The sequence below is a fragment of the Saccopteryx bilineata genome, chromosome 1 (assembly GCF_036850765.1).
Source record: "Saccopteryx bilineata isolate mSacBil1 chromosome 1, mSacBil1_pri_phased_curated, whole genome shotgun sequence".
In the NCBI taxonomy this organism is placed as follows: Eukaryota; Metazoa; Chordata; class Mammalia; order Chiroptera; family Emballonuridae; genus Saccopteryx; species Saccopteryx bilineata.
In genome coordinates this window covers 150313093-150457271 of record NC_089490.1, presented here as the reverse complement: position 1 = coordinate 150457271, position 144179 = coordinate 150313093, and the positions used below count along the sequence as shown (strand labels likewise).

The following is a 144179-nucleotide window of genomic DNA, read 5'->3' as shown; positions in this document are numbered from 1 at the left end:
TCCCTCCAGACTCAAGGCAGTGGGTTGTTTTTGGGGAGACAGGTAGGAGAATAGAATTGGGGCTCAGAACAAAGGGGGCTGGGAAAGGGGCTTCAACTTCATCCTTATTGTTTTCTTTCACAAAAAAAGGAAAAAAAGATGATCAGAACCAGTTAGTACCAAATGTTAACATCTGCTTCTTCATGTGGCTGTTACAGGAGTGTTTTAGGGGTAATCTATACTTTGTGGATTATTTTTTTTAATTTTAGAGTGAGAGGGAGGGAGAGAGACAGAGAGACATCAATTTATTGTACCACTTATTTATGCATACGTTGGTTGAGTCTTGTATGTGCCCTGCCTGGGGATCAAACCAGCAACCTTGGCATACTGGGATGATGCTAATAACCAACTGAGCAACCCAGCCAGGGCCTGTATTTTATTTATTTGTTTATTTATTTATTTATTTTCCCGAAGTTAGAAGTGGGGAGGCAGTCAGACTCCCGCATGCACCCGACCGGGATCCACCAGGCATGTCCACCAGGGGGCGATGCTCGATCGCTCTGGGGTGTTTCTCTGCTGCAATTGTAGCTATTCTAGCACCTGAGGTGGAGGCCATGGAGCCATCCTCAGCACCTGGGCCAACTTGGCTCCAATGGAGCCTTGGCTGTGGGAGAGGAGAAGAGAGAGAGGAAGGAGAGGGGTAAGGGTGGAGAAGCAGATGGGTGCTTCTCTTATGTGCCCTGACCCGGGAATTGAACCTGGGATCTCCACACGCTGGGCCGATGCTCTACCAGTGAGCCAACCGGCCAGGGCTGTTTTGATTTTTAATCACACAAAATTATATTTATTATTTTATTGTAATACGTGGTCTTTATAGAAAAGTTGGAAAATGATGAAAAGCACAAAGAAAATAATCACACTCTCCAGTAATACCTCTGCCTAAAGAGTCACAACCATTATGTTTTCTTTTCTGTTGATTTTTCTATACTTACATTTGTCTTCAGGAAAATGATACCATTTTATAAAGTCTTAAAGTATTAGCATTTAGTATACTTTCTAAATTAAAAAGTATACAAAACTCTGAGTGCATGATTAAAATAAATCAAACTTTGTGCAGAGCGTGCAGTGAAACCTGTGGATTCTTGGCTTTATCTCTCTGCTCATCCTCGGAATTCTGAATAAGCTGTTCTCCTTCTGTCTGTCCAGGGGAGCCTTGTTCTGCTGATCCTCTCTGAGGGTGGATCAGGATTTGTCTCAGATCCTCCCTATCCCTCCAGTCCTTCCTTGCTTCCCAACAGCAAGCCAATCACATGGTTGAGTTCCTCCTTTGCACCTATGTGGCCTGCTCACTTCTCCCCTCTTGCCTTCCTCTTACCACTGCTCTGGCCTCTTTACCCTTCCTGGAATAGGTGCTCTGACCTCAGGGCCTTGGCACTTGCTGTTTCACTTGCCTAGAAGGCTTTACCTTCTCCAGATTAACCTTCCTCAGCCCTGTGGCTTGCTTCCCATTGTATTCAAAAAAATTTTTTTTGAATTAAAAAATTTCCAATTTTTATTCATAAAATTAATTAATATAGTAACAACAGATTTACAGAGCCACACATCAATAAGAAAGGAGTAAGGAAACAAAATATTCCAGAAACATCTTCAAAAGTTTCAAAGGAGTATGCACCAGGCTAAAAATCTACAGCTAAACCATTGTCACACAACAGGTTATATTTATTCCTGCATTTTCTCAACATGTTCTTCCTTGTATTTGCCTTTCTCTTTTCCAACTTGTCGAGATTTGGCTTTGTGTTTGAGACTTTTTTCCTGATTTCTGTCCAGTTTTAGCCTGGGGATAACCACCTTGCTCGGGTGAGTGCCCACATGGACAGCTGTGCCGTTAGCCTTCTCAAGCTGCATGTATTTCTTTCTGTATATCCTACTACCTTGCCGATTTGCTGACCTTTGTAGTATCCTCAAACCACCTGGATCTCATCGTCCTTGCTGGTGGGCATGATGCGGACCTCATACTTCTGCTGCAGCTCCTTGGACAGCGGGGAAGACATGATCTTCTGGCAGGCGGGCACGAGGGCACTGAAGTGGTGTTTGTGGGTTTTGCTGTGGTCTGAGGTCACGAAGGGGTTGAACTTCATGGTGACCATCTCTACTCACCAACTTGCCACCAGGAGTGCCTCAAATTTCTTTATCTAAAATGCACCACTCCATCCTCATCTTACTCTGTCACGCTTTTCATTGTTCTTTGTCACCCTTATCATGACCTGACAAACCACACATTTTATTTTTGGTCTGTCTTCCCACTGGAGTGATCTTCAAGGGGACAAGAACTTTTTTAGTCTGGTTTCCTGTTGTGTTTCTCTGGCATCTAGAATCCAGGCAGGCAAAGCAGTTGCTCAGGAGTTATTTGGGGGGTGATGGAGCGAAGTTGGGACCCCTCCTCCCTCTGGTCTGAACGTGCAGCCGTCCCTGCCCTCTCTTGGCTTCATCCCTTGCATAAATTCCACCAACTCCTTTACAGCTGGCCTGAGTTCTGACGCTGGTGATGTTGTGGTAGATAATCTGCCCTGGACACAACTCTTGACCCTTGATTAGATTCTGCATCACTCTCATATTCTGGTCACAATGCCCAAGCCACACTAAGGACAGCTTATTCCCACCTCAAGATCTTTGAACTTGCTGTTCTCTCCACTGGACCATGCTCCCCGCCCCCATCTTCCTGTCATTGGGTGCTTGGCTTAAATGGCACCTCCTCAGACCACCCTGACACAAGTAGCACCCCATCATCCTCTTCTTGGTCTCTACCATTGTCGTGCACCCCTTCCCCATCCTCCGCACCAAGAGTTCCCATACAAGCAGGTCTGAGTGGACAACCAACATACTCTCAACAGGGGCAGGCGTGGCATGGGGCTAACTTCACTGCTGACAAGCACAGGTCAGTGACGGCGGGTGGGCACCAGGCTGGTCCTTGTGTTGTGATGAGAGCCTGAGGGCAGAGGCCAGTGGAAGTTACAGGGAGAACAGAGGCTAAGGGGGCCACAGGATCAATGGCCTGGAGCTACTGAGTCGGGACTTGATCTGGAAGGTGACAGCTTTGGAGGATGGGGTCCAAGCTGTGTTTTTAAAAGATCAGTCTAAAAAAAAGCAAGTCAAAACTAATGTATACCATCTGTCTGTCTATAGCTATTTATATCTAAATTAAAAAAAATGTCCCCGGCCAGTTGACTTAGAGTTGAATGGCTCCCACCCCATAATTTCAATTCAAAAAATCCCAAATCATTTACAGTGAGAAGCCTCCCTCCCACTCTTCCCCCAGCTTACCCCTGCCACCACTTTGGAGGGAATAAGCTTACCAGATTTTTGTGCCTCCTTCCAGAGACAATTACAGATTTCAGGCTGGTAAAACTTTAAGTTGAAAAGTATACGATAATTTGGCTGAGTTTTGAAGCAGTACCAGATTGTTTAAGAGAGAGCACATTTTCCCCTATTTATGTTTAATTTCCAAATTTATAATAACTGCTAAGGACCTCCGAAGTGTTTGCTTGCTGGGAGCATTTAAGAGATTGAAGAATAAAAAAATATACCACTGTAAGAAATGCCATATACTTTGGTTAAGCGATTTCAATCCACTACATTTCTGAATGGACACAAATATGGATCCAGTGGCCTCTTGGAAACTGATGGTTCAGTTCGCCAGGTGTAAAAGTAACACAGGAGCTGTAATTGGAACTACAGGCTGAAGGGAAACCGTGTTTTTCAAGGTATAATTTAAATGGACTATATACACTTATAAAATAACTACAAAGATGAATTTTTCTAGGCACCAAAATTGCCCACAAAACAACACTGTAGCCTGACCAGGCGGTGGCGCAGTGGGTAGAGCGTCTTACTGGGATGCGGAGGACCCAGGTTCCAGACCTTGAGGTCGCCAGCTTGAGCGCAGGCTCATCTGGTTTGAGCAAAAGCTCACCAGCTTGGACCCAAGGTCGCTGGCTTGAGCAAGGGGTTATTCCGTCTGCTGAAGGCCCGTGGTCAAAACATATGAGAAAGCAATCAATGAACAACTAAGGTGTCCCAACGAAAAACGGATGATTGATGCTTCTCATCTCTCTCCCTTCCTGTCTGTCTGTCCCTATCTGTTCCTCTCTCTGACTCTTTCTCTGTTTCCGTAAAACAAACAAACAAAAAACCAAACAAAAAAACGACACTGTAATGAGTTTGTTTGATTTGAGGAACCGAAAGGCTAGTGTGGCCGGAGCAGAGGTAGCGAGGGGGGAAGTGGGAGGACAGGAAGGCAGAAGGGAGGGGTGTGTGTGAGGGGAAGATCGCGTGGGGCTTTGGGGGCCACGTGGAAGGGAGCTTTTATCCCCAGTGAGATAGACTCAGAATTCAGCGTAGAGGAGGGACTGATCTAATTTAGGTTTTTCATAACTTCCACTTGTTGCGCTGTGGGCACCGCCACTGGGTGGCTGGAGAAGACGAGAAAAACTGGGTCATGGAGGGTTCCTCACTCTTGCGCATTAACCGACCAACCAACCAACCCACCCAGTCACCCACCCGGGAGCGGAGCGCTTTCGGACCCTTGACGTGCTCATTGCTGCCTCCGCGCGGCAACAGCCTGAGCCACAGCGTGAACTGCAGCAACAACCTGCAGAGCGCCCTTCCCTTTGGGTGAGCAAAGGCTTCTTCCCAGCCCCACTGTGCGCGGGGCCAGGGACTGCAATTCATCCAGCCAAGGACTGGCCTAGAGCAAGTCACAGAGGAGGGATGAGTGAGATACGCGGGAAGTCAGATATTCGCAGGAAAACCTGATGAGCCGCGGTTTTCTCGGGAAATAGCAAATTGTCTTGTCACCAGAGGAATTTTCGGGGCGGGGGGCAGGGGCTTTGCGCAGCGCCTTCAAGGACCACCAGGAGTTCTTCAGGAAGGCACAATAAGAAGAGTCATCGTAGGTAGAAGGAAGGGCATGTACAAAGCAAGGTCGAAATTGAACTGGTTTACCCCTACCCCCTAAACTGCTCCTCCCAACCTGGGTCATGGGGTTGCCAATTGAGTACCACACCTAGGACTACTCATCCTGAACGCCTCTCTTCCTCTCACTCCTGCCATCCCCATGGCCACCACCCATGGGCATTACCTGAGTGGTGCGTGCCTGTCCCAGCCTTCAATTCCTTGTCATCCACCCCTGTCCCAAAGGAATCTTTCCTTGTCTCTCCTCTGCTGCCATATCTCCCATGGCTCCCCAGTGCTTTGGAAAGGAAGTCCAATCCTGTCAGCTCGACACCTGAAGTTGTGGAAGACCCAGCCCTGCCTGTCCACTGTATCATTGCATGAACAACTACACAAAGAATAACAATAACACTGACCCATACTACTGAGGGACTCCATGACACCAGTTCATGTGTCATGCAGTTTAAAGGTGGTGTCACAACAGCCTATCACTCAATTTACAGAAGGGCAAACTGAGGTTCAGAAACCTCAAGGAATTTGTCCAAGGTCACCACTTGCATGTGAACTCAACTCCTTCCAACTCCAAAGCTCAGGCTCACCCCCAGCACTCCCGTCCCCTCCATGACACATTTTTGGTGTGATGGGTTGAACTCTTGGCTATTGTTCTGTCTTAGCTCAGGCTTCTATAATATACTGCTCACAAAAATTAGGGGATATTTCAAAATTAATATGAAGCAATAAAATATCGCCTAAATTTTGTGAGCAGTATAGAATCCCAGAGACAAGGTGGCTTGAATAACATTTATTTCTTACAGTTCTGGAGACTGGGAAGTCTAAGATCAAGGTGCCAGGCAATTCAATTCCTGGGGCATGCTCTCTTCCTGGCTTGCAGACAGCCACCTTCTTGTTGTGTCCTCACACGGTGGGGGTAGGGGTTGAGTATAGATATCTCTGCATTTCTTATAAGAACACTATCCCTTCATGAGGTCCCACCTTCAGACCTCATGTAACCCTAGTTACCTCTCAAAGGGCCCCATCTCTAATACCATCACACTGGGGTAAGGCTTCAATATATGAATTAGGGGAGATACAAACATTGTTTATAACATGTTCCATTCAAATACTTGAGCCTAATTCCTTTCTCCTTGAGTGTGGGTCAAACTTTAGTGACACTTTTTAAAAACTTCTTATTTTCATATTATTGTAGATTTCCATGCAGTTGTAGGAAATAATAAAGAAAGATCCAGTATCACCTATTTTCTTCCAAGAGTGACACCTTGAATAACATTAATACGCTATCCCAAGTAGGAAATTGATACAATCACTGACCTTATTCAGATTTTACCAGATTTGCAGGTTTGTTTTTTTTTAATTAAATGAGAGCAGGGGAGACAGAGAGACAGACTTCCACATGTGCCGGAGGGAATCCACCTGGCAAGCCCGCTATGGGGTGATGCTCTGCCCATCTGGGGCTTGCTCTGTTGTTTGGCAACCAAGCTATTTTTAGCACCTGAGGTGGAGGCCACGGAGTAATTCTCAGCACAGGGGCCAACTTGCTGGAACCAATCGAGCCATGGCTGTGGGAGAAGGGAAAGAGAGAGAGAGAGAAAAAAAAGAGAGGGGGGAGGGGGTGGGGAGGAGAAGCAGATGGTTGCTTCGCCTGTGTGCTCTGACCAAAATCGAACCTGGGACATCCACACCCTGGGCTCACACTATACCATTGAGCCAACTGGCCAGGACAATTCTTTGTAGTTTTATCACATTAGTAGATTTGTGTGACTACAATCACAATCAAGATACATAACGGTTTGACTACAATGGTCCCTTGTGTACCCTTTCATAGCCAGTCACCTCAAACACCTGGGAACCACTCATATATTATCCATGTCTATAATTTTGTCATTTTAAGAATGTCACATAGTACATCCACACAATGAAATATTACTCAGCAATAAAAAGAAATGAAGAGTTCATTTCTTTTTAGCGGCTCTATCCACTGAGCCGCTAGCCAGTTGGCTCAGTGGATAGAGCGTCTGCTGGGCATGGGGACGTCCCAGGTTCAGTCCCGGGTTGCGGGTAGATCCTGTCTTAGGCACATGCGGGAATCTGTCTCTCTATCTCCCCTCCTTGCACTTAAAAAAAGAGAAAGAAAGGAAGTATTGATACATGCCACAACACAGATGAACCTTGAAAATATTATTCTAAGTGAAAGAAACCAATCACAAAGGACCACATATTGTAGGATTCCCTTTATATGGAATACCCTGAATAGGCAAATTTATTGAGGCAGAAGTATTTTAGTGGTGCTTAGGGTTGTTGGGTGGGTGAGGGGAGAGAGGTAATAGGGACTAATAGCTAAGACGTGTGAACACTTTTTTGGGGGGGATGATTTTAGTTTTGCTTTAATTTCTTGAAGTTTTGAATAATTCAAGCATTCTATTATACCTTCTTGACTGTTTTCATAAAATATATTTTGTATATTTTTTCCATTTTATCTAGGATTTTCTAATTTATTGATATGTTTGTTATCATACCCTTGTAATTTTAATACTGTTCTCTTTTTCATTCATGCTATTATTTGTTTGTGGTTTCTAGTTTTTCCTTGATAAATTTCATCAGAGGTTTGACTTCTTGAAAAAATTTTTCATTGACTATATTGGGGTGACATTTGTTCACAAAATCATACAGGTTTCAAGTGTACAACTGAACAAAACATCATCTGCACACTGCATCATGGGCCCGTTGCCCAAAGCAGCCTCTTTCCACCCCCGTTTATTCCCCTTTGCCTGCCTTCACCTACATCCACCTGCTTCCCTCTGGCCATCGCCACCCTGTTGTCTGTATCTACGTGTACCACAACTTCTTTATCCATTCATCAGTGAATGGACATTTAGGTTGTTTTCATGTCTTTGCTATTATGAATAATGCTGCTCTGAACATGGGGGTGCATATATTTATATAAAACAGTGTTTTTGTTTCCTTTGGATACATTCCCAGAAGTAGAATTGCTAAATCATATGGTAGTTCTATTTTCAGTTTTTTGAGGAACTTCTAAGCTGCCTTCCTTAGTGGCTGCACTAATTTACATTCCCGACAGTGCGTGTTTCTCCTTTTTTTCACCAGCATTTTTTTTTAAGCAAGAGAGACAGACAGACAGGAAGGGAGAGAGATGAGAAACATCAACTCATAGTAGTGGCACCTTAATTGTTCATTGATTCCTTCTCATATGTGCCTTGATGTGGGGTGGGGTGAGGCAGCTACAGCTGAGCCAGTGACCCCTTGCTCAAGCCAGAGACCTTGGGCTCAAACCATGGGGTAATTTCTATGATCCCACGCTCATGCCAGCAACCCCTTGCTCAAGCTGGTGGACCTGCTCTTAAGCTGGTGACCTCAGGGTTTCGAACAGGCCAATGCTCTATCCATTGCGCCACCACCTGGCCAAGCAGTAATAGAGTATTCTGAATTTGACTATATACTTACCTTTACCATTGGGTAGTATATTCATAGGTTTTCATGTTACTAATTAGAATTCTTTCATTTCAGCTTGAAGACTACTTTCAGCATTTCTTGTAAGGCAGGTCTAGGGGTGATAAACTTTCGCAGATTTTGTTTCTCTGGAAAAATCTTTGTTTCTCCTTCATTTCTGAAGGACAGCTTTTACTTGGTAAAGTGTTTCTTCTTTGGGGGAGGGGTTAGCAAGAAAGAGATAGAAGAGAGGAATAGACAGGGGCAGGTAGACAGGAAGAGAGAGAAATGAGAAGTATTAGCTCAAAGTTGCGGCACCTTAGTTGTTCATTGATTACTTACACATATGTACCTTGACCAGGAGGCTCCAGCCAAGCCAGTGACTTTGGGCTCAAGCCAGCGACCATAGAGTCATGCCTATGATCCCATGCTTAAGCTGGCGAACCTGCACTCAAGCTGGTGAGCCTGTGCTCAAGCCAGATGAGCCCACACTCAAGCTGGCGACCTCAGAGTTTCAAACCTGGGTCCTCAGCATCACAGGCTGATGCTCTATCCACTGCGTCACCACCTGGTCAGGTGCTTTTTTAAAAAAGAGTTTATTTATTGATTTTACAGAGAGAGGAGAGATTGGGGCAGGGGGAGCAAGTATCAACTTATAGCTGCTTTACTTATAGCTGAGTTGTTTATAGATTGTTCATATGTGCCTTGACTGGGCAAGCCTAGAGCTTATAACCAGTGACCTTAGCATTCCTGGTTGACCTTTATCCACAGTGCCACTGCAGGCCAGGCAGGGTAATGTATTCTTGATTGGCAGTTTTTCTGTCAGAACTTTGACTATATCATCCCATTCTCACCTGGCCTGTAAGGTTTCAGCTGAAAAATCCTTTAGTAGCCTTATGGAGTTTCCCTTGTAAGTTACAAGCTTTTCCTCCCCTCTTTCTGCTTTTAAGATTCCCCCTTTGTCTTTGATCTTTGACAGTTCCACTATATATGTCCTGGAGAAGATCTCTTTAAGTTTAGTTGGTTTGGTGATCTGTGAACTTTACTTGAATATTCAAATCTCCAGATTTGGGAAGTTTTCAGTCATTATTTTTTTTAAAATAAGCTCTCTTCCCCCTTCTTTCTCTCTTTCCTCGGCAACTCTAAGAATTTGCAAATTTGGTCTTTTGATGGTATCCCTGTAAATCAGTGGTTTTCAAACTTTCTATAATTGGGGATTGGTGACAATTGAGAATTATTTTGGTGACTGCTAAGGCAGAAATCACCTTGAGCATAAGGAAACTTTACTAAGAACATCAGGTCCATAATCTTCATACAACATCAGGGAGGTTAACTCTTTTGTGGGCTGGCACAACCATGGACCAGTGGTTGGTAAACATTGCTGCAGATCATGTAGTCTTTCTTCATTCTTTTTCTTTGTTCTGTGGATAGTTTCAAAGTTCTTGTCTTTAATCTCACAGATTTTGTATTTCTTCTTGATCAAATCTGCTGTACAGGCTCTTCATTGCATTCTTTAATTTTATTTATTTATTTATTTATTTACCTTGGTTTTCTTCAGTTCCAGAATTGCTGCTTGGTTCTTTTTAGTGATTTCTATCTCTTTGCTAAACTTCTCATTTTGTTTGTGAATTCTTTTCCTAACTTCATTAAATTGTCTTTCTGAATTTTCTTATAGCTCATTGCTTCCTTCAAATAGCTATTTTGAATTTGTTATCTAGTAAAGTGAAGATTTCCCTGTCTTCAGGTTTGGTTAATAGAAGATTATTGTGATCCATGGTAGTGTCACATTATTTTAATTTTTTATGTTTTTGACATTTTCATTACTGTCTTTGCATTTGAAGTAGCAGTCAACTACTCTAGTCTTATTTTTCTTTTTATTTTAAAAACAGGAGAGTGAGAAAGGGAGAGAGGAATGGGAAGTATTCACTTGTAGTATTTGCTTCTTGTATATGTATTTTCTAAAATATTTTAATTTTTAAAAAATTTTTCTGAAGTGAGAAATGGGGAGGCAATCAGACAGACTCCTGCATGCGCCCGACCGGGATCTACCTGGCATGCCCGCTAAGGGGCGATGCTGTGCCTATCTAGGGCATTGCTTCATTGCAATCAGAGCTATTCTAGCACCTGAGGTGGAGGCCATGGAGCCATCCTCAGCGCCCGGGCCAACTTTGCTCCAGTGGAGCCTTGACTGTGGGAGGGGAAGAGAGAGATAGAGAGATAGAGAGAAAGGAGAGAGGGAAGGGTGGGAAAGCAGATGGGCGTTTCTCCTGTGTGCCCTGGCTGGGAACTGAACCCGGGACTTCCACACAATGGGCCAACGCTCTACCACTGAGCCAACCAGCCAGAGCCCCTTATATATGTCTTGACTGGGCAAGCCCAGTGTTTTGAACCAGTGACCTCAGCATTCCAGGTTGATACTTTATTCACTGTGCCACCATAGATCAGGCAACTCCTTCAGTCTTCACTAACTTTCTTCAGGAGAGAGAGATCTTCCATCAACCTTGCTAGAGATTCTGAGGCTATCTCAGACCTATGAGAACACCTGCTCTATGCTTCTTGCTCCCTCTTGTGGCAAAATTCTTAAGTTTGTAAGCCTCTGGATCATGTAAACACTAGGTTGTGTGGAGAGCCTCTTTTATTTTACAAAGGTAGCACTAAAGCTCAAGTTTGTGGTCTCTCCCTGGCCCATGGATTTATCTGATTTTTGCATGTGCTCACTAGCCATCTGTAGGTGGTGTACACAGAGAGCTGGCCACAGGGTGTGAGTGACATATGCAGAACCCTGGAGGTGTCTCCATGGGTCGGTTTTGGGGATCCATTGATGAAGAGTTCCCAGTGGCTTGTTGACAGGCTTCTTGATGGTAACTGTGATACAGGAAGTAGGATCCATGTCCCTTTAATGTCCTCTGAGTGTCTTATCTGCCACCCTCTCATCTTCTCCCCTCCCATGCCCCCAGTCATGTAGCTCACAATGCAGTACTCTCAGGATCTCTCTTGACCCCAGGTTTTTCCACCTTAGTGTAGAGATGATGCAAGTAAAGTCAAACTGCTTCTCTTACTCTCTTCAGTGCATCCAAACTCATTCAAAGTTATTTATCTTATCTATTTATTTATTTATTTATTTATTTAGATAGAGACAGAGAGTCAGAGAGAGGGAAAGATAGGGACAGTCAGACAGGAAGGGAGAGAGATGAGAAGCATCAATTCTTCATTGCGGCACCTTAGTAGTTATTGGATTGCTTTCTCATATGTGCCTTGACCCGGGGGGGGGGGGGGCGGAGGCTACAACAGAGTGAGTGACCCCTTACTCAAGCCAGTGACCTTGGGCTTCAAACCAGCAACCTTTGGGCTCAAGCCAGCGACATGGAGTCATGTCTATGATCCAATGCTCAAGCCAGCGACCTGACGCTCAAGCTGGTGAGCCTTTGCTCAAGCTGGAGACCTCAGGGTTTTGAACCTGGGCCCTCTGTGTCCCAGTCTGACACTCTACATACTGTGCCACTGCCTGTTCAGGCTCAAACTAGTGTTTTAAGTTTCTTTGGCTATATACCCAGAAGTGGAATTGCTGGGTTGAATGGCAGTTTCATTTTTAATATTTAAGGAGCCTCCTAGGTATTGTATAATTATCTGCTCTACTAGCTTAGTCACAATGGAAAATTGACCAAGTTTGAATGAAGAACAAGTGGCTCTAGAATCTGACCAGATAAAGGGCTCTTAATTAGTGTCTTCCTGCCCAGCCTCCTCTCATGCCTCCCAGAGCCTCCAAACCACCTGTGATGGCCATTGGGTTGAGGTGTAAGTAACTATTCCCAGCCTAGTACGAAGCACAATATCTAGGATTGTTATAGCTAAGGGGCAAGTGTCCCATTATATGATTTCTTCTACTGGTTTTTCCACTTTACCTCATAGAGCCCTAGTGTTGCCAGAGAAAAATTTCAGAGTAGAACACGTGTGGATTTCTAAAGATGCTTACCAGTAAGAAGGCACAGAACAGGCTTGAGATGGAACATGGAGAGTTATAAATTGCCTCAAGATGGCCATGGAAAGACATGATGCTGATGCCCATGATCTAGTATGTCCCTAGGTAGATCACTCGTGGGGAGAATTATGATACTCCTTTCACAACCACATATTTTAGAACAAAAGTATGTCCAAAGATCTGTGCAAGACACCTGATTTAAATTAAAAGAGGCCCTGGTTGGTTGGCTCAGTGGTGGAGCATTGGCCTGGTGTGTGGAAGTCCCAGGTTTGTTTCCTGGTCAGGAAACACTGGAGAAGCAACCATATGCTTCTCCACCCATCCCTCTCCCCCTCCTGCAGCCATGGCTCAGTTGATTCCAGCAAGCTGGCCCCAGCCACTGAGCATGGTTCCATGGCCTCTACCTCAGGAGCTAAAAATAGCTCAGATGCTGAGCAATGGAGCAATGCCCCAGATGGGCAGAGCATTGCCCCATAGGGGGCTTGCTGGGTAGATCCTGGTAGAAGTATAGGCAGGAGCCTGTCTCTCTGCCTCCCCTCCTCTCACTTAATAAAAATAAAAAAAATTCAAAGTGCCCTGGCCAGGGTTCTCAGTTGGCTACAGCATCATCCCTATACACCAAGGTTGCAGGTTTGCTCCAACATCAGGGCACATAAAAGAACCAACGAATGCATAGATAAGTGGAACAACAAATCTTTTTCTCTCTAAAATAAATAAATAAATAAAATTTAAACTCAATGATTCTAAGAGGCCTCTCACTTCTCTCCAGTTATGAGATGAGGGAAGGTGCTGCTCTAGAGGGTGTCTTCTAAATGGACAGGGGGTTTCAAGGCCTGTCTGAGAACAAGTGCTCCTCGCCTAGTCCTTCAGTCTCCCTCAGACACACCCAAAGGTACTGGAAAGGAGTGTTGCATGTAAAAAACCAAGGTTCAGCCAAGTTTAACATTTGCTTAGCATATGAAAGCATTTTTGTTGTTTTCCAGTAATCATTTTGAGTATACATACATACTATTTTAACTGTGGTTGTGAGTTTTCACAAGTATACACTGACTGTGAGACGTGGAGAACACGTCATTGCTCCAAAAGAACACTCTTGTGATGCCCCTTTGTACTAAAGCTGGTTTTAGGTCCCTTTTCCAGACTGTAATAGAACTCGAACAACATATTGCCATGAATCATTTGTGAAATTTGATACCTTATTTGTGAAAGTGCATACTTTCTTGCAATGTTCTTCTGAGTTTAACATCCTGACAGTGCTCATTTAAGTAGGTGGCATACATTAGGTTTTTTTTTTTTAATAAATAAATTTTTATTAATTTTAATGTGGTGACATCAATAAATCAGGGTACATATATTCAAAGAAAACATGTCCAGGTTATCTTGTCATTCAATACTGTTGCATACCCATCACCCAAACTCAGATTGTCCTCCGTCACCTTCTGTCTAGTTTTCTTTGTGCCCCTCCCCTTCCCCCTACCCCTCTCTCTCCTTCCCTCCTTCCCTCCCCCCGCCCCCCATAACCACCACACTCTTGTCCATGTCTCTTAGTCTCATTTTTATGTCCCACCAATGTGTGGAATCCTGCAGTTCTTGTTTTTTCTCTGATTTACTTATTTCACTCCATATAATGTTATCAAACTCCCACCATTTTGTTGTAAGTGATCCAATGTCATCATTTCTCATGGCTGAATAGTATAGTATGGTGTATATGTGCCACATCTTCTTTACCCAGTCTTCTATTTTTTTTTACACTGATTAAAGCCTTTAAGCAAACTTTTGGCCAATACAGCAAGAATCCATAAAAGAGTAGTGTCCTTAACATGTTCACCAAGTCCAAATTGGCCCCAACGCCATGCCAAATCCCCCCAAAATGCAACCCAACCCCAGTTCAGTCTGTTAGGTATTGTCACAAGGAGCAGGAGTCCCGGAAAAGTCCACATCCAGCAAAAGTCCGCATGGCACTGGAATTGTTGTCACAATTCTATACTTTGAAGTTCATGTCCAAGTCCCAATGACCGCTGCTTCTAGCTGGTAATGATTCAGGTAGACTGGAAAAACCATCTGCAGCATGTGTGGAGATGGAGCTTCTGTTCGCCTCTGCCTGGAGAGATGAGACCAGGGTGCTTTTCCCTGGAGCTCTGTGACTGTGGCTTGGTAAAGAGAGCCGTGGGATACACTAAGCTGGATGGCAAAGGTAGATTCACAATAGAAGTTGGCAAAAGGGGGAAAGAGAGCTCTAAATTAGGAGTAGGTCCCAGCCTGAAATATGAGTGGGGCATTGAGGTAGGAGGAATAAAGGAAACACTATATATTAAACAAAACAGCAGAAAATAGGACTATCAACACCCACAAGAGAGATCTTTGAGGGAAGAATAAAAAACCCGACTATTCAGGCAAGACATAGTTAAGTGGCCCTTGTGCAAATGAGATCAGTTTACCTGCTTCTTGGAAAAAATACCCTAGGCTCGTCCACAGTGTCGTAGATGGGGCCAACGGCCCTGGGCACCTTCAGCCTTCAGGGCACCTTCACCCCAGCATTCTGGGCAAGGTTAGGTCATAGGTGGCTGGAGCAGGGCTGGAAGAGACTGAACCCTTCCTTACAGGAGCGAGGGGGAAGCCTACCTTCCAGTGTCCCTGTTTCCTCACAGCAGAGGCATGTAAGTCTGGCAGGCTTTAGCTCAATGACCTTCCTTTCCACTATTGAAGCAGGACCCAGATGGCATTCTAAGAGACCCCTTTGGGGCATAGGAGCCTTTAAGGGCGTATCCTAAAAGCTGGTAGTTCCCCTGATCTCTATTGGGCTTTTTCTGCCTCTTGGTATCTTATAGGCCATGCTCAGAAGATCTCGCTGAGGGGTTTGAGGATCCCCATCCGCCCATATAAATCTTTTCCATATATCTGGAGCTATTTGGTAAAAGACAAAACAGTGTTATTAGCAGGATCAAATAAAAGAAGGTAGTAGTTTGCAGGAGAAAAAGATTTGGCATCTCCTGTTCATCAGCATTCAAAAGAAATTTAAAGTTTTTTAAGTAAAAAGCATGATATGGTAGACCCGTAGGAGTTCCAGGATATGACTCTCTACTTTAAAATTTTTTTAAATTGACCTTAAAATATTTGCTGGGTACACTTTAATAATACCTTGACTTTAAAGATTGTAAGAAATACACATAATTTGAAACATTTGACAAAATACAGGAAATGCTTTTGCTACATATGCAGGAGCATTCTCAGTTTAACCAGTTTAGTAAATCCAATAATAGAACAATGCATACAGACAATGAGCTGTAACATGCTTAGCAGCCTCTCCTGTTTTAACAGAGGTTACTATATATCCAGAATATGTATCCACTGTATCATGGACATAGGACTGTTTGCCAAATGAAGGTATATGAGTAACATCCATTTGCCAAAGTTGTCCTGGTAGGGGTCCTTGAGGGTTAACTCCAAATGAAGGGACAGATTGTAGTATAGGACCCCTTGGACAGGATTTCCCAATCTGCCGTGCTGCTTCCCGAGAAAGTTGAAACTATTTACACAGGGCTGCAGCGTTCTGGTGATGGGTAGTATGAGACTGAATTACTCGATCTGTCATGGTTGCTCCAAATAATTTTTTTGGAGCAATGCCTTGATCAACAAGGGCATTCCCTTGTGCTAAATCTCCAGGGAGCATGGATTGAGCTCGAGTATGTCCTATAAAGCTCTATGTTGACATACAAGTCTTTGAAGAAGGAGGAAGTGCTGAAATAGTTCATCAGCATTTGTCCTTAAGACAGCAGTCTTTATAGTGGAAACACCATAAGTAAATATTTGCTGTCTGTATATAGATAAAAGGGGGAATATGGCAAATGCTGAAAAGCCATGATAAAGCCATATAATTCTAGTCTTTGAGCTGATTTTAAGTTGACAGTTTCCGTATAAAGTTGTCTATTGATTTGCAGGAGCGATTTGCCATTTAGTGGAAGTTTCCCAGAGCCATTGTTGATCCTTTGAAAAAAGGAACAACAATAATTGAGGCTCAAAATCTATAAGCTGTAAGGGTCGCCTATGCCCCTTGATAATCCAGGAGGCAACAATATCAAAATGTGGAAGTGTATTCCATGGGCTATTAGGTGGTTCAATGTGCCCAAGCTGTAGCTGCTCTTGTACCAATTGAGCAGCTGCCCTAAGTTTCTCCTGAGAAAGTGGCCATTGGTCTACCCATACAGGAATATCTGATTTCCAAGTAATTGGGTTTGCACAATGCATTCTTGAGGTAGCAGGAGCTACCAAGGCCCCTATGCTAAATTTTGATATCCTAATCCACACCTTCTGGTATTGGGTGCCACTTCTATGGGGGTGAGAATTCCTCACTGTTCTTTCCCTAGTCCCTTGGTGGGCAAAAATCCCCGATCAAGCATCTGAATACTGACTAAACCCTTAGGACTGACAAGCAACGCTCCCATATTTTTCAAAACATCTCTACACCACAAATTAACTGGCCATCCAGGGAGCACATAAGGCTTAAAAAATCCAGAATGACCTTCTTAATCTTCCCAATGTAGAAAACTAGAACCTTGTTGAGGGGATTTACTCTGCCCTATACCTCGTAATTCTGTGGCTGCTGCATGAGTGGGCCAGGAACGAGGTCTATGTAGCTTAGCAATAACAGATACATCAGCTCCAGTATCTAAAAGTCCTTTAAATTTATGCTCATGTATTGTTAGTTCCATTTCAGGGCATTCCTGACCTATTTATTTTAAATCCAATTGGCAAAATCAGAGGAGCCAAATCACCAATTTGCTTGGGGCCCTTTTGCAGGATGTTGCCTGAGAAGCAGAATTAGCATTCTTATACTATTTTTCTAACTGCCTGAATTAGCCGTGAGACAGATTCTTTTTTCTTTTTTTTGATTAATTTTAATGGGGTGACATTGATAAAATAGTCTTCTCTCACCTTCTAACTGGTTTTCTTTGTGCCCCTCCCATCCCCCAACCCCCTCCTCTCCTTCCCCCCACTCCATAATCCCCACACACTTGTCCATGTCTCTGAGTCTCATTTTTATGTCCCACCTATGTATGGAATCATATAATTCTTAGTTTTTTTTTATTTACTTATTTCGCTCAGTATAATGTTATCAAGGTCCATCCATGTTGTTGTAAAAGATCCAATGTCATCATTTCTTTCTTTTTTTTAATTTTTAAATTGATTTTAGAGAGGAGAGAGAAAGGGAGAGAGAGAGACAGAGAGGGAGAGAGAGAGGGGAGAGAGAAAGAGAGAGAGAGAGAGAAAGAAGGTGGGAAGGAGCTGGAAGCATCAACTCCCATATGTGCCTTGACTAGGCAAGCCCAGGGTTTTGAACCAGCAACCTCAGCATTTCCAGGTCAACGCTTTATCCACTGCGCCACCACAGGTCAGGCCGATATAATAATTTCTTATGGCTGGATGGTATTGCATAGTATCATATACCACAGCTTTTTAATCCACTCGTCCTCTGACGGACACTTGGGGCTGTTTCCAGATCTTTGCTATTGTGGATGATGCTGCCATAAACATGGGGGTGCATTTCTTCTTTTCAAACAGTGCTATGGTGTTCTTGGGTATATTCCTAACAGTGGTATACCTGTGTCAAAAGGCAGTTCGATTTTTAATTTCTTGAGGAATCTCCATACTGTTTTCCACAGTGGCTGCACCAGTCTGCATTCCCACCAGCAGTGCAGGAGGGTTCCCTTTTCTCCACATCCTCGCCAGCACTTATTCTGTGTTGTTTTATTGATGAGCGCCATTCTGACTGGTGTGAGGTGATATCTCATTGTGGTTTTAATTTGCATTTCTCTAACAATTAGTGATGTTGAGCATTTTTTCATATGCCTATTGGCCATCTGTATGTCCTCTTTGGAAAAGTGTCTATTCATTTCTTTTGCCCATTTTTGGATTGGATTGTATGTCTTTCTGGTATTAAGTTTTAAAAGTTCTTTATAAATTTTGGTTATTAACCCCTTATCAGACACATTGTCAAATATATTCTCCCATTGTGTAGTTTGTCTTTTAATTCTGTTCTCATTGTCTTTAGCTGTGCAGCTTTTTAGTTTGATAAAGTCCCATTTGTTTATCCTGTCTTTTATTTCACTTGTCTGTGGAGAGAAGTTGGCAAATATATTGCTGTGAGAGATGTCAGAGAGCTTACTGCCTATGTTTTCTTCTAAGATGCTTATGGTTTTACAGCTTACATTTAAGTCTTTTATCCATTTTGAGATTACTTTTGTGAGTGGTATAAATTGGTGGTCTAGTTTCATTTTATTGCAGGTAGCTGTCCAATTTCCCCAACACCATTTGTTGAAGAGGCTGTCTTTACTCCAATGTATGCTCTTACCTCCTATGTCAAATATCAGTTGTCCATAAAAGTGTGGGTTTATTTCTGGGTTCTCAGTTCTGTTCCATTGATCTATGTGCCTGTTCTTATGCCAGTATCAGGCTGTTTTGAGTACAATGGCCTTATAATATAACTTGATATCTGGAAGTGTGATACCTCCCGCTTTATTCTTCCTTTTCAAGATTGCTGAGGCAATTCATGTTCTCTTTTGGTTCCATATAAATTTATGGAATATGTGTTCTATATCTTTGAAGTAAGTCATTGATATTTTAATCGGTATTGCATTGAATTTATAAATTGCCCTGGGTAATATAGACATTTTAATGATGTTTATTCTTCCTAACCATGAGCACGGTATATGCCTCCACTTGTTTGCATCTTCCCTGATTTCTTTTATCAATGTTTTATAATTTTCCGAGTACAAGTCTTTAATCTCCCTGGTTAAATTTATTCCTAGGTACTTTATTATTTTGGTTGCAATGGTAAAGGGGACTGATTCCTTAATTTCTCTTTCTGACAGTTCATTGTTAGTGTATAAAAATGCCTCTGATTTCTGAGTATTAATTTTATATCCTGCCACCTTGCTGAATTCATTTATCAGGTCTAGTAGTTTTTTTACTGCGACTTTAGGGTTTTCCATATACAATATCATATCATCTGCAAATAATGATAGTTTTACTTCTTTTCCAATTTGGATGTCTTTTATTTCTTTTTCTTGTCTTGTTGCTGTGGCTAGGACTTCCAGAACTATGTTGAATAAGAGTGGTGAAAGGGGGAACCCCTGCCTTTTTCCTGATCTTAAGGGGATTGCTTTTAACTTTTGCCCATTGAGTATGATATTGGCTGTGAGTTTGTCATAGATGACCTTTATTATGTTGAGGTATGTTCCCTGTATTCCCACTTAGCTGAGAGTTTTGAACATGAATGGGTGCTGGACTTTATCAAATGCTTTTTCTGCATCTATTGAAATTATCATGTGGTTTTTCTCCTTTATTTTGTTTATGTGCTGAATCACATTGATTGATTTGCGAATATTGTACCAGCCTTGCCTCCCAAGAATAAATCCTACTTGATCATGGTGTATGATTTTTTTCATATATTGCTGGATCCGGTTTGCTAATATTTTATTGAGGATTTTTGCATCTAAGTTCATCAGGGATATTGGCCTATAATTTTCTTTTTTTGTGTTGTCTTTGCCTGGTTTTGGAATCAGAATTATGCTCGCCTCATAAAAGGAGTTTGGAAGTCTTCCTTCCTCTTGAATTTTTTGAAATAGCTTGAGAAGGATAGGAGTTAGTTCTTCTTTGAATATTTGGTAGAATTCACTTGTGAAGCCATCAGGCCCAGGACTTTTCTTTTTTGGGAGTTTTTTGATAGCTGTTTCAATCTCATTTGTTGTAATTGGTCTGTTTAGGTTTTCTGATTCTTCCAGATTGATTTTTGGAAGATTATATGATTCAAGGAATTTGTCCATTTCATCTAGGTTGTCTAGTTTTTTGGCATACAGTTCTTCATAGTATTTTCTTACAATATTTTGTATTTCTGTTGTGTCAGTTGTTATTTCTCCACTCTCATTTGTAATTTTATTTATTTGAGTCCTCTTTTTTTCATGGTGAGTCTGGTTAAAGGTTCATCAATCTTGTTTACCTTTTGAAAGAACCAGCTCCTGGTTTCATTGATCCTCTGTTTTGTTTCTTTAGCCTCTATGTCATTTATTTCTGCTCTGATCTTTATTATTTCCTTCCTTCTACTAGCTCTGGGCTTTACTTGCTGTTCTTTTTCTAGTTCTTTTAGATGTAGGGTCAAGTTACTTGAGCTTTTTCTAGTTTCTTGAGGTATGCCTGTAATGCTATAAACTTCCCTCTCAGGACTGCTTTTGCTGTGTCCCATAAATTTTGAATTGATGTATGTTCATTATCATTTGTTTGTAGAAATTTTTAAATTTATTCTTTGATCTCATTGTTTACCCATTCGTTATTTAATAACATTCTATTTAGTTTCCAAGTGTTTGAGTATTTTTGAGTTTTTCTGTTGTGGTTGATTTCTAGTTTCATGCCATTGTGATCAGAGAAAGGGCTCAATATGATTTCAATCTTCTTAAATTTGTTGAGACCACTTTTGTGCCCTAACATGTGGTCTACTCTAGAGAATGTACCATGAGCGCTTGAAAAGAATGTATATTCTGCTGTTTTAGGGTGAAAGGTTCTGAAGATATCTATTAAATCAAGTTGATCTAATATGTCCTTTAAGTCTGCTGTTTCTTTGTTAATTTTTTTCTTAAGGATCTATCTAATGATGTTAATTGGGTATTTAAATCCCCTACTACTATAGTATTGCTGTTGATCTCGCCCTTTAAATCCATCAAAGTCTGCTTTATATATTTAGGTGCTCCTATGTTAAGTGCGTCAATATTTATAATGGTTATGACTTCCTTTTGGATTGCTCCCTTTATCATTATGTAGTGACCTCCATTATCTCTAACTATAGTCTTTGTTTTAAAGTCCATTTTGTCTGATATAAGTATTACTACCCCAGCTTTTTTTTCATTTCCATTTACGTGAAATATTTTTTCCATCCTTTTATCTTCAGTGTATGTGCATCTTTTGATTTAAGGTGTGTCCCTTGTCGACAGCATATGTATGGGTCCTGTTTTCTTATCCACGAAGTTACCCTCTGTCTTTTGATCGGATCATTTAATCCATTTACATTGAAGATTATTATTGGTAAGTAATTGTTTATTGCCATTTATTCTTTAAAACAGTATTCCTCTTTTGCTATATTCTTTTTCTCCTTTGATCTGTTTACAACAGATCCCTTAGCATTTCTTGCAGCCTTGGTTTGGTTGTAGTGAATTCCTTGAGTTCTTTTTGTGTGTGTGTGTCTGTAAAGCTTTTTATTTATCCATCAATTTTAAATGATAGCCTTGCTGGATAAAGTAGTCTTAGTTGTAGGCTCTTGTTCTGCATTACTTGGAATATTTCTTTACATTCCCTTCTGGCCTCAAGTGTTTCTTTTGAGAGGTCAGAAGTCATCCCTATGGGGGCTCCTTTGTAGGTGATAGTCTTTTTTCCTCTAGCAGCTTTTAATATTTTCTCTTTATCACTTAGCTTTGGTATTTTAATTTTGATGTGTCTTGTTGTTGATTTCTTTGGGTTTCTCCTTAATGGAGTTCTCTGTGCTTCCTGAACATGAGAGATGCTTTCCTGCCTTAACTGAGGGAAGTTTTCAGCTATCACATGCTTAAACAAAGTCTCTACCCCTTGTTCTTTCTCTTCTTCTTCAGGAACCCCTATGATGTGGATGTTGTTTCTCTTCATGTTCTTACAGAGCTCTTAAGAGTTTCCTCAGACTTTCTGAGTCTCTTTTCTTTTTTCTGCTCTGCTTCCGTGCCTTTATTTATCATGTCCTCTAACTCGCTGATTCGATTCTCTGCTTCATTCATCCTGCTTTCAATTCCTTCCATTGTGTTTATTTCAGATATTGTATTTGTCATTTCTGACTGATTATTTTTTATTATTTCAATGTCCTTTTTTATATTTGCTATCTCTTTATTTAGGTGTTTGTAATGACTATCTATTGTTGATCTAATATCTTTGAGCATCCTAAAAATCATTATTTTAAACTCTGCATCTGGTAATTTGGTTATATCTGACTCATTCAGGTCGTTTTTTGGGGATTTCTCTTGGTTCATTTGTGTTGCATTTCTTTGTCTTTGCATATTCTCTGTGTAAAAGAAGGTTTTGGCCCCTGGAGTCCACTGGGTATGGGTTCTGTTCCCTAGGTATGGTCTGTCTGCAGGCTCACCACCCTCTCTTCTGTTGCTGCCTAGGGCTTTTGGGTTGGGGCGTTGCCGGTGCCTGCCCACTGGGACTGTTGCTGTGGTTTCCACCTCTCCTTCACGGGAGTGGCAGTGATTACGTGCTCAGGTGCACAAGCCTTGGTGGCCTTGGCCTTTGTCCTGCCCCCGTGGGTGGCGTTATGCTTGGCCCTGAGAGCACTGGCCAGCACCTTTGCTCAGCTGAGGGTCTCTCCCTGTTTCTGGGCTTTCACCCCACTCTTGCAGGAGGAGCTCACTCATGGAACAGCTGCTAGCCTTGGCTCTACCAGCCGGGCAGGACTGCGTGCCCATGGTCAGCTCAGTAGCAAAACTCTGCCTGTTCTGGGCTTTTGGCTGCACCCCTGTGGGAGGAGCCAGCTGCCAAGTCAGGCCACAAGCCTGGGTTCCACAGGTGGGGCAAGGCTGTGCTACTGCACCTTTGCTCAAGGGCTGGTCTCCACCCGTTCCAGGGTTCCCGCCCTTCTCCTGCAGGCTTGATTACAGGCTGTCGGCAGCTGGGCTTGACCGCTTTTGCACGCCAGCTGGGCAAGACTGAGCTCATGTGAGCTCAGTGGCGGCCAACAGGCTTCCGCCCCTGCCGAAAGAACCGTGCCGTGTACCGCCGCCTGCCCTCTGGAGAGCCCTCAGCCGTGTGGGGTGCAGGCGCTGCGGCTCAGACCCTAACATTCACTATTGTAGACCTGAAAGCTCCCTCCTAATCAACTCTGCTCTGAGTGCTGCAGCAGAGCTTGTTTGACTGATGTCCTCCTTCCTTTTGCTGGTATTGCTCTTTCCAGGGGAAATACTCACTTCAGATTTGGGGAGTGACTCCTCCCAGGGTTAGGGTGACTGCCTCCCAAAATGTTTCTCTCTGTGCCTCCTAGATTACACTCTCTTCCTGCTACTCCAGTACTCTCCTCTCTGCCCATCCCCAGGCGAGTGGTTGAGAGGTGTTCTGCACAGTCCCTTTAAGAAGAATCCTGGGTCTGAGAAATCAGACTCTTTCTCACAAACAGTATCCTGATTTGTTTCCAGCTAAATACTGTTCTTACACCTCTTCTGGGCTCTGGGGCTGCAGGCTGGGGCTTTGTTCCTGGGACTCAGGACCCTAGCCTCTCTGCTAAACTCATTTCCCGCCACACGAGTCTCTCCTGGCTGCCATTCGCTCTGGGGAGCTGGGCAGCCCTTTCCGCGTTTCCACTCTTCTCGGTGTGGCTTCTTCAGTGTTCCTTGGTTGAAGAGTCCTCTTAGTATAGTCCAAAGTTGGTTTTTCCAGATGATAGTTCTTAAAATTATTTTGTAATCCACTTTGGTTCTGGGAGGTGGATGTTGGTACGTCTGCCTACTCCAGCGCCATCTTGTCTCTCACATTAGGTTTGCAAAACCGAGATTCCACTCCTAATAAGCTGTGAGTTTGGGTAATAATCTGATCTGTGCTCAACTTTCTCAAATGTAAGATGAAGGAATAATTGATAGGGGTATCAAGGGAGAGACTAATTATTATGAAATGACAATCTCTACAGTGCTAAGAAAACATAAGATGGCAAAACATGGACAAAGGTTGGCTTTCCTTTGACCTTTAGTACTTTTGTGCCCTTCTAGTCCACATGTGCTGGAAGTCTAAACATAAAAACGACAGCTGTGAAAAGGAAGATAAGCTGTGGGGCTTAATGGATCATCGAAGCAAATAGTTTCCAAGTACTCCTCTTACCGAAAGGCACTACAAATTCCCCACATATCCTTTTGTTAAATTAGAATATTACTCAAAGTTATACCCTCTCTCTGCAGGTCACCACAATTAACCCTTGGATGACTGCTTTCTAAACATTCATAGCTCTTTTTGGTGTCTCCAGTAGGAAATAACAGCAGACTTGCATACATATTGCTTTATTCATATAGAACAAATTCAAGATGGGCTATAATACTACAGATAAATATAAGCTTTCCTCAAACTGAGAGGAACTCCGCGGTTTAACGAGGTATATATTGTGTCAGTCAGTATAGAAGCAAAATGAAAATGCCAAATACTATAACACTTTGAAATAGTTCAAACGATATTAAACCAAAAGTCACCACAAATATCTGTGGCCTAAATCAATAGGAAGTCTCAAGTCCCAGATAACCATGTCCAAATTTACGATCACATTATATAAAAATTACAAAAAATGAAGAACCATGTCTGTATCTTCATAGGGAATCTTTCCTGTTAAATACAAGAATGCAGGACTTTCTGCATTCCTGTCCTCTATTTCCAAACCAAAGCAGTTCCTAAAACAATGTTTAAGGTGCAGTACACAGTGGAAATTCAAGTGGTTAATGCTGAGGTCTGAGATTTGAAACCCCAAGGTCACCTGCTTGAGTATGGGACCATCAGCTTGAGTGTGGGATTATCAATATGACCCCAAGTGTCACTCACTATGGCTCCTACCTTCATAGAAAAGACATAAATATATATACCCCAGCTGCCCTATTATTTTTTAACATTCCATCAAAGCCTATTTCCAGCTTATAAACCAAAATGTTGGCATTTGTTAATCATCTCTCTTCTCACAAAAATATGAGCACTGGGACTACAAACTTATTTGTTTCTCATTCAAGTCCTTACAGTGCCTTGATTATTCGTGCTACACTGAGTGTTTTGAATCTGGTAGATGAAGCAGGCTTAAAAATTAGCATCAAGAGTCTAGTCTCTCTGCCTGGCCTGTGGTGGTGCAATGGATAGAGCACTGACCTGGAATATTGAAGTTGCTGGTTTGAAACCCTGGGCTTGCCCAGTCATGGCACATACTACAAGCACTGAATGAATAACTAAAGTAAGCAACTATGAGTTGATACTTGTTCCTCTTCACTCTCATCTCCCTGTAAAATCAATAATTTTAAAAAAATTTTATTTATTGATTTTTAGAGAGGAGAGAGAGAGAGAAAGAGAGAGAGAGAGAGAAGGGGGAGGAGCAGGAAGCATCAACGCCCATATGTGTCCAAACTAGGCAAGCCCAAGGTTTCAAATCGGCAACCTCAGTGTTCCCGGTTGACACTTTATCCCACTGCGCCACCACAGGTCAGGACAATAATTTTTTTTTAAGTGAGAGGGTGAGATGAGAAGCATCAACTCGTAGTTGTGACACTTCAGTTGTTCATTGATTGCTTCTCATATATGTGCCTTGATTGGGGGGGGGGGGTATGGCTCCAGCAGAGCCAGTGACACCTGGCTGAAGACAGAAACCATGGGGTCATGTTGATGATCCCACACTCAAGCTGATGATCCCGTACTCAAGCTGGTGACCTTGGGGTTTCAAATTTGAAACCTCAGCATCCCAGGCTGTCGCTTTATCCACTGCATCCAAACTGGCCAAGCAACATCAATAAATAAAATCTTAAAAGTATAGTCCTGAGCAAAAAAGGCTTGATTGGAATAGTGTTCCTGTCTTTCACCCTTGCTAGGTTTGTGTTCTCACACAATTTACCTAAACATATAAGCTTAATTTGAGTCATAAAGGAGACAAAAAGGTTTTATGTACTTTGCTAAAAAGGGAATTTATATCATTTAGGTACTTCATAAGAAAGTGTCCATCAGATACACCATAGAAACTATCACTAGTTAATGAGTAGATCAGACAAGAGCTGTTCCAGTGGATGGGATCTGGCCTTGCATTCTCTTATTGTGTTGAAGAGAAAAATGTCAAACACTTCCATCATTAGACAAAGTTATTCAGTGATCATAATGGATTAAAATAAAAATTAGGGTATTTTGTAACCCTATCTCTAAAATTGGTAAGAACATCTTCAAACCATAGTAATCACCAGAATTCCCCACTTAATATCATGACTGACTGGAGTTTCTTATGAGTTGATTTGGCTCTACTACACTGTTTTTACCTTTTAGAACACAATGCTTCTGATAATCAATGACAGAATTAAGTTCACCTCCTCATAGCTTCCAATACATCGAGAAATGTCTTGCTTCCCTGAATAGCAATATAATCATTTTGAGCATCCTCTTACTGGCAAATCCAGTCATTTAGGGTTTTCAGTCATTCTTAATAGTATAATATACACCTCTCTTGTTGACAATTGGTGTGATCCTGGTGGGTTTTGACAAATGAATGGAAAATTAGTTTCAAGACATAAACTGTAACTATAAAAGCATAAAAAAATACAATTTACCTGAGCAAAAAATAACCAAAAATGTATAAACAAGGTGATATTGAGTGAGAATATATAATTATTAACTTGACAAAATTACAAAGTTGATCAGAAAATGACTCATTACAATGTGATATTTTCATATACTATGTGCTTAGGAAATAAAAATCACAATAACTTATATACAAATTGTATGAAAAAGTTAATATTTCTAAAAACGTACAAAAGATTTTGTTTGACAAAGACACATTTTTAATCACACACAATTGATAACGTACTGCAGAATTATGTACAGCTGTGAGCAATGGGAAACATCCATAATTTGCCCACTATGCAAAAGGTGCTTAATCTCACATGGATGGAGTGGGTGGGAGAAATGACTACACAGGGAAGCAGAGGTACAAACTCCAACGTGGTTCTTCTGGATGGACGGCACCACTGCTGCTGTCATAGTGGCATTAGGAACACATGGTCACTAGGAGTACTACCAGAACAGAGTGTTTACTAATTAGATCTTATACAATCTAGACATGATGAGAGTCCAAGCATCAGCATCCAAACCATGCAAGTTCGCATTAGTTGCCTGGTAGACACATAGAAGATTACAGAAAAATTGAAACGATGATTTTTGATATGGAATGTATGAAGACATATGTGGAAACAAACCTACATCTCTGAGAAAATGGAAGTCAGGCAACTTATTGTGGTTTTGAGGATATTCTTCATTGGCAGAGCAAGGAATCAGAAAAATAGGCTGGAAGCAGGTGTCATTTAAACCCCTGTGCATATATCCTTCCTTGCATGGTGACTCCAAAACCTGGCTAATGCCTTCTGTACTTCTGCATTTCAAATCTCACACGAGTGAGGTGATATAAGTGAATTCCAACATGCAACCATAAAAGAAAAAGATTCTAGAAAATGTTACATTACCCAGGTGACATAAAACAATTTAGGAGAGTCATTTCTAAATCTGTTTTTAATTTAGTCTATTATTTAAGCCCTAGCCTGAAGAAATGACAAGATACACAACTGACTCTTGAACAACATGGATTTGAACTGCTGATCCACTTATTCATGGACTTTTTAAAATTTCTAAACATACACTCTGTGGCTGGAAATCTTTGTATGCAGAGGGCTGACTGTTATTACACTCAGATTTTCAAATGGGTGAGAGGTAAGCACCTCTCACCCCTGCATAGTTCAAGGGTCAACTGATATTCACATGAGACTATACTTTATGATAAGCTCTGCAATATTTACAAATTTATGCCATTTTTATTAGCACGTAAAATGGAATAAGGGTTTTCAGTCTGAAACAAAAGAGTAGGTTTTCACATAAGGAAGATGGAATACATCAGTGGTCCCCAACCCTCGGGCTGCGGACCGGTACCAGTACATGGGCCATTTGGTACCAGTCCACAGAGAAAGAATAACTAACTTACATTATTTCCGTTTGATACATTTAACCGCCCCACCCTAAAGGCCGGTCCGTGAAAATATTTTCTGACATTAACCGGTCCGTGGCCCAAAAAAGGTTGGGGACCACTGGAATATGTAACAGGTAAGGGATATCCAGTATTTTGCACAGGAGGCCAATAGGAAAATGCCCCCAAATACCAAAATATCATTTACCAATAACTCCTTATTTAAAAAATAGAAACAAAATCAAAGCTACCTGCATATTAGAAATACACTTTAATTTATCTATATATCAAACAGTCTCCAAAATGGAAAGAGAAAAATGTTTAGTTAACTGATGTAAGGAAAAAACACCTATTAATCTTATGTTGTATTGCTTAAAGAGTATTGCCTCAATGATAATTTTTGAAAGCAGTAAATATCCATAGTTCAGAGTTTCAGTTTAAAAATGAGGCACTGATAAAGACAATATAACTTTTATAATGATTCTTTCATATTATACTTTTCTGGAACATTATACATATTAATTTGTACCAGGTTTTCTCATAATACTTATATTTACAGGGTCTCATTCCAGAGGGAGTTGTCACATGTAAGGATGGAGGCCAACTGATGTCTTTTTCATATTGCTTACATTCACGAGGTTTTTGATACAGTATGAGATCTTTCATGCCTTCTAAAGGAGCTGGGACGACTAAAGGTTTTCCCACATTCTCTACATTTGTACGGTCTCTCGCCAGTGTGCGTTCTTATGTGTCCTCGAAAGGTAGTTCGATAAATAAAGGCTTTCCCACATTCTTTACATTCATAGGGTTTTTCGCCAGTGTGAGTTTTTTCATGTGTTCGGAAGGACGTATAACAACTGAAGGCTTTCCCACATTGTTTACATTCATAGGGCTTCTCTCCAGTGTGAGTTCTTTCATGTATTCGAAATGAACTGGGAAAATTGAAGGCTTTCCCACATTCCTTACACTTATAAGGTCCATCTCCAGTGTGCATTATCATGTGTGTTCGAACACTTGATGGGAAAATGAAGGCTTTCCCACATTCTTTACATTTATAGGGCTTCTCTCCAGTGTGCTTTCTCATGTGTCCCTGAAAGGTTGTGCGGTAAATGAAGGTTTTCCCACATTCTGTACATTCATAGGGTTTCTCTCCAGTGTGTGTTCTTTCATGTATTCGAAAGGAACTGGGCCAACTGAAGGTCTTACCACACTGTTTACATTTATATGGCTTTTCTCCAGTGTGAGTCCTTTCATGTGATCGAAAAGAACTAGGACAAATGAAGGCTTTCCCACACTCCTTACATTTATAAGGTCCATCTCCTGTGTGTGTTATCATGTGTGTTCGAATGCTTGAGAGAGAAATAAAGGCTTTACCACATTCCTTACAGTCATAGGGTTTTTCTCCAGTGTGAATTCTTTCATGTATTCGCAACCCTAAAGGAGAACTGAAGGTTTTGTCACACTGCTTACATTCATATTGTTTCTCTGCAGTGTGAGTCCTTTCATGTCTTCGAAAAGAACTGGGACAACTAAGGGTTTTACCACATTCCTTACATTCATAGGGTCTCTCTCCAGTGTGATTTCGTTCATGTATCCGCAAACCTAGAGGAGATCTCAGGGATTTACCACACAGTTTACATTCATAGGGTTTCTCTCCAGTGTGAGTTCTTTCATGTGCTCGAAATGATGTGGAACAACTAAAGGCTTTCCCACAGTCCTTACATTTATAAGGAGCATCTCCAGTGTGTATTACCATGTGTCTTCGAAAGGTTGTGAGCCACGCAAAAGCTTTCCCACATTCCTTACATTCATAGGGTTTCTCTCCTGTGTGAGTCCTTTCATGTCTGTGAACAGATTTGTGGTAACTGAAGGCTTTCCCACATTCCTTACACTTATATGGCTTCTCTTCATATTCATGATACTCATAAGGTTTGCGTCCAGAATGAGATCTGACGTGCCTATTAAGGGATGAATAACGCACAAAGACTTTTCCGCACACACTACATTGAAATGATTTTACTCCAGAAGTTGTTTTCTTATTCAGAGTAAGATCTGGAATCTGGTTGATGGTTTCTTCACACTGACTACCTTCTTTGCTTTCATGGGCTTTTTCTACCATATGATTTCTGTAAAATAATGATAATTATTTTACATATTATGTCATTAATGATTTCTTTGTTAATTTCTTATTTATTAGTAGGGTATTAGAATTACACTTTTATAATTTATGACAAAAGTGAAGGTTTTTCTATCCTTTCTGAATTATTTCAATATACTGAATGCTCTGTAAGAGGACCTGACCACAGTTATTATGAAAAGTGACATTAACATATGAGGTTAAGGGTAAGTAAATTTGAAGTAGGAATTGTTTTATTTTCTTGTTTTTAAAAATTCATGACATATTAGAATTCTCATGTGGAACGATGCTTTCTGTTGAGCAACTCACCTTAGATTTCTCTCTTGAGTACTGTACTGATTTTCAATGTTCTGTTCTTCCAATTTTTCCCCTAAATGCAGACCTAGAAAAGTAATTCCAAATTATTAGAAATTAGATAAATATTATTAGATTCTAGGTCCATAATGAGTTGTGACCATGCTTAGTTTATTTACTAATATATGATGCCTTTTCCACATTTTGAAACAACACTTATGTGCAAGAAATACATGTTCTTGGTCAGAGGAATGGCATGAGATGGCCCCTTGGTCTCTCCCCTTGAAGTTTCAACAATTTGAACAGCTATAGTTCAACAAAGGATTCCTGATCAATGCACAAACATGTCCAGAGAGATCTGAGCTATTAAAACATAGGAAAGTGGGCACAACAATGTGAATGTACTTATCACTACTGAACTTAATATACTTAAAAATGGTTAAAGATGGGGCCCTGGCCGGTTGGCTCAGTGGACAGAGCATTGACCCAGGGTATGGACATCTTGGGTTTGATTCACAGTCAGGGCACACAAGTGAAAGAACCATCTGCCACTCTTCCCCTCCTTCTCCCCCTCTTTCCCTCCTCCCTTCACGTAGCCAATAGCTCAACTGGTTGGAGCATAGGGCCCCAGGAACTGAGGATAGCTCAGTTGGTCTGAGTGTGTTAGCCTCAGGTGCTGAAAAAAAAAAAGCTCAGTTGATTCAACCAGCATTCCCAAACAGGGGTTGCCAGGTAGATCCTGGTTCGAGTGCATGAAAGAGTCTATTTCCTCTCCTCTCACTTAAAAAAAAAAGGTTAAGGTAATTTTTAAGTTATGTGTATTTTACTACAATTATATAAAATAATTAGTACAAAGCTATAATAATCAATGTAGTACAGTACTGGCATAGAAGTAGACATGTGGATCAACAGAATACTATTGAGAGTCCAGAAATAAACCCTTCCTTTTAGAGCAGCGGTTCTCAAACCTGTGGGTCACGACCCCGGCAGGGGTCGAATGACCAAAACACAGGGGTCGCCTAAAGTCATCGGAAATCCGATGGCTTTAGGCGACCTCTGTGTTTTGGTCATTCGACTCCCGCCAGGATCGCGACCCACAGGTTGAAAACCGAATGCTTTAGAGTCAACTGACTGCCAAGATAATTTGTTGGTGAAAGGACACTCTCTTCAACAAATGGCACTGAGACAACTGGATATCTACGTGCATTTCCCCGAAGTTGAACCCCAAACTCATAACACATACAAAAATTAACTTAGAATGTATCAGAGACTTAAGTTTGTACAACTCCATGATGTAAGGACTAGAACTATAAAACTCTATTAAGAAAAGACAGTAGTAAATCTTCATGACCCTGGGTTAGGCAATGGTTTCCTAGACATGACAGCAAACGCACAAGCAAAATAATAAAAATTAGATAAACTGGACTTCCTCAAAATTAAAAACTTTTTTTTTTTTTTTTTTTTTTTTTTTTTTTTTTTTTTTTTTTTCATTTTTCTGAAGCTGGAAACAGGGAGAGACAGTCAGACAGACTCCCGCATGCGCCCGACCGGGATCCACCCGGCACGCCCACCATGGGGCGAGGCTCTGCCCACCAGGGGGCGATGCTCTGCCCATCCTGGGCGTCGCCATGTTGCGACTAGAGCCACTCTAGCGCCTGAGGCAGAGGCCACAGAGCCATCCCCAGCGCCCGGGCCATCTTTGCTCCAGTGGAGCCTTGGCTGCGGGAGGGGAAGAGAGAGACAGAGAGGAAAGTGCGGCGGAGGGGTGGAGAAGCAAATGGGCGCTTCTCCTGTGTGCCCTGGCCGGGAATCGAACCCGGGTCCTCCGCACGCTAGGCCGATAAAAACTTTTAGTTCAAGAGACACTACCAAGAAAGTGAAAAGACAACCCACAGAATGAGAGAAAATATTCATAAATTATTTGATAAAGGACTTATGTCCATAATATTAAAGAACTTATATAACTAAAAAGTAAACACATAACCAAATTTTATAAACACGCAAAGGATTTATATACACAGTTCTCCAAAGATATCCAATGGCTGATAAGTACATGAAAAGATGTTTGACATCATCAACCACTAGGAAAAAAAAGTACTGTACATGAGACAATACAGATTAATCTTGAAAACATTACGCTAAGTGAAAGAAGCCAGTCACAAAAGACTACATACTGTATGATTCTACCTGGAAGAGGCAAGTCCACAGAGATAGAAAGTAGAGTAGTGATTGCCAGAGGCGATGGTGAGAAAAGAAAAAGAGTAATTGCTAATGGGTTTAGGATTTCTTTGGGGAATGAATATATTCTAACATACTATATGTTATGGTGTTTGTACAACTCTGTGCATACAGTAAAAACCACTGAATTATATACTTTGAAATAGTAAATTTGCCTGACTGGTAGTGGTACAGTGGATAGAGTGTTGACCTGGGATGCTGAGGTCCCCAGTTCAAAACCCTGAAGTCTCCAGCTTGAGCAGGGGAACATCAACATGATCCCAAGGTCGCTGGCTTAACCAAGGGGTCACTAGCTTGGCTGGAGCCTCCTGGTCAAGGCATGTATGAGAAGCAATCAATGAACAACTAAAGTGAAGTAACTATGAGTTGATGCTTCTCATCTCTTTCCTCCCACTCACTCTCTCTCCCTTCCTGTCTCTCTTTCTCAAATCAATAAAATAAGTAAATAAATATTAAAAAAGAAACAATAAATTTGTGGTGTGTGGATTGTATCTCAACAAAGCTATTAAAGTAATATATGTTTAACTAAACGACAACAACAACAACAACATGAAGATAGGCAAGTGGAAGTGAACCAGGGAGGTGGAAAGGGAGAAGAGCTGAGATGGTGCCAGTGACAAGGCCTGGAGCTCACTGTGGGTCTCAGCCTGGAAAGGGAAGAAATCAGGTTGCTGCAAGCACTCTTTTCAACAGGGAGGAGCAGAGAGATATAGTGAGCATTCCTGCAGGAGTTGTCAGTACAGGCTGAGACCAAACCCAGTGACCCGGGCAAGTGCACTACCTTGGCTGCCTCCCCCATCCTTACAGAGTGAGCAGCGGGCCCCAGAAGAAACTGTAGTAGCAGTGAGTATTGGGTTGCACAGTATATTATCTGCAAACCTGAGAACTGGTACTACAGAAACATTTTCCCCAAATGACAGGTGTACTCTGTGACCAATCTCAAGGTCAGATGGAGATACAGAGGGAAGGCTGCTGAGGTTTGCCAGTCACCATTACTGGGGGAGCAAAGCAACAAAGGTAGCAGCCAGCTTCCCCCAGCTTACCCCATGCCTACTCATCATGGCTTCATTGTATGCAGCATCTGGCTGCAAGAACATCAATGGGATTTCATGGATTTGGAACCCCTCAACCACCACATTCCCCTGTGAGGTTAGTCCCTGAGACTGAGGTGACCTGAACACAGAGGAAACATTCACCTTCCCAGGAAACATAGGATATCTTCCAACACTGAAGAGAACTGAGAAGTCAGAGACATGCAAGAGAACTAAAAAAACTTGTGCTTCAGTGTCACCTACTAGAAAACAACAAATAGACTTATCAATGTACTAGAGAAGTGCCACTCATACACAGATGCCTAGACAGAGAAGGAATCCATCAAATACCATGAATAACCTAGATAATGAGGAAGCTCAGAAAGAAAATGAAACATCTCCCGAAAATAAATTTATTGCATCTCAGCCTTTTGGCTAAGATCAAGTGTAGAAAATAAACTTAAAGGTATGGAAAGATGTGAGTTAAAAGACACAGAATTCAAGATTGTAGTTCTGAAAAAATGAGTTACAAGAACACAGATGAAAAGTTTAATGCTGGCCCTAGCCAGGTTGCTTAGAGAATTGTCCCAATATGCCAAGATTGTGGGTTCACTCCCCAGTCAGGGCACATATAAGAATCAACCAAGGAATGCATAAATAAGTAGAACAAAAAATCAATATCCCTCCCTCCCTCCCTCCCTTCCTCAAATCAGTACATTAAAACAAGGTTTAGGCCCTGGCTGGTTGGCTCAGCGGTAGAGCGTTGGCCTGGCGTGCAGGAGTGCTGGGTTCGACTCCCGGCCAGGGCACACAGGAGAGGCGCCCATTTGCTTCTCCACCCCTCCCCCTCCCCTTCCTCTCTCTCTCTTCCCCTCCTGCGGCGAGGCTCCATTGGAGCAGAGATGGCCCGGGCGCTGGGGATGGCTCTGTGGCCTCTGCCTCAGGCGCTAGAATGGCTCTGGATGCAACAGAGCAACGCCCCAGAGGGGCTGAGCATCGCCCCCTGGTGGGCATGCCGGGTGGATCCCGGTCGGGCACATGCGGGAGTCCGTCTGACTGCCTCCCCGTTTCCAGCTTCGGAAAAATGAAAAATGAAAAAAAAAAAATTAAAACAAAGTTTAATGAACTCAGAAATAAAATGAATGAACAAAAAGAGTACTTTACCAAAGAGACTGAAACATTTTTTTTTTGTGACAGAGTCAGACAAAGGGACAGAGAGAGACAGACAGGAAGGGAAAGAGATGAGAAGCATCAATTCTTTGTTGTGGCACCTTAGTTGTTCATTGATTGTTTTCTCATATATGTCCTGACCGGGGGCTACAGCAGACTGAGTGACTCCTTGCTCGAGCCAGCGACCTTGGGCTCAAGCTGGCAACCTCAGGGTCTCGAACCTGGGTCCTCTGCATCCCAGTCTGACGCTCTATCCACTGTGCCACCGCCTGGTCAGGCAAGACTGAAACTTCTAAAAGAACCAACTAGAAGTTCTAGTGATGAGGAACTCAATAAAAAGTGATAAAGAACAAACAAGTTAGTGTAGGAAATAGAGCTGACCAGACGGAGAAATGGAATAGAAATAGAGCTGACCAGACGGAGAAATGGAATAGAAACCCTATTCAAACAAATAATTGACAAGAACTTCCCAAACCTATGGGAAAAGCTACATCCTCAAATCCAAGAAGCAAACAGAACACCAAATTACCTCAATCCAGTAGGGCCTTTTCCAAGGCACAATGTATTAAAACCCAAAATTAGCAATAAAGAAAAATTCTCAAGGCGTCAGGGAAAAGAAGACAACCTATAAAGAAAGCCCTGGCCATATTAGCCTGGTTGGTTAGAGCTTAGTTCTGAAGTGCAGAGGTTGCTGATTTGATCCCTGGGTCAGAGTACACACAGAAACAAATTGATGGTTCTATCTCAGTCTGTCTCTCTTCCTCTCTCTCTAAAATCAATAAATTTAAAAAAATTTAAAGGAAAGCCCATTTGATTATCACTGATTTCTAAACAGAAACCTTACAATCCATTAAAGTGCAATCAAATATTCAAATTACTGAAAGAGAGAAATTACCAGCCAAGAATAATACATCCAGCAAAGTTATCCTTTAGATATGAAGGAGAAATAAAGACTTTTCCAAACATACAGAAGCTGAGGGAATAAACCACCAGAAGCCCTCTAGTGCAGGAAATACTCAAGGGGGTTATTGTACCTGGAACAAAGAAGCAAAGGTCACAAAACTATGAGTAAGGTCACCAAAAGGCAGACTGGAGCAGGAAATTATAACCCTTTCTTAGAATGGGGTACTATACACTTAAATATCATATAAAGGTTAAAGGAGGAAATAACATTAAAAAAGAGGAATTAGGCAATAGCTACTGCAATTCAGAAATGAATTCACAGTGTAAATAGGGTTAATTTGTGACAACAAAAACACAAAAGGTCTGAATTTGCAAAGGGTGATAGAAGTTAGGCACGTTCAGAAGAAAACTACTATATAGATTAAACTTTCTTTTATATATACCTAATGTTGACCAGACCAAAACCCCCCAATACTGAGACACATAACTTTTAAAAAGAGGAAAAAAGTATAGAATACTACCAAACAAAAACAACAGACAGAAACACAAAGGAAAAGAACCAATGGAGACACAGAGCTATCAAAAAACAAATATAAAATGGCTATAGGAAACCCACATGTAATCAATAATTACCCTAATCGTAAATGAACTGAATACATCAACAAAAGAGCACAGAGTAGCAGACTGGATCAGAAAATAAAACCTAGCCCTTGCCAGTTGGCTCAGTAGTAGAGAACTGGCTGGTGTGCGGATGTCCCAGGTTCAATTCCTGGTCAGGGCACACAGGAGAAGCAACCATCTGCTTCTCCACCCCACCCTCTCTCACTTCTCTCTCTTTCTTCCCTTCCTACAGCCATGGTTTGATTGGAGTGAGTTGACCACAGGCGCTAAGGATGGCTTTGTGGCCTCTGCCTCAGGTGCTAAGATTAGCTCAGTTGCTGAGCAATGGAGCAACATCCCAGATGGGCAGAGCATCACTCAGTGGGGAGCTTGCCAGGTGGATACTGGTTGGGGCGCATGTAGGAGTCTGTCTCTGCCTCTCCTCCTCTCACTTAATAAAAAAACAAAAACAAAAACAAAAAAACAAAACCCAACCAAATGCTGCTTTCAGGGGACACATCTAAGCTACAAAGACAAATATAGACTCAAAGTGAAAGGGTGGAAAATTATTCTCCAAGCAAATGGCATCCACAGAAAAGCAGGTATAGCCATACTCATATCTGACAAAATAGTTTTCAAGATAATAAGTGTAACATCAGACAAAGATGGACATTTTATAATGACAGAAGACACTACCTCAAAGAAGATATAACACTTCTTAATATATGCACCCAATCAGGAAGCACTAAAATATAAAGTGGCTACTAAGAGAACTAAATGGAGAAACTGACAAAGACACAATTATAGTAGGGGATCAAAATACTACATTGAAAGCTATAGATAGATCATACAAACAGAAAATCAATAAATATTGGCTTTAAATGACACATTAGACTAAGTGGACAAAATTGACATTTACAAAGTCTTTCATCCCAGAACACCAGATTATACATTCTTCTCTGGTGCACAAGAAACAGTTTCAAGAATAGATAACATATTGGCACACAAAAGTAGCCTTAATAAATTTAAGAAGACTGAACTCAGACCAACATATTCTCTGACCACAATGCTCTGAAATTAGAAATCAACTGCAAAAAGAAAGCAGAAAAAAACCCCAAATATGTGCAGAATACACAACACGCTATTAAAAAAATGACAGAGTAAAGGAAGAAATAAAAGTTGAGATCAAAAGATACATAGAAATAAATGAGATATCAATACAAGATATCAAAACTTTTGGAATGCAGGGAAAGCAATAATAAAAAAAATACTCATTTTCTAATTCACAAATGAAGGAATGTGGTCATCCCTACCTATGGAGGCCAGGTTCCTGAAGGTTTCCCGCATCACAGTTCTATACAGTGTCTTCTGTGAAGGATCCAGTAAAGCCCACTCCTCCAGGGTGAAGTTCACAGCCACATCCTCAAAGGTCACTGAGTCCTAAAACATTGCAAGTATGTGTACAGTAGGATGCACGAGACTGACAGCTCTAGAGATTTATACTCAATTTATAGGAAGGTTATATATGATCCTGTGGTCTCCAAACATTTGTGTCTTGGTCATCAGAAACTTACACTGTCCACACTTATACACTCATAAATATGCAAATTTTTAGGCAGTTTTGCTGTGATCACTTTAAGTATTATTACTCTCTAATGGCAGGGTCCACAGCACCTTGGAGAAATGAGAGAAATGCTATCCAAATGAAACAAAAATTTTAAGCACATCAAAACTCATCTTTTTATTACCTACCACTTAAGTCAGCACTTCATGATGTACAGGGTCAAATCTACCTGAAGTTTTAATAAATAAAAAACTGAAAAACTGAAAGCTTTTTCTTCTACTCCCCATCATCAAAGATGAGGAGTCCAGGCAGCCTGTTGAAATCCAACTTGTAACAACTTGTATCAGCTTGCCATCTCAACCTGAAGAATTCCAGGCCATTGGAAGTAGCCAAATTCAGCTGATTGAATGAAAATATTCTTGGGAAGAAGTAATACTTCCAACTTTCATAACATTTATCACAGATTCCGTTTACCCATTCTCTGTCCTATTTCGTAAACTAGGAAATTATTCAGAAGTTAGGGCTCAATTTAACATTATATGGCATATTAAAAAGGCACGATAACTTAGACCTCCATAAAGACCCTGTACACATGAGCCTCAGGGCTGCTTCAGACCAGTTTCTAGCACAAATACTGAGATGACAAGGTGCTACATGAGCTTTTTCAGTCAAACCTAGCAGTGTACCTTGGCTCTTGCTGACGTGGGAGAACAGATTAAGACAGTGGTTCTCAAAGTGTGTGCCAGGGTGCACTGGTGCACCCTATGGTATTCCAGAGAAATATGTGCCTGTTGGGAACCAAAAAACCAACAGGGTTTTTGGAGTTTAGATTTTTGGGGAACAGAGGTGTGGGAAATTGGCTGTAGCTGACAGTGTGCCCAATCCCCCACATCACTTGCCTGATTAGTTTGCAAAAGGCTATTAAGCTGTGGTGCTGGATTGTTTACACCTTCCCCGGAAAGACTGGAGGCAAGTTTCTTCTATTTTTTGTTTGGTGTAAAGTCAAGATGATATGTATGGTGGGGGTTTTGCACTTGGTAAAATTCTTGGGTTGCCTTGGAAACATGATCAAAGATCTCAGTGATTTGCTAATGGCCCACTTTACCCTATAAATAAAGCAAGATGCGGCTTTTGGGCACGTTTTGTTCTTGCCAGCAGTAATTACGGGGCCCTCCTGACCCCATATTTTCTTAATTCTGTACTGTTGCCACTCGGGACCTGGAATTACTAGCTGCGCTGGTTCGTGGCCTGTGCCCAGATATAAAAATAAATATAGTTACTCTATTATACCATTCATTACAGAAATACCACTGTTTTTGTTAACACATCATTATTATATTTATTATTAACACATTATTATATTGTTTTTAGGTAAATACACCCAAATAAAATAGATAGATTTCTCAAAAAGAAGCGTGATATTGAAGAATCCAATTCTGGAAGTGAGCAAAAGTTAAGTGTAAATAAAATAGGACTTGAAGGCTGATGGGCAGAATTTAATTTATAGTATTTTCCATCACTTAACACTGAACAATACAATTGGATTAGAAACCCATTCATGGAGGCTTCAAGTGATTTTGGTTTAACATTAACAGAAGAAGAACTGGCAGCTATATCCACTGATCGTGGATTGATAATTAAACATAAGGAATTGTCTCTTGAAGTCTTTTGGATTTCTATAAAAGAAGAATACGTGGCAATATCTAAAAAAGCTTTGAATATTTTACTACAATTTTAATATCCTATTTATGTGAATTAGGATTTTCTACCATCAACACAATTAAGAGTAAAAGAAAGGAATTCTTCAATGTATTGACGAGGAAATGAGTTTGCCTTTCAAATATATGCCCAAACACTGAAGAAATCTCTAGGACACATCAGGCTCATGTTTCTCATAAACACAAAGTGAAAAAACTTAACACTATAGCGCTGGGACTTGCCGAATTTACTAAATCCTACTAAGAATGTATCTCTATATATAAAATGATAACTTTTTTGTCGTTTTTAATTTTTTAACCCCTCTTTTCTACGAATTCTAAAAAGTATAACTCAAAAAATGTAACATAAAAAGGTTTTTTAATGTCAGAATTTAATTTTGTCTTATTTATTTTGTTTAATTACCATAAAAGCATGCCTGGACTTTATATATTTTTTCTTTAATATTTGACTTATTATAACATAGTTCTCAGGAATGTAAATAGTGCGCCTACAGTTATTTGTAGGATGTTAAATGCGCCCTGACCAGAAAGTTTGAGAACCACGGGGCTGAGAGCGGCACATTGCTTTCCAGTTAAGACTGAGGCAGAAACACGGTACTGGAGCCCTTCCACAACCACATCAGAACTGCAGCTGAACTACAAAACCACCATCATTCTGAATGCCTAAATCTGGCTGGCTGGAAATCCTACAACTACGAATTTCAAGAAGCCACATGGAGACTGGTAGGAGTGGTGGTGATACAGAATGGGCTGGTCCCACACCCACGTGTGGCAGTTTAAAACTGGAAGGGATATCTGGGCTGCAGTGGATCCCCCTGAGCAGCAAGGGTGTCCCCGCTCCACATCAAGCCTCTGGCCTAGGGTTCCAGTGCCAAGAAGAGACTTCTACATAACTTCTGGCTGTAAAAACCATTGGGGATTATGGCTGAGTGAGAAGGAGAGCTTTGGGAGTCCCAGGCAGCTCCTCTTAAAGGGCCCAGACACAGACTTCGGCAGACTGACTCCCTCTGAGCTCCAGCACTGGGGTAGCAGCTCGAAAGGAACCAAGGACATATGGGGAGGAACTGGAGTGTCTGGAATCGAAGCAAGATCTACGGCAGGGGTCCCCAAACTACGGCCCGCGAGCCACATGCGGCCCCCTGAGGCCATTTATCCGGCCCCCGCCGCACTTCCAGAGGGGACACCTCTTTCATTGGTGGTCAGTGAGAGGAGCATAGTTCCCATTGAAATACTGGTCAGTTTGTTGATTTAAATTTACTTGTTCTTTATTTTAAATATTGTATTTGTTCCTGTTTTGTTTTTTTACTTTAAAATAAGATATGTGCAGTGTGCATAGGGATTTGTTCATAGTTTTTTTTTTATAGTCTGGCCCTCCAACAGTCTAAGGGACAGTGAACTGGCCCTCTGTGTAAAAAGTTTGGGGACCCCTGATCTACGGGGTAGGGCAGCTTTCTGCCAGATAAAAGCGCTGGCAGAGGCCACTGTTCCTTTTCTGAGCCCTTCCCCCACAGAGGCAACAGGTGGGTGACAAGCTGAGTTTCCATCAACCTGGCTCAAACTGTTCACCTCACCCAGTTGATTCCCTGACACCCTGCCTTAGCTAACTTGTGGGCCCACCCAAGCTGTTTCCAGTGGCTTTTCCACACAAACCGCCTGTCTTGCCTCATGCTTCAGACTTTGCTAAAATTTCTCAAATGAGCAGCATCTGGTCTCTGCATACCTGTACCTCTCGCCAAGTGGCCCCAGGCTTGGTACTAACAGCAGTTGTCCTTAGTTCACAGCTTGGCCTCTCCTGGGTACCTCCAAGTCCAGCTCTAGTAGTAGCCTTCTGCACATCATGGTGGCTGACCTTGCACCTTTTGGGAGGCCCCAGAGGCAGTGCACTTGGTGGACAGCGTCAGAACATGCCAGATTATAACTCTAACACCTCTACAAGCAACACATTCAAGAGACAAACTCAGTAAGCACCAAAACCCCACTGAGGCAAGTCATATTTCACTGGGTCAACTCCTGCACAGCAGCTCCTCCGCTGTAGTTGCAGCCAATCGGCCTGGGGGTCAATACCTCCCAGCGATGCCAATAATAATTCAAGGCTCAACTACAAGAGGACAGTGCTCACATGCCACAAAGGGGTACACCTGGAATGCCCATCCCAAGAGACTGGGGAGGCTGTGCTCTACAGAACACCTACTACACAAGGCCACTCTATCAAATCTGGGAGACAAAGCAGCTCTACCTAACATACAGAAACAAACACAGGGAAGCAGCTACAATGTGGAGACAAAGAAATATGTCCAAAACGAAAGAACAGGAGAAATCTCCAGAGAAAGAACTAAATGAAATGGAGTCAAGCAAACTATCAGATACAGAGTTCAAAACAATGTTTATAAGGATGCTCAAAGAACTTAGTGAGGACAGAGAAACCATAATAAAGAACCAATCAAAAATGAAAGAGCCTGACCAGGCGGTGGCGCAGTAGATAGAGTGTCAGATTGGGATGCGGAGGACCGAGGTTCAAGACCCCAAGGTTGCCGCTTGAGCGCGGGCTCATATGGTTTGAGCAAAGCTCACCGACTTGGACCCAAGGTTGCTGGCTTGAGCAAGGGTTACTCAGTCTGCTGAAGGCCTTGTGGTCAAGGCATATATGAGAAAGCAATCAATGAACAACTAAGGTGTCAGAACGAAAAACTGATGATTGATGCTTCTCATCTCTCTCCCTTCCTGTCTGTCTGTCCCTATCTATCCCTCTTTCTGACTCTCTGTCTCTGTAAAAGAAAAAAAAAAAGAACTAACTAAAATGAAGAATAATTTACAGGGTATCAACAGTAGAGCAAAAGCAGCCATTTGAAATATAGAAAGCAATAAAAAAAAATCAGACAAAAAAAAGAAAAAAGAACTAAAAGAAGAGGATAGTGTAAGGAGTCTTTAGGCAACGTCAAGTGTACCAACATTCACATCATGGGGGTGCAGAGACGAGAAGAGAGCAGGAAACTGAAAACCTATTTGAAAAAATGATGACAGAAAACTTCCCTAACCTTGTGAAGAAAATAGACATGTAAGTCCAGGAAGCACAGAGAGTCCCAAACAAGATAAACTCAGAGATCCACAGCAAGATCCATCATAATTATAATGCAAAAGGTTAAAGATAGCCTGACCTGTGGTGGCGCAGTGGATAAAGCGTCGACCTAGAAATGCTGAGGTCGCCGGTTCGAAACACTGGGCTTGCCTGGTCAAGGCACATATGGGAGATGATGCTTCCAGCTCCTCCCCCTGCTTCTCTCTCTCTGTCTCTCCTCTCTCTCTCTCTCATCTCTAAAAAAAAAAAAAAGAATAAATAAATAAATAAATAAACAAAAGGTTAAAGATAAAGATAGAATCTTAAAACAGCAAGAGAAAAGCAGTTTAGGAACTCCCTAGAAGGGAGTTCCCATAAGACTGTCAGCTGATTTCTCAACAGAATCTACAGGCTAGTAGAGATTGGCAAGAAATATTCAAAGTCATGAAAAACAAGGACCTACAACCATGATTACCGAGCAAAACTATCATTTATTAATAGAATTGAAGGACATATAAAGAGCCTCCCAGACAAGAAAAAGCTAAAGAAGTTCATTACCACCAAACCAGTATTACATAAAATATAATATTTAATCTGACAGACCACTTTATTTAAGTTAGTAATAGTAAAAATGTATTCAATAACTATAGCTTATGGATAGGTGAAACAAATGACAGCAATGATAGAAGGGACAGAGAGACGAATTGAAAAAAATTCAGTTGACCCTAACAAGACAGGCTTGAACTGCATGGGTCCACTTAAATAAAAGATTTTTAAAGCCTCCTGAGCCAACTCTCCAGGTCCTCCTATAGATAATCAAAAAGGTAAACACAGTCCACAACTGCCTGAGACTAAACAAACCAAAGGGGAAAAAAATGGAAAGAAGAGCCTTCTAAAGAAGTAAAGTAACCAAAAAGGTTCCCTCTCCTAAGCAGCACCCACTTTTGCGCTGTGCTTGTTTTCTTAAAAAGTGTTTGTCAAGGACAAATACAAATCTTAAAGGGCCTTCTTTAAGGCTCTGGCCGGTGGCTCAGTGGATAGACCATTAGCTGGGGGTATGGATGTTCTGAGTTCAGTTCCTAGTCAGGGCAGGAGATGGAGAAGTGACCATCTGCTTCTCTCTCTCTTTCCCTCTTGCAGCCAGTGGCTCGATTGGTTCGAGTGTGGCCCCAGGTGCTAAGGATAGCTCTGTTGGAGTGCATCAGCATCAGGCACTAAAAATAGCTTGGTACTTGAGCATTGGCCCCAGATGGGGTAGCTAGGTAGATCCCGGTCAGGGCACACGATGGAGTCTGCCTCACTGTCTCCCCTCCTCTTACTTGAAAAAAAAATTAATAAAAAAAAAAAGTCTTGCCCTGGCTGGTTGGCTCCGCGGTAGGGCATCGGCCTGGCGAGCTGGGGACCCGGGTTCGATTCCTGGCCAGAGCACATAGGAGAAGCATCCATTTGCTTCTCCACCTCCTCCCTCCTTCCTCTCTGTCTCTCTCTTCCCCTCCCGCAGCCAAGGCTCCATTGGAGCAAAGATGGCCCAGGCTCTGGGGATGGCTCCTTGGCCTCTGCCTCAGGCGCTAGAGTGGCTCTGGTTGCCGCAGGGCGACGCCCCGGAGGGGCAGAGCATCGCCCCCTGGTGGGCGTGCCGGGTGGATCCCGGTCCGGCGCATGCGGGAGTCTGTCTGACTGTCTCTCCCCGTTTCCAGCTTCAGAAAAATACAAAAAAAAAAAAAAAGGTCTTCTTTAAAAATAGTAAGAGCCTTAGCCATCTGAACAAATAAACTTAACTTATACCAACTGTAATAAATTAGTAAACTTTTTGCCTTATTGTCTCTGTCTAACGGCTATAAAATTTTTTAAAACATTTTATTTATTGATTTGATAGAGAGAAGAGAGAGAGAAAGGGAGAAGGTAGGAGTGGAAAGCATCAACTCATAGCAGTTGCTTCTCATATGTGCCTTGACTGGGCAAGCCCAGAGTTGCAAACGAGCAACCTCAGTGTTCCAGGTGGATACTCCATCCACTGCACTACAACAGGCCAGGCAGCTGAAATTTTAAAAACAAAATTATCAGCCTGACCTGTGGTGGCGCAGTGGATAAAACGTTGACCTGGAAATGCTGAGGTCACCGGTTCGAAACCCTGGGCTTGCCTGGTCAAGGCACATGAGAGTTGATGCTTCCAGCTCCTCCCTCCCTTCTCTCTCTCTGTCTCTCCTCTCTTTCTCTGACTCTCCCTCTCCTCTCTAAAATGAATAAAAAAAAATTTTTTTAAAAACAACAAAAAAAATTTATCAGGTTTCTGGTTGCACTTGAATCTATATGTAGATATGTATCTCAGAGTATATTCAAAAAATTGGTTTGTGAGAAGCTCTGTTTAATCAACTTAAAAATCAGGTGTTCATATAAATTAAGATATATAACAGAAACTAACCCAAAAGTTTTTCAGGCTCTGGAATAATACTTTGTATTAAAGTTAATTAATACAGGCAAGTCTCTAGTTACCAAAATTAATATTTTAACTACTGTATTTTTCGCTCCATAAGATGCACCTGACTAAAAGACATATCTAGAGTTTTGTTTTTTTTCACACCTAGGGTTTTAAGGAGGAAAATAAGAAAAAAAATTCTGAACCAAATGGTGTGTTAAAATACTTAATAAAATATCTTATTTTTCGATCCATAAGACGCACAGGCATTTTCCCCTCCACTTTGGGGGGAAAAAAGTGTGTCTTATGGAGCGAAAATTATGGTATTACTACAAATTTATCAATAAAATGAACTTATCTTTGTTTCTCTGTAATAGGAAGTGAAAAGTAGATACCTACTCAACAATTATGTTTCAGTATTTTATCTTATTTAAAAATCATATAAGCCTGACCATGCGGTGGTGCAGTGGATAGAGCGTTGGCACAGTATGCTGAGGACCCAGGTTCGAAACCAGCTTGAGCGCCAGGTCACTGGCTTCAGTGTGCGATCATAGACATGACCCCGTGGTCGCTGGCATGAGAAAGGGGTCATTTGCTCTGCTAGAGGTACTCCCCCATTCAAGGCACATATGAGAAAGCAATCAATGAACAACTAAGGCGCCGCAATGAAGAATTGATGCTTCTCATCTCTCTCCCTTCCTGTCTGTCCCTGTTTATCCTTCTCTCTGTTTCTCTCACTCAAAATAAAACAAAACAAAACAAAACAAAAAGTGCAAACTGTGTCGGAGAGTGGGAACTTTGATTAATTTTTCCTTAAACCTAAAATGCTCTGAAAAAATGGAAGTCTCTGCATTTCATATCTACTGATTTTTTATCCTTCATTTGCACTTAGTTAAAATAAACAGAAATTTATATATACTACATTCTACTATTTAATAGTTTGTTTTTAACCAACTTTTATTCCTTTAAATTTAATTTTAACTTTTCTATATAGAAAATCATTCTAAGACCTAATTCTTTAAACTCAGATGAGTATAAAAGTGCAAACCATAAACTATAAAAATTTTCAGATCTCTTTTGAACTAAATGCAAAGAGACATAGTTTGTATCTCCACTTTATTTCACACTGGGGACTGTCAAAAGCGAGTAGTTTAGGTGTTTACTTTTACTCCTTGAAGCCTACTAGGATTTTCAAAGGTTTACATAAACTTGGGTTGTTATTCTCCTATCAATTCAAATAGAAAGTCATTTGCCTTAAGAATAGTATATGGCCCTGTCCTGGTAGGTTCAGTTGGTTAGAGAGTCCTCCCGATATGCCAAGGTTGTGGGTTTGATCCCACTTCAGGGCACATACAAAAACCAACCAATGAATGAGTAAGTGGAACAACAAATCAATGTTTCTCTCTCTCTCTTTAAAATCAATAAAAAGAATCGTAAAGCCTTTTAAATATCAAAGTTCTTTAGGGAACACACCCATATAAAAAATGATCTTAAACTGAAAAATATGCCCAAGAACTTATACATGCCCACCTCATAGCCTGAGATTTTGTTGCCTAAAATGAAACAAAAATTCTGCTTGGTTTCAAGATTTTCTTGTCTTACACATTTATTTTTCAATTAACTTACATTTATTTTCAAAGCCCAAGAAGTAAAAAATCTTACATACTCATACAGGAAATAAAATTGTGTATTGCCAAAAGAAACTACAGTTAAGCCCTGGCCAGCTGGCTCAGTGGTAGAGCATCAGCCCTGCCAGGCGTGTGTATGTCACAGGTTCGATTCCCAGACAGCGCACACAGGAGAAGTGCTCATCTGCTTCTCCCCCCCTACTCCTCTCGCTTCTCTTTCTCTCTTCTCCTCCCCTCCCACAGCCATAGCTCCATTACAGAGAGTGGCCGTGGGCGCTGAGGACCACTGGATGGCCTTCACCTCAGGCACTAAAAACGGCTCCCATTGCGATGGAGCAAGGGCCCCAGATGGGCAGGGCATCGCCTCCTAATGGGCTTGCCAGGTGGCTCCCGGTCTGGAGCATGCAGGAGTCTGTCTCTGCCTCCCTTCCTCTCACTAAAAATAAAATAGAAACTACAGTTAAATGACTGATATATTCAACAGATAAAGATATCTAGAGGAAAGAAATGCAAATTTTGAAATCAGCTCAGATAAACAGCCTTCACTTAAAAAGAAAAGCCACATTCAGAAAGTTAAACACATTCCCAAGCTTAGAGTCTTGACACTCCTGGTTGAGCTAGAACCTTTAAAGTGGGTTAGTCCTGGAGGAAGGACCATAGGTGACACCTGAGCAACCTCAGGAAAAAACATGGAGCTCCATACAGCCTCCCTTCCCCTGTAACCATGTAAATGATCCCTCCCCCAGGCTTCCCTTCTCACAAGTGAGGAACTTTTCAGCCTGACTCAGTTTAAGGGTCTGACCCAAACGAATTCCCAAATTTATAGAGCTTTTGTCCAGAAGACATAATTCCTGACCTTCATATACTTTCTCCATTGGCACAACTGGTTAGCATGTGGTACTTACAGACTTTGTCAATATACACATTAGATTCTGAGGGAACACACTTCATGGATGTAAAAAACAACCTGAAAAAAACGGCTAGGCCTAAGACAACTCTCTTTGCCCCTCAAGAGGAGTGGCTTATTTTAGAGTCGCAGGCCTCCATCCTCTGCTCCCCAGTCACAAAGTTTTGGATCGACAATTATAATTTAAAGGATATAAATTCAGTGGTACAAGAATCCAGCAAAATCACTTAAATCTAGTGTTTATGTGTAAGCAGGAAAGAAAGTAGTAGAGGCCTTTTAATAGTTCAACAAGGAAACCCACAAGTACCTATATTTCTATCAGAAGTGAATGTCAGTTAATTATTATGTAAAAAAAAAAAAAAAAAAGGAAACTGACTTGTAAACAATCCCATTGAAACACTTCTAGATGTTCTAAATCTAAGCCCTGACATACCATTTGAAATCATCCAAAAGGTAAGAACAGATATCAACATACTACCGACACCCATGGAGGGAGGGAAACAATTTTAACTAATGTACGCAATGCTTATATATTTTTCTAAAATTCACCTCTTTCTTGCCTCTTTGGAAATGTAGTACTTTTTATTGTACCCCAAGCACAAGTGATTTAAAATTTTTTTTAATTTATTGAAAAACCGATACAAGTAAATAAATCTTTTCAAAGTGACAAACGCAGAGAGAGGCAAACTAACCTGGAACTGTGCTGAAGGCACAGATCACCCAGGAGTTTCCCAGGAGGAGCATCCACCCAGTCGACTCCCCATTAGATGCCTGTTCCCACAGGGAAGATGGGGGGGGGGGGGGCAGCGGTTATTCCCTGCTTCCCTCTCAGGTAAAACGTACAGAAAACTACATCTTTGAAAAGAGCCACCCCTGGCACACTAGATCAATGATAAACAAAATACTGTGTCCGTCTGAACTGTACCGCGGAGGGCAAAGAGTTAATAATGATGCTATGAAATGGGGAGGGGAAGATGGCGTCTGGGAATGTGTGGAAAGATCCGGAAATTTAGGGTTAACAGCCAGCGCTAGGAAGAGCAAGGCTGGGGACGGGTCAAGGAGTTGACGCTGTACTTACTTCCTAAAGATTTGGAAAAGTGAGCAGAAAACAAGTGCCTTAGGGAGAAAAGAGGAACTAGGACCCTACAGAGCACAGCTCTCCACGCACAACCCTGGAGACGGAGGGACAATGGTCCGATGATCCTCCCCGAGGTCACCGCACCATCTAGGTAACCGGACGATGAGCACGGTGCTGGCAGAGCCACATGCAGCGCGCGCGCCTAGGAGGGCACTTGTGTCTGGGCCGAATCCGGTCAGCAGACTCCGGCGTGACCTGGGGAGGCCGTGTTCCACTTCAGCTGGTTCCAACCGGCTTCTCATCCCCGGCTCATCACACCCGCCCCGCCCACTCACCATTTCTCGGTTTCAGCGGTTCCCTTCCACCTTTCGACTCCCTCGCGCGCACGCGCGTGACAAGTGCAGGCCACAACCACAGAGTAAGTCGCAGCCACCTGAGTCCTTTAAGAGAAGCGAGTAAGCAGAACGCCGCTGAAGCAAGGATCCACTACCGACCACTTCACGCCGTCCACACCATTCATGCATGCCATCACCATAGTGCCGCCCCCACAAACAGTACCAAGAACTACCCTGATTGGACAGCCGCAAGGCCCCGCCCCATCATGGCTGAGTGACAAGAAGCCGCAGCCCAGTTTTTGAGTCACGGTGGTCTTGGCAATGGGCCTGAATCTGTCCTTTCCGGGACACCTTGTTTAACCATAAGGCAGCAGGCCACTCACAGAACTGTGACCCTGCTTCACAAACACACTCTTAAAAGTGACCTCACCATAGGTAATCATGAATCTGGCTCCATTTTGATCTCTGACCATTCCCAGCAGGTAGACTTCCACCCTTCCCTCCCCACCCCCAATTATTGGGCACTTTCAAGAACCCTATGGTCTCAGGGGCACTTGGCTCTGATAGGAAGTTTGAAGCCCACAGTTCTGGACCAGGCCCCAAGTCTCAGATGTAGCATGTGTGAAACATATGAGGCAAAGTAACCACTGGAAAACCTTTCCAAGGAATTCCATTAATACACACTTGGTGAAAGTTCAAAGAAGGCAAAACTGAAAGAACACTGCTCAGTGAAAAGTAACAGATGGCCAAGGTATAAAGACTAGAGAATCAGGTCAATGGTCATCTATGGGGCAAGACGGAGATGAGTCAGGGACGGGAGCGTCAGGAGACCCTCACCACTGACCGTAGGCCAGACATGAATAATAATGATTATTCCAAGGGTGTGCATACCGTTATTACTAAGTCTTACCATAATTCACTTTGTATAATCTTTTCTGGATAAATATATATTTTTAATTGGTTAATAAAATTAGGTAGGTTTTGGGTGTACCATTCCATAATACAGTGGCCCCTCATCTATTGTGGGGGTTAGGTTTCAGACTCCCCCATGATAGGTGAAAATCTGCAAAGTAGTAACCTTAAATTTATTTTATTTATATATATTTTAAGGCTTTATAAATCCACCCCACACTTTTTTTAATTAAAAAATTATTCTTTAAGACTTTATTCATTTTAGGGGGGGGAGAGAGAGAGAGAGAGAGAGAAAAGGGGGGGGGAGCAGGAAGCATCAACTCCCATGTGCCCTGAGCAGGCAAGCCCAGGGTTTCAAACTGGTGACCTCAGTGTTCCAGGTCAATACTTTATCCACTGTGCCACCACAGGTCAGGCCCCACCCTACACTCTTATAAACCTTTCCCACAGTTATTAGTGAATCGTGATATGGCATCCTCTGTACATTGCACTGTTTTCTGAGTATTTTTGGCAAAATTTTGAAGAAATTTAATTTTGAGAAGAATTTCATTTTTTTTAGCAAGAGACAGAGAGAGGGACAGACAAGGACAGACAAGACAGGAAGGGAGAGAGATGAGAAGCTTCAATTCTTTGTTGCGGCACCTTAGTTGTCCACTGACTGCTTTCTCATATGTGACTTCACCCAGGGGCTAGAGCCAAGCCAGTGACCCCTTGCTCAAGTCAGAGACCTTGGGCTCAAGTTGGTGAGCCTGCGCTCAAACAGGCAATCCTTGGGGTTTCGAACATGGGTCCTCCCTCTGTGTCCCAGGTCAACGCTTTATCCACTGTACCACTGCCTGGTCAGGGAAAAGAATATGATTTGTATATGTTTGTTTGCCCTGTAAAGTGGCAGTCTGAGTTTTTCTTCATGGTTTTGGCAGCAGAAATTGGTAACAAGCCATATGTCTATTTAGAAAAATGGGTTATGTACATTCATCACCATATATACCTTTTAAGAACAAAGGGTTGTATGCATTGATATGTAAAGGTCTGTGGTATTTGGCCCTGGCTGGTTAGCTCAGTGGATACAGTGTCAGTCCAGTGTATGGACACCTCTGGTTTGATTTCCGGGTTGGGCACACAGAAGAAGCCACAATCTGCTTCTCTTCCTTTCCCTCTTCCTCTTCTGTCTCTCTTACAGCCAGTGGCTCAATTGGTTTGAGCTTCTGCCCTGGGCACTGCGGACAGCTCAGTTGGTCTGAGCATCAGCCGCAGGTGCTGAGGATAGCTTGGTTGATTCGAGCATTGGCCCCAGACAGGGGTTACTGGGTGGATCCTAGTCAGGTGCATGCAGGAGTCTGTCTATCTCTTGTCCTTTCACTAAATAAAAGAAAAAAAGAAAGGAAAAGAAAACAGTCTGGAGTATTTATCAATAGAACAATTAAGTAAAAATATATTGCAATGTATATACAATGTTACCTCTTCTACAACTGTTATGGTCACCTGCAGAGTTGAGTGAGCCCCAGTCTGGGTTTGGTTGACAATACATTGCTGCCAACAGTATATGAAAGGGTTTATACCTTCCATAATGGGGAGGGCAGGGCAGGCTTCTCAAGCAGGTGGGAAATGCCTTGAGAGAGTAAGGAAAGGAGCCTGACCCAGATTTGTTTGTTTTGTTTTGAGGTTATGGGGTGGGCTAGGGTGAGATTTTGTATTCAAGGCAGGGGCTTCCAGGGATGGAATCTCTTGTCAGTGATAAAGGAGTGAGCACTCAGGTTTTCTTATCATCTTGTACAGATGTGGGCACAAGAGGAAGAGGGAAGATGAGGCTTTTTAAAGCCGTCAGCTGTCAATCATTAAATAATGGAGTCAGAGACTTCTGATTTCTCCTCCAGCATGTAAGGTGCTTAAGAACTCAGCAGAAAAGAAGCCTACACACTTAAAATCAACAACTCAGATCCATCAAAGCATTAATCCCAAGGCAAACTGCTGTTTCCCAAAAGAGACAGGAAAATAACCAGGTGGGAATATGCTCACAGTATCCTGCTTTTCTTAACAAGACCTGTCCTCCTCAAAGATTGTTTAGAGACAAAGTCTAAATGACTGAGATTTTAACAGAACCAAAGTGACATGGGGGAGGGAAATAGGCAACTTGAGTCCCCTCTACTCTTTCTGCCTGAACTAAGTTGACAGTGTATGTGTACAGTAGAGATAGACAGCAGCAGCAGCAGCAGAGGTACTGAAGGGTCCCGAGGAGCCCTCTGGTATCGGGGTGGTGGGTGGAATCAGTTGGCCACCTACTGACTGCCTTTCACCCTTTTTCTTTTTAAATAACTGTTTTACCAGATGGGCCCACCTCTTGCACAGAGTGTAGTCTTTCTCTCCCACCCCATCGCCAGGGTATGTGGGGGCCAGCCCAGCCTCTGCCACAGCTTCATTCTGACACAGATAAATCCTGGCAAAAACACAGACCCAGGACCACTTTAAGGAGGGCCCCAACCCCACACTCTTGCTCCCAAATGCCTAGAAATTCTCAAAACTGCCCACTCTGGTCAGCTGCACATAGAACTGAGGCTTGGCAAGCTCAGCAATGCCCCAGGTGTGGGGGGGCACAGCTCACAGCGCAGCTCCCCACCCCCCAGCAGCCTCGGTGCCTGCTGCCATCAGGCAGCAGGGCAGGTGAGCAAGTCAGAGCAAGAGAAGACACCCACAGTGGTGGTCATGTCGAGGCTTGTGGCTCATGAAGCCAACTGTTATGTTCACCTGCAAAGGTGGTTTTCATGTTGAGACAGATTCCAGCATAGCCAAGAGGGTAGGAAAAGGCTTACAAAAGATAAGATTTCCTTCTCTTACTTTTTTACAGGTGAGTAGTATTCTATTGTACAAATATACCACAGCTTTTGTATCCAATCATCTACTGATGGGCGTTGGGCTGTTTTTGTACCTTGGCTATTGTAAATGCTGCTGCAATGAACATGGAGTGCCTATATTCTTCTGAATTACTGTTTTGGGTTTCTTTGGATATATTCCCAGAAGAGGAATCACTGGAACATAAGGTGGTTCCATGTTTAATTTTTTGAGGCTAACTCCATACTGTTTTCCACAGTGGCTGCACCAGTCTGCATTCCCACCAGTGCACAAGGGTTCCCTTTTCTCCACATCCTTGGCAAAGCTTGTTGTTTGTGGACTTATTTTTTGTGTGTGTGTGGACTTATTGATGACAGCCATTCTGACAGGTGTGAGGTGATATCTCATTGTGGTTTTAATTTGCATTTCTCTGGTGATTAGTGACTTTGAACATCTTTTCATATGTCTATTGGCGATCTGTATGTCCTTTTTGGGGAAGCGTCCATTCAGGTCCTTTGCCCATTTCTTTCTTTTTTGTGTGTGACAGAGACAGAGAGATGGAGAGAGGGACAGATAGGGAGAGAAATGAGAAGTATCAATTCTTCACTGCGGCATCCTCATTGTTCGTTGATTGCATTCTCATATGTGACTTGATGGGGGGGGGGGCGGGGAGGCTACAACAGAGCAAGTGACTCCTTGCTCAAGCCAGCAACCTTGGGCTCAAGCCAGTGACTATGGGGTCATGTCTATGATCCAACGCTCAAGCCAGCAACCTCATGCTCAAGCTGGTTGAGCCTGCGCTCAAGCTGGCAACCTCAGGGTTTCGAACCTGGGTCCTCCATGTCCCAGTCCGACACTATATTCACTGTACTACTGCTGGGTCAGGCCCATTTATTTGGATTGTTCTTTTGGTGTTGAGTTTAATGAGTTCCTTATAAATTTTAGATATTAAGCCCTTCTCAGATGTACTGGCAAATATGTTCTCCCATTCAGTGGGTTATCTTTCACTTCGTTGATGGCTTCCTTTGCTGTACAAAACCTTTTTAGTTCAATGAAGTCCAATTTATTAATTTTTTTGTTTCCCTTGCCTGAGGTGCTAGATCACAACATATATGCAATGACTTGTTTTTATATAATGAAACACTAACAGGAGGCTCAAGAAATGATCAAAACTGTATCTGGGGGTGGCTGGAGTGACAGTGCTGCAGGGACCAGAATATATTTGCAGGGGGTCTTCTTACCTTAGACTTTTCTATCTTACAAATTTATTTAACTTAAAATACACATAGAAATTTACATCATACACCATAATTTACTATTTACTAACCATTCTAAGATTTAAATCCTTTAAACACTAATGGTTACAAATGTGTAGACCATTCAAAGAAAATGTTCAAAGCTCTTAGTGACTAAAAGAACATGGGACATTGTATTTGTCCCTCCGCAGGTCTCACATGTATTTTCAGGAATACACAGCACATTATGAAGAAATAGGAGTTTGAGTTTAGCCTCTTAAATGTAGTAGGAGTTTAAAGATTTACAAAAGCTTTGACTAGTTTTCTTCAAATCAATAATTAAAAAGAAATTCAATTGTTTTAGCCTTTTAAATTTCAATATTCTCTAGGGACATGGACCTACAAATACACTTTTTTTTTTTACACTCTTCTTCTCTCTCAAAAACAAATGTTTTTTCCGAAAGCTGTAGATACCTGAGGGCATTCTTGTTGAGCTACCAAAATACCTTACAATTTTCTTCCCTCCTTCACACATAAATACTGGGTTTGAATGATTTTTGCTGAACTATTCAAACACTGGGTATATGTATTTAAAATACCAGTGGTGGTCCACAGCAACTCCACTGGGGAGCAGAGCCTGAGGTCAGTGTCACTAAGCCACACCCCCTCACGCACACATTTTGAGCCTGAAAAGGGAAGTACTTGAAGGCCCAGTTATTCTTCCTGGGGGGGGGGGAGGTCTCCTCCTGCAGGTGTCCTACCTGCTCACATCCACCAGGGAAAGAGCCTGTACATTGAGAAGCTTCAGCCCTGGAAAGCTGGGGGTGGGGGCGGAGACACCCCTTCTGAGGTTTAGTTGTGGTTCCCCTGGGTCTGTTTCTAGGCATTGGGTTGAGTTTTGCATCCACAACTGTCAGTGCCTGCAGTCTGTAATTGGTGCACACTGTGAAAGTGAGGAGAGTTCTGTGTCCTGGGATTGTTTCTCATGTGTGCCCTGACCTGGGCTCAAGGCATTGCCTTTAGGATTGAGCCCTGATTGGGATTCAAACAAGAGACCTTCAGTATGGAGCCGGTGACCTCAGTGCTCCAGGCCAATGCTCTATCCATTGCACCTCTGGCCATGGCCAGAAAATAATGTTATTTCATTATTATTTCCATGCCAAGAAATTGTTCTGTAATCAACTGATCATACTTAAAACACTCTGGTGTTGCAAGTCTATGCCCTGGGATTCCATTCTAAATCACTCAATAGTAATGAAAAGTCCTCAGAAACACACCACAACCTCTAGGGAAAGGAAAAGGGGTAAACAATTTTTTTTTCTTCTTTTTCCAAGTGAGAGGAGGGTAGACAGACTCACGCATGCACCTTGACCAGGATCCACCGGCAACCTCATCTGGGGCCAAGCTCGCAACTGAGCTATTGTTTAGCACCCGAGGCAGAGGTGTCTGGTGCTGATGCACTTGAACCAATTGAGCCATGACTGCAGGAAGGGGGGGGGGGGGAGAGGGAGAAGACACGGGGTGTGTGTGTGTGGAGAAACAGATGGTCACTTCTGTGTGCCCTGACTGGGAATTGATCTTAGGACATCCATACATGGGGCCAATGCTCTACCACTGAGCCAACCAGCCAGGGCCAGGAAAACAAATTATAACACATGCAATGTAATGCTGTATCAATGTAAGAAATCTCAAACCTGTGAAGATTTTAAGAGTTTATTTGAGCCAAAGTGATGACATAAGCCATGGAACATGATCTCAAATAACAGTTTTACAGCTTTTTTTAAAAAAAAATAAAGCTTCTTTAGGCCCTGGTGGGTTTGCTCAGTGGATAGAGCATCATCCTGGAGTGCAGAAGTCCCAGGTTCAATCCTCAGTCAGGGCACACAGAAGCGACCATCTGCTTCTCTCCCCCTCGCTCTTCCTCTTCTCTCCCTCTTAATGATAGCTCAGTTGGTCCTGGTGTCAGCTTTAGGTGCTAAAACAATAGCTCGGTTGATTCAGCATCCGCCCCAGACCGGGGTTGCTGGGTGGATCCTGGTTGGGCCCCAAGCAGAAATCTGCCTATCTCCCCTCCTCTTACTTAAAAAAACCCCACTAAAAACAAAAAGAAAACTTCTTTAGTAACAAATTTTATTGTTTAAATATCTGTAAGTATTGTTATGTTTAAAAAGGTTAATTTCTTTTTCTTGACAGATTCAGAGAGATGGACAGATAGACAGGAAGGGAGAGAGATGAGAAGCATCAATTCTTTGTTGCAACTCCTTAGTTTTTCATTGGTTGCGTTCTCATATGTGCCTTAATGGGGGTGGGGGACAGCAGACTAAATGACCCCCTTGCTCAAGCCAGCAACCTTGCACTCAAGCTGGTGAGCCCATGCTCTAAGCCTGGTGAGTCCATGCTCAAGCCTGCAACCTCGGGGTTTCGAACCTGGGTCCTCCAATCCCAGTCCAACGCTCTATCCACTCTGAACCACCACCTGGTCAGGCAAAAAGCTTAATTTCTTACAAAATTCTACTTTCAATATTGCCAGATCACTTTACTTTCTATTTTATGCCACAATTTTTATAAACATGTATTTTCTTGAAGCCTCAATTTGCTGAGTTGTAAGTTAAAGGACTCTTTTACAAGTTTTCACACACACACACATTCATTAAAAAAAAAATTTTTTTTAATCTGCTGATTTCAGTGGCTGGGCGGGGAGGGGAGAAAGACAGACAAACAAGAACATTGAGCTGTTCCTGTGTGTCCTGACCAGACACTGGACCAGCAACCTGTGGGCTTTGGGATGATGCTGTTTATTTCTTCTCGGAGTTTTCTTGTGCATGTGAAGCCTGGTACTTGGCTGAATGTTTGTTAATAGTTCTCCCATGGATGTTTGTTCACTTTACCAATAATTATAAATGAGGAATTATGGCTTATCCTCTGAGTCTTCAAAGTTTAGAGCTGTTGTTGAAAAAATCTACTGTTTACAAACATTAGGGGATCAGGGAATGTACAGATAGTCCAGTACTTTCAGCCTTTTGTATAGTGCATTTTCACCAATGAAATAAGAGTTGGTTTTGCATCTCATTTGCATAGCTGACCATCTTTCTTTGACTTGTCGTTTGCTTTTCTGATGTTCTTGTTTAATAAAAAAAAACCAAATGCTTTTTTTTATTGCTTCATATTCATTTTGAAATATCCCCTAGTTTTTGTGAGCGGTATTCATTATGACATTTACAGTGTGAGTTCTGTCACGTTATCTGAGAGCAGCTCAATGACTAAAGGCTTTGGCACATAGTTACCATACACACGGATCTACTCACACTAAAATGCTTTTCTGAACTGGGGAGTATGACGATGAGTGGATCTTCCATATCGCTTACCGAGTGTTTCTTTAATGTGAGGCTACTGGTGTTTAAATGCTAAAGCTACAGTTGACTTCTCATCCACATTCACTATATGTATAATGTCATATCATTTCAGGTTGGAATACAGTGGTCCCTCATCTGTCATGGGGGTTAGGTTCCAGAACCCCCTGTGATAGACAAAAATCTGCAAAGTAGCAACCTTATATTTATTATTTATATCTATTTTAAGGCTTTATACATCCTCCCCACACTCTTACAAACCTTTCCCACACTCTTATAAATGCTTCCTATGCTCTTGTTGGTGGCCTCCCATTCCTCAGCCAATAGTATGATCTCACGCAGGCAAACTAGCTCAAGCGGAAGCAGCAGTAGCTGCATTTTCCATATGTGTGAGTCTCTGTCTACTCACCTGGCCTATGTATTTTATTTTGATTTAATATCCTTTTAATATCTTTTATATCTTTTATATTGTTTTCAATTTTTTAGGCTAGAAAATGCTTATTATACCGTAAAAATAATTAAAATAATAAATATATAAAAATACCTATATACTGCAAAATCCCGCAATATAGCAAAAAATTCTGCAATACAAAATTAGATAGGTACAATTTAAAAATCCATGATACTGCCCTGGCCGGTTGGCTCAGTGGTAGAGTGTCGGCCTGGCGTGCAGAAGTCCCGGGTTCGATTCCAGCCAGGGCACACAGGAGAAGCGCCCATCTGCTTCTCCACCCATCCCCCTCTCCTTCCTCTCTGTCTCTCTCTTCCCCTCCCGCAGCGAGGCTCCATTGGAGCAAAGATTGCCCGGGCGCTGGGGATGGCTCCTTGGCCTCTGCCCCAGGCACTAGAGTGGCTCTGGTTGCAACAGAGCGATGCCCTGGAGGGGCAGAGCATCGCCCCCTGGTGGGCAGAGCGTCACCCCCTGGTGGGCGTGCCGGGTGGATCCTGGTCGGGCGCATGCGGGAGTCTGTCTGTCTCTCCCCGTTTCCAGCTTCAGAAAAATACAAAAAAAAAAAAATCCATGATACTGTGAGACTGCGAAAAGTGAACCACAACAAGGCAAGGGATTGTATTTACTGAAGGGTTTCATTATTTTCTCTCCAGTGGTGGGGCCCCTCAGGCTATCTAAGGGAAGAACAATGACTGAAGGATTTCTCACGTGGCTGACACGTGTAAATGGCTGCTCCCCAGTGTGAGTTTTCTCTTGTCATATAAGATTAGCTTATTGACTGAAGGCATTCCCATACTTATAACATTGGAATAGTTTCTCTCTTGTGTGTGTTGTTATGCTGTGTAAGTTCAGAACTCTGATGGAAAGCGTTCCTACACGAGACATGAATTTGGTTTCTCTTGTGTGGATTCTTTTGTGTTGGCTAAGGCCAGAACTTTGATTAAAGGCTTTCCCACATTGACGACATTTATAACGTTTCTCCCCAGAATGGATTCTCTCATGTTTGCTAAGATAAGATCTTTGATTGAGAGCTTTCTCACATAGGTAACATTCATATGGTTTCTCTCTTGTGTGAGTTTTCTCATGTTGTTTAAGGTAAGAACTATGAAAGCTTTCTCACACTGATGGCATTCATATGGTTTCTCTCTATGGTGTGTTCTATTGTGACATGTACATTCAGAACTGATTGAAAGCCTTTCCACACATGAGACACATGTGTGCTTTCTCTCCAGTGTGGCTTCTCTTGTGCTGGCTGAGGCCAGAGCTTTGACTAAAGGCTTTCCCACACTGATGATAACATTCATAAGGTTTTTCTTCAGTGTGTATTCAATTGTGCTTTCTAAGATAGGAGCTTTGCAAAAAGCCATTGCTACAAAGATAGCATTTAAATGGTTTCTCTACAGCAGGGGTCCCCAAACTACGGGCCCGCAGGCCACATGTGGCCCCCTGAGGCCATTTATCCGGCACCCGCCGCATTCCAGAAGGGGCACCTCTTTCATTGGTGGTCAGTGAGACCACTACAAAGCACGGCGTCGCTCACGTACAGTACTACTTCCGGTGACGCGGGACGCATGCCTCACGGCTCTGGAAGCACGTCATATCACTTGTTACGGCTAGCAGTGACAAATACGGAACCGGACATTGACCAGCTCATTAGCCAAAAGCAGGCCCATAGTTCCCATTGAAATACTGGCCAGTTTGTTGATCTAAATTTACTTGTTCTTTATTTTAAATATTGTATTTGTTCCCGTTTTTTTTTTACTTTAAAATAAGATATGTGCAGTGTGCAAAGGGATTTGTTCATAGTTTTTTTTATAGTCTGGTCCTCCAACAGTCTGAGGGACAGTGAACTGGCCCCCTGTGTAAAAAGTTTGGGGACCCCTGCTCTACAGTGTGAGTCATCTAAGGCTAAAGCAATTACTAAAAGCTTTCCCACATATATGACATTCACATAATTTACCTCTAATGTGAATTTGTGTGTACTAAGGTGTGACTCTTCACTACGTGACTTTCTACACTGTTGGCTGACGTAAGGTTTCTTTCTTATGTGAATTAACAAATGTTGCGTCAGAGCAGATCTGTGAGTGAACCCATTACTCAAATCAATCCATTCCATAGGATCCTCTGTAGTGTGAGATTTCATTGGCACAGTAGGGGATATGCCCTTCTTGCTGATCTGAAGCATTACTATCATTTTTTGGTTTCTAGGAGATCTCTCGTGCTGCACTATGGCCTTGGAGAAGTCCAGTGCCTTCACTCCACAGCTCTTCTTCTTGCTCCAGCTGGAAAGCCACCACTGATCTGCTGATCTGATTCCCACAGACCAGTGGCTGATGTCTTCCTGCATCACATCTCTGTACAGCCTTCTCCGCTCTGTACCCAGCAGGCCCACTTTTCCTGGGTGAAGTCTACAGCTGTATCCTTAAAGGTCACTGATGCCAGTGGCTGCCGGGTCAATAACTCAGTGTACAGGTGTCTTTTTCTGAATTTGTATTCACAGACAGTTCCAAGCACAAAGCAGGTAAGTCAGAATCCAAGACTGGAGAAGATGGTGAAGCCAAATGGGTGCTGAGGTCAGTTACACAAAGTAGCCAATTCTCTTTTTCCAATGTCTTAAACCATTTAGTTTTTTCTTCTAGAAGCAAATGCTTGCAGCTTCTTTTATGCATTTGAAATGAAGGAGGGATGTAAAAAAAATTGGAGAAAATAAGGTGGGGATTAGGTTAAAAGGATACTTAAGATTATATGCTTGCTTTTGTGTTAACACCTCACTTTTGGCATTTCAAAGTGTGTTAACCTAGATGCACAAGAACAGTAGAGTGGCTGCCTTAAAACCTTTCACCAAGAATTTATAGGCCTGGGTTGTAACAACTCTTCATGACCGGCCCAGTTAGAAATTTATTATCAAGTCACCCTGTAAAGTTACTTTTCATAGAACCCCTCTTTTGGTCATAAGTCAATTTGAAGGATGCACTGATGACCAACCCTTTGGTTGGGTAGGGTGGTCTCACAGCACTCGAAAGGCTCATTCCTAGGAAATCTCAGTATTGACATTGTCTTGTGACCACTGGGGATAGGGCAATACTGTAATCATGGGATCTAAGTCAAATTTTTCCCCAAAAAAGGAAGGGCAGGTAAATGGAAGACAGTTAGGTCTTATGGCCTGCATTGTGAAAATACACTCTGGATCATTACTAGCCTATGAACTATCATGATCCGAGTATTGCCTTCTCATTTTCTGTATTTGGCATTTATTTTTATTTTTTAAAAATTTTTTTTTATTTAAATGAGAGGCGGGGAGATAGAGGGACAGACTCTTGCACGAGCCCCAACTGGGATCCACCCGGCAACCCTCATCTGGGGTGATGCTCTGTCCATCTAGGGCCACGCTAGCAATTGAACCATCCTCGGTGCTGGGGGCAAAGGTGTTCAAATCAATTGAGCCATGGCTGCAGAGAGGAAAAGAGAGAAAAAGGGAGAAAGAGAGAGAAGGAGGAAGGGGAGGTGAGGAGGAGCAGATAGTTGCTTTTCCTGTGTGCCTGACTGGGAATCAAACCTGCGATTTCCACATGCTGGGCTGACGCTCTACCATTAAGCCAACCAGCCAGGAATATGTATTTGGCATTTATTATAACATTTACATAAGCCACGAAAAGAGCATTACCAGATAGTTTATATACATGTTCAATAATAATAAACAATTGGACTATATAAAAACCCCAAAGAACAAGTGTAACTGTTATTATGACTAATATCATTAGCAGACAGGTAAAGACAATCAAACAAAATGAATTCTGAGTGCAATATCAATCTGTAGATATTTAAGTCTTGTCAATATCTTGGGATAGCTATCTACCTTTGCTGTCAGCAGCTCCTCATCTTTAAGGAGTTTCTGATGTCTGTAGACAGGGTTAGATGTCCATTCATGGTTAGCTCCTGATAAGATCCTTTCCAATGAGGTTGGAGTGTGTGTTTTATTAGATGTCATTTCCAGTAAACAACATCGTCAGGTGACCTTTAATGTCTTTGTCTTGTGGGAGTTCACTGTGAAAAGAAAACGGTTACCAACTTGGCATTTTTTTTAAATAACTCTATCTAAACATGGCAATAATGTAAGATGTTTCCTTTTCACAGCACCAGCTCATTCTTCTTCCATCTAAGTTCAGCTTAAATGCACTGTAATGTATGACAGAATAAAAAAACCTAAAAATGGGGACCCAGGGAACAGGGAAGAACCAAGCAGCCATCTTGGGTTTCCCAGAGTTCTGATTATTCTTTAATTTACAACCATTGTTTACCCATACAATATACCCTTGAAATTTTTCATCACTTATTTTACAATGCTTCCCGTGCAATTTCATACATAATGGTTTTAAAATTTTTAAATTAAAATTTATATTTATTTATTGATTGATTTTTAGAGAGAGAGAGAGAAAGCAGGGGGAGAAGCAGGAAGCATCAACTTATAGAAGTTGCTTCCTGTATGTGCCTTGACTGGGCAAGCCCAGGGTTTCAAACCGGTGACTTCAGGGTTCAAGGTCGATGCTTTACCCACTGCGCCACCACAGGTCAGGCTTCCCATGCAATTTCAAATCTTGAGATGTTTCATCGCCTTTTCTGAAACACTGTAAAGTTACTCCTAACATATAACGAGGATTTTAACCCTTAAAAACTCAATTTCTACTGAAGACTAAGAAATAATCTTAAATAACTGGACTATAGTTTGGACATTTTATAACCTCTAGATACATTTTTCATAGACACAAAAGTCATTATTAACATGGATTCATTTTTGTAAAACCCAGGCAAAAGAAGACCTGTCTGTTTTACTTAAACCAACAAACTTAAGCTAGCTTTTATTTACTACGCATTAATCTTAGATCATGTGGTCTTGAAATGCACGAGTTACTGTCTGTATTTCTGAGTTTTATGTTTATTTTAAATATTTTATTGAATTTATTGGGGTGACATTGGTTAATACAATTATATACATTTCAAGTGCACAATTCTATAATACATCATCTTTATATTTGACCCTCTTCTACCTCGTCCTACCCCCTTTACCTCTGGTAATCACCATACTGCTGTCTGAGTCTATAAGGTTTTTTTCCCCTAATCCCTTCACTTTTTTCTCCCAGCCATCCACCCTCCCTCCCCTCTGACAGCTGTCAGTCTATTTCTGAGAATGTTAGTGTACCCAATACTTACAAGTACTTGCCTTTAAATTAATTTTAACAATACCATTTGGAGGTAGAAAATTATCTCACATTTACAACATACATATATAGACATACACAGCACAGTTGGATCCAAATTGTCCTGGGGACAGTTATAATTTTTTTTCCTTCTTTTTCAAGTGAGAGGAGGGGAGACCGAAAGACAGATTTCCACATGCACCCCAATTGAGACTCACCCGGCAACATCACCTGGAGCTGATGCTTGAATACCGAGCTATTTTTACTGCCTAAAGCTGACACACTAGGACCAACAGAGCTATCCTCAATGCCTGGAGCCACACTCCAACCACTGGCTATGAGGGGAAGAGCCGGGAGAGGGAGGGGGAGAGGGAGAGGGAGAAAGGGAGAGAGGAAGAGAAGGAGGGGGGATGAAGGGAGGAAGGGAGGATAGGAGGGAAGGAGAGGCACACACACACAGAAGCACTCACTTGTTCCACTTAGTTGTGCATTCACTGATAGCTTGCCCTATGTGCCCTGACTAGGGATCGAACCTGCAACCTCGGTGTTTCGAGATGACATTCTAACTGACTGAGCTAACCAGCCAGAGCCAGCAAGCTTTTCCTAATTGTGCATGCAAAAATTGGTTTAGAAGTATCAAAGAATCCTCAACTCAGCCATCTTAGTATTAATGGGAGGCTGACTTCCAAGGGGCTTGTCCGGATGGAGACACAATTTACACCTTAATTTTGAGATCCATATGGCTTGAACAAACTTCTAGGGAAAACCATCCTTACATGCATGTTTCCAGATGAGCCAAGTGCCATGGATGTCCCTATAGGACTGCTTTACGCCCTAGAAGAAATTTTTCCGCAGGTAACCACACAGAGATTTTGAGTCACCTAAGAATATCTAAGCAAGGACCAGCAAGAGCTTATTGGACATCACCTAAACTGATACTTTCCAAGACATGAGCCCCTCTCTCAGCCTACCCATTTTAGGGTGCTCTGCCTTTCTCCCCAGGACGCCTGCTGACTTCTCTGTTTGGCTGTCATACCATGAGGTATGACAACTCCTGGTGCCCATGTCCATCACTGCAGAATCAGAGATCAAAACAACTATTGTTCCCCACTAGCTATTCAGGTTGGAGAAACAAGTATCCTTTCTCTTTGGAGCTAAAGAAAATTCAGTCTCTCATTTAATCAGCAAAGATTTTGTTCGGCCTCCCAGTAAGCAGTCCAATTAAAAAGCAAAATTAAAAGCAGCAACCCATTTCCTCCTCTTTCCCTGGGTTATCTCAACCCTTCTATAACTTGAGAATGGTCTAAGAACAGCTTAAACAAAGTCATGCCGCCTGGCCTGAGGTGGGGTAGTGATGCAGGAGGGAAAGAGAGAAAGAGAGGGAGAGAGAGAGATAGGGAGGGAGGGAGAGAAAAGATGGAGGAGGAGGGGTAGAGAGCAGAAGGGTCCCTGTCCTGTGTGTCCTGACCAGGAATCAAACCTGGGACATCCACACACCATGCCAACGCTCTACTACTGAGCCAACCGGCCGAGGCTGGAGAATTTTTAAAAGAATTTATTTGAGTCAAACTGATGATATATTCTGGGGAGCAAGATCTCAAATGCTCCCAAGAATAACAGTTTTGCACTTTCTTTTATGCATTTGAAATTAAGGAAGAAGTTAGGAAGATTACATGGAAGTGGGAGAAACCATGGTGGGGACTGGATTACAGGATAGTTAAAATTATGTGCTCTCATACAGCTTATAGGTTTTGAGCCTCAAAATTATTGTTGTTCCTTTTTTCAAAGGATCAACAACAATGGCTCTGGGAAACTTCCACTAAATGGCAAATCGCTTTTGCAAATCAATGGACAACTTTATACTGAAACAGTCAACTTAAAATCAGCTCAAAGACTAGAATTATATGCCATTATCATGGCTTTTCAGCAATTGCCATATTCCTCCTTTAATCTATATACAGACAGCAAATATTTACTTATGGTGTTTCCACTATAAAGACTGCTGTCTTAGGGACAACTGCGGATGAACTATTTCAGCAGTTCCTCCTTCTTCAAAGACTTGTATGTCAACATAGAGCTCCATGTTTTGCAGGGGTTCCCAAACTTTTTACACAGGGGGCCAGTTCACTGTCCCTCAGACCGCTGGAGGGCCGCCACATACAGTGCTCCTCTCACTGACCACCAATGAAAGAGGTGCCCCTTCCCGGAAGTGCAGCGGGGGCCGGATAAATGGCCTTAGGGGGCTGCATGCGGGCCGCAGGTCGTAGTTTGGGGACACCTGTTTTATAGGACATACTCGAGCTCACTCCATGCTCCCTGGAGCTTTAGCACAAAGGAATGCCCTTGTTGATCAAGCTACCCAAAAGAAAATTATTTGGAGCAACCATGACAGATTGAGCAATTCAGTCTCATACTATTCATCACCAGAACGCTGCAGCCCTGTGTAAACAGCTTCAACTTTCTCGGGAAGCAGCACGGCAGATTGGTAAATCCTGTCCAAGGTGTCCTATACTACAATCTGTCCCTTCATTTGGAGTTAACCCTCAAGGTCTCCTACCAGGACAACTTTGGCAAATGGAGGTTACTCATATACCTTCACTTGGCAAACAGGCCTATGTCCACGTTACAGTGGATACTTATTCTGGACTTATATACATAGTAACCTCTGCCAGAACAGGAGAGGCTGCTAAGCAGGTTATAGCTCATTGTCTGTATGCGTTGTTCTATTATTGGATTTCCTAAACTGGTTAAAACTAACAATGCTCCTGCATATGTAGCAAAAGCATTTACTGTATTTTGTCAAACCTTTGGAATTATATGTATTTCTTACAATCTTTAAAGTCAAGGTATTATTAAAGCATACCCAGCATATTTTTTATGGTCAATTTAAAAAATTTTATGACTCCAGGGAGTCATATCCTAGAACTCCTACAGGTCTACCAGATCATGCTTTTTACTTAAAAAATTTTAAATTTCTTTTGAATGCTGATGAACAGGAGACGCCAAATCTTCTTCTGCAAACTTCTACCTTCTTTTATTTGATCCAGCTAATAACACTGTTTTTTCTTTTTCCAAATACCTCCAGGTATACGGAAAAGGTTTATATAGGCAGATGGGGATCCTCAAACCTCTCAGCAAGATCTTCTGAGCATGGTTTTTAAGGTACCAAGAGGCAGAAAAAGCCCAATAGAGATCAGGGGAACTACCAGCTTTTAGGATATGCCCTTAAAGGTTCCAACGCCCCAAAGAAGTCTCATAGGAATCCATCTGGGTCCTGCTTCAATAGTGAAAAGGAAGGTCATTGAGCTAAAGCCTGCCAGGCTTACATGCCTTTGCTGAGAGGAAAAAGGGACACTGGAAGGTAGGCTTCCCCCTCACTCCTCAAAGGGAGTGTTCAGTCTCTTCCAGCCCTGCTCCAGCCACCTATGACCTAACCTTGCCCAGAATGCTGGGGTTTGCCCCTGAAGGCTGAAGGTGCCCAGGGCCGTCGGCCCCATCAATGACACTGTGGATGAGCCTAGGGTATTTATTCCAAGAAGCAGGTAAATTGATCTCATTTGCACAAGGGCCACTTAACTATGTCTTGCCTGAATAGTCAGGTTTTTTATTCTTCCCTCAAATATCTCTGTGGTGGGTGTTGATAGTCTTATTTCTGCTGCGTTGTTTAATATATAGTGTTTCCTTTATTCCTCCTACCTCAATGCCCCACTCATATTTCAGGCTGGGACCTACTCTTAATTTAGAGCTCTCTCTCCCCCTTTTGCCAACTTCTATTGTGAATCTACCATTGCCACCAGCTTAGTGTATCCCAAGGTTCTCTTTACCAAGCCACAGTCACAGAGCTCCAGGGAAAAGCACCCTGGTCTCATCTCTCCAGGCAGAGGAGAACAGAAGCTCCATCTCCACACATGCTGCAGATGGCTTTTCCAGTCTACCTGAATCATTACCAGCTAGAAGCACATTCCAGGTGGTTACTCTTGGCTTTCCTCTCATGTAAAATATGCACAAACAAACCTTTAAAAATGAGGTATTCATTGATAGTGGGGAAAATTATAAAATACTGCGTTTATTTGACATGCATCACTAAGGGCAAACAGCTGCTAACGATTCGGTAATTCAAAGAGAAGCTGAGGTCTGGGAATGCCTGGAGGTTCTGGAAACCTCGAGATTTATGGCCAGTCCTAGGAAGAGCTATACAGGGTCGTGTATTTGCGACTGCTTCCCACACACTAGAAAAAATCAAGAGAAAATGGTTCCCCTGGGTAGAAAGGAGGGATTGGGAACGCCACAGGCCACAGCCTCTTCTATGCATAAACCCCGCAGAATGAGTCACGACTCTCGCCCCCTCCCCTATGATCCTTCTGAAAGTCACCCCACCAACTGGGGTGACGCGGCGCCGTGGGCGAAGAGCTGCTTGAGAAACTCCTAGCCCGGGCCCACGCTGCGGCGCGCAGTGACGGGACAGGTCGTCCGGAGTCCCAGCTGCTGGCCCAGCCCCTCCGCTATGAGCCGGCGGGGTTGAAGTCCGAGAGGCGCTCCCGGGGGAGGCAGAATCCGGAGGTGACCGCGGGCAGACCAGGTACCACCACCAGGCCCTCGATCCGTCCTGGACCCGCACACTCACCATTTTCAGGTCTCTGGGATCCCCCGGCGTCATCCCTGTGGCTTCGCCGCGGGTACAAACCACAACCGGACTGACTTTGCGGAAGAGGAACGGGACAGCAGAGCGCACGTGACACTCGATAGCCAGCATAGCCAGGAGCATCCAAGCGCCTTGAGGAGAGTTGCTCCACCCAACTGCCCTGCTACACCTCTGATTGGACAGCTCGCAAAGACACGCCTCCCTGTTCCTGACTGACTACCCTAGGAACAAGTCGCAGACTTGAGCAGATCTAGTTTCCGCTTTCGGGTGGGATCTAAGGTGGCATGCTGATGAAGTAAAGCCAGCTGCGGCAGTTCCAACGTGTTGGGCCATTTGGGTTGTTATACTGGAACATCGAGAAATAGACTTTGCCACACAATTAAGTAGCCAAATTAAGGAGTCTTTATTTCAAAAGCCGGTAACCAACGAGGGAACTAGCGTTCCAAAAACTAGCGGCCCCAAACACACTCAGGAGCAAGCAAGCTTTTAAAGGCAAAATTACATTCTGGCCAGGGTATCGGGAGGAGGGGAAGCCTAGTAGTAAAACAAAGCAGTGAAATAAACTCATTTACAAGGTTTATCTATAGGATAAATTCTGGGAGAAACACTCTGGGTACATCTGCAACCTTGCAAAACTAGCCCAAGGCCACAGCCTGCAAAACTAGCTTGAAGGCCCGGGTAGGGAGTGTTTTAGAAAAAGTAAGATCAGCCAAAAGTCACTTTGCTTCATTTCGGGATGTTTTATGCACCTGTCTGTCTGCTGCCCAACAACTTTTTCCCCCCAGAGAGCATTGTCAGAGTGTCCGGGGTTCTAGGTAATAAAGAAATGAGCCTGACCTGTGGTGGCGCAGTGGATAAAGCGTTGACCTGGAATGCTGAGGTTGTCAGTTCAAAACCCTGGGCTTGCCCGGTCAAGGCACATATGGGAGTTGAAGCTTCCTGCTCCTCCCACCTTCTCTCTCTCTCTCTCTCTTTCTCTCTCTCTATCTCTCTCTCTCCTCTAAAATGAATGAATAAATAAAAATAATTAAAAAAAAAAAAAAAGAAATGAAGCAGAATAGGTGCTTCTAACCTGGATATGAGACAGGTAGCCTCAGTCTTCCCCTTGCTTCACTTCCTTTTATATTATCATTGGCCAAGCTTAGGCTTCTGTTGTTATTTAAGCAACTGCAATGTACCCAAGGCCAGGCATCGGAGACATATGGAGCCAAGATTATACAGTAGTCCGAGCAGCGGAGTCTTTGCCCAGTCTCTTAACCATAACGCTACATGAAGGGACAGAATGGAGACTCTGGGGGAGAAACTGAGGGAGACTCGCATTTCAGCCTTAGGAGTTGATATCACTGGTTTATGATTAAGTTTTCTTCTTTTGATCTGGGTATATCATTAACTCTTCATATTAGTCGATCAGGGTTTGATTCCATTCTTGGCACACTGCTTAAACGGGAGGAGAGAATCTTCTAAGAGAACTAGATGCAAATTGGAAAGAGTAGGGCAGGGTGATAAGGGGCCAAAGATGATACATGAGTACTGAAGAAATTTTCAGATAAAAAAAAATTAAATAAGCTGTGAACACCGACAGTAGAAAAGTGGGAAGGCAGGTTTGATGTCTAATCATAATTGTTTTGAGAGAAAACAATGGATCTGATACCAGTTGCTAGCAGAATCTTTGTTTCTGTCTAGAGAGGAGGTGAGGGGAAAGGGCAGCATGTTCAGCCAGACCTGTCTGTATGTTCCCTGGTTTGTAAATGGAAGTCCTTGCTACTGCCTTTGAGCTCTGGAACTGTTCTCTTTTCTTTCAGGGGGAAATAACAGATGGTCATGCTGGAACTGAGTTTATCTAAATCTTCAAAACCTTCTTGTGCACAATTTATGATGTCACCTTTTTGCAAATTCAGTGCTTTCTTGTAGTTTTCCTTTTGAGATAAGCCACAGGAGCCTCATTTTAGTTGGGCATTGCCTATTAGCGGCAAAACTCCTTTCTTATTTAATCAGCTTCTCCAAAGGAATTGTTAGGTCAGACAAAGGAGGGACGCACAGGCCTGATGAGTTTTATAAAGAAGTTTATTTATGCATCTGTAAAACAGATGGGCTGAGATCCTAGTGGCATCAGCAGAGAGCTGTAGGAAGGGGGTGTCTGATATAGGGGTTGCTGCAGGCATTTACTGGCATGGGGTTGGATGCACCTGGACATGATCAGATTAGCATGTTTTGGTTTGTTGCCTTTGATCATAGACTGTCTCCCTTTCCCAACCCTCAGGTCCCTCTTGATGGCCTTGTCCCAAGGACATTTCCCAGAACCTTCCCAGGATGGGAGAAGTTGCTTAAGGGCAGGGGGAGGTTGGGTGATGGAAGGGCTTAATGAAGAAGTTCCCCTAGTGGGAGGTTGGGTGAGGGGGAATTTGAGTTTTGAAGGGACTATAAATTTAAAGGAGCCCTGGACCCACACCGAACAGGAATAAGGCTGAGTCCAGGTAGATCCTCTCTCTGAGGGCGAAAAGATTTTGGCAGTCTAACTAAAAACAACACATGGAATCTGCCACCTCAGTCTCTCTTCCATATTCATTTCTATTTTTATGCATTTTGCTCATGGAATTCAAGTAAACAGGTCAGCATCTGTAAGCATGGAAGACATTTGAGTTGTTCAAGTGTTTGTGGCTGAGGTTTGGACAGCTGAAGCACTATGGAGAGGCTAAACCCTGACTGGCTGCATGGTTGGGAGGTGATGCTGACGTAGCCCCAAATCCTGGCCCTCTTGAATCCAGAATGTATTCAGTATTGTCGCACAAACTCTAGTTCTGGATGCTGGAAGTCCAAGATCAGAGTGCCAGCATAGTTAGTTTCTGGTGAGAGCCCACATCCAAGTCTTACTACATTTTGACCTTTGCTTAGGCAGGTGTCCCCAAACTATGGCCTGTGTGCCACATGCGGCCCCCTGAGGCCATTTATCCGGCCCCCTGCTGCACTTCTGAAGGGGCAGCTCTTTCATTGGTGGTCAGTGAGAGGAGCGCTGTATGTGGCGGCCCTCCAACGGTCTGAGGGACAGTGAACTGCCCCCTGTGTAAAAAGTTTGGGGACACCTGGCTTAGAGTGTTGAGGCTTTCACCCATCACTTTTTTACCTTAACATATGTGGTACTTTAGAGCAAGCCTATGGCAGCCCAAGGTATGTTCTGGTGGGAAGTTTGAAACCTCCGAGCCCTCCTTGTGCACAGGCACTCTTCTCCAGCCAAATAGAAGCTGAGATGTGTTCAATAAAACTCTCAGGTTTACATCTTACACTAGAAGGAAATATATTTTAGATAGTTTTTGAGTGTGTGCCTAGCGAATTTGTAAATGGCTATGATCTCCTTGAGGCAACTGAATTTCCATTTTCACCATTATTAGAAAAAAACAATAAAAATATATAAGTGCAGGTTGTACCTAAAAACTCTTAATATACTTAACACATTGACACAAAACTTCAAATGCATTTATTTGAATAGCTTTATTGGAATACTCTACATATACCAAAAAAGAATCCCTTTATTGTGTACAATTCACTGGTTTTCAGCACATTCAAAAATACTGAATCATCACTATTATTTATGAACACTTTTGTTACCTCAAAACAAATCCCTATGCCTTTTAACTTCACTTCCCAATCTTTCCATTCTCTTCCTCCAAGCAACAATGCTAGGCACCCTCTAATCTACTTTCTATCTCATTAGATTCCCCTATTCTAGATTTACCTGTGAATAAAATCACGTAAGATGTCTCTGTAAAAGACTTTTGCTACTTAGCATACTTTTCTCAAGGAATATCCATGTAAAAGAACATATGGTAACTTCATTCATTTTTTATAATCATTTTTACACTGCTTACATTCGTATGGTTTCTCTCCTGTGTGCAGTCTCTTATGTATCTTGAGGCCTTGGTGATTGCAGAAGGCTTTTCCACATTCCTTGCATTCATATGATTTGTCTCCAGTATGAGTTCCTTTGTGTAATTGAAGAAATAGTAATAAACAAAAGCTTTACCACATTTACATCCATAGGGTTTCCCTCTCTTGTGATTTCTTTCATGTACTTGGAAGCCTCGATGAGAACTGAAGACTTTACCACATTGTTTACATTCATAGATTTTCTCTTCTGTGTGAATTTTTTCATGTGCTTCAAATGTATGATGATACCTAAACACTTTTCCACACAGTTTACATTCATAAGTGTTCTCTCCATTGTGATATCTTTCATGTACATGAAAACCTCATTGAGAATTGAACACTTTACCACATTGCTTACACTCATAGGATTTCTCTCCTGTATGAATCCTTTCATGTGATTGAAAAACATGATGATATCTAAAGACTATTCCACACTGTTTACACTTATAAAGTCCATATCCATTGTGCATTGCCATATGTTTTTGAAAGCTTGTGAGCCACATGAAGGGTTTCCCACATTCCTCACATTTGTACTGTTTTTCTCCTGTGTGAATCCTTCCATGTGTTTGAAAAGATGTATGGAAATGAAACACTTTCCCACATTCCTTACAATTATAGATTTTCTCTTCAGTGTGCATCCTTTGATGTATTTGAAATAAACTTGAAGAAATGTAAGTTTTCCCACATACCTTACACTTAAATGGCCTATCTCCATATTTCAGATACTCATGTGGTTTGTGTCCAGTGTGACATCTGATGTGCACATTAAGGGAAAAGTCATGTGGTTTTACTCCAGTAGCTTTCTTGTTCAGACTGAGGTTTTCTCCATGTTGATGACCCTCTTTACTTTCACAGAGTCTTTCTACCATTTGACTTCTGTAAAAAATGAAAAGTACATTATTAATAATTTTATAATAGTTTTAAAAATATTTATTAGGACTTAAAGGAAAAATATGTTTCCTCACTTGTATGAATTCTCTGAAGTTGAATATACCAAATGCTCTCCAGGAGGATGTCACCCTTGCAATGATCAAAACAGTGATATTCATATATGGCGCTTATTAATACAGTTTCTAATTTTACAAGCACTGAATATTTATGTCACAAATAAAGGAAGTATTTCTGGTAAAAATTTTTAAGGAACAACTAAATTTGAAGCATGAGTTATTTTGTGTCCTTCTTCTAAATTCACAACATACCAGGATTCTCATATGAGACACTACTTCTATTATGAGGGTGACTCACCTTAATTTTCTCCCCTGGTTTTTGTACAGATCTTCAATGTCATGATCTTCCCATTTGTTGTCTAAAATGTAGACCCAGAAAATTGATTCTAAAATATTAAAAGTTATGAAAAAATTATTAGATTCTATTTTTATTGTTAGCTGTGCCCATGCCTAGTTTATTTACCAATGTCCTCCTTTTCCACATTCCACATCTTAGAATAAAGATAATGAGCAAAACATACTTGTTCTGTATTTGACCAAGTGAAGGAAAGTCATCCTCCTTACCTATTGAGTTCAGGTTCCTGAAAGTTTCCTGCATTACATTTCTATACAGTTTCTTCTGTGGAGGATCCAGTAAAGCCCACTCTTCCAGCGTAAAGTTCACAGCTACATCCTCAATGGCCACAGCATCCTAAAATATGCATCCAAGTGTGTTCACAGTAGGATGCGTGAGACTGAGTGCACATGACATCTCTACTCCATTTACGGGAAACTTGTGTATGATTCTCTCATCTCTAAACATTTATGCTATGACTTGATCATCAGAAACTTACTCTGTCCACACTTATTTCCTTATAATTTTTTTTTTGTGTGTGTGTGTGTGACAGAGATAGAGTGAGAGACAGATAGGGACAGACAAACAGGAACGGAGAGAGATGAGAAGCATCAATCATCAGATTTTTGTTGCAACACCTTAGTTGTTCATTGATTGCTTTCTCATATGTGCCTTGACCAGGGGGCTACAGCAGAACGAGTGACCCCTTGCTCAAGCCAGCAACCTTGGGCTCAAGCTGGTGAGCCTTAATCAAACCAGATGAGCCCGCGCTCATGCTGGCAACCTCGGGGTTTCGAACCTGGGTCTTCTGCGTCCAAATCCTATGCTCTATTAACTGCACCACCGCCTAGTCAGGCCTTCCTTATAAATTTCACAGCATGATGAACACTTGGAAATGATTTACACACCTTTACTGTGGTCACATTATATCTTATTCTTCTTTAATGGCAGGGTTCAGAGAATGTTGAGAAGTGACAGATATGCTACACAAATAAAACAGGTATCATCATTTTAAGGCGATCAATACCTCCTGAGAAAAACTCTTTTATCTCCTTCCTTATTACCCATTATTTACAGCTCTCCATGAGGCAGAGGGTCAAATCTGAATAAAATTTTAATCAATTAAAAATGGAATCTTTTTCTTCTATTCTCATCACCAAACATGAGACTATGAGAGACCAGTGGAAATCCAACTTTTAATAAGGTCTAGCTGGCCATGATCATCCCTGAAGTACTTAGGGCCTTTGGAAGTAGCCAGACAGAGCTGAAAAAATGGAAATATTTTTGTAAAAAGCTACTATTTTCGTCTTGTATAGTATGTCCCACAGTGGCAGTTCTGACTCTCTCTCTGACCAATATAAGGGGCTATAAAGTTAATTGGAATTTATAGAGTTCAGGCACTAGGAAAAAGGCACAACTTAAACCTCAAAATCCCTATACTCTGTGCCTCAGGGCTGCTTGCAGCCAATCACCGGCAGACGCGGCACACACAGTAACAATACGCCAGAAGTGCTCTTTGCGGCAGGAAAGAAGGAACAGGTTGAGAGTTGCCAATTGCAATTGTGTTCATTGAAATCCACAACGGTTTGAAGGCAAATCTGCCCATGAGTACAACACACATGAAGGACTCAACAGTGCTTTTCTCCAAAACACCATAAAATCTCCATTTTCAAATTGCAGAAGAAAGTGTTTCCTGACCAGCCACCCTGGAAGCTGTACTCCCAAATTCTCTAATCCCCAGCTCCCACGTGGAGTAAGGCAGCATTGCATCTCAAGCCCTGAACCTATGTCCAACCCCTGAACTGCTGATTGCACACGGCCAGGATGGTAGGAAGCGTTTGTTAAGTCGTTGGTAAGTGTGGGGAGAGCACGGCAGGCCTCTCCAGCTGGCAGGAAATGGCTTGAGAGCAAGAAGAGATGCCTGGACTTTTTGTATAATTGAAGTCAGGGGGTGGGTTAGAGCTCTGGGTCACACACACGAGCAGGACCTTAGAGGACTGAATCTCCTGACACCTTTATTTTTTATTTTATTTTTTTTGTATTTTTTTTTTCCTGAAGCTGGAAATGAGGAGAGATAGTCAGACAGACTCCCACATGCGCCTAACCGGGATCCACCAGGCACGCCCACCAGGGGCGACGCTCTGCCCACCAGGGGGGGGGGGGCGATGCTCTGCCCCTCCTGGGCGTCGCTCTGCTGCGACCAGAGCCACTCTAGCGCCTGGGGCAGAGGCCAAGGAGCCATCCCCAGCGCCCGGGCCATCTTTGCTCCAATGGAGCCTTGGCTGCGGGAGGGGAAGAGAGAGACAGAGAGGAAGGAGGGGGTGGGGGTGGAGAAGCAAATGGACGCTTCTTCTATGTGCCCTGGCCAGGAATCGAACCCAGGTCCCCTGCACGCCAGGCCGACGCTCTACCGCTGAGCAAAACGGCCAGGGCCTCTCCTGACACCTTTAAAGGAAGGAGCACCAAGGCCCTTATCACGTTGTGTAAATGTGGGTCAAAGCGGAATGAGGAGGGATGAGACTGGAAAGCTGTCACCTGTCAATTATTGAAAACTGAAGTCAGAAAATTCTGGTTTCTGGTTGGACATTTTAAGAACTTGGAAGCCATCATTACAGACCTCATAGGAAAACCAAGAACCCTTCAAATGAACAACTTTTCTTAGATTCATCTGAGGATGGTGGTCACAATAAACCACCATCTTCAACACTGCAAAAGAGAAAATAAATCAGCACTTTAAAATACAGTATGCCCCAAATATTCTCTTCTTATCAAGACCTGTAATGCAAAGATGAAAAGAACAAACATCACAAAACATGATATCCATGAACTGTGGAGCAATTACAGAAGATTAAAATACACATAATGGAAATACCTAAAGAAAAAGACAAGGGAACAGACAAAATAGGTAAATAGTAATCACTTGAGATTCTCCTAAAATTAATCATAGTCAACAAATTGTACAATTAAGAAGCTCAGTGAGCCTGGCCTATGGTGGCTCAGCGGATAAAGTGTTGATCTGGAAGGCTGAGGTCACTGGTTCGAAACCCCCAGCTTGCGTGGTCAAGGCACTTACGCGAAGCAACTACTACAAGATGATGCTTCCTGCTACTCAACCCCCCAACCCCTTGTCTCCTCTAAGGAAAAAAAAAGCAGTTTAGTGAACACTAAATATGGAAAACATCAGAAATGTACACAAAGTATGTTTGTTTAAACTAGAGAAACCTCAAAGATAAAAATATACTGAAAAATAACCAGAAGGGAAAACATACTTTAGGTATAGAGAGAGAAAAAAAAAAGAAATCAGACTTCTCAGAAATCATGCAAGCAAGAAGAGAGTGGAATAATGTGTCTGTTTATTTACTTATTTATTTTTAAATGTTTAAAGTGTGAGAGAGAAAAAAAATCTCCTAATTTGGAAAGCCAAAAGCTGGTCCATTGAAAAAAATTAATAAAATTGATAAATATCTAGTCAAGATAATTAAAAGGAAAGGTAGAAATTACTAATATCGGAAGTGAAAAGGGCAAATGAACAAGAGGAGGGGTTTTATATCATCTAACATGCATTCATGATAATCTAGTAATAGAGTAAAATTCTCTCCTTGAGAAAGAACATCACAATACCTATTGCTAACATCATACTTAGCGAGAAACTAGATGCTTGTATGGTAAGCTGAGGAGAAGAGCAAGGTTTCCTCTCACCAATTCCATTCAACACTGTACTGGAAGTCCCAGCCATATCATAAGAAAAGGATATAAAAGGCAAACAGAATGAGAAGCAAGAAACAAAATTGTCTTTCTTCCATATGATACAACTGTCTATGAAAACCCCCACAATAACAGAGATAATGCCTGAAGTAGCCAGGTTGAAGGATATGTCAACTGGTTCCCTATAGAGGTACACAAATACAGGAAACTGATCTTTGACAAATTAAATAGAGGCAATATAAGAAAAAAAAACTTTTATTTTTTCATTTTTAAAATTTATTTTTATTATTTTATTTTATTTTGAGAGAGGCAAGGAGAGAGAGACAGCAACACTGAGCTGCTTCGGTATGTGACCTGACTGGGAAATTGAACCAGCAACTTCCACGCTCTGGGATGATACTGCAACCAATTGAGCTATCTGGACAGGGCTTAATTTTTCTTTTTTTCTTAAGAGATAGGGAAAGAAAAAGAGAAGGAGGGGAGGGGAAAGGGAAGCATTAATTTGTTACTCCACTCAGTCATGCAATCATTGCTTGCCTCCCGTGTGTGCCCTGAGCAGGGATTGAACCTGCAACCTTGTTGTTTCGGGATGACTCTTAACCGACTGAGCTAACCTGCCAGGGCCTTTTATATTTTCTTTGAGAAAAAGAGGGAGAGAGACAGGGAGATGAGAAGCCTCAATTTGCAGTTGTATCTTTTCTTCTTCTTTTTTTTTTTTTTACAGAGACAGAGTCAGAGACAGGGATAGATAGGAACAGACAGACAGGAATGGAGAGAGATGAGAAGCATCAATCATCAGTTTTTTGTTGTTACACCTTAGTTGTTCATTGATTGCTTTCTCATATGTGCCTTGACTGTGGGGCTACAGCAGACCGAGTAACCCCTTGCTCGAGCCAGCAACCCTGGATCTAAGTTGGTGAGTTTTTGCTCTAACCAGATGAGCCCGTGCTCAAGCTAGTGACCTCGGGGTCTTGAACCTGGGTCCTCCACATCCCAGTCCAATGCTCTATCCACTGTGCCACCTCCTGGTCAGCCTGCATAATTTTTTAGTTATTTACTGATTGCTTCTCATATTAGCCTTAACTGGGGTGGGGGGACTCAGGCCAGTGATCTTGTGATCATGTTGATGATCCCATGCTCAAGCTGGGTGAGCCCACACTCAAGCCAGTGTCCTCAGGGCCTTGAACCTGGGACCTTAGCATCCTAGGTCAACGCTCTATCCACTGTGCCATCACCCATGAAACAAAAAGAAAGTCTTTTAAATAAACCATGCTGGAAATAATAGATATCTACATACAACACACACACAGACTTATACTTTGCACAAAAATTAACTCAAAATAGATTATACATATAAATGTAAAATGCAAAAGTAAAAATACTTTCTAAAATGTAATATATGAGAAAATCTAGGTGATCTTGTGTTTAGTGATATATATATATATTTTAGATAAGATATGAAAACCAAAAGTTTCACTTCATTAAAATGAAACACCTCTTTTTTCAAGAGTTTTTTCAGTATGAGAAAATCTTTTTTTTCTTAAGATTTTATTTATTGATTTTAGTAAGAGGAGAGAGAAAGGGGGTGGGGAACAGGAATGTACATGCCTTGACCCAGGCAAGCCCAGGGTTTCTAACTGGTGACCTCAGACTTCTAAGTTGACACTTTATCCACTTTGCTACCAGGTGAGAAAATCTTTTGTAAAATACTTATCTAATAAATGATGAGTATCCACAGTATTCAAAGGACTCTTAAAACTGAACAATGAGAAGACAAATAAGCCAATTAAAATGGACAAAAGATCTGAACATACAACTCACCAAAGAAAAATACAGATGAGAAATAAGAAATATGAAAACATGCTTTTGCCCTGGCAGGTAGTTCAGTGGATAGAGCCTCACTCTGGTGTATGAATGTCCTGGGTTTGATCCCCTGTCAGGACACACAAGAGAAGCGACCATCTGCTTTTCTCCCCATCACTCTCCCCCTGATGCAGCAGTTGGCTCAATTGCTTGAAGTGTTGGCCCCAGGTGCTGAGGATAGCCTTAGGCGCTAAAAATAGCTTAGTACTTGAGCATCAGCCCAAGGTGGGATTGCTATGTGGATCCTGGTTGGGGTGTGTGTGGGAGTCTGCCTCACCATTTTTCACCTTTCACCTAAAAAAACCGAAAACATGCCTGACATATGTCACTGGGATACCACAAATAAAATAATGAGATATTACCATATATACTTATTAAATACTCAGAACACTAGATACTGGTACAGATGTGAAGTTGCAGGTCATTCTCATTCATTGTTGGTGGGAATGGGATTAGGTACACCTACATTGAGACAGAAATTTTCTGTCAAAACTAAATATACTCTTACTACATATAGTAAGATCCAGAAATCATATTCCTTGGTATTGACCAAAAGGAGTTGAAACCTTACACCAGTGGTAGACAACTTGGTCCCTATCGCCCACTAGTGGGCGTTCCAGCTTTCATGGTGGGCGGTAGCAGAGCAATCAAAGTATAAATAAAAAGATAGCTTTAACTATAGTAAGTTGTTTTATAAAGATTTATTCTGCCAAAATTAGCAAAAATCCAACATAAAGTACTTGGTAAGTAATTATTATTATATGCTTTAACTTGCTGTAATTCTGCTTTATAAATTTTATAGGCCCTGGCAGGTTGGCTCGGTGGTAGAGCGTTGGCCTGGCGTGCGGAAGTCCCAGGTTCGATTCCCGGCCACGGCACACAGGAGAGGCGCCCATCTGCTTCTCCACTCCTCCCCCTCTCCTTCCTCTCTGTCTCTCTCTTCCCCTCCCGCAGCTGAGGCTCCATTGGAGCAAAGTTGGCCCGGGCGCTGGGGATGGCTCCTTGGCCTCTGCCCCAGGTGCTAGAGTGACTCTGGTTGCGACAGAGCGATGCCCCGGATGGGCAGAGCATCGCCCCCTGGTGGGTGTGCTGGGTGGATCCTGGTCAGGCGCATGCGGGAGTCTGTCTGACTGCCTCCCCGTTTCCAGCTTCAGAAAAATACAAAAAAAAATTTTTTATAAAGTAAAGTTACTTCCCTACTTTATAAATTACCATTACTGTGGAACCGGTGGGCGGTTAGAAAATTTTACTACTAACAGAGATACAAAAGTGGGCGGAAGGTATAAAAAGGTTGACTACCCCTGCCTTACACAAACCTTTATGCAAAAACCTACATGTGAATGTTTGTAGGCCCTTTATTCATAATTGGCAAGAATTAGAGTTAAGAAAGATGTCCTTCAAGAGGCAAATGGCCTGACTGGTGGCAACGTAGTAGATAAGAACATCAACCTATAATCCTGAGGTACCAGGTTCGAAACCCCAAGGTCGCCAGCTTGAGGATAGGTTCATCCATTTTGAGCGCAGGGTTGCCAGTTGAGCATGGGATCTTCGACATGATCCCATGATCGCTGGCTTGAGCCCAAGGTTAGTGGTTTGAAGCCTAAGGTTGCTGGCTTGAGCAAGGGGTCTCTGGCTCAGCTTGAGTCCCCCATTCTAGACATGTATAAGAAGCAATCAATGAACAACTAAAGTGATGCAACTATAAGTTGATGCTTCTCATCTCTCTCCCTTCCTATCTCTCTGCTTCTCTGACAAAAAAAAAGGCAGTAGGGGTTTGTAATTAAGCCATTAAATGTACTAGGAATTGGGAGAGATTTCCATAAGCCTTGAGGTGTTTTCCTCATCAATTAAAATAGAAATTCATCTGCCTTAGGAATAGTATAGGGCTAAAGGCTCTCAAATATCAAAGTTCTCTAGTGACAAAGACTCACAAATACTGACCTAAAACTGGAAAAAGCACCTGAGTACTTAAATACACTTTATGTGCTGCTTAAATAAAACAAAAATTATATTTTGTTCTACCTTCATTGTCTTTCTTATTCAACTACACTTTAAAAGCCCAAGTGCTAATGGAAATTGGAATCAAAGGACTTCAATATTCAAGGGTGTGAGGTCCCTCATAGAGAAAGCCAGGATGTGAGCTCTGGGTCTTATGAGAAACTGCAAGCAGTACTAGTTTCCCTGTGCTGGGCATCCCTCTCGGGTGCCAGCTCCCCCATATATTTAGGCTAGTTTAGCCTTGGTTCCCAGGCACTTCTAGATCAGGCACCCAGAAGACTGCCTTTTAGGGCACAGGCTAGCTAACACAGCAAGCTGACATCACCACACTGATGTAATGGTTGATGTAATGTTGGTACCTAGCCACTATTGTCTGTAAACCCTATATATTAATATTTGCACGCCTGCACTGGTAGCATAGGAGCAGCAGAATAAAGCACAAATAAAGTCTTGAAGCATGCATCACTTGCTCTTGGCTCCTCGAGCTTTTTTCAACTTGGGGATCTTACTGAGAAATCATCCCTTGTGGAGCAGGTGTGCTCCGACAAAGGGTGAAAGGAATTTAATGGAAACCCTCACAAATATTAGAAAACAGATAAGCAGCTTGCTTCCCTTACAGTTCAGAAGGAAACCCACACTCAGGTGAACATAATTGCAAATTCAAGGCCTGGACAACCACCTTGAGACAGAACTGCTGTAGTGGGTCAGTCCTTGGGGCAAAGGGAGGGAGAGCTGAGTGGGCCCCAGAATGAGCTCTGGGAGCTCCACCGTGCTCCCCTCTGCTATGAGCATGGAAGCCTGGGTTCTCACAGTGAGGAAACTCTCAGCTTGACATTGTACAATGTTTTGACCCAAATAAACTCCCCAATTCACCCCTTGTCCACCTGATCTTCACAGACGTTCCCATGTGCAAAAATTATACTTTGAGTACACCTACACTGCAGTTGAAAAATTCAAATGTAAGTCTAAAAATGTCTAGATTTAAGAAATCACAACCTCAGAAAGGGTGTCATCCCCACTCCTCCTCCTTGTGCATGTGCACTCTCAACTTTCCAGGTTTCAGTAGCTTTTCTCAGGGTACAGGCTCCTTTCACGATGGGTATGAGCAGGGAGGACACCTGTAGGGGAGGCCCCCCCGGAAGAACCAGCTGGGCCTTCAGTTACTTCCCTTTCCAGGCTCAAGAGAGGCCTTAGGTAGTGTTATTGGCCACAGGCCCCCCTCCCCACTGGAGAAGCCAGGACCACCACAGATTAAATTACATAAACCCAATGTTTGGACAATCCAGGAAAATCACTAAATCCACTGATAATATGGAAAGTGGGGGGGGGGGGCTGGCTAGTTGGCTCAGCGGTAGAGTGTCAGCCTGGAGTGTAGAAGTCCCGGGTTCAATTCACAGTCAGGGTGCTAAAGAGGGCTCCATGGCCTCTACCTCAGGCACTAAGAAGAGCTTGGTTGCCAGCAGCCCTAGAAGGGCAAAGCATCAGCCCCAGATGGGGTTTGCCGGGTGGATCTCAGTTGGGGCACATGCAGAGTCTGTCTCCGCCTCCCCACCTCTCACATAATAAAACATATATGGAAAGGGGGGAAGAATACTGTAACTCACTTTAATAAAAGTTAAACCAGAAAAACTCAGGTATCTGTTCCATTCAGAAGAAAAGGTGTCAGTTAATTACTGTTTCTATGGCAAGGCATTGTTTTTTTTTGTTTGTTTTTTTGTTTTGTTTTTTTAAATTTTTTTTATTTTTTATTTATTCATTTTAGAGAGGAGAGAGAGAGAGAGAGAGAGGAGAGACAGAAAGAGAGAAGGGAGGGAGGAGCTGGAAGCATCAACTCCCGTATGTGCCTTGACCAGGTAAGCCCAGGTTTTGAACCGGTGACCTCACCATTTCCAGGTCGATGCTTTATCCACTGCGCCAACACAGGTCAGGCAAGGCATTGTTTTTTAATGATCACATTTGAATACATCTGCTTTGCAAATCTAAGCTCTGGAATTCCATTTGAAAACACCTAAAAGTAAAGAACAGACCTCAGAAACTTCCTGCACAGCTGAAGGGAAGAAAATAGTGAAACTACAAATCATTAACAAAAGAATTGGTAATACTGAAATCTTTTTTTTTTAATTCACCACTCTCTTGCCTCTTTGGAACTATTTTATATTGCAGGAGTCCCCAAACTTTTTACATAGGGGGCCAAGTTCACTGTCACTCAGACCATTGGAGGGCCGGACTATAAAAAAAACTATGAACAAATCCCTATGCAAACTGCACATATCTAATTTTAAAGTAAAAAAAAAAAAGGGGAACAAATACAATGTTTAAAATAAAGAACAAGAATATTTAAATCAACAAACTGACCAGTATTTCAATGGGGACTATGCTCCTCTCACTGACCACCAATGAAAGAGGTGCCCCTTCCGGAAGTGCGGCGGGGGCTGTATTTTGGGGACCCCTGTTATACTGTCTTTCACAATTCTTCCTTGGTGGGGAAAAATACCTTACAGTGTCAAATCCACAACCTTATTCCCCCAGTCCAACTCTTCCTGGGGCTGGTGATAGATCTCTAAATTTCCAGGTCTCTCCCTTGTTCCCAAATGGCAGTTTTTCTCACAGTATTATCCACTGTTTGTCATTCGTGGTGCATCTGAAATAGTACCTATATTTCCTTGTTTGCCCTTTTCTCCACATAGTCATGAATGGCCATTTTTTACAGGTATATATATGATATATAAATACAGCCTTACCTGTAGTGGCGCAGTGTATAAATTGTCTACCTCGAATGTGAAGGTCGCCAGTTCGAAACCCCTGCCATTGCCTGGTCAAGGCACATATGGAAGTTAATGCCTTCTCCTCCCCCCTTCTCTCTCTCTCTCTCCCCTCTCTCTAAAAATGAATAAATAAAATCTAAAAAATATATATTTTAAAAAGATACATAGATATACACTGCTCACAAAAATTAGGGGATCAGGGAACCTGCAGATACTCAGATACTTCCAGTCTTTTGCTTTTTAAGTTTTTCGAGATGGCAGAGAGTTGTCAGCATAGAGGGGAGGAAGAGAGAAAGCAGATGGATGGACAGCGTGAATAGCTGGGTGGAAAGGAGGGTCAGAATTTGCAGGAGGTGGAGGAGAAGGTTCAAGTACTGGAGCTCTGAAGGGAGGGGAGAGGACGAGGGAGAGAAGGGCATAGCTGTAGTCTGTGAGGAGGGGGGTTGGGGCGAGGAGAAGAAAGGCAGAGCCTGCAGTTTGTAAGGAGGGAGGAGGGGTTTAAGAACACAGTGGAGAAGTGAGAGGCCCCTGACCAGCAGGGGAAGAGAAAGAGATTGGTATTTGCAGGTGAATAAGAAACAGAATCCTGCGAAGGGAGGGGGCTTTCTGGAGGAAAGAGACTCGAGCAAAAGAGATTTGCAGAGGAACCAGAGAGGGGTCCTGAGAAAGGGGTGCCCTAGGAGATCAGGCAGGAGGGAGAGAGAGTTGAGAGTCCATGGAGAAGGAAAGATTAGGAGTGGCAGTTTTAGGTGAGGTTTCTTTGGCCAAAAACGGCTTGCATGTAGAAAAGCAGTACAGAAATTAAGGACAGGAGTGAAAGTAGAAGGAAGCCTGCATGTAAGGAATTTCAGAAGTTTTCCTAGTCCAATGGCAAAAGTTGTCAAGGTCTCTCAGAATATTGTAATTGAATGTCCCGTTTTCAGGCCAATGGGAGACATTGTTTAGTTTATATTGTGGCCAGGCAGCATGAATGAATAGAAGACAATGAATAGAAGACAGCCCAATGGGGTTTGGTCAGACGCCTTTAATTACGAAGAGCTCAATGTGGAGATTAGTGATATAGAGAGGGCGTCCCCGCCTGCAATCACAATCTCAAAGGAGAAAGCTCTCCTGGGAATGTGGATTTGATCTACTTAGGGATCATCACTGCCCAAGAAGGAGCTCAAAGAGAATGTGGAGGGATTTGGCTAAGAGCTTAGACTTTTGGAATGTGCTGTCCCTGGGACAGAAATATGGCAAACCCCTCAAAATGTGAGGCTGACTGGAGAAAACCGTCCGACGATGGATTAGGGATTTATGGGTCGAATTAAAGCCAGCTGGGAGAGAAAAGGGAGAAACTCTTTACCTTTCTGGTCCAGCAGGGGTTCAGGACAGAGACAGATTACCGGCCAATCAACCTACAATTACACGTCCAAACAGAATCAGAGAGTAAGCCTGGGACGAGCTGCCGCTGCCCATTGCATCCCTGGTTGTAAGTTTAGATGGCAAAGAGGGATCGTCCAGGCAGTTAGTACCCTGTCCTGGGTTTTGGCACCAAATATTGGAATCCATGGGAGTCGGAAAAGACCAGAGTAACAGGCTTTATTGAAAGGAAGAAAGGAACCCTGTTGGGCACTTCTTTGAGGGAGAAGGGCACTAGTTACAGATTAGGGGTGAATTTTATAGGGCTTGGGAGAGCCTGAGGGAGTATTGAGTCAAAAGTTCTGGTATGTTCCCTTTTTCAGTTTTAGGATTTCAGCTTTCTGGAATGCTCCTTCATGGGGAAGGTTGACCAGCTTCCTGGAACTCTTCTGCCTCAGGGCGATTATCCAGTAAGTAAAGGTAGGTCAGGTTGCCAGGTGGAACAGCAAAAGGGCTGTTGGAATTTCATATATCTATCAAACTATTTTTGGGACTGCATGATTTGGGCTTGCAGATGCCCCGTGTCAGCCATATACGGCCGGCATATTAATAAATCTTCTCCTCTAATAAAACTCTTCAAAATTCATCTGGACTGGGTGTCTCTACATGAACTTGATGAAATGAGGTACAGTGCCTTTCAGAATCTGGGGTGTGGTACTTTATAACAAGAGGAAGGTAGATAGAGAGACAGACTCCCACATATGCTGCAACTGGGATCCACCTGGAAACCACCTTCTGGGGTCATGTTCCCAACAGAGCTATTTTTAAAGCCTGAAGCAGGCTCGAGGAAGACATCCTCTGCACCCAGGCTCATGCACTCGTGCTCAAACCAATGGAGCTATGGCTGTGGGAGGGGAAGAGAGTGAGAAAGAGAGAGAAGGGGATGGGGGGGGTGTTGCTGAAGCAGATGGTCGCTTCTCCTGTGTGCCCTGAGATCGAACCTAGGGACATCCATACGCCAGGCTGACGCTCTACCACTGAGCCAACCAGCCAGAGCCTTAACTAATAAAATTATACTTAAAGATTACAACATGATGATTTGATATACCTACACATATTGTACAATTTAGCTATCATTCTCAGTATTCCTGTCATCCTCCTTCAATCCCTACCTCTGGACAATCACCAATCTTCTTTGTTACCATAATTTTCCCTATTAGGATTTTTCACATGCATGGCATTATGTAATATATAGTCGTCGTCTTCTTCTTCTTCTTCTTTCTTTTTTATGAGCGAGAGGGTGAAAGAGAGAGAGAGAGACAGATAGGAAGGGAGAGAAATGAGAAGCATCAACTCATAGTTGTATCAATTTAGCTTGTCTACTGATTGCTTTCTCATATGTGCCTTGATGGAGGGTGGGGGAAGCAGTTCAGCTGAGCCAGTGACCCCTTGCTCAAGCCAGCTACCTTGGGTATCAAGCCAGCTACCTTTGGGCTCAAGCTTGCAACCATAGGGTTATGTCTATGATCCCATGCTCAAACCAGCAACCCTGCATTCAACCCGGATGAGCCCGTGCTCAAGCTGGTGACCTCAGGGTTTCAAACCTGGGTCCTCAGTGTCCCAAGCCAATGCTTTATCCACTGTGCCACCACCTGGTCAGGCTGTATGGTCTTTTTTTTTCTTTGTGACAGGGAGAGACAAAGAGAGAGACAGATAGGGACAGACAGACAGGGAGAGAGATGAGAAACATCAATTCTTCATTGTGACACCTTAGTTGTTCGTTGATTGCTTTCTCATATGTGCATTGACTGAGGGCTACAGCAGACTAAGTGAGCCCTTGCTCAAGTCAGTGACCTTGGGCTCAAGCTGGTGAGCCTTGCTCAAAGCAGATGATCCCGTGCTCAAGTTGGCGATCTCGGGGTCTGGAACCTGGTTCCTCCGCATCCCAGTTCAATGTTCTATCCACTGCGCCACCACCTGGTCAGGCTATATGGTCTTCTTTATTTTTATTTTTATTTTTTACTTTTCTGAAGCTGGAAACGGGGAAGCAGTCAGACAGACTCCCGCATGCGCCCGACTGGAATCCACCCGGCACGCCCACCAGGGGGCGATGCTCTGCCCATCCGGGGTGTCGCTCTGTAGCGACCAGAGCCACTCCAGCGCCTGGGGCAGAGGCCAAGGAGCCATCCCCAGCGCCCGGGCCATCTTTTTGCTCCAATGGAGCCTCGGCTACGGGATGGGAAGAGAGAGACAGAGAGGAAGGAGGGGGGTTGGAGAAGCAGATGGGCGCTTCTCCTGTGTGCCCTGGCCAGGAATTGAACCCGGGGCTCTTGCATGCCAGGCCGACGCTCTACCACTGAGCCAACCGGCCAGGGCTATATGGTCTTCTTGATTGACTTCACTCACTTATCATAATTTTTTCAAGGTACATCCGTGTGGTAGCATGTATTAATACTTGGTTTTTATGATTGAGGAATATTCCATTGTGCCCACTGAAAATCAGTATTGACTAGTATTTCTGCTACCAGAGCCCTGGGTTCTTGCGATCTCCCAGGACAGAAATCAAAAGAGACCACCAGAAACCAATATACAGTTTTGGCTAGAAATGAAACCAGGGTCTCTGCACGGCAGATGAGAATTCTATCACTAAATCATCCTGAGTTCTCAGGAAATCCCAAGGTAGAAATTAAGAGAATTCACCACAAGAATTAGGACTCAGGTGAAAGTTTATTAAATAGCTCATACACCAAGGGAGACAACATTTAAAGGGAAAAGGAGAAATGCTGCTCTCTGAACAAAAGCTTGGGAACAGTTTTAAGGAAGTTGAGGCAAGAAAGATGTCTAAGTGTTACGTTTAAGTATATAGAGGCAGGGACTTTTGGCACCTGAGCAGTGGAACTACATGCTGCTTCTGGCATGGCATATCCCATTAGCATGTTAAATTCCATCCAGGGGTGTGTTTTTTAGTATTCAAATAAGGGAAGATCACACACACACACACACACACACACACACAAAACAGTCATATTTTGCTAGCACACATGCATAACTGAAAGACATAAAATTTAAGCCCATCAAAGTAAATCTTGAAGACAGCAGTACCTACAGTCTAGTGTCTAATTGGCTGTAAAAAAAAAGGGGGTAGGGGAGGAAGGAAAGAAGGAAGGAAGGAAGGAAGGAAGAAGGAAGGAAGGAAGGAAGGAAGGAAGGAAGGAAGGAAGGAAGGAAGGAAGGAAAGATATCAGGACCGATTAATGAGTTTTTGGCTTCCTCACAGCTGGCCTTGGAGAGTGGCTTACTTATCTTCATTTGTCACCAAAAAAGATTTATTTGAGAAAAAGAAAGAAATGCAATCCAGTATATGCAGACATGGCAAGTCATGTGCACACACTGCCCAGCAAGCAGTGTATACTAGGAGAAGTATTTATAGAAAGGAAGAAGGAACTTAAGAGGAGGGCAGTTACAAACATAGAGCTTTGTTGTAAGCAGAGAGTTGTTCCTGTAGGGTTCTGAGGATTACATAGTGCAAGAACTCCTCCCATAAGCCCTAGCTCCTCTCACAGACTCTTCCAACTGATCATAGCCCTTTAAACTCTCCCTTTTAATCAAGATCTTTCTCTGAAAGCATCACTGATCAATAGGCAGGTCTTCCAGCTTCAGCATCCTTTTGTCCCTTGACATCATAAGGACATTTTCTGGATATTGTCTCTCACATCTGATGGAAGGTGTATGGTTTGACAATAACTTGTGTCCAAGGTTAACAAGCAACAGGTACAGAGCTTAATAACAAAAAGAACTCAAAATAGAATCAGAACAACAGAGCAAACTTAGTTTATACCATCAATTTAAATCAGGAGCTCAATCAAACCTGTAGGTAATAAAAAATAAATAACATAATTATCTTGGATGGATCATCGTTGTTGTGAGTCACGGGTGCAGAGAGAGAGATCAGCAGATGAAATATTCGTGAACTAGCAAAGGACCACTGCTTGCTCAGGCAAATGGCACCAAGTTCGCACTGTGTCCTATTTTTATTCACAAGATTTCAAAAAGCCTGTTTACTTAGAAATTGCCATAGCATCAAGCAGAACCTTTAATTAAGAATACATGGAGCCTGACTAGGCAGTGGCGCAGTGGATAGAGCATCAGACTAGGATGCGGAAGACCCAGGTTTGAGACCCTGAGGTCACCAGCTTGAGCGCGGGCTCATCTGGTTTGAGCAAAGCTCACCAACTTGGAACCAAGGTCGCTGGCTCAAGCAAGGGGTTACTCAGTCTGCTGAAGGCCCACGGTCAAGGCACATGTGAGAAAGCAATCAATGAACAACTAAGGTGTTGCAATGCGCAACAAAAAACTAATGATCGATACTTCTCATCTCTCCATTCCTGTCTGTCTGTCCCTGTCTATCCCTCTCTCTGACTCTCTCTCTCTGTCTCTGAAAAAAAAATAAAAATAAAAAAAAAATACATGGAATACATCTGCATGATAGCTTAATAACAATACAATATCAGAAGGCATTAACTGCTATTGCTCCTATGGTTCCTACAACATTCCTTTCTTTTATCTCAAGGAAGAGCCTTGAAGGGAGCAGTAAAATTTTATGAGAATGTTTTAATGAGAAGAAAATCTAGCAACCACCTTCGGTCACATAGACTTGTTTCAGTGACCCGCCTTCAAGTCACAAAACAATTCTCTTGGCAAACAGTCTTTTCTTGTTGGCTGTGTTCCCATCCAAGGTCATGCAATGGATTATTCCACTACAGATCAGTTTTTGATGACAGATTCAATAATGGGAAACTGGTAGATTAGGAAATGTAAATAAGGGCACATTTATTCCAAGGAGGATATAAAATAAAGTAAGAATTAACACTAAATCAAAAGTCTTGTACAGGCCTGATAGGGATACTTGTGTCCTTCAGAGGTCATCTGCTCTAAATTGAGACAGTTTCAGGTCACCGGAGTATGTGCAGTTCCTGTCAAGGCTTGGTGCCTTCTTTCGACACCATGCATCCAACAGTCTATTCCCTGGAGTTTAGCACCACAGGATTTAGTTAACAGTACCCGATAGGGGCCTTTCCAGGAAGGCTGGAGGAAATCTTTTTTATGGTATCTTTTCCAGTATACAAAATTTCTAGGTTGCAGGGTGTGGGCTTTGAGTTTTTTATTTCCTTGGAGTGCACCAAAAAATGATTTCACTACTAAAGCATGATTATTTTTCAGAGATGCAAGTAAGCCTTTACAGTATGTCTCCCATTATCACCTGTGGATCAAAAGAAGCAGGAGCAAAATGCATGGAGCATCCTATAATTAAACTCAAAAGGTATACAAGTCCCAAAGGGGTGCATTTGAGATTTAAAAGGACCAATGGCAATGTTTTCAGTCAAGATATTTGGGTAGTTACTACAAATTTTATCAATTAAATCTTTTGTTTTGTTTCTGTTGGAATTTTTAAATTTAGAAATTAAATTTCATGGGGTCACTTGGATCAATAAGAGTACATAGGTTTCAGGTAAACATTTCTATAGCATTTGAACTATTGATTGTGTTGTGTGCCCATCACCCAGAGTCAAATCATTTTCCATCACATATATTTTTCCCTCTTTACTCTCCTCCTCCCCAAAACCAACTGACTCTTAATGCCACTAGTATATTCAACTACACCTAAGGATTGAGGTGATAAGCACAGTGAAAATGTTGCAGAACTAGCCAAATAGCATAGATTTGTTATTGTACCTTCTCAGTAAAATGAGTTCCTCAATCACAGTGGAGTTTTCCAAGTAGAAATAATCTTCTCTAATAGGACTTTAGTCACTGTAGAGGAATTAGCTTGTCTCCAAAGGAAAGCTTCAATCTAGTGAAAAAGGACTGGAATATATTTTTATCCATGCAGTGAAGGACGCTGTATAAAATCTATTTGCTAAGGCTCAAGTAGTCTGTTCGGCAATTTAAAGCAACAAGCTTCCTTACGTTATACTTCAGACAGATGGGACACTTAAGGTACATGCTTTTTATGGCCTTGTTTGTATCTCCCAGCAATATTGATTAATGAGTACTATCATTTTGTCTGAGGATTGTGGTTTAATGCATGTACAGCAATCAGGAATGGAAATTTTAGTTTCTGCTAGGACTGAGTTCTTATTTGGACTGAACCAAAGCATTCTCTTTTTACCAAACCAGCAATGATTGGATTTTCAATCTTGTTTTTATCTCTCTGAAGCTGATTGTTGGGTCTCTCTGGCCAGTTTTCTATGTTATCAATGAAGGAAACATCTTCTGAACCATAACAGAGGTTCAAATGCTGCTGATTCAAGGGCAGCATTGTCAGCAGAAATATCAGCAAGGTGATTTCTTATGGCTTCCAGGGAGTCAAGTTTAGCACGCCCTGAGACCTTAATAATAGTACAGTAGCTGGTAAAAGTATAGCATCCAATAATTCATAAATATATGGACCATTTCCTACTAGAAGTAAGGAAAATATGTTGTTTTTGTAACGTGCCAAAGTCATGAACTATTCCAAAGGCATAGCTACAGTTAGCATAAATGTTGGCAGTTTTGCCCTTTGCTAAAATGCAAGATAGCGTGCGGGTATATAATTTAGGCTGCTTTGCTTAAGTAGCCAAAGGTAAAGATACTGCCATGGTGACTTCAAAAGGAGTTACAATAACTTAATTAACAGAGTACTTACTATTTTCATTTTAAAAATATGAACCATCTATAAACCATGAGAAATCAAATTTACCCAGAGGTGTCTCCTGCAAATAGTCTCAAAGGAGTTAAAAAGTGACCTGTTAAGATCAAGCAGTCCTGAGTTGCTTCATGAGTCTAAAAAAGAAGGGTAGCTGGATTAAGTTTATTACAATGTGAAAAAGTTTTATGGGAAGTGGTTAACAGGAGGATTTCATAGAAAGTAAGAAACTGGGTGTGATGAGAATTCAGGAGAGCTTCTACAGCATGAGGTATAAAGATGGTTAGAATAGATCTTGAAACAATGATTTTTGTGGCTTTAATCAACAGGGCAGGAGCGGCAATAGCTCTAAGGCAAGGTGGATATCTCTGAGCCACAGGGTCCATTTGCTAACCAGAGTTTCCTAGGGGTCTATAGTAATGCCCAGGATTTTGAATGAGTACCCCAAGGGCATTCTCGTGTGTGTGTGTGTGTGTGTGTGTGTGTGTGTATATATATATATATATATTTTTTAAATATTTTATTTATTGATTTTTAGAGAGAGAGAGAGAGAGAAGGGGGAAGGAGCAGAAAGCAACAACTCCCATATGTGCCTTGACCAGGCAAGCCCAGGGTTTCGAACCGGCAACCTCAGTGTTCCAGGCCGACACTTTATCCCACTGCGCCACCACAGGTCAGGCTCATGTATATTTTTATGTATAAAAAGTAAAAAAGGAATCTGATAGTTGCAATACCCAAGAGCAGGTAGGTTTATTAAACTCTTCTTTAAGGCTTTAAAGTCTATATTGTCTCATTTGTTTCAAAAAACTGAATCAGAACTGACATTCTTCAGTAAGATGTGGACATTTTGCCATGAGAGAGCGCTTTCGGATCCAATTCCAACCATAGCCAACCAGCCAAAGAAAAACTCACAACTGAGTTTTGGGCCTTGGGAATATGAAGTCTATCTGGATTCAGATATATTCCTTATTCTGATATTAGATGTCACCAATATCAAACCTGAGTTTATACAATCTATAACTTTTCTTTACAGACCTTATGTCCCTTTAGGTCCAAAAGTTCTAAAGGTGGATGCTGTCTTCTTGTGAGGAGACCTGAGGAAAGCAAAGAAGTAAACCATCCACATACTTCAACAAGGTAGAACCTTCAGGGTAAGCTATATCCTGCACATTGATCTCCAGTAAAACCCCGAGGCATTTCTCCCCAGGTAAATTGTTTTCCTTGCCAAGCGAAGGCATAAATATATTGGCTAGCTTCATCAACTGGAATACTAAAAAATGCACGCTATAAATAAATTACAGTAAAAAATTAACTTTCAGTTGGGACGATGCTAATAGTATAAGAGGGTTAGAAACAACAGGGTGTCAGGGATAACAATGTGGTTTGTTGTTCAGAGGCCTTGGACAAACCTCTGCCCTAATCCTTTGGATTATTTCACAGGTAAAATGGAAGTGTTACAGGGACTAGTGCAAGAAATCATAATAGACAATCTATTATGGCCTTCATACCTTGAAGAGCCTTTTAAAGTATATGATATTGACTAATTATGAGAATAACGTTTTGAGGGATCAACTTTAATCTTCATAGGAGATGCACTGTGGATTCCGACAATATCAGTTAAAAAATTATTTCCCCGTAAAGAAGATGGCAGTTGATCCAATAGGGACAATTAATAGAAGTGCTCCCTGAATTAGCTACTGTATCATCAACAAGAGAACAAATAAAAGATAATGAAAGGCCATTTAATTCACCTAATTGTCCATTTTGGCAGTTACTATAAAATTCTAAGTGAGACAGCCTAGGGTCCTGGGCTGTGGAATTCCCAAGGATATCAGGTAAGAAAAGCTGCAGAACTGCCACCAACCTGCCGCCCCTTGCCCGGCTCCCAAGGACACAGCAGCCAGATGAACCACTGCATAAGCCCCAAAGTGTGTCACTACCCTTCCATTACCCGCTTGAAAAAAAAACGTTTGTAGAATTTTATTTCCCTTCTGTTTGCTTCTTGACAGATGGTAAAACCACTGCTGTGCATGCTCAGTTGAGCAACAGTGTAGACAAAGGGATCATTGCCAAGCAATCCAACAGAAAGAGGAAAGTTCAAGGGCGCCCTTCCCTGACTTGCTGAGGAAAGCTTTTCCCTCAGCCTTTTTGGGAGCAGGACATTCCTTTTCCCTTTGCGGAGCTGGCTCCCTTGTGCACAAGGTAAATAAACCTCTGTCCATATTGGCTTCTAGTCATCTCTTTTGATTTCTATCCTAAATTACAAAAACTCAGGGTGCCCTACCGAGGTTTTTTAACCTCTTTCAGGAGATGAATCTTCCGGCAAAATATTTCTCCAGGAAGTCTTGGCCTAATAAGTTGGTAGTGGTTGAGGAACTAAGGAGAAAACAGTATGTATCTTTCTAAAGGGTATAAGCAAAAAGGACTAGGTTAAGACACACAAACCTGTTGAGTTTATTTGAAATCCCCACTATTTGAACTGTCTTATTACTCTGAGGTAAGGGCTGTGATGACTGTGTGGTTGAGCACTAGACTGTAGCACTGGTGTCATTAAGAATAGAAATAGTTTGCCCTGGCTGAGTGGATAAAGCATAGTCTGGCATGGGGATGTGGTGGGCTTCTATACATCAGGGCACCTAGGAGAAGCAGTCAATGAGTGTGCAACTAAATGGAACAACTAAATGAACCAATACAATAGGAAGAACATTCTCATATAAGAAAAGAAGCTATAATGCCAGAGACTGATAAATTAAAGTTAAAAGATAAACATTTTAAAAATCTGCAATATATGCACTGTAAAAGGCTCAGTTGCAGAGAAAAAGTGAACAAACTATTTAAAAATGGGAAAAGAAGCAAAAAATATTTAACATAAAATAAAATCACATATGAGAAAAATATCACCTTGGCAAGGAAGTAATAGGAAAAGAAAATGCCCAATGGATTTCATTTCACAGTGACTAGAACACAATTAGTTAATTTAATAATCCGAAGTGTTGAAGACTCACTGTGAACAAATAAATAAATTATTCACGAATGGAGGAAGGATCAAGACGTACACTCTATTGCAATTTCCTGTACCTTTCAACTTGAAGACTCTCTACATCCCACCAATTTTTCAACAAATTTCACAGAATTTACTGTGCATTTGCACTTGGGGACTGATACAAGGGCAGCATGGTATCAAAAGACCCAAAGACTTTATCAATAGAATAATAAAGTAAAGAGTATTGCAAATATGCACCATGTTACCTATTCTGTAACTGTTATGTCACCTGCACAAACAGGTGGACTCCCACTGAGCCTGAGTCAGATGTGTACACCAATGACACACACCTGTGCTTAGAAGACATAAAAAGGTTCATGAATTCCATAAGAGACTGTCTGGGCAGGGCAGGGCAGGCCCGTCAAGCTGGTGGTAAATGCCTTAAGAGAGCATGTCAGGATGATGCTCTAACCAACTGAACTACCCGGCCAGACAAAGCTTATTTTTCTTTAGGTCAATTAAGTAGAGTTCTTTTATAAGTTAATTTTGGTAATACACTCTGGAGATATAAAATCATCATATATACATAACATATATCCACAGACATACATAAACATAAAGACACAGAAAGCCCACAGCTTTTATTCTAAAACTTGAGCCATGAATCAGGTACCCACTCACATAGCTAAAGCTTTTTTACTCGTATTTGTGGAGATTTTTTTTTTTTTTTTCATTTTTCTGAAGCTGGAAACAGGGAGAGACAGTCAGACAGACTCCCGCATGCGCCCGACCGGGATCCACCCGGCACGCCCACCAGGGGCGGTGCTCTGCCCCCCAGGGGGCGATGCTCTGCCCATCCTGGGCGTCGCCATATTGCGACCAGAGCCACTCTAGCGCCTGAGGCAGAGGCCACAGAGCCATGCCCAGCGCCCGGGCCATCTTTGCTCCAATGGAGCCTTGGCTGCAGGAGGGGAAGAGAGAGACAGAGAGGAAAGCGCGGCGGAGGGATGGAGAAGCAAATGGGCGCTTCTCCTATGTGCCCTGGCCGGGAATCGAACCCGGGTCCTCCGCACGCTAGGCCGACGCTCTACCGCTGAGCCAACCGGCCAGGGCGAGATTTTTTTTAATTGACTGCTTAGAGAGAGAGAAACAGAAGGAGACAGGAACAATATCAATTAGCTTCTGTATGTGCTCTGACTGAGGATTGAACCAGCAATCTCTGCGCTTTGGGATCATGCTCTAACCAAGTGAACTATCCAGGCAGGGCTGTGGAGAAGACTTTTAGGATTTGTAATTACCCCCTGACAATTATCTAATAGAGCAGGGGTGCCCTGAGGCCATTTATCCAACCTCCGCCGCACTTCCGGAAGGAGCACCTCTTTTATTGGTGGTCAGTGAGAGGAGCATAGTTCCCATTGAAATACTGGTCAGTTTGTTGATTTAAATTTAATTGTTCTTTATTTTAAATATTGTATTTGTTCCCTTTTTGTTTTTTTACTTTAAAATAAGATATGTGCAGTGTGCATAGGGATTTGTTCATAGTTTTTTTTATAGTCCAGCCCTCCAATGGTCTGAGGGACAGTGAACTGGCCCCCTGTGTAAAAAGTTTGGGGACCCCTGGATAAGACTGTATTTCCAACGCCTTGCATTTTCACATTGAGCTGGTTCAGATGTTCAGTGATGTTCATGAGATAGTAGAACTTCAGGAGCCACTCAGTGTTAGCTAACTCAGGATGCTCGACGTTTTTCATTTCAAGAAAAGTCCAAATTTCACTCAGACAAGCCGCGAAATGACGGAGCACCTTCCCTCTTGTCAACCAACGCACATTGCTGTGCGGAAGCAGACCAGGATACTTATTCCCAACTTCATCCAGCAGTGTTTTAAACTGGCGATCATTTAAAGCTCGGGCAACAATGAAGTTGACCATCTGAATGACCAGAGACATCACCTCACCAAGCTGCTCACAACACATCTGAGCACAAAGCGCCTCCTGATGTAGGATGCAGTGAAAACTTAGGATGGGTCTCTTTTCATGTTCACAAAGAAGCTCTATGAATCCTCTGTTTTTCCCCACCAGGCACAGAGCAACATCAGTACACACCAAAATAAGTTTATCCATCAGTAGATTTTTTTTCTTTAGTGAACTCAGTGAAAGACTTGAATAAATCCTCCCCTCTTGTTGTCTCTTTCATAGGCAAAACAGCAAGACTTTCCTCACATAGTGTGTCACTGACAGCATACCTAGCAATCACACTGAAGTGGGATAAATGGCTTACGTCTGTTGACTCATCCAAAGCGAGAGAAAAGAATGGTGCTGCATTTATGTCCTTCTCTTGTGTTGCCTCAATTTGATTTGCCATCATGATGGTACAATTGTGAACAGTTCTTGCCAACAGAGGCATGTCTTTTATTCATTTGATTATCTTGTCTTTATCCGAAAAGTCGTCAAAAAGTTCATTGGCAACATCAAGCATGCATGTTTTGGCATACTCCCCATCTGTGAATGGCTTTCCATTTCTCACAATTGCTAAAGCACCAGAAACGCTAGCCAAATTCCAGTCACCTTGTTGGGTCCAAATACAGAGTTGCTGCTGACTAGCTTGCACTCTGCACAGTAGCTCTTGACATGCTTTCTTCCTGCTGTCCCCTGCTGGATATTTCAATGCAAATGTAGTATGGCATGTGTAGTGGAATAACCCATTGCATGGCCTTGGATGGGAACACAGCCAACAAGAAATGAATGTTTTGTGAAGAAAGTTGTTTTGTGACTTGAAGGCGGGTCACTGAAACAGGTCTATGTGACTGAAGGCAGTTGCTGGGCTTTTCTCAGTAAAACATTCTCATTAGATTTCTGTACTTTCCAAGGTTATCCCTTAAGATAAGGAGAGGAATGTTGTGGGATCCATAGAAGCAATAGCTATTAATGCCTTCTGATATTGTGTTGTTACTAAGCTATCTTGCAGGTGCACTCCATCTTTAAGTAAAAGTTACTCTTGATGTTATGCCAATTTCTCAGTAAACAAGCTTTTTGAAGTCTTGTGAATAAAATTAGGACACTGCATGAACTCGGGGCCATTTGCCTGAGCGAGCGGTGGTCCTTTGCTAGTCCTTGATGATTTCGTCTGCTGATCTCTCTCTCTGCGCCCTCGACTCACAACAACAGGCATGTGTCGAAGTGCCACTTTATATTTGACTGTTTCATTGATGCAATTTTATCATTGCATATTAGACACACTGCAGAACCTGCTCTCTTCACAAAGGCTAATTCCTCTGTCCATTCCTGCTGAAAAGTACAATACTCCTCATCTTTTTTTCTTTTAGCCATCTTCTTCATCAAAAGGGTTTCTGCAATTAGCTAGCTGACTACTTGATTAAAAGGAGGGAAGTTTACTTCCTGACCTCAGTACGACCCATGTACATTACACATTATCCAATAAAAATTTGGTGTTGTCCCATTGGACAGCTGTGATTGGCTCCAGCCACCCACAACCATGAACATGACTGGTTGGAAATGAATGGATTGTAATACATGAGAATGTTTTATATTTTTAACGTCATTATTTTTTTTTAAATACTTTATTTATTGGTTTTACAGAGACAGGAGAGAAAGGGGAACATGGAATGGGAAGTAACAACTCATAGTTGCTTCATGTTAGTTGTCCATTGTTTGCTTGTTGTATGTGCCTTGACCAGGGAAGCCCAGGGTTTCGAACCAGCAACCTTGGCATTCCAGGCCGAAGGTTTATCCACTGCGCCACCACAGGCCAGGCATTTTTTTTTTTAATTAAAGATTTGTCTGCGAGCCAGATGCAGCCATAGGTTCCCAACCCCTGGGATAGAGGGTCAGACTGGGATGCGGAGGACCCAGGTTCAAAACCCCGAGGTCACCGGCTTGAGCATGGGCTCATGTGGCTTGAACAAGGGCTCACCAGCTTGGGCGCAGGATTGTTGGCTTGAGCGTGGGATCAACCATAGATATAACCCCCATGGTCACTGGCTTGAGCCCAAAGGTAGCTGGCTTGAAGCCCAAGGTCACTGGCTTGAGCAAGGGGTTACTTGCTCTGCTGTACCCCCCCCCCCCACAATCAAGGCACATATGAGAAAGCAATCAGTGAAAAACTAAGGAGCCGTAATGAAGAACTGATGCTTCTCATCTCTCTCCCTTCCTGTCTGTCTGTCCATATCTGTCCCTCTCTCTGTCTCTCAAAAAAAAATTAGTAAAATTTTTGAAAGCTTACATGAGCTTTGATTAATTTTTCTCGTCTCAATTACAAACACTGATGTAAAAAGTAAAAAATGAACCTGAGAGATTTAACACAATCATCTCACATCTTGAGTTTTTCTAGTTTAAAGGTACAAAATTCTATATAGCTCCACTATTTACTTGCTTTACCAACATCATCTCTCTCAATAAACTTACATTTTTAAGGCCAAGACACTAAAAGTGTTCTTTCTTACATGGGATAAAATCACAAAGTGCTCAGGGAAACCAGAGCCAAAGGGCTGCACTATTCAGTGGATAAAGGGTCCAAAGGAAAGAAACACAAGTATTGAAATCAGCTAATGAGAGCAGCCTGCTCCCCACACGACAGAAGAAAAGCCACTTTCAGAAGGTTCCACGTTCTAGACTCTCCAGGTTGAGACAGAACCCCTGGGGTGGGCTGGGCCCTGGGGAAGGAGGGAGGGACACCTGAGCAGCCCTGTGTGGCCAGGAGCCGCCTTCGTGGCCATTCACATGCAGGTTCCCATTAGATTCGGACAGACGGTAATGAAACAATGGAGCCAAAAACTGGTGGGACATCACCTTTAATCCTAGCTTGCACCCGGCTGGCAAGAAATACAAACACTGGGCTCCAAAACCCACTCATTCAGTGCTCACAAAGCTACTGACTTATCCGAGTTTTCCTAGAATTAAAGATTTCTACTAACCAGACTTATTCATCTCTGTTCCCCACCGCCTTCCTTCTCCCTGCACAAACTCTGCACAAACTGGCTTCTCACTCAGCACTCCACCATCTTGGCTGCTACTCCTGGCCTCCTCCACATGGCCTTTCTCTGCTCTCTTTTCTCTGTTCTCTCCTCTAAGCTAATCTCAAGAACTGAGAGAGAGCAAGTTCCCAGTCTGCCCCATTTTATATTGTAGAAATCAAAACCTTTAATCCAATATACAAACAAGGAAGCCTCTGATACAAAGTCAATTATCTGAGGCATAATGGGATTCCTCATGAGAGTGCACCACCCCAGGGTGGGAAAGGCTTGGTCTTAAAACTAAGCCTTAGGCCAGGGATCCCCAAACTTTTTTCACAGGGGGCCAGTTCACTGTGCCTCAGACTGTTGGAGGGCCGGACTATAAAAAAAAAACTATCAACAAATCCCTATGCACACTGCACATATCTTAAAGTAAAAAGACAAAACTGAAATAAATACAATATTTAAAATAAAGAACAAGTAAATTTAAATCAACAAACTGACCAGTATTTCAATGGGAACTATGCTCCTCTCACTGACCACCAATGAAAGAGGTGCCTGTTGGGCAGATAAAATATATTATGCTCACTTTGTTAAAAATGGCGCTGCCCATGTGAGGCCGTTGCCCAGGTGATATTAATGTGTGTTGAGAATCCTTGTAGCCTGGGGCTTGGTTTTGGGATTAAGCCTTTCCTACCCTTTTTGATATGGGGTGGCACAATCCAATCATGCCTCAGAGAAGTGACTTTGTAGTAGAGACTTCCCTATTTTGTATATTGGATTAAAGGTTGTGAAGCTACACTATAAAATGGGGCAAAACGAGAGTTTGCTCTCTTGGTTCCTGGGATGATTAGCATGGGAGAGCAGAAGGCTGCGGCAGCCGTGCCTACTGGCTTTACATTTGGCGTAGTCTGTGGCAGCATTCGATACAGATCGGTATGGAGCTGCCACCTTTGATGTGCATAGTAGAGGACTGGCTGCTGTCATGGTTCCCCATGGCTGTCCTTTTGGGGACCTTAGGCTGGCTGACTTTTACAGCCATGCGTGAGGAAACTGAGAGCTCTGTGGAAGAGGCTGCCCGGGACCTGCAAACCGAGCAGCGGAAGGAGCTGGAGCAAACGCAGGAGAAACCGATGCTGACCCTGGAGCTGGAGGAAATGCTGGAGGAGGAGGCTGACCAGGTTTGCGAGATTCGCCTGGAAATGGAGCAACTGCTGGAGGAGGATTCACCGGTTCGTGAGTTGCAGATTGCCCTGGATGTTGTGGAGAGCCAGCAGCGGCAGGAGGCTGGGGCTGAGGCTGAGGCTGAAGCTGAGATTGGGTCCGGAGCTGCAAGGTCTGCGGAGCAGAAGGTGACAGCAGCCCGGGACTCAAGCCCGGCAGTGGGAGCTGGTGTTTTCAGTCCGTCTTTGGAGGATGAGGAGAATCGGGCTGGAGTTGCAATCCGCAGTCTCCAGTAGATGAGAGCCCAGCTGGCAGGAGCACCTACTATGGCCCTGGTAGGTCTGCGATTTGGGGACCTAGGGCTGAACATGCTCTCCGGAGCAGAGATGGAAATGCTGACTGCCATTGCCACGTGCTCCTCTTTGGGACAGTGTAAGACCTGCCAGGACGGCAGGAACCAGGAGGGTGGCTGACGCCCCATGCACGGGGACTGATTTCCTGGACTACGACCGGAGTGGGCATTGGCTCCTTTGTTGGATGGATTTACGGATTACGGATTTTGGACAATGTAAAATACCCTGATGGGGGTGGGGGGTGGCTTTGCTGGAAGCACTCCCCTGCCCCGGGAAGTTTTTCCTGTGGCTAGGAAGAAGGCCGAAGACATTTTGCGCTTTGGGCTAAGTGCTCAGAGACTGGTGAAGTGTACCTTTGTAATTGTTGAAACTGTATGATTTTTGCTGTTGTAATTTGTGTAATGTTCTAATTTCCTTGCACGACAATGCTGGTAATGTAAATTGTGGGTAGTAAAGTGAGCATAGGGATGGATTGTTGGGCAGATAAAATATATTATGCTCACTGTTAAAAATGGCGCTGCCCATGTGAGGCTGTCACCCAGGTGATATTAATGTGTGTTGAGAATCCTTGTAGCCTGGCTTGGTTTTGGGATTAAGCCTTTCCTACCCTTTTTGATGTGGGGTGGCACAATCCAATCATGCCTCAGAGAAGTGACTTTGTATTAGAGACTTCCCTATTTTGTATATTGGATTAAAGGTTGTGAAGCTACACTATAAAATGGGGGCAGAATGAGAGCTTGTGCTCTTGGTTCCTGAGATTATCATTAGAGGAGAGAGCAGAGCAGAGAGCAGAAGGAGGCCACATGGAGTAGGCCAGGAGAAGCAGCCAAGATGGCGGAGTGCTGAGTGAGATGCCAGTTTGTGTAGAGTTTGTATCTGGGATAAGGAAGGAGATGGGGAACAGAGGTGAATAAGTTTGGTGAGCTAGAAACCTTTGATTCTAGGAAACTCAGATAAGTCAGTAGCTTTGTGAGCACTGAATGTGAGTGGGTTTTGGAGCCCAGTGTATGTTTTTTACTTGCCTGCTGGGTGCAAGCTAGAATTAAAGACTATGGCCCACCAGTTTGTGGCTCCATTGTTTCTTTACCGACTGTCCGAATCCAATGCGAACCTGCATGGGCCAGAAGGCTGCTGTGATAGTGGCCCTGGCCCTGGCTTCTGGCTTTACAGTGCCCCTTCCAGAAGTGCGGCGGGGGCCGGATAAATGGCCTCAGGGGGCCGTAGTTTGGGGACCCCTGCCTTAGGCTATAACACCTTTGCCAGCTTACAGCCTGTCCCCAACACACATTAATATAATCATGTCCATCCCAAGCAAGAAGGGCAACCAGTATCATCACCTGGGTGACAGGCTTCCATGTGGGCAGCGCCATCTTTAACAAAGTGAGCATAATATATTTTATCTGCCCAACAAGCCCCCAGAAGAACTCTGGGAGCTCCACCATCCTCCTCTCCCCAGGGCATAATGGAAACTCTCAGGCTTCATCTCACACTGAGAAAACTCTCAGCTGAATTTACTTTAAGGTTCTAACCCAAATGAACTCTCAAATTCATGGACCCCAACCCAGGACACAGACTCCTAACTCACAGACTTTCTCAACGTGCACAAATTACACTCTGAATGCACCGACAGTATGGATGCAAAAGTCCATCCTATGGCTAGAAACAGGCCCAGGGAACCACAACTAAACGCTCAGAAGGAGTATCTTCCCTATTCCATTTGCATATGCACCCGCATATTTCCAGGGCTGGAACTTCTCAATGTAAAGCCTCTTTTCCCTGGTGGGTGTGAGCAGGTAAGACACCTGCAGGAGGAAGCCCCCAGGGAAATACCCTGGGCCTTCAAGTATTTCTCTTTGCAGGCTCATGTAGGGGGAGGGGTCAGCTCAGCTTGCATCCCTGACCTCAGGACTCTGTGACTCCCAGAGCAGAATTTGTCTCCAATGCGAGGAGGATTTGAATATTTTGGGGACTTACTGACAGTCATAGGAAAAGCAAGCCTGGGGGCAAAGGAGAAAACACTCACCCTTGGGGAGAAAGGAGGACTGGGGACCCCACAGACCACAGCTCCTCCCACGCACGGACCCTTTAGTTCTGCACAGCGAGGCTCCGGAAACGAGGTGGCCGCCCGCAGTGACGGGTCAGGACGGCCGGGGTCCTGCTGCCTGCCCAGGCCCTACGCTGCGAGCGGTGAGGACTGAGGTCCGCAGCCGCAGCCCGGGAGGTGACCGCGGGGAGGCCCGCTTGCCACCGCCGGTCCGACCAGCCCCTCATCTTTCTCTTGGTATATGGCCCGCACACTCACCATGTCTAGGTTTCCTGGTTTCCCTGAGTCCTGCCTACCACTTCCACAGCCAGTGCAGATCACAGCCGGACAATCCGTCTTTGGCAGCCACCAGGGACCAGTTGGGCAGGCGATACGAGATCCCAGCCACTCCTGGAGCAGAAAGAGATGCGCGCGTCTCGCGGGCAAATCGCCCCACCTATGGGCCCCAGCTGCGCCCCTCACTAGACAGTCCCCAATGCCACGCCCCCACACACCTAACAGATCGCCAGGGAGAGCACGTCTTTCCCAGCAAAACCAGCCCCGGCCCGTGGACCGGAACCAGACCTGGCCCGGCAACTTTGACTTTAAACACGTTTTCCCTGGCCTGGGGCTGCCTGTGTTGGTTCTCCCGGCTCTTCGTGACCGCTAAGGCACCGGTGTTCAGTTTCCAGATGCAGCAAGTACAAACAAGGGGCTGGCCCAGGCCAGGGCTGACAGAAACCAGATAAAAGCATGAAGATTGGGAAAATACATATTGGAGTCACTTTAACCAAGCTGCTAAATTATTAACATTATGAAGGTTGAGACATGAGGAAATGATTTTTCTTCTTATCTTGCCTGGGTACTTAAACTTCTGACCTTTCCATCCTGTGTCAACACCTGGACATTTATTTACTACCAGAGAACTCGAGAATTACTTTCTAAAGGACTCAGGAGGCCACAGACTTCCTGGCACCCATCTTCCAGCCCACCTGACATCCCTCCTCTGGACCTCCCCAAATCTGACTGATAAAGATCCTGGACCAATTCTAGGGCTAAGAATGCAGGACTTACATTTCTCCATCATGTGTCTTTACTCTAAGAACTCTTAACTTTTATTTCTTCTTTGGAACACTTGTGGGATTTTGCCTAGCTGTATTTCCAGGTTGTAAAGTAAAGACTCTTAAATAAACCTTTATCATTTATTTCTAGCCAAAGCCTCCTTATTCATTCACACTTGGTTGACAGAACAAGAGGGTCATAAGTCCTCTAAGGATCAAGGGCTTGGTGGAAGGCTATGAGGTTACTCATGGAACTGTGAGCCTTGTTTAGATACACAGATACTTAATGTGACCTCATCACCTGTAATCAAGTGTCCGCCTCCATTTTAATTTTTGATCCTTGACAGCAGTGAGCCTTCTACCTATCCCTTCCCCATCCCCTCCCATTTGGTTCTTTTTGTTAGAATCCCAGAGCACTTGACTCTGGTGGGAACTTGGAACCAAGAACCCGTCTCAGTCTAACCACAGGCTATGAGATGTGTTCATTAAATGCTCAGGTGTAAAATAAAAAACAGCCTGACCAGGCGGTGGCGCAGTAGATAGAGTGTCGGACTGGGATGCGGAGGACCCAGGTTCGAGACCCCGAGGTCACCAGCTTGAGCGCGGGCTCATCTGGTTTGAGCAAAAGCTCACCAGCTTGGACCCAAGGTCGCTGGCTCAAGCAAGGGGTTACTCGGTCTGCTCAAGGCCTGTGGTCAAGGGACATATGAGAAAGCAATCAATGAACAACTAAGGTGTCGCAACAAAAAACTGATGATTGATACTTCTCATCTCTCTCTGTTCCCTGTCTATCCTTCTCTCTGACTCTGTCTCTGTAAAATAAATAAATAAATAAATAAGCCCTGGATGGTGACCACGGAGAGGCCCGCTTGCCACCACAGGTCCGACCAGCCCCTCATCTTTCTCTTGGCACATGGCCCGCACATGACCATGCCTAGGTTTACTGGTTTCCCTGAGTCCTGCCTACCATAAATAAAAAATTAAAAAAAAAAAAACATTCTCAGGTATACCTTTTACACTGGAAAGAAATTTAGTTTAAATCACTTTTGAGATGCACCGGGAAACCCTTCCCACCCCCACCCACCCCCAGTATTATTGAGACATAATTAACAAAAATTTATTTAAAGACTACATGATGGTTTCATATGCATTTGCTGAATTGTGTAATTGTAAATTGTTGAGAGTGGATCTTAAGCATCCTCACTGCATACACACACACACTCACTCAATGACAAAGTTGATGGACATGTTAATTAACCTGGAAACTCTTATAGACCTCACAGCCTGGATTGCAACTCTTTGTCTTGTGTGTTGGTGTTGAAATTTAGATACCTACCTTTTAGGATATATTTGGAGTATTACTAGCCCTTTTTGCCTTTCTTGTGCTAATGGCCCTACTAAAATATGTTCACCTTATTAATTAGTGGTTTTGCAGTGTATCCCAAGAATCTTTTCTTTGCAGGCTACATTGCAACTACAATGCTAGGTACTGGACTTATATTTTTTGCATATATTTTGATCAATCCCTTTCTAGCATTCAAACAAGGAATATAAAAAGAATATGGTAGACCAAACACCTGGTACGATAGTTATTTCCTTTTTCTTTTCTTTTTCTTTCTTTTTTTAATTCAGTGAGAGGAAGGGGAGACAGAGCCAGACCTCCGCATGCGCCCCAATTGGGATCCAACTCGCAAGCCCACTAGGGGAAGATGCTCTACCCATCTGCAGCATTGCTCTGTTTCTCAGCAACCAAGCTCTTCTCAGGGCCTGAGCATAGTCCATGAAGCCACCCTGAGCCCCTGGGGCCAACTTGCTCCAATTGAGCCATGGCTGCAGGAGGAGGGGAGAAAGAGAGAAGCAAGAGTGGGAAGGATGGAGAAGCTCATGGGCAATTCTCCTGTGTGCCCTGACTGGGAATTTAACCTGGGACATCCACAGGCCTGGCTGATACTCTACCACTGAGCCAACTGGCAAGAGTGTGTTTCCTTTTTATTTTATTTTTTTATTTTTATTTTTTTATTTTTCTGAAGTTGGAAACGGGGAGAGACAGTCAGACAGACTCCCACATGCGCCCGACCGGGATCCACCCAGCACACCCACCAGGGGGTGATGCTCTGCCTCTCCAGGGCGTTGCTCTGTTGCGACCAGAGCCACTCTAGTGCCTGGGGCAGAGGCCAAGAAGCCATCCCCAGTGCCCGGGCCATCTTTGTTCCAATGGAGCCTCGCTGCGGGAGGGGAAGAGAGAGACAGAGAGGAAGGAGAGGGGGAGGGGTGGAGAAGCAGATGGGCGCCTCTCCTGTGTGCCCTGGCCGGGAATCGAACCCGGGACTTCTGCACGCCAGGCTGACGCTCTACCACTGAACCAACCGGCCAGGGCTGTTTCCTTTTTTCAGTTATTCCTGGAAGGTTAACTGCCTAGTTCACATATCCCAATCCCTTGCAAAATTCCCAAGGAATTTTGACAAAAATATGGAGGAATGTTGGATTTGTCATTAGAAGCCTTTGTTCAGGAACCTCTCTTTTCTAAGTGAACTTTTGATTATTATCAATTTGTCAGCCATTCCTCCCCTAATTCTAAGTACTAATTGTAAGATTAAACCCTCATACTGGGTGAGACTTGCCTGGACTCTGTCTCAAACTTCTTGCTTAATCAATCAAACCTACACAAATTTACAAGATAACATATGTAAATATGGAACATTAAGTCTGCCGAGCACCCCAGGTTTCAACAGTTGTTCCTGTGCAACTTTTACTATTCACACAAATATCACTTTATTCCACCTACTTCTTAAATGCTCACATTTTTCAAATCCTTGGTTCCATCAGTCTTATGATAACTCCATAACCTGAGCCCCATTAGAATTTATTTTTAATTGCACATGGCACAAAAATGTATGGAGGATACATCGCTTATATATTGGTCAACTTGAAAGGCGTTACATAGTCAGATCATTGGTTGTGCTTACTGCATTACACATTTAATCAGAGCCTCTGCTTTGGACATCACCCTTAAATTTATATCACAGTTTACAAGAAATGCCTGGTAGTATTCCAGACACAAGATTTCTTACTTACAGGTCCAGAAATGGGTGGGTGGGGCAAGTGAGTGCAACCATCTGGGGAAAATCCTTCTCCTGAGGTCACAAGTCAGCAGGAGATAAAGAGCAGGATAGCATGTATCTGTTACTAGAAAGTGGTTAGGAAGGAGGTCACAAGCGTTTTGCAGGCTTACTCTAAGTCAGTGGTCCCCAACCCCTGGGCCGTGGACCAGTACTGGTCCGTGGGCCATTTGGTACTGGTCTGCAGAGAAAGAATAAATAACTTATATTATTTCTGTCTTATTTATATTTAAGTCTGAACGATGTTTTATTTTTTAAAAATGACCAGATTCCCTCTGTTACATCTGTCTAAGACTCACTCTTGACACTTGTCTCGTAAGTTCGACAATTATATTTAAAAATACCATAGTTTTACAATTTTATGTTTAAGACTCTCAACAAAATGGGTATAGAAGGAAAATATCTCAACATGATAAAGGCCATATATGATAAACCATCAGCTAACATCATATTAAATGGCACTAAACTGAAGGCTTTCCCCCTTAAATCAGGAACAAGACAGGGTTGTCCACTCTCTCCACTCTTATTTAATGTGGTACTAGAGGTTCTAGCCAGAGCAATTAGACAAGACAAAGAAATAAAAGGCATCCATATCGGAAAAGAAGAAGTAAAGGTATCACTTTTTGCAGATGATATGATCCTATACATCGAAAACCCCAAAGAATCCACAAAAAGACTACTAGAAACAATAAAACAATACAGTAAGGTCGCAGGATACAAAATTAACATACAGAAGTCAATAGCCTTTCTATATGCCAACAATGAAACAATTGAGAACGAACTCAAAAGAATAATCCCCTTCACGATTGCAACAAAAAAAATAAAATACTTAGGAATAAACATAACAAAGAATGTAAAGGACTTATATAATGAAAACTATAAATCATTTTTAAGGGAAATCGAAAAAGATATAATGAGATGGAAGAATATACCTTGTTCTTAGCTAGGAAGAATAAATATAATCAAGATGGCTATATTACCCAAAGCAATACACAAATTTAATGCAATTCCCATCAAACTTCCAATGACGTTTTTTAAAGAAATAGAGCAAAAAATCATCAGATTTATATGGAACTATAAAAAACCCCGAATAGCCAAAGCAATCCTAAAGAAAAAGAATGAAGCTGGGGGCATTACAATACCTGACTTCAAACTCTATTATAGGGCCACGACAATCAAAACAGCATGGTATTGGCAGAAAAATAGACACTCAGACCAATGGAACAGAATAGAAAGTCCAGAAATAAAACCACATATATATAATCAAATAATTTTTGATAAAGGGGCCAACAACACACAATGGAGAAAAGAAAGCCTCTTCAATAAATGGTGCTGGGAAAACTGGAAAGCCACATGCAAAAGAATGAAACTGGACTACAGTCTCTCCCCCTGTACAAAAATTAACTCAAAATGGATCAAAGATCTAAACATAAGACCTGAAACAATTAAGTACATAGAAGAAGACATAGGTACTCAACTCATGGACCTGGGTTTTAAAGAGCATTTTATGAATTTGACTCCACAGGCAAGAGAAGTGAAGGCAAAAATTAATGAATGGGACTACATCAGACTAAGAAGTTTTTGCTCAGCAAGAGAAACTGATAACAAAATAAACAGAAAGCCAACTAAATGGGAAATGATATTTTCAAACAACAGCTCAGATAAGGGCCTAATATCCAAAATATACAAAGAACTCATAAAACTCAACAACAAACAAACAAACAATCCCATAAAAAAATGGGAAGAGGATATGCACAGACACTTCTCCCAGGAAGAAATACAAATGGCCAACATATATATGAAAAGATGCTCATCTTCTTTAGCTATTAAAGAAATGCAAATCAAAACAGCAATGAATACCACCTCACACCTGTTCGATTAGCTATTATTAGCAAGACAGGTAATAGCAAATGTTGGAGAGGCTGTGGAGAAAAAGGAACCCTCATACACTGTTGGTGGGAATGTAAAGTAGTACAACCATTATGGAAGAAAGTATGGTGGTTCCTCAAAAAACTGAAAATAGAACTACCTTATGACCCAGCAATCCCTCTACTGGGTATATACCCCCAAAACTCAGAAACATTGATACGTAAAGACACATGCAGCCCCATGTTTATTGCAGCATTGTTCACAGTGGCCAGGACATGGAAACAACCCAAAATCCCATCAATAGATGACTGGATAAAGATGTGGCACATATACACTATGGAATACTACTCAGCCATAAGAAATAATGACATCGGAACATTTACAGCAAAATGGTGGGATCTTGATAACATGATACGAAGCGAAATAAGTAAATCAGAAAAAAACAGGAACTGCATTATTCCATACGTAGGTGGGACATAAAAGTGAAACTAAGAGACATTGATAAGAGTGTGGTGGTTACGGGGGGGGGGGGGGGGGGGAGGGAGGGGGAATGGGAGAGGGAAAGGGGGGGGGGAGGGGCACAAAGAAAACAAGATAGAAGGTGACAGAGGACAATCTGACTTTGGGTGATGGGTATGCAACATAATTGAACGACAAGATACCCTGGTACCCTGGACTTGTTATCTTTGAATATATGTATCCTGATTTATTGATGTCACCCCATTAAAAAAATATACCATAGTTTTTACGCCGGTCGCATAATTTTATTTTGTGCATTTATCCATCCCACCCTAAAGGCCGGTCTGTGAATATATTTTCTGACATTAAACCAGTCCCTGGCCCAAAAAAAGTTGGGAACCACTGCTCTAAGTGGTTATATTCATTGGTTCTGCTGGGAAAAGCAAAGCAGGAACTCGGGGTGGGAACCTAACCTCAGATCCTTATCTAAGTGTGGAGACTGGGTATGAGCAGGGTTATCACTCTGGAATATGCCAGGGCAGAAATCCAAAATAGCATTTTGTGTGTGTGTGTGTGTGTGTTTTGTTATAGAGACAGATAGAAACAGACAGGAAAGGAGAGAGATGAGAAGCATCAATTCTTCATTGTGGCTCCTTCGTTGTTCATTGATTGCTTTCTCATATGTGCCTTGACCAGGGGGCTACAGCAGAGTGAGTAACCCCTTGCTCAAGCCAGCGACCTTGGGCTTCAAGCCAGTGACCATAAGGTTATGTCTATGATCCCATGCTCAAGCTGGCAACCTCGGGGTTTCGAACCTGGGTACTCCACATCCCAGTCATGTGTTCTATCCACTGCACTACTGCCTGTTCAGGCCAAAATAGTGGGTTTTTTTTTTATTATTATTCATTTTAGAGAGGAGAGGGAGAGACAGAGAGAGAGAGGAGAGACAGAGAGGGGGGGGAGGAGCTGGAAGCATCAACTCCCATATGTGCCTTGACCAGACAAGCCCAGGGTTTCGAACCGGCGACCTCAGCATTTCCAGGTCGACGCTTTATCCACTGCGCCACCACAGGTCAGGCCGGGTTTTTTTTTTTTAAATCACAATGTAATACACATTTAACACGGTTTTAGAAATTGCTTGGGTGTTCGAATAGAGGGCTGGAATACTGCAAGTCTCCTTTTCCTGTGTTAACAGCTGTTGCTTTGGCAGTAGATTCAGGACTTTACCCTAAAGTTCTGGACAACTTTCTAATCATATACTTATTTGTACTGACAACCCGCCATGAAATAAAATTCACCTACTGCAAAATAAAGCTCTAAATTAGGAGTAGAGAACTGAAAATGTAAGAATCGTAGAAAAACGTAAAGTGGCAGGTGTAATCACAGCTATGTCAATACTACCAAGCGTCTGACATAAAAGAGAGGCACGTGTCAACCTTCGGAATTCACACACCCATGCGTGCCAGGCGAGATGAGCAGATATCAGATATCTAAAGCAGATTAAGAGTCAAATATCAGAAATGATGTCAATGTATTTATTAAGCTCTCTCCTGAGGTTTGTTAACTAAATAGACATATCTCATTTAAATGAATTTGAATATTAATTGAAAAACCATGTCAAAACCATAAGCCCTGGCCGTGTAGTTCAGTTGGTTAGTGTTGTTCCAACATGGCCGAGGTTGTGGGTTCAATCCCCAATCAGGGCACATAAGGAGCAACCAATGAATGCATAAATAAATGGAACAAATTGATGTTTCTCTCGCTTTCTCTAAAAATCAATAAATTTTAAAAATCTTTTTAAGTACAAGTTACATGTAATTAAGATGACAAAGCTTCAAAATAATATTTGCCTCCAGTTATTTCAGAGGATTAGAGAGATCTAGGTAGGAAAGAGTGTCAGGATGGCTTCCAAACTCTGATCAATTATTTACTAACATTAGTATTAAATTTACTTTGTTGTCTTATTATACTAATGGTGGCACCTTGGCCTACCCATCTGCAGCAAGCAGCCCTCTTCGGGAACAGAACACTCCTGGCTGCTAAAAAACAGCTAACTGGTCATCAGCTACCATGGCTGCAGGGTGCTTTCCTTCAAGGAAAATATCTGAAGCATTAGTGGTCTGCTACATGTATTTTGAGTGTTTTGGAAATATCTTGACTGGCAGTCATGATGTTTGTGGAATGGCATCATGTGTGTCCAGGTCAGTACCCCTGACTTCCAATGAGTGCCTGAAACCAACTTGTCTGAAAACAGAACATTTGTATTGTATGGGCCAGAGAGGATTTGAAGGAGGATGACCAAATTAAATAGATTTGACCCTTAACAGTATGTGTTTGAACTGTTCGCTTACATGTGATTTTTGTCAACTGACCTACCCAGTTTCATTGACTGGCACAGAGCAAACACAAATTACCGTTGAAATCTGCATATGCAAAAGGTTAAATTATCTGTTAATTTTCAACTGCACAGGAAGTTGGTGTCCCTAGCTACCATGTTATTCCAGAGTCATCTTGCCTGACCAGGAAGTGGTGCAGTGGATACAGCGTTGACCTGGGAAGCAGCAGGTTTGAAACCCTGGGTTTACCAGGTCATAGCACAAATGAAAAGCAACTAGGTTGATGCTTCCTGCTCCTCCCCTTTCTGTCTCTGTGTATCTCCTTCCCTTCTTTCTAAAACCAATAAATAAAATCTTTTTAAAAAATGAAACCCTGTCAATACATGTTATCATTGCCAAAAAAAAAAAAAGGGGGGCTATATTTTCCCCACACTCTTTCACAACATACGCTAGGAATAAGCATATAAAAATAAACCTGTAAATAGCAAAATGGGCTACAGGGTCTGTTGGTAATAGCCAGACTTCCAGTCACCCTTGTGATGAAAAGACATTGAACATTTATCACACACCCATTTATACTAAATCACTAATTTTATACTGAAAATAATTCCCTTTTTCTACTCCTTACTTTATTTGTTGGATGACTGCTCTAATCCACAGCACTTTGTGGTGTTTCCATTCGGGAATCGCAGTAGGCTGGCAGGGACATCATCCTATTCAAGGAATAAACCAGGATGGGCTAGAACAGTGCAGATGAACGTAGGTGGTTCCCTAAATGGAGGCTTTCATGTGTACTGGGTACACGTTGTGTCACTCAGTGTGTACAGCAGCAAACTATAAATGCCAAATACTGTAACACTTAAAAATTTAGAGTGGAGTGCCTCGTTAGTACAGTGGGTAATAATACATCATCAGTCTCATAAAAATTTAGGGTGAAAATCACCTCAAATGACGACATACATAAAGACATCACAGACAATCGTGTCCCAAATCATTAGTAAGTTTAAAGTCCCAAATAACAATGTCTACTATAAGTACATAGTCTATAAACAAAATGGTTAACAATTTAAAAAATGAAGATGAATGATGTCTAGATCTTTGTATTTACAGGGAATCTTTTCTGTTAACCACAGGAATGTGGGACTTTCTATATTGCTGGGTTCTATTTACTTCTACACCCAAGCAGTTGCTGAAACAGTGTTTGAGATGTATGTATATAAATGGCCCTGGCCGGTTGGCTAAGTGGTAGAGCATCAGCCCAAAGTGTGGATGTCTCGGGTTAGATTCCTTGTCAGGGCACACAACAGAAGCACCCATCTGCTTCTCCATCCCCCGCCCCTCTTGTTTTTCTCTCTCTTCCCATCCTGCAGCCATAGCTCGACTGGAGCAAGTTGGCCTTGGGCTGTGAGGATGGCTCCATGGCCTCTGCCTCAAGCACTAAGAGCTCGGTTGCTAAGCAACAAAGCAATGTCCCAAATGAGCAGAGCATCACCCTCTAGTGTGCTTGCCGGATGGATCCCAGTCAGGGCATATGCCAGAGTCTGTCTCTCTGCCTCCCCTCCTCTCACTGAATAATAATAATAATAATAATAATAATAATAATACTAAAGATGTATTAGATGCCAGAAATTCAAGTAAGCAATAATGACCTCATCACTCACTGAGGCTCCTAGCTTCATAAAAATATATACACACCCCTGCCTTAGTATTCTCTCACATTAATTTTACATCCCATCACAGCTTTTATTTCCATCTTATAAACCAAAGCTTTACCAGTTGTTATCAATCTTTCTATTCCCAAAACTATAAGCACCAGGACAGCAAGAACTTGTTTCATGCCTGTCTGTGAATCCTACAGGGCCTCGATTAGTTGTGCTAGGTTGGGTGCTATGACTCTAAAATGCACAGCAATGAGAAATGTTTATACATTAGCATCAAGAGTAGTCTCACCTGACCAGGCAGTGGCGCAGTGGATAGAGCATCGGACTGGGATGCGGAGGACCCAGTTTCGAAGCCCTGAGGTTGCCGGATTGAGTGCGGGCTCATCTGGTTTGAGCAAGGCTCACCAGCTTGGACCCACGGTCACTCAGTCTGCTGTAGTCCCGTCAAGGCACATATGAGAAAGCAATCAATGAACAACTAAGGTGCCACAATGAAGAATTGATGCTTCTCATCTCTCTCCTGTCTGTCCCTATATGTCCCTCTCTCTCTCTCTCTCTCTCTCTCTCACACACACACACACACACACACACACACTAAATAGATAAATAAATAATAAATAAATAAAAGTAGTCTCTCCCTCCATGGAATCAGCATGGAAGAACTGGAGAAAGCCCTGTGCGTGAAGCTGCCAGAAACTAACCTCTCCAAAATGAAGAAACGCACAAAATTCTTAATGATGTCTGTGTGGCAAATGCTGTTGAATGTCCCCCACCTGGGACCACAGTCAAGCTCCTGGATAGGCTTTTTGGGCGTTTCTGAAAGTGACAAGCATCAATCCCACATTCACCCATGATCACCTGCAGATAATGAGCCCTTTGGCAAAATGGCACTGCTCTAAAAAGGGTCTAACTGAGCGCTTTCAGTTTTTTGTCATGAAGGAGGACATACATGATGCATACACTGAGCTTAATGACCCCATGAGGCAGCGGCAGTGACAGCTTTTTGATAAAACTGGCCAAGGCCAAGGCTGGCGATGATGAGGCCATGTTTATTTATTTATTTATTTTCATTTTTTTTTTAAATTTATTCATTTTAGAGTGGAGAGGAAGAGAGAGAGAGAGAGAGAGAGAGAGAGACAGAGAGAGAGAAGGGGGGGAGGAGCTGGAAGCATCAACTCCCATATGTGCCTTGACCAGGCAAGCCCAGGGTTTCGAACCGGCGACCTCAGCATTTCCAGGTCAACGCTTTATCCACTGCGCCACCACAGGTCAGGCCGAGGCCATGTTTATAGCTGAGAACGTCAATCCAAGCTTCCCCACAGCAGCCTGGGTCTGGGCATCAACTGAGTCACCGTATGTCCATCACAGAAGTACTCTTGTTTCCTGCCATGAAACTTGAAGACCAGAAGGAAAATACAGCAACTGCTGATACAATGGAAGGCACAACAGCTGGCAATTCTGTCAAGACAACAATAATTGCAAGTCACATAGCTAGGCATCTTTGCGCTTTTGTAAAACATCATGGACATGGAATTTTTTATTGCTGTCCATCTCATTGTGTAATTCAGTCACGAGAGAAAAGGAATTAAAAATTCCTCTTTTGCTCCTTGTTACCAAAGAAACTGTCTCTTAAAAAGTCTCAAAAAAAAAAAGTCTCTAAGCAAGAAAGGCCTAGTTGAACAAAAGCCTTTCTCCCTTGCTATGTTTGTGTTTCACAATTAATCTAAACTCAGAGGCCCCAGTTGAGTCAGAAATGTGACATTAAATATATTATACAGTATACAAGAAGTAAATTTATCCTGATCAGGTGGTAGTGCAGTGGACAGAGTGTCAACCTGGGATGCAGAGGACCCAGGTTCAAAACCCCTAGATCACCAGCTTGAGCGTAGGCTCACCAGTTTGAGCGTGGGTACATAGACATGATTCCATGGCAGCTGGCTGGAGCCCAAAGGTCACTGGCTTGGCTAGAGCTCCCAGGCCAGGGCACATATGAGAAGTAATCAATGAACAACTAAGGTACCACAACTACAAGTTGGATTCTCATCTCTGTCCCTTCCTTTCTCACTCTCTAGCTGAAAAAAAGGAAAAAAAAGCAAATTTATATTTCTTAACTGAGGCACTACATGGTAGATGGTGTTTAATACGCTATAGAAAATACATTAATACTTAATAACTAGGAAAGGCAAGACCTGTTGCAGAGAGAGTGGCCTTGCTCTCCCTGTAAGGCTAATCTTGCTCTACTGAAAAGAGAGATGCTGCCACCATCACAGTGACCATGATGCACCAAAACATTCATAAGAGTGTTTTGTATCCATATCTCTAAAAATGGTAAAGGGCACAGTTTCAAATCATTCCCCTCTTCCTACTAATATGACTCACTGGGGCTTCCTACAAATTATCTTTCACTCTACTGCATTGTTTTTGCCTTCTAGAAAATGATTATAAGTACCAGTGATAGAATAAAGTTTACTTCCTGACAGCATTCAATACAGAAAAAGGCCTTGCTTCCTTGAATAGTAAAGAAATCATCAAACTCAAGTTAAAATCCTGTTAAAAGTCCTTTTGAACACTCTAATTCTATACCTCAGTCTTTGATGATTGTAGTTAATCTTACTAGAATTCATTACGCCTCTTTTTTTTTTTTTTTTTTTTCTCATTTTTCTGAAGCTGGAAACAGGGAGAGACAGTCAGACAGACTCCTGCATGCGCCCGACCGGGATCCACCCGGCACGCCCACCAGGGGCGATGCTCTGCCCACCAGGGGGCGATGCTCTGCCCATCCTGGGCGTCGCCATGTTGCGACCAGAGCCACTCTAGCGCCTGGGGCAGAGGCCACAGAGCCATCCCCAGCGCCCGGGCCATCTTTGCTCCAATGGAGCCTTGGCTGCGGGAGGGGAAGAGAGAGACAGAGAGGAAAGCGCGGCGGAGGGGTGGAGAAGCAAATGGGCGCTTCTCCTGTGTGCCCTGGCCGGGAATCGAACCCGGGTCCTCCGCACGCTAGGCCGACGCTCTACCGCTGAGCCAACCGGCCAGGGCTCATTACGCCTCTTTTTGACTGCAGGTGTGATCCTAGAGGTCACTGGCAAAAGAGAACTAAGAAACCATGATTTATATTTTTGGCATTAAAAATAAAAGAGAAATCAGTTCTATAACAAAACTGTTATCTATGAAAGATTAAAATATAAAAATTGCTTAAAGAAAAAATTACCTGAACTCGTATACAGGTGATAATATTGACTAACAACATATAATAATTAAATTTAAAAATTGCAGTGTATCTGAAAATTCTTAATAATAATGAGACATTTTAATATATTCTCAGGAAATAAAAAATAAAATATGTTAGCATTTCATGTTTTTTTCTTAACTTTTTGAATTTTTATTTACTGATTTCAGCCAGAGAAGAAGGGAGAGAGATGAACATCAATCTGTTCCTGCATGTGCCCTGACCGGGGATCGAACTGGCAACCTCTGCACTTCTGGCTGATGCTCACAGAGCTATCCAGTTAGGGCTGTTTTATGTCTTAAAAACAGTCAATAAAATATATCCATAAAGGAACTGCTTCATAAGTGTTAGTCTGAAAAGATTTGCACCTAATTTTAATCACGCACAGTGCAAGTGAAAACATGCTGAGGGAGTCCATTCAGCTACAAATAACAGGAAACACCCACAGTCTCTCTAACAGGATGAGGCTGCTTATTCTCACATGGAAGGAATGGGTCAAGGCAGCCAGTGCACACGCAGCAGAGGACCAGACTCCTGGGTCCTTCTTCCCTATGGCACCATTGCAGATGTCATGGTAAATCGGGAAAGCATCTTCACTAGCACTGTTGACAATACAAGGTGTTTCCTTCAGACTTAATATGGATATAACCCAGAGAAGAGGGGAATCAGAGAATACTCCCAAGCATGAAAGTCTGAGTCAGTTTCCTGGTAGACACAGAGGGCTGACAGAAAAATCCAAACTCGGATGGATCACTGACATGCAATTTGTGAAAACATACACTTAAAAAATGGAAATCAAACACTTGGTAGTGGCTTCAAAGATACTCTGGACTAGGAGGGCAAAGAATAAAAAAAAAATGAGGTGGAAGCCTAACCTGTGGTGGTGCAGTGGATTAAGCATTGGCCTGGAATGCTGGGGTCGCCTGTTCAAAACCCTAGGCTTGCCCGATCAAGGCACATACAGGAAGCAACTACTATGAGTTGATGCTTTCCGCTTCTTCCCTCTCTCTCTCCTCTCTCTAGAAATCAATAAATAAAATCTAAAAAAAAAAAAGAGGTGGGGCCCTGGCCGGTTGGCTCAGCGGTAGAGCATCGGCCTGGCGTGCGGGGGACCCGGGTTCGATTCCCGGCCAGGGCACACAGGAGAAGCGCCCATTTGCTTCTCCACCCCCCCCTTCCTCTCTGTCTCACTCTTCCCCTCCCGCAGCCGAGGCTCTATTGGAGCAAAGATGGCCCGGGCGCTGGGGATGGCTCCTTGGCCTCTGCCCCAGGCGCTAGAGTGGCTCTGGTCGCGGCAGAGCGACCCCCCGGAGGGGCAGAGCATCGCCCCCTGGTGGGCAGAGCATTGCCCCTGGTGGGCGTGCCGGGTGGATCCCGGTCGGGCGCATGCGGGAGTCTGTCTGACTGTCTCTCCCCGTTTCCAGCTTCAGAAAAATACAAAAAAAAAAGAGGTGGAAGATGCTGTCTTCAAAGCCCCTGTGTACCTCTCTCCCCATCTGGTGGCTCTACAACCAGACTAGTCTTCTTCATTTCTGCCTTCCAAACCTCACACCATGGGGCTACTGCTAATTTCTAATATGGAACCACAAAGGGTATAGATCTTAAAAAATCTAGTTCCTAACACTACCCACAGGAGTGATATTTACAACTTTTTTTTTCCTATTATAGGCTTCTCTTCTTAAATAACAATCTATTCACCAAGTCTGGCCTGTGGTGGCGCAGTGGATAGAGCATCAACCTGGAATGCTGAGGTCGCCGGTTCAAAACCCTGGGCTTGCTTGGTCAATGCACATTTAACAGGCAACCAATGAACAACTAAAATGAAGCAACTCTAAGTTCATACATCTCTCTCTCCACCTCCTCTCTGTAAAATCAATAAATATTTGTTCTTCTTTTTGTGACAGAGAGGGACAGATAGGGACAGACGGAGAGAGATGAGAAGCATCAATTCGTTTCAGCTCCTTAGTTGTTCATTGATTGCTTTCTCCTATGTGCCTTGACTGGGGGGCTACAGCAGAACGAGGGACCCCTTGCTCAAGCCAGTGACCTTTGGGCTCAAACCAGCAATCATGGGGTTATGTCTGACCACATGCTCAAGCCAGCGACCCTGTGCTCAAGCTGGTTGGCAACCTCGGAGTTTTGAACCTGGGTCCTCTGCATCCCAGTCCAACGCTCTATCCACTGTGCCACTGCCTACTCAGGCTCAATAAATAAAAATTTTTTAAAGATCTGGTCACCAAATGCAAATCAGAAGAAAAAACAACAGCAAAGGCTGAAATATGAAAATAAAAATTCACATGAAACTAAAATCTTTCATAAACTTGACATACTTAAAAACTTATTTCAACTGTTTATTGGAATGGAAAATAGAAAAAAGGATCTATACCCATCACCCCACAAAAGGAGTAGAAAGAAAGTGAGAATATATATAATGGGATAGAAATATCCAGGAACTGTCACAAAATCAGTAGGAAAAGTCCAACAAATGCCAAACTGTCATTTTTCAATGGCCCCTTAACATGAAATAAAACATGATAAAAAATTAAGCCTAGTTACATATTAGGTGACACAATAAATAAAGTGTCAACCTGGAATGCTGAGGTCACCGGTTCAAAACCCTGGGCTAGCCTAGTCAAGGCACATATGGGAGTTGATACTTCCTGCTCCTCCCCCTTCTCTCTCTCTCTTTCTCCCTTCTCTCTAAAATGAATTAAAAAAATAAAAAATAAATAAACTTGAATTCCCATGGATCTGACAAGCTTCAAAATGTAGAGACAGTATTATAAAGACTACCTATTAATGTTATATAATTGCTGAAAGACAAGTCACAGAATTATTACACCTCAATATTCATTTCTAAAAGTAATTGATACTTTAACATAAGTTCAAAATGCACAGGCCACCTTTTATGCAGAATTTAAAATGTAGACCTGCGCAGTTCCAAACTTGGGCTGTTCGAGGGCATACTGTATTTTCCAGCTTTGGCTTGGTATTCGTCTATGCAGAGGGCTGACTTAGGTTATACACAGATTTTCAACTGTGGGCAAAATGGGTTCCCCTAACTCCTGACACCTGAGTTTTTCAAGGATCTCCTGTAGAAAAAAATCCCGTGTTCAACTATGCATTTAAAGAAACCTGGTAAAAATAACTTAGTTACTATTTTAATAACAGTTCTTTAACCCTGAAAATTTTCTAGAACATTGTAACTAAATTTATGTCACTCCTTGTGTTATTTATATTTTTATTTCTTTTCAGTGGGCGTTTTCACAGGTAGGGATGTGGGCCAACTGAAGTCTTTCTCACACTATTTATATTCAAGAGGTTTGATCCAGTGCAACTTTTCATGCCTTCGAAAGGAATAGGGATGACTGAAAGCTTTCCCACATTCTTCACATTTATATGGTTTTTCTGTAGTATGCACTCTCATCATGTGTATTTGAAAAATGTTGTTACAAACGAAGGCTTTCCCACATTCCTTACATTCATAGGGTTTCTCTCCAGTGTGACTCCTTTCGTATCTTTGTAAGGAACTGTGATTACTGTAGGCTTTCCCACATTGCTTACATGCATAGGGTTTCTCTCCTGTGTGAGTTCTTTCATGTCTTTGATACAAACTAAGGCAAGTGAATGCTTTCCCACATTCCTTACATCCGTAAGGTGTATTTCCAGTGTGCAGTTTCATGTGTCTTTGAATGGTGGTACGACAAATGAAGGCCTTACCACAATGTTTACACTCATAGGGTTTCTCTCCTGTGTGAGTCCTTTCATGTGTTTGTAAGGAACGATAATATCTGAAGGCCTTCCCACATTGCTTACATCCATAGGGTTTCTCTCCTGTATGAGTCCTTTCGTGCATTTGGAAGGAACTGTAAAAGCTGAAGGCTTTCCCACAATCCTTACATTCATAAGGTTTCTCTGCACTGTGAATTCTTTCATGGTTTCGAAGATAACTGGGAGCAATGAACGCTTTGCTACATTTTTTACATTCATAGGGTTTCTCTCCAGTGTGAGTCCTTTCATGTGGTTGTAAGGAACTGTAATACCTGAATGCTTTTCCACACTCCTTGCATTTATACGGTTTCTCTTCTGTGTGAGACCTCTCATGCATTTGTAAGGAACTGTAATACCTGAATGCTTTTCCACATTCCTTACATTCATACGGTTTCTCTTCAGTGTGACTCCTTTCATGTACTTGAAGGTAACTGGGATACCTGAAGGTTTTACTACATTTTTTGCATCCATAGGGTTTCTCTCCAGGGTGATTCTTTTCATGTCTTTGAAAATTTTTATAATATCGAAAGGCTTTTCCATAGAGTTTATACTCATAGGGCTTCTCTCCAGTGGCGGCTCTTTCACACGTTCGAAGAGGAGCTGAAGAACTAAAGGTTTTCCCAGGCACCTCACATGTATGAAGAGCATCTGCAGTGTGTGTAATTGTGAGTCTTTGAGGGCTTTTGAGCCACACGAAGGCTTTCCCACATTCCTTACATTTATATGATTCCTCTCCATTGTGACTTTGTTCATGTTTTTCAAATAACTGAATATAAGTGAAGCCTCTTCCACACACACTACATTTATGTGGTTTCTCTCCATATTTCTGATGGTCGGAGGGGTTGTGTCCAGTGCAGCACCCAATGTCCCCATTATGGGATGAATGATGTGTGAAGACTTCCCCATGCACTCTGTACTCCCATGATTTTACTCTAGGAAGAGTTTTCTTGTTCAGATTGAGATATGGAATAAGGCTGAAGTTTTCTCCACATTGACTACCATCCTTCCTTTCACAGAGTCTCTCTACCATATAACTTCTGTAAAAAACAAGAAGTATGTTATTAACTTCCTTGTCAATAATTTTATATTTATCAGTAAAAAGTCTGAATGACATTTCCATGATTAACTGCAAAGTATAGGTTCACTGTCTCATCCAAACTGTTGAACACTGAATACACCAAAAGCTCTGAAGGACAACTCCAGCCTTGCTGTGATCAATACAGTGATCTCCATGTATAGGCTTCATTATGCTGTTTCCATGGAAACCATTTTGTAAACTCTGGACATCTGTGTCATATGTAAAAAAGTAATTTGGTGAAAATTTTCTGAGAAGTAATCAATTTGAAGCAAGGGTTGCTTTGGTTGATTCTTTTTAAAATTTCATAGCATAACAGGTGTCTCAGCTGAGACACTGCTTTTTTCTATTATGAGTGTGACTCACCTACGTTTTCTCCCCTGGTTTTTGTCCTGATCTTCAATGTCATGATCTTCCCATTTTCCCCCTAAAATACAGACCAAAAAATATGATTCCAAAGTATTAGGGATTGTAGGAAAATTATTATATTCTAGTTCCATGATGAGCTGTGACTATGCCCCGTTTAAGTAACAATGTCCTCTATTTCTACTTTACATGTTAGTACACTGTTGATGGATAAGAAACACTTATACTTCAGGGCAGGATGTGAAGGTAATATCATTCTTACCTATGGAGGCCAGATTCATGAAGGTTTCCCACATCACATCTTTGTAGAGTTTCTTCTGTAAAGAATCTAGTAAAGCCCACTCCTCCAGACTAAAGTTCACAGCCACATCCTCAAAGGTCACTGAGTCCTAAAACACCACAAATATGCGTATAGTAAAATTCATGAGACACTGGACTTCTATACTGTGAAAATATGCAGAGTTAGGATAACAATTAGAGACAGCGAGGCACCCTAGGGCAAAAGCCCTCAGTGGACGAGAGTCCAGGGGCCTCCCTGTACTGGAAACAGTGTGTGCTGGAAACAGCAGAACAGCAGGATAAGATTTAGCTACAAAAAATGTTTAGGCTCTCAGAACAGAGCTGAGGAGTCAGCATGTTCCTTGTCCTTTACTTCACCCCCTGAAAACGTCTTCTTTCTGTTTCCTACAGTTATTTGTACTTGCTAAAAAATATCTGAGTAAAGCTGGGGATGGGGCTTCTTCAGTCCTTTGATCTGCTGACCAGGACAACTGCCTGCCCTCAGCCCCTTGGTGCACTTTATCTGGCCTCTAAGTAGTTTTTATCATTGTGACAAGCGGTGCCCCATGTGAGGAACCAGAAGAAACATCCCAAAACTTAGTGAAGGAAAAGGATGTCTACTCATCCCGTTTGGTAAAGGACACAAGCAGCAGGGGAAAGCCCATGAATGCTTGTGGTGAGGTCACTCTTAGGGATCAGGCCAGGGGATTTCCCTTCTCCTACATCTCTCCTTCCTCATGGGGAATTCCCTTTCCCCTGAGCAGCGTAGTATCAAGTTACAGTTACAGGAACTCTTCCAATCAAAATTTAACTACGGTCTTGCTCATAATTTGCCGCCCAATTTAGTTTTTATCTACAAGAATAACAAGAAGCTGTTCAGCAATTGGCTATGCAAAATTTTGCACCAGTATACTCATTGGCATTGATATGCGGACTGGTGCTGGTGCTTATGATAACCCTCAAGCTCAGGTTCAGATGAATAGGGCTGCATTTCCTCAAGTTTATCAATGCTTTTGTGTGGTTTAAATTAAAACTCAATCTAAAAAATTTCTTATAAAGTTACAGCAAATCATTGATTGTAGAATGACAATATGATCAATTATTATTTTTGTTGTGTTTATACAAATTACCAGGCCAAGTTCAAACTAGACTTAATACTGTAACTAGGATAATCTTAATTTGGCTTTTTAAAATAAAAGAAAACTAAGGGTAATTTTAGGAAAAACAATTTATAGTTCAGTAGAATCTATTAACACAGTTACAAATATTAGAAACTAGACCAGATCCTGATTTTTATGATTTTCTTGAATGTGTTGGGGCAAAAGGTTCCTGTTATCTCTGTTATGTCTTTTAAAAATATGTTTGCCAATAAAAGAACATGTTTCTACTGTGCTAAGGTACCAAAGAATTGAAAAATTAATATTTTAGGATAGTCAGGTTTCTTGCCCCTCCTTTCTGTGGAGAATGAAAAGAGAGAAATGTGGGAGTTTCCTGGACATACTATGTACTGAGATAAGAAACCCCCTTTTATTAAAAAGCTTAAAAAGCATTTTATAATTTAGGCCAAACATTCAGAGAGATTTTGTAAATATGATTTTTATACTTGTGTAGCTGATCACAATCATGCTTAGGAGGGGCTATTATGTTGTAAATAGAGAGGTTTTTGTACTAGGTTTTGAATGAAAGGAGGAAGGAGACTTGGACCCCCTCCCTTCCCCACAACTGTGAGGAAGAAGGTAAACAGCTAGCCAGGTGCAGGAGAGGGAAGAAAGATTAAGTGGTCTTTTCCTTTCCCCTTTCTTTCTCCTTAATGGGAGATTCACAAACGTTTATCCTCTGACATCATGTAAGCCCCTCACATCCTGAAGTCGTGTGATTGACGTATGTACCTCTAGACAAAGGGATGGCAGATAGACACTAAAAGATTTGGGGATGCCTTTTATATGTAAAACAACATTTTTCGCTATTGTGTTACCTTATAAGTTTTAACATATGGAAATGTTTTTTCTAAATCCTATAGACAAATGTTATAAGCTTGTTAATGATTGTGTCATGCCCCCCCTCCTTTTCCCACCAACTTGTGCGTGATCAAGTGTATATAACCAGCGTCAGAGCTCTATTGGACACTGCACGATTTAGGTCAGCTATACCCCATGTTTGTCATATGCAGCTGGCTTGTTAATAAATCTCCTCCTATTAATAAAACTCCTAAAAAATTCATTTGGACTTAGTGTCTCTATGTAAACTCGTGGAAGAAAGGCACAGTACTTTACAACATTTGGGGGCTCGTTTGGGATCTGGTGCTCCGCGTCACCAGGTAGACACCCGGATCAGCTCGTCTCTTTGGAGGGTTGCTTGACCCCACTGAGATCTTGAGGAGAGGTGCCACCTCAGATGTTCCAGGGCTTCCGTTTTCCTGTGAGGTTCAGACAACTCTTTGGCAGACGTCCCTGATCTCTACGACAATTCAGTAGAGAAATCGAGGAGGTAGGTAAAGCAACTCGTTTCCCTTACTGAATTCTAGCTTTTTATCTTCTCTGAATTCTAGCTTTTCTGTTTGGGACTAATCAATTTGGACCATTGTATAGAGGACTGGATGCAGTTGCACTCTCACAATAGGCTCTTCAAGACCAAGATGTCAGTGGAGAGTTTTGGGTCCTGCCTTGGCTTTTCTGGCTGTACTATAGGAAGACAATTAGTGAGGACAGAGTCTTGCCTCAGACTTCCAGGGACATTTGTTTGTGCTCTAGGAAGACAATTAGTGGGGACTGGGTCCAGCCTCGGACTTCCAGGGACATCTAGTTGTGCTCTCAGAAAAAGACATTAGTAGGGACATTTGGTGGTGCTCTCAGAAAGAGATCTGAGTAAGGACTGAGTTAATCAATCCTGTCTCAGATTTCCACAGACATCTTCATGCTTGTTGAGATCTCATTCTTTGTTTTTAATGTTTCTGTCTAAAACTCCTAAGTGATTGGTGTGTGAGTAGGGATCTCTGGTGCCTGAGCCTAAGCCCTCCCAGGGACGCGGCCTGCAAGCACCTGAGAGGCGCCTGACAGGGAACCCCTTCCTTTGCCTTTTGAACTGTGTGCCTAAAAGTCAAGTGCAAATGTAAATTAGTAAGTTGTCTGTTTTGTAAGTTCTGTCAGGAAAATCTCTGGTATAATTTTAATTGGAATAAGTAAAGCGCACTCATTTAAATTTCTTGATTTGTGTGATTATATGTGAAGTCTTTGTTTAATGTCTAAATATGTCTGTTTTTAAGGCCTGAATTAAGTTTTTGCATGCAAAAATTGGAAGTTTCTGGCTTAAAACCGGAGGGCAAAAGTGAAGGGAAATTCGTAAACCTCAAAAAAAAAAAAAAATCGTAAACCTCATATGAGCTAGTGGCTGTCTGCCAGAGCCCGCAAATTATAAAACTAGAAAAATTCATACAAGTATTAAAATTATTAAATAGTAAATTGTACTGTAGATTCTCTTTGTTCATCCAAGAAATCTCTCATGACATTTCATGGTATGGGCCTTTTCCCCAAACCCACTAAATCTCTTTTCTTGCATCCAAGACTTCAGGCTTCAGGGCACTCTGACTTCTCCCCTGAAGAAATAGTTCTCTTCTGTTGGCTCCTGCCCCTTGTCTTGTAAAATAATTGACACCTCTATAGTCAAACATCTTTTATTCTGAGTACTAATTATTACTGTCTTACCTTTCTTGCTTTTATTGGTATGCTGATTCTTGCATTCTCCCAGACAATTTCGATTTTGTAGATCAGTGCTCCAAATATTAAATATGGGAGGAGGGCGCAGTACACAAAAGACCCCCTTAGGTTGTCTCCTAAAGCACTTTCAAGAAGCTTATGGAGAAAACTGTGGGTATGGAATTAAATGGTCAAAAAGACTTCACACTCTCTGTGAATCAGAATGGCCCACCTTCAGGGTTGGATGGCCATCGGCTGAGACTTTTAATCCCCAGCTGGTAAGGGCAGTCTGGAATATTGTGACTGAGAATACAGGCCACCCTGATCAGTTCCCCTACACCAGTGGTTCTCAACCTGTGTATATGTATTTCTGATAGCTTTAGGCGACCCCTGTGTTTTGGTCGTTCGACCCCCGCCGGGGTCGCGACCCACAGGTTGAGAACCGCTGCCCTACACTGATCAATGGCTAAACTTAACAATGAACCCACCACAGTGGCTAAAAGCATGCTCAACATAGAAAGGGCGTGGCCCTGGCCGGTTGGCTCAGTGGTAGAGCGTCGGCCTAGCATGCAGGAGTCCTGGGTTCGATTCCTGGCCAGGGCACACAGGAGAGCGCCCATCTGCTTCTCCACCCCTCCCCCCCTTTTCTCTCTATCTCTCTCTTCCCCTCCCGCAGCCAAGGCTCCACTGGAGCAAAGTTGGCCCGGGTGCTGAGGATGGCTCTATGGCCTCTGCCTCAGGCGCTAGAATGGCTCTGGTAGTAACAGAGTGATGCCCCAGATGGGCAGAGCATCACCCCCTGGTGGGCATGCCGGGTGAATCCCGGCCGGGCGCATGCGGGAGTCTGTCTGACTGCCTCCCCATTTCCAACTTCAGAAAAATAAAAATAAAAAATAAATTAAAAAAAATATATATAGAAAGGGCGCTACATCTTCCTAGTCCAGCCAGATTTACATCTAGGGAAAAAAGGGGATTCGAGAGAAAGGACTATGAAAGAATCAGTGCGCATATTGCAAAAAGGAGAGGGCTGAGGAATGCACCCCGGAAAATGTTTCTTCAGCCTCTGGGGAAAAAGGGCAGCAAGTGAGCGATTTTGGTGAGAGAAGAGTAAAAGGCCAGGCCGGGACGCACCGTGTGTGGAACGAAGGGGTAGGGGCATGGCTGCAGAGAGGCGAGCACAGGCCTGCGCCCCCCCACAGGAGATGGCCAGGCTGGGGTTTTCAGCCCACCTCAGGTTGTGCAAGAAGGGTCAGGTAAAAATGTTTAGAAAATAACAAACCACGGGTGTAGATCTTGTTAATTATCAGTTTCTTGAAATGAATTACAGCTCCACGAAGGAGAATGAGTGATAGGATTATAGGGGTTGGGATTGCAGGGACAGGCCCTCCATAGGAACCTTGGCCAGCAAACTGCAGCTCGCAAGACACGTGTGGCTCTTTGGCCCCTTGAGTGTGGCTCTCCCACAAAATACCATGTGCTGGTGCTACCTCAATAAGGAATGTACCTACCTATATAGTTTAAGTTTAAAATTTGGTTCTCAAAAAAATTTCAATTGTTGTACTGTTGATATTTGCCTCTGTTGACTAATAAGTTTGCCAACCACAGGGTTAGGAGTAGTGGCTTATCGCCCTTCACTGGTGTGTAAAAAGTTGTAGAAAAAAAATTTTTTCTATGTTAAAAATGTATGAGTTATTTCAAAAGTCTTTGGTTAAATTCTTTTTATTTATTTCATAGCCCTGTGATGTTGAAATCTTGGTTTAAATATTAGGGAATATGTAATAATTATTATTATTTTTAATTTTTTTTTATTTATTCAATTTTAGAGAGGAGAGAGACAGAGAGACAGAGAGAGAGAGAGAAGGGGGGAGGAGCTGGAAGCATCAACTCCCATATGTGCCTTGACTGGGCAAGCCCAGGGTTTCGAACCGGCGACCTCAGCATTTCCAGGTCGACGCTTTATCCACTGCGCCACCACAGGTCAGGCATGTAATAATTATTAATAATATCTTTTTATGTAACGTATAATATAAATGTTTAGCTTATTATCATTTTTGAAGCAGTATTGTTCAATGTTAAGTCACCAAACCCAGAGTGACAAATATTACTATTGATTGGCTTAAAAGTAGAATTCTCAACATAATAGGAAGAAAGAAAAAAATTGAAAATAACTAATTGTAGTAGTAGGAACCATTTAAATTTTGAGCCCAGACTAAAGCAGGGGTCTCAAACTCGCGGCCCACAGGCCGCATGCGGTCTGCCCACCAATTTTGTGTGGCCCGCAGACTGGCCTGCAGATTAATCCACGAAATTTGATTAGTCTGCCGGCCGCACAAAATTGGTGGGCGGGCCGCACGGCCGCGAGTTTAAGACCCCCTGGGCTAAAGGATGTGAATAGAAATCTGTTTTTCTTGAGCTTTTTAGACATTATCTGTTAGGATGCATAAAATTACACATTAATAAGGTGTAATTTGTTAGAATGTAAAAGGAATATGTGATTAAGTAGAATATAAGATTTATTGGTCATTCCAATTGGTGCTTGTAACTACATCATTAGAATCTAAGACATAAATGTGATAGGAAAGAATTTAAATTCTTTTTTCCCAAGTGACCTATAGAATTAGAAAGCTCAAAATTCCCTTTATCAGGGAAGCCTCAAGCCCTAACAGGACTGTTAGAATCTATAAGACAATGAAGACCAAGAAAGACTCAAGAAAATGTTTCTAGTTGCCTAGCTTAAGTGGGGTTTTAACAACCAAGCAAGTGAAGATGGTTTAGACACTTTCCACCAGTTTCTGTTAGCCAGGATCAAAGAAGATACTGAGGCAGTCAACTTAGCCTTTTACAAAGCAATCAGCTCTAGAAATTAGAAAAAAGAAATGTATTATGAATTTTTAAAAAGGTAGCATCATCCGCTGCTACAAATAAATAAATGGCCCTGGCCGGTTTGCTCAGCGGTGGAGCGTCGGCCTGGCGTGCGGGGGGCCCGGGTTCGATTCCCGGCTAGGGCACATAGGAGAAGGGCCCATTTGCTTCTCCACCCCCCCCTCCTTCCTCTCTGTTTCTCTCTTCCCCTCCTACAGCCAAGGCTCCATTGGAGCAAAGATGGCCCCGGTGCTGGGGATGGCTCCTTGGCCTCTGCCCCAGGCTCTAGAGTGGCTCTGGTCTCGGCAGAGCGACGCCCCCTGGTGGGCAGAGCATCGCCCCATGGTGGGCGTGCCGAATGGATTTCAGTCGGGCGCATGTGGGAGTCTGTCTGACTGTCTCTCCCCGTTTCCAGCTTCAGAAAAATACAAAAAAAAAAAAATTAAAAAAAAAATAAATAAATAAATAAATGAACAAAACTAAGCATTTCAGAAGGGACACTGCTCCTCCCTCAATCACATAACTCTGTTTGGCTGCTAAAATGGCTGGTTAGTCAAAGACCGGTAAGATTCCTGAAAGAAGGGACAACCTAAGACAGGCAGTCGAAGAGGGGCCATCAGGAGAAGGCTTAAGAACTAACAAAGGTGAGGCTCAAACCCTCACACCAACAATGCAGGAACCTGCTCCCCTGAAATAGTGGCCTCCATCCACTGTCCAGGGCACCAAAAGAGGACGACTCCCTAGAAACTCAAGAAAAACCAAGCAGCTGATGATACTACCAATAAGGTAGTCCTAAAACCAGTGGGGTTTTTAGGAAATTTTAGTAACTTTACTAGAACCCTTGTTGCCAAAGGTTTATTTGCAACCAATTAGAAAAAGATTTTGCCAGCAGGAAAGGGATAGTTTAAAAAGCCAGACTTAGAATCTATTGCAGAAGGCATAATGTCCAATTGTTTAGTTTGTGCCCAGAAATACTAAGCAAAGTAAGGCAATTATAAAAAGAAACAGGGAGAGAGGAACTTTCCCAGATAAACATTTAGAAATAGATTTTACTAAAGTAATTGACAAGTAGGTAGAAGCTTTTCCTACTAGAAATAAGACCACAATTTCTTAAGAAATTGCTATATGAAATTCTTTCCAGATTTAGCTTGCCCATTAATATTGGGTCTAATAATAGGCCTGCATTTGTATCTAGGATCTCGCGGCTAGTAGGAAAGGCAATCAATATTAATTGGAAAATAATTGGAATTTACACTGTGCCTACAGGCCCCAAAAGTTCAGGGCAGATAGAACGCATGAATCGAAGAGTAAAGGAAACTTTAACCAAATTTGTTTTTTAAACTGGTGAAAAGTGGCCCTTCTTAGGATGAGGTGCACCCCCTCCCGCCCCTCCAGGGCCGACAGCACTGTCTTCCCTTCGATCTCGCACGGGCGCAGAGCCTCGGAGCATTCCTGACCAGCAGCTGGACAAGTGGCGGCGACGACCAGGACCCGGTCGTACAGAGCTCGGCCCTCTTTTGTTTGCTCAGTGCAGGGCAAGGTGAGAGGCTTTTGCAGAAGTGTGGTTGCAGGAGCTCGATCTACCGAGTGGTGACCGAGGACAAGCTTGTCAACCACGAATGCCCCTGTCGCAGCACACCCCAGCCTCAAGTCCAGCGTGAAGCAGCAGAGATGGCCCTGAGCCCAGAGCCTGCAAGCAGGCCTCCCTCAGCACTTGCACTGAGGAGTGAAGGTCCCTCCTCCCCACCTGTGGCTGTGACCTGGCCCAAGCTTGCCGCTTCCTGCGAACCTCGGCCTCCATGTACATCTATGCTGTCAACTTGGTGCTGCCACTGGCGCTGCCCATGATGCTGGCTATCTGGCTGGTCCACAGGGAACACAAGAGCCTCTGCCTGCCGGCCAGGAGCCAGAGCACCTAATGAGCCTACCTGACACTGCTCTTTGGGACCAGCATGGTGGAACTTGGCGTGGTCATTGGACTCTCTGCTTGCACCCAGCCTGGGCTCACTGACTGTCGCAGCAGGCCTCCGTCCCTCAGATGCAGCGGCAGCCCAACCCCTCTCTGCTGCACCTCATCCTGGGCATTGTGCTGCTCTTCTGGGCATGCTTCATCCCTTCTGGATATAGTACCTGCTGGCACAGCACTTTGGCATCCAGATGCTCACACCCCACAGAAGAAGCACCAGTGGGCACGTGGGCACCTAAGACTCCCGGCAGTGTCGCCACCACTCCCAGTACGTCTTTGGCAGTTTGCTGTTCTCCAGCAGTCAGCTTGGTTGTCACTAAAGGTTAAGATTTTTAAAATTAAAACTCTGACTAAAAAAAAATTGTATAATTTTAGTAATAAAAGGTATAGAGTATAGAAATATTTTTGAAAAAGAAAGAAAAAAAGTAAATTATAAAAGCCAGTTAATTTTATGTAAGTTGCAGAAGGTTTGTATAGGTTATAAAAAAATTGATCAGTAGCATTTGTTTCAGTAGACTGTATTCTGTTAATGAAAACATCGTCTATCTGTTAATATCTGTTGCATTATAGGATGATATTCCTACTCAACAGCCTCATGCACCTCATTAAAATGAGTCAAGGATTTGACAAAGGATATAAAACCAGTGGGGAACGTGGTAAGGTACCAAAAAATTTAAAAATTAATATTATTTTAGGAAAAATAATCCTCCTTGCTGTAGAGAATGAAGGGAGAGGAATGTGGGAGTTTCCTGACTTACAGGGACATACTATATCAAAAAGCCCCCTTTTACTAAGAAGCTTAAAAGGCATTTCATAATTTAGGCTAAGCATACAGAGAAATTTTGTAAATATGATTTTTATACTTGTGTGTGATTTACACCAGCTCAGGATGGACGACAGCACTGTGTTGTAGATGGAGAGGTTTTGTGCTGGGTTTTGAATGAAGTTCAGAAGGGGACTTGGACACTCTCCCTTCGCCTGCAGTTGTGGGGAAGAAGGGAAACAGCTAGCCAGGTGCGGAGGAAGAGAAGAAAGATTAACTGGCCTTTTCCTTTCCCCTTTCTTACTCCTTAATGAGTGATTTACAAACATCTATCCTCTGACATCATGTAAGCCCCCTCCATCCTGAAATCCTGTGACTGATGTATGTACTTCTAAGACAAAGGGATGGCAGATAAACACTAAATGTCTTTTAATATGTAAAACAACATTTTTCGCTATTGTGTTACCTTATAAGTTTTAATATACCTATGGCTCGCGAACCAGATATGGCTCTTTTGATGGCTGCATCTGGCTCACCAAAAAATCTTTAATTAAAAAAATAATAACATTAAAAATATAAAACATTCTCATGTATTACAATCCATTCATTTCCTACCGCTCATGTTCATGGTTGCGGGTGGCTGGAGCCAATCACAGCTGTCCAATGGGACAACACCAAATTTTTATTGGATAATGCATAATGTACACAGGTCGTTGTGAGATCAGAAAGTAAACTTTCCTCTTTTTAATCAAGCAGTCAGCTAGCTAATTGCAGAAACCCTTTTGACGAAGAAGATGGCTAAAAGAAAAAAAGATGAGGAATATCGTACTTTTCAGCAGGAATGGACAGAAGAATTCACCTTTGTGGAGAGACCAGGTTCTGCAGTGTGTCTAATATGCAATGATAAAATTGCATCGATGAAACAGGCAAATATAAAGCAGCACTTTGACACATGCCATACTACATTTGCATTGAAATATCCAGCGGGGAACAGCAGGAAGAAAGCATGTCAGGAGCTACTGTGCAGAGTGCAAGCTAGTCAGCAGCAACTCTGTGTTTGGACCCAACAAGGTGACTGGAATTCGGCTAGCTTTGCTGGTACTTTAGCAATTGTGAGAAACGGAAAGCCATTCACAGATGGGGAGTATGCCAAAACATTCATGCTTGATGTTGCCAATGAACTTTTTGACGACTTTTCAGATAAAGACAAGATAATCAAATGAATAAAAGACATGCCTCTGTCGGCAAGAACTGTTCACAATTGTACCATCATGATGGCAAATCAAATTGAGGCAACACAAGTGAAGGACATAAATGCAGCACCATTCTTTTCTCTCACTTTAGATGAGTCAACAGATGTAAGCCATTTATCCCAGTTCAGCGTGATTGCAAGGTATGCTGTCAGTGACACACTATGTGAAAAAGTCTTGCTGTTTTGCCTATGAAAGAAACAACTAGAGGGGAGGATTATTCAAGTCCTTCACTGAGTTCGCTAAAGAAAAAAATCTACTGATGGATAAACTTATTTCGGTGTGTACTGATGCTGTTCCGTGCATGGTGGGGAAAAACAGAGGGTTCGTAGCACTTCTTAGTGAACATGAAAAGAGACCCATCCTAAGTTTTCACTGCATCCTACATCAGGAGGCGCTTTGTGCTCAGATGTGTGGCGAGCAGCTTGGTGAGGTGATGTCTCTGGTCATTCGGGTGGTCAACTTTATTGTTCCCGAGCTTTAAATGATCGCCAGTTTAAAACACTGCTGGATGAAGTTGGGAATAATTACCCTGGTCTGCTTCTGCACAGCAATGTGCGTTGGTTGTCAAGAGGGAAGGTGCTCAGCTGTTTCGCGGCTTGTCTGAGCGAAATCCGGACTTTTCTTAAAATGAAAAACGTTGAGCATCCTGAGTTAGCTAACACTGAGTGGCTCCTGAAGTTCTACCCTCTCGTGGACATGACTGAACATCTGAACCAGCTCAATGTGAAAATGCAAGGCGTTGGAAATATAGTCTTATCCCTTCAACAAGCAGTGTTTACATTTGAAAACAAGCTGAACTCTTCATCACCGACTCTGAAACAGGTCCTTTACTACACTTTGAAAAACTGAGTTTAAAGATGCATGCACAGCAAGTGACCCTGCTCAACATCTTGATCTCCAGCAGCTAGCAGGCTTCACATCTAATCTCCTGCAGTCATTCAAAGTGCGCTTTGCAGAATTTCGTGAGCGCACTCATCTTTTTAAGTTCGTCACCCATCCACACGAGTGTGCACTGGACAGTGCCAACCTGAGTTACATCCCTGGTGTCTGCGTCAGAGATTTTGAGCTACAAGCTGCTGACCTGAAGGCCTCAGACATGTGGGTGAATAAGTTCAAGTCACTGAATGAAGATTTGGAAAGACTTGCACGACAGCAAGCAGAGTTGGTGAGCAAACACAAGTGGGAAGAAATGAAAAAACTTCAACCCGTGGACCAGCTGATTGTCAAAACTTGGAACACACTTCCCATCATATACCACACACTGCAGTGTGTGAATATTGCTGTACTCACAATGTTTGGCTCTACGTATGCATGTGAGCAGTCTTTCTCACATCTAAAGAACATTAAGACCAACCTACAATCATGTTTAATGAATGGAAGTCTCAATGCCTGCATGAAGCTTAACTTTACCTCGTATCAACCAGACTACAAAGCCATCAGCAAAACCATGCAGCACCAGAAGTCGCATTAATGGTAAGAAGTACTTTATTCATCATTGGTTAACAACAGCATAACAACGTTATTAAAAAGAATTGAGAGACTTATTGTACTTTAAAAGTGTTGGTCTTACATAAAATGCACACATTTACTTGTATTTAATGTTAAACATATTGTATGGCTCTCACAGAATTACATTTTAAAATATGTGGCGTTCATGGCTCTCTCAGCCAAAAAGGTTCCAACCCCTGCTATAGATGAATATTATAAGCTTGTTAATGATTGTGTCATGCCCCCCCCCTTTTCCCGCCAACCTGTATGTGATCAAGTGTATATAATCAGCCTCAGAGCTATATTCTGGGCTGCATGATTTGGGTCAGCTATACCCCGTGTTTGTCATATGCAGCCGGCATATTAATAAAACTCCTAAAAATTCATTTGGACTTGGTTTCTCTATGTAAACCCGGCCAAATGGTACTTTACAACAGTACAAACATCAATCATACATTTTCAGGATGAAGGGGCTTACATGATGTCAGAGGATAAGCATATGTGAATCGCTCATTAAAGAGAAAGAAAGGGGAGAGGAAAGGATTACTTAAATCTTTCTTCACTTCCCCCACACCTGGCTATTTACCTTCCTCCTCACAGATGTGGAGAAGGAAGGGAATCCAAGTCTCCTTACTCTTTTCATTCAAAACCCAGCACAAAACCTCTCCATTTACAACACAGTGCTGTCTTCCATCCTGAGCTGTTGCAAATACACACAAGTATAAAAATCATGTTTACAAAATCTCTCTGAATGCTTGGCCTAAATTATAAAATGCCTTTTAAGCTTCTTAGTAAAAGGGGGTTTCTTATCTCAGTACATAGTATGTCCAGGAAACTCCCACATTCCTCTCCCTTCATTCTCCACAGAAAGGAGGGGGCAAGAAACCTGACTTTTCCTCCTAAAATATTAATATTAATTTTTCAATTCTTTGGTACCTCACCACACTCCCTGGATACCAGCGAGGAACGTGAAGCCTTATAATGAGTTGGCATCAGCTCCTAGAAAGCAACCCAGTTCCAGAGATCCAGAAGCTGATAGTGGATCTATCCTTGGGGAATGAACCCCCATAACAGTAAGAGACCTCACTGGCTCCCAAGCATTCAAGGAATGCCTGACATCACCGAGGAAATTTTTGAAGCATCTAACTGGGCCTGTTGAATAAGTTTTGGAAAATACAAGCACACATGTGATAGAGTACAGGAGTGGGACAGGACATGCAGGCAGGCCCTTCTTAAATTAGTTTCCTCTCAGGAACTTAAAAATATTTTCCCATTCATTATTTAAAAGAAGAAACATTTATATACATTATATTTCCTATGATGTATCAGCATTATTAACTTTGCTTTTTAAAATTAATCTTTTTAACTTTCCTACATAGGAAACAACTCCAAAAGTTAAGCCTTTAAAAAGTTAAATGAGCCTGACCAGGCGGTGGCACAATGGATGGAACATCGGACTGGGATGCGGAGGACCCAGGTTTGAGACCCCAAGGTCACCAGCTTGAGCGCGGGCTCATCTGGTTTGAGCAAAGCTCACCAGCTTGGACCAAGGTCACTGGCTCGAGCGAGGGGTTACTCGGTCTGCTGAAGACCCGTGGTCAAGGCACATATGAGAAAGCAATCAATGAACAACTAAAGTGTTGCAACGCGCAACAAAAAACTAATGATTGATGCTTCTCATCTCTCTGTTCCTGTCTGTCTGTCCCTGTCTATCCCTCTTTCTGACTCACTCTCTGACTCTGTAAAATAAATAAATAAATAAATAATATAAAATTGCAGAGTATAAAAAATTTACAAACCCCTTTCCAACTAAAAAAACAGAAGAGACAAAAAACAAGGGCAATTAAAACATTTTTTTCATCCACATTTCAAACTCCAGGTAATTTTCAAGAATGAATAACAGTAGATGCATCAGGAGTCTGCAATGTAGCCCTATACTAGAAATTTCAAAAATTTACATAACTTTTGATATGTTTCCTCATATCAGTGAAAATCAAAATCCACTCAAATAGGAGCTTATATTTTAGGAATAGGATAGCCATTTACATGTCAAAGTTCTCCAAGGACAGGCATAAAACTGACCTAAAATGAGAAAAGCACCTGAAAACTTGAAACATTTATCTAACATCTTCAAGTTCTCTTGCCTGAATGGAAATAAATTTTTATTTATTTGCACAATCAATATTGCCTTATTCAGATAATTTCCCTCAATCAGGTTATATTTTAAAAGTCCAAGTGCTAATGGAAATGACAACCAAAGGGCTGCAATATTCAAGGAAAAAAAGAATCCAATGAAAAGAATCAACAACATTGGAATCGAAACAAGAGAAGCAGCCTATTTCCCTACAGTTAAGGGGAAAAACCACATTGAGAAAGTTGAACATAATCACAAACTCGGGGTCCAGAGACCCCTGCGGAGACAGAACCCCTAGAGAGGGAAGGGCACTCAGGACACCTGAGCAGCCCCAGGAATAAACATGGAACTCCAACACACTCCCCTCAGGTGAGCATGAAAGCGCTCCCTCCCCCAGGCTTCCACTCGTGCAAGTGAGGAACCTCTCAGCCTGATTCAGTTTAAGGTCCTGAGCCAAGTAAACTCCCCGATTCCTCCAAACTTTGTCCAGCAGTCAGAATCCCTGCACTTCACAGACTTTCTCAATGTGCAGAAATGACATTCTCAGTGCACCCACAATGCGGATCCAAAACAAACCTAAGGTTGAAAAATGTCTAGGCCTAAGAAACTATAACCCCAAAATGGACATCATCACCCCCTTCAAATCCCATGTGCATGTGCACCCCCAGCTTCCCAGGGCTGTAGCTTGTCTCAGGGCACAGGATCCTTCCATGGTAGGTGTTAATCCAAATTCGGAGGGACCCGAAATATGGAAGACAGGAGCAAGGTCCGTCATTTACACATCAAAGCTTTATTGTCTAGCTTGGCCAAGCGGCGGGAACTCCGACAGAAATCTGACTGAGAGCGCGCCGGCCCTTTGTTCTACTTAGTTTTTATAGTTTTGTAAGTGGGAAGTACAGAAGCAAAAATTGCAATTAGGAGCCCCTTACCGCTATTGGTTATAGTCATATGTCCTTTAACATGATAGGACCACATTCAATTTGCAAACCATACATCATTTTGGAGAAAACAAATTTACAAGCCAACACAATGGTAGAAAGATGTCTCTTTACATATTAAAGGCATTCCTATATTATCTAGTGTTTATCTGCTATCTCTCTGTCCAGAGTCACACACTCATTTACATAGGAGAGGTAGTTTCGGTGGGGACAAATGCCTGCAAATGACTCATTGCTATAAGAAAAGGTTTATTTTGGCTTTTCTCTTCCTGCTAGCCATTCACCCCTTTCCCCACAGGTGTGGTGGAATGTCTGGGAATCCATGTTTTCCTCCCCTTGCATTTACAACACAATGCCAAGGGCCATCCTGGTTATGCCAATCACACAGTACAGAGACTATTCTCACAATTTCTCTGCACACCTTAATCCAAATTAATAAAATGTTCTCCAAGCCTCCTAAAATATTAATTCTGTAGCCTTTGGTACTTTACAACACCTGCGGGTGAAATGGCTCAGTGGCTCCTCAGTAGGTGTGAGCAGGTAGGACACCTGCAGGGGACGGCTCCCCAGAAGATTAACTAGTCCTTCAAGCACTTCCCCTTGCAGGCTCAAGGGGGTTTTACCCGGAGTCACTGACCATGGGCCTCTGACCTCCACTGGTCTTGCTCCGCACTGCTACTGATATTTTAAACAAGAAAAGCCCAATGCTTACTTTTAAACAAAAGCCCAGTGCTTAAAGGATCCACCAAAAAATCACATAAACCCAGCCTTGTGTAGAAAGGAAGAAAACTATAAGAGTCTTTTACTAGTTCAATGAGAAAACTTCTAATACCTGTTATTTTCAGGAAAATGTCAGTTAACTGTATTTTCAGAAAAAATAATTGGTTGGTAAATAATTAATCATAGATGAATGGTTCTACTCACCAAATCTAAACCCTGCAATTTCATTTCAAAACACTCAAAAGTAAAATGACCTCAGAAATTTACTACATCTGCTTAAGGGAATAAAGAGTGAAAGAAAATTCTATACAAAGGGAATGTAATACCTGAATATTTTATTTTTCTGAAATTCACCTCTTTCTTGCCTGTTTGAAACTATCAATATTTTATCTTGTGTTTCAAGCCTCTATTGATTAAATACATTTTATTCCTACTGAAAAACAAAGACTTAATCAATGCATCTCAAGGTGACAGGCACAGGTAGTGTGATGGTACAGATCACCCAGGAAAGTTTCCAAAGAGGAACCTCTACCCAAAGAAATTGTCAGAAGACGTCCAAACCAGGAAGGAGCCTGGGGGAGAGGAACGGGGATTTCAAGTAATCTGATTTCAAGGAATTTAGGTTTTCATTGTGGTTGTTCTCGGCTTTCCTCTCCTGTAAAATATTCACAGACGCCCCTCCCTCCAAAGACAAATCTTTTAAAATGTTGAGACTTGTCCCAGAAAGAGCTAAGTTGGAGCTCAACCCTGTAGGGTTGTGGATCTGAGACCCTGGTTCGCAAACATTTGGGAAACTCAGGACAAAAACAGTCCTCCTGGGGACACTAAATCGACTGATGTCGAGTTAAGAAACGTTCCTGCAGAAAACATTATTGGTGTTTATTTGATCTGAACAGAGTATATGCCTAAAAGCAAGATCTCAACAGACCAAGAAAAATGCTTCTCAGTAAAAGACCCTTGCAATTTTCTTTCTATCTGCAGTTTTGTTTTTGTTTTTTTAAGCATTTGTAATTAAGGAAGAAGCCTAAGGCAGATGACGTGACTGTGGAAGAATGCAAGGTGGGGACTGGATTACAGGATATTTAACAAGATTATGTGCTTGCTCCCCTTGACTGTGGCTACGTTTCCAAGATGTCTGGACTCCGGTTACTTTTGCTTAGATTTATTACAGCGCCCCTTTCCCTCCCACAGTGGGGGACCTCAGCTCCTCTCACAAATGCACCCGGGAGACCAAGTCACAGTCGACCCCCGATGACCCTCCCCGTGGTCACCGCACCACCTGGGGAGACGCGGCTGCGGGCGCAGAGCTGCCCAGAGAGGACTGGCGAAGCCGCGCGCAGTGACCCGACAGGACGCCTGGGGTCCCAGCTGCCGCCCGGCACCTATGCTGCGTGCCAGAGGAGACAAGGTCCAAGCAGCGCCCCAATGAACGAGGGTCCTCAGACTCCCAAGTGACAGGAGGTGGCCAGTCCCGCCACAGCCGGTTTCAACTGGTTCCAACCAGCCCGTCCTCCCGTCACCGCACAGATCCTTCATGCACACTCACCATTCTAGGTTTCCTGGGTCTCCCTGAGTTCTTCCTACACTCCCAAGACCACTGCAGATCACAGCGCGACAAACGCTGCAGGAGACCCACTAGGGACCGTGAGGGGTGGGCGAAGCGGGACACTAAATACTTCCGCAACCAGAAGGGATGTAAATACCGTTGCCGCGCGTTGCCCCACCCACTTGGCCCAGCGCGTTCTTGATTGGACAGGTCCCAAGACTGAGTGACAGTCAGAGGGAGAACCTTGGCTCTGCTGAACCAGCCTCCCATGGTGAACTGGAAACTGACCCAGATTAGGATGTTTGCCCTAAACAGAATTTTTTCTAATCCTGGGGCAGCTAGTGTAGTTTTCCCCAAATTCCTTGTGAAGGCAAGGGCACAGTGTGCACAGGGAATCCTGATTCAGTTTCCAGATGGATCAACGCCAAGCCACACTGGAAACAAGAGGGTCTTCTGTCCTCTATGGGTCAGGAGCTTGGCGGTAAATCTGGGAGATCACTCATAAAACTGTGACTTTTGTGTAGAAATGCAGACACTGAAATAATAACCTCGCCATCTATAATTGAATCTGGCTCTATTTTCGTCTTTGATCCTTTCAAGCCTTGAACATTTGACCCATCTCTTCCCCACCCCCACTCATTCTGTCCTTAAGAGAAAGAATCCCAGAGCACAAGGCTCTGATGGGAGGTTAAAACCCCCAAGCATCGGCCTAGGTGCAAGGACTCTTCTCAGTCTAACCACAGGGTGTGAGATGTGTTCGGTACATTCTCAGATGTACATTTCACACTTTTGCCTGTGTCCCTAGATAACTTTAAAATGCAACCAATTATAATATCACTAAGGCAATTGATTCTTATTTTTAATGATATAAGAAAAATAGCCCTGGTCGGATTACTTGGTTGATCTGGACATTATACCAAAGCGAGGAGGTTTCCAATAAGATCTCCAGTCACAGCACATACTGGAACAACTCAATGTTCCTGTGTGTTTCTCTCCACACCCCTTCCTCTCTCACTGAAATGAATTTTTTAAAAAAACTAAAAAGAAAAAATGAAAAAGAAAAAGAAAAATAATAAGGCATTATGTAGATATGAGATGCAACTGGAAACTTCCTCCCAGCATTACTGAGGTATAATTGAAAAATAGTATTGTCTATATTTAACAAATGTGTAATTAACATATGGTACACTTCAATGTAATATTGTGTCCACTGAAACTGAAAAATAAAATTTTTAAAAGTATGATATATAAGAGGAAGCAACTTCAAATTAAATGAATTTAGATCAGCCTACTATTAAAGAGTATATTATAGCCTGACCAGGCAGTGGATAGAGGGTCAGTCTGAGACGCAGAGGACCTGGGCTGGAGGCCCCAAGGTTGCGGGCTTGAGCACAGGATTACCGGCTTGAGCATGAGGTTGCTGGCTTGAGCATGGGATCATAGACATGACCCCAAGGTCGCTGGCTTGAGCAAGGGCTCACTCACTCTGCTGTACTCCTCCTCCCCAAGGTACATATCAGACAGCAATCAATGAACAAGAGCTGCAGTGAAGAGTTGATGCTTCTCATCTCTCTCCCTTCCTACCTGTCTGTCCCTATCTGTCCCTCTCTCTGACTCTCTCTCTCTGTCTCTGTCACACACACACAAAAAGATTATATTTATATTATAATTTTCATTTTAATACATAATATATAAAGACAAAACTTGCCTTTTGCCCTGGCCAGATAGCTTTGTTTGGTTAGAGCAGCGGTTCTCAACCTGTGGGTCGCGACCCCGGCAGAGGTTGAACGACCAAAACACGGGTCACCTAAAGCCATGGGAAAATACATATTTATCCGGTGGGGGTCGAACGACCAAAACACAGCGGTCGCCTAGAGCCATCAGAAAATACATATTATTTAAAAATGTATTGTATAATAAATATGTATTTTCCGATGGCTTTAGGCGACCCCTGTGTTTTGGTCGTTTGACCCCCACTGGGGTCGCGACCCACAGGTTGAGAACCGCTGCTTTAATGCTTTTCATAAACTTACATGGAGTAGGCTAATTATTACTATCAACTGTTGGATGGAAAAACCAAGGCACCAACAGCATCACTCCCAAAACTTGCACCAGAAACTACATATTTAACATCTCATACTTTCTGCTGTTGTAAAGTATTGTTCTGCTGGGTTTATGTAGAGACACCAAGTCCAAATAAATTTTTAAGGAGTTTTATTAAAAGGAGGAGATTTATTAATAAGCCAGCTGCATATGACAAACATGGAGTATACCTGACCCAAATAGTGTTGTCTTGAACACAACCCCAAGGCAGGTTATATACCCTTGATCACACACAGGCTGGTGGGAAGAGGGGGGGGCATGACACAAACATTTTCAAGCTTATAACATCCGTCTATAGATTCTATAAAAAACATTTCTACATATCAAAACTTATAAGGCAACACAATAGCAAAAAATGTTGTTCTACATATTAAAAGACATTCCCAAATCTTTTAGTGTTCATCTGCCATCCCTTTGTCTAGAGCAGTGATAGTCAACCTGGTCCCTACCACCCACTAGTGGGCATTCCAGCTTTCATGGTGGGCAGTAGCGGAGCAACCAAAGTATAAATAAAAAGATAGATGTAACTATAGTAAGTTGTTTTATAAAGATTTATTCTGCCAAACTTAGCAAAAATCCAACATAAAGTACTTGGTAAGTAATTATTATTATATGCTTTAACTTGCTGTAACTCTGCTTTATAAATTTTATAAAGTAAAGTTACTTCCTTACTTTATAAATCACCATTACTGCGGAACTGGTGAGCAGTTAGAAAATTTTACTACTAACAGATACAAAAGTGGGCGGTAGGTATGGAAAGGTTGACTACCCCTGCTCTAGAGGTATATACATTAGTCACATGTATTCAGGATGGGAGGGTAGCCTACATGATATCAGGGAGTGTTTGTGAATGGCCCACTAAAGAAAGAAAGAGGGGAGAAGAAAGGGCCCACTTAATCTTTTGTTTTTTCTTTTCCCCCACACCTGGGTAGGTGTTTACCTTCTTCCTCACAGGTGTGTGTGGGGGAGGTCCAAGGCTCCTTCCCCCTTCCATTCAAAACCCAGCACAAAACCTCTCGATTTACAACAGTGCTGTCATCCATCCTGAGCTGGTGCAAATCACACACAAGTATAAAAATCATGTTTACAAAATCTCTCTGTATGCTTAGCCCAAATTATAAAATGCCCTTTAAGCTTCCTAGTAAAAGGGGGATTCCTACACAGTATGTCTCTGCAAGCCAGGAAACTCCCACATTCCTCTCCCCTCACTCCTTACAGAAAGGAGGGGCAAGAAATCTGACTCTTTCTTCTAAAATATGAATATTAATTTTTCCATTCTTTGGCATCTCACCGCACTGCAAATCAAGAATCTAGGCACAGCTGAGCTGGGCACTTCTAACTGACTCAGGGTGTCTCACAGGCTGGAACCATGGTCTCTACTGAGGCTGGATGGGGGGTGGGCCTCGGCTCCCACACTCACACATGGGTATGGTTAGAATCCAGTCTGGACTGAGACCTTGGTTTCTACCTGTCAGTGGGCTAGGCATACCCACAGTTCTGTCCTGCGGGCCCTCAACATGGAACTCAGAACACGGGTGCCTGCTCTCTCGAGTACAGAGGTAAGAGAGACACAGAGGGAGAAAAAAACAACACCAGAGGAATCTCAAGAAAGGAAGAGGGGAGGTACACATTTTTTGTAAATACAATTTGAACATGGCATCCCATTACCTTGGCTGTATTGTGTGTTCAGAAGCCAATTACTAGCAACTTAGTGGTGACACTAGGTTGTTCAATAGCAAAAGGCAAGGACCACTTGAGGCCATTGTGGAGACTACACACCACAAATGCCCACAGAAGGCACAAGGTCTGGTTTGAAATATGACAGAAGACCACAGAAGGTTTTATGCTAGTAGATGACAATGTCTCAATTTCCTTCATTTCAATCCCTTAAAAGTACAAACTTGCCCTGGCCGGTTGGCTCAGCGGTAGAGCGTCGGCCTAGCGTGCGGAGGACCCGGGTTCGATTCCCGGCCAGGGCACATAGGAGAAGCGCCCATTTGCTTCTCCACCCCTCCGCCGCGCTTTCCTCTCTGTCTCTCTCTTCCCCTCCCGCAGCCAAGGCTCCATTGGAGCAAAGATGGCCCGGGCGCTGGGCATGGCTCTGTGGCCTCTGCCTCAGGCGCTAGAGTGGCTCTGGTCGCAATATGGCGACGCCCAGGATGGGCAGAGCATTGCCCCCTGGGGGGCAGAGCACCGCCCCTGGTGGGCGTGCCGGGTGGATCCCGGTCGGGCGCATGCGGGAGTCTGTCTGACTGTCTCTCCCTGTTTCCAGCTTCAGAAAAATAAAAAAATAAAAAAATTAAAAAAAAAAAAAAAAAAGTACAAACTTTAAAATACGGCTAAGAAGGATATCACATTCCCAAAATCACTAAACTGAACCCCAGGCCTGTTTTAGGTGCTGTTCCATGCTCCATCCCACCCCTTTTTGTAATTGCGAGTTTTTGTCTCAGATACCTGTGACACCAGCCCACAGCGTTGCAGGTTTTATGTCATATGTGCCTGCTGATATACCTATGAAGTCGTTTCTAGCATCGATCCCATTGTGTGTGTTGGGAGAGGCATGATGGCTTTTCCAGGACACAGAACTGGTCAGGAAAAAAATGAAAACAAAAAACAGGTCTGAACTCAGCTCTGTCTCCTCAAAGCTCAG

The 144179-nt window shown here is 42.6% G+C and overlaps 3 protein-coding genes and 1 pseudogene across 3 annotated transcripts; all 4 read right to left on the bottom strand.

Moving 5' to 3' along the window:
- Window positions 1-1698: 1698 nt before the first annotated feature.
- On the bottom strand, window positions 1699-2117 carry LOC136334244 (ribosomal protein uL24-like pseudogene; annotated as a pseudogene).
- Window positions 2118-28614: 26497 nt separating this feature from the next.
- Window positions 28615-67932, bottom strand: LOC136334218 (zinc finger protein 791-like). The gene is made up of 4 exons (XM_066274181.1): window positions 67774-67932; window positions 37793-37919; window positions 30553-30625; window positions 28615-30232 (listed from the first exon to the last, which is right to left on the bottom strand). The coding sequence occupies exons 1-4, from the start codon at window positions 67912-67914 to the stop codon at window positions 28738-28740; spliced, it is 1836 nt and encodes a 611-aa protein (XP_066130278.1). The 5' UTR covers window positions 67915-67932; the 3' UTR covers window positions 28615-28737.
- A 3690-nt stretch (window positions 67933-71622) lies between these two features.
- Window positions 71623-139574, bottom strand: LOC136319373 (zinc finger protein 709-like). Its single transcript, XM_066252656.1, is given in 5 exon segments — window positions 71623-71780; window positions 71783-72588; window positions 72958-73018; window positions 73224-73350; window positions 139427-139574. Coding segments are annotated over 5 exon segments (1155 nt in total). The 5' UTR covers window positions 139430-139574.
- Window positions 119452-132746, bottom strand: LOC136334225 (zinc finger protein 709-like). The gene is made up of 4 exons (XM_066274192.1): window positions 132615-132746; window positions 122048-122174; window positions 121786-121846; window positions 119452-121381 (listed from the first exon to the last, which is right to left on the bottom strand). The coding sequence occupies exons 1-4, from the start codon at window positions 132618-132620 to the stop codon at window positions 119878-119880; spliced, it is 1698 nt and encodes a 565-aa protein (XP_066130289.1). The 5' UTR covers window positions 132621-132746; the 3' UTR covers window positions 119452-119877.
- Window positions 139575-144179: the final 4605 nt, after the last annotated feature.

Bases quoted from the DNA above. Each gene is read 5' to 3' on its own strand.
- LOC136334225 (XM_066274192.1), bottom strand. The intron at 121,847-122,047 runs GTAAGAATGATA...TCTGTATTTTAG, and splicing joins CATGAATCTGGCCTCCATAG to GGGGAAAATGGGAAGATCAT. The intron at 121,382-121,785 runs GTGAGTCACACT...TGTTTTTTACAG, and splicing joins AACCAGGGGAGAAAACGTAG to AAGTTATATGGTAGAGAGAC.
- LOC136334218 (XM_066274181.1), bottom strand. From the start codon at position 67,914: ATGCTCCTGGCTATGCTGGCTATCGAGTGTCACGTGCGCTCTGCTGTC. The intron at 37,920-67,773 runs GTGAGTGTGCGG...GCAATGTTTTAG, and splicing joins ATCCCAGAGACCTGAAAATG to GACTCAGTGACCTTTGAGGA. The intron at 30,233-30,552 runs GTGAGTTGCTCA...ATTATTTTACAG, and splicing joins ACTCAAGAGAGAAATCTAAG to AAATCATATGGTAGAAAAAG.